At 43.3% G+C, this 121,833-nt stretch overlaps 2 protein-coding genes across 12 annotated transcripts; both read left to right on the plus strand.

Moving 5' to 3' along the window:
* The first annotated feature begins 18,620 nt into the window (after window positions 1-18,620).
* LOC127580748 (mitochondrial glutamate carrier 1-like) lies at window positions 18,621-33,851 on the plus strand. Of its 4 annotated transcripts, none has more exons than XM_052034565.1 (10): window positions 18,621-18,763; window positions 23,624-23,743; window positions 23,971-24,096; window positions 24,565-24,620; window positions 28,774-28,864; window positions 29,728-29,846; window positions 29,942-30,137; window positions 30,756-30,910; window positions 31,537-31,612; window positions 32,387-33,851. In XM_052034565.1, the coding sequence occupies exons 2-10, from the start codon at window positions 23,724-23,726 to the stop codon at window positions 32,538-32,540; spliced, it is 993 nt and encodes a 330-aa protein (XP_051890525.1). In that variant the 5' UTR covers window positions 18,621-18,763; window positions 23,624-23,723; the 3' UTR covers window positions 32,541-33,851. The 4 variants fall into 4 exon arrangements, with proteins under 4 accessions (XP_051890525.1, XP_051890528.1, XP_051890529.1 ...); XM_052034568.1 differs by having other exon boundaries at window positions 29,945-30,137; XM_052034569.1 differs by lacking the exons at window positions 18,621-18,763; window positions 23,624-23,743 and adding an exon at window positions 26,565-26,652 and having other exon boundaries at window positions 24,006-24,096.
* A 14,379-nt stretch (window positions 33,852-48,230) lies between these two features.
* LOC127580783 (serine/threonine-protein kinase 38) lies at window positions 48,231-121,225 on the plus strand. 8 transcript variants are annotated; one of them, XM_052034656.1, is made up of 16 exons: window positions 48,312-48,389; window positions 52,788-52,832; window positions 93,305-93,448; window positions 95,474-95,525; window positions 96,686-96,808; window positions 97,537-97,620; window positions 99,016-99,139; window positions 103,812-103,966; window positions 105,001-105,103; window positions 107,567-107,628; window positions 107,997-108,114; window positions 110,043-110,166; window positions 111,282-111,377; window positions 111,791-111,882; window positions 114,431-114,487; window positions 117,880-121,225. In XM_052034656.1, exons 2-16 carry the CDS (start codon window positions 52,798-52,800, stop codon window positions 118,008-118,010), a joined length of 1,500 nt encoding a protein of 499 aa, XP_051890616.1. In that variant the 5' UTR covers window positions 48,312-48,389; window positions 52,788-52,797; the 3' UTR covers window positions 118,011-121,225. The 8 variants fall into 8 exon arrangements, with proteins under 8 accessions (XP_051890618.1, XP_051890617.1, XP_051890616.1 ...); XM_052034654.1 differs by lacking the exon at window positions 52,788-52,832 and adding an exon at window positions 75,625-75,704 and having other exon boundaries at window positions 48,331-48,389; XM_052034658.1 differs by lacking the exon at window positions 52,788-52,832 and having other exon boundaries at window positions 48,231-48,389.
* The last annotated feature ends 608 nt before the right edge of the window (window positions 121,226-121,833 follow it).

Consider the following 121,833-nt stretch of genomic DNA (forward strand, 5'->3'; position numbering starts at 1 on the left):
GCTGACCTACAGAGCCAGTAACCATGAAGGAAGACACAAGAGACTGCAGATACTGGAATCTGGAGCAATACAAATTGCACTGGAGGAACTCAGTGGGTCAGGCAGCATCTATCGAGGGAGATGGACAGTGGACGTTTCAGGTCAAGAAGGGCAATATATGGGATGGTATGTGACTTGGAGAACTCGATATTATTGCCATGCACGAGATAACAATTGAGGATTTGAGAGACGTAGTCAAAGGAGGCCTGGTCAGTTGCTGCAGTGTCTCATTGGTGATGGAGAAAATAGTTAAGGTGGTGAATTTGTGGGGGCAAATCAAGTTGGTTGCTTTGACCTGAATGATAGTGAGTGTTGATGGAACTGCACTCATCCAGGCAACTGGAGAATTCAATTAGATTCATGAATCGCTCTTATAACTGGTGGTGGAATGCTTCTTGAAGTACCATTGTCCTTCTCATATTGATGCCTCCATGATAGGGTTGGGTAGGGAATTCCAAGAATTTGACCAGCAACAATGAATTTTAAAAAATTAAAATTTTATTTACAGCATGGTAACAGGCCCTTCCGGCCCAACAAGTCCGCGCCGCCCATTTTAAACCCAAATTAACCTACCTGTATGTCTTTTTGCAATATGGGAGGAAACTGGAGCACCCGGAGGAAACCCACGCAGACATGGGAGAACATACAAACTCCTCACAGACAGCGATGGGAATCCAACCCCGTTCGCTGGTGCTGTAATAGTGTCGCGCTAACCGCTACGCTACCGTGCCATTCCCATGAATTCACAAGAGAATATAACCAAGTCAGTATGGTTAGCGATATGGACAAAACCTAATGGTGGTAATGTCCAAATGTCTTTTAAACATTGTAATTGACCATGCTTCTACCACTTCCTCTGGCAGCTCGTTCCATATATCCCCCACCTTCTGTGTGAAGAACTTGCCCCTCAGGTCGCTAATTTTTGATTCCCCTACCTTGGGAAAAAGACTGTGTCAATCCACCTTATCTATGTCCCTCATGATTTTATAAACCTCTATAAGGTCACCCCTCAACCTCCTTCACTCCAAGGAAGACAGTCCCAGCCTGTCCAGTCTCTCCTCATGACTCAAGCCTCCAGTCCTGGCAACATCCTCGTGAACCTTCTCTGCACCCTCTCTGGCTTAATCAAGTCCTTCCTATAGTATGATGACCAGAACTGCACACAGTATTCCAGGTGTGGTCTCACCAACATCCTACACAGCTATAACATGACATCCCAACTCTTGTATCCGTACCCTGTCTGATGAAGGTAAGCATGTCATACACCTTCTTCGCCACTTAGACTACCTGTGTCACCACTTTCAGGGAAACTTTCAGGGTACTTGTACCCTTAGGTTTCTCTGTTCTACAACACTTCCCAGGATCCTTGCATTTACCATGTAGGTCCTGCCCTGGTTTAATTTGCAATATACATCGCTATGCACTTGTCTAAGTTAAATTCCACCTGCCATTCCTTTGCCCACTTTCCCAGATGATCTAATGTCAGCTTCTCTGAGTCCTCTGCAATCCTGCATTCTTTATCATTCTTGAATTCAATCACTACATGGTAAATGATAGCCATTTCTTCAGTTGTCAGGGCTTCTGCTCTCTCAGGTATATATAAAATTTCTCCAGTACTGTTCAAAGAAAAGCAAAAAAGTTCTCCTAGCAACTACAGACTAGAAAGTGAAGTTATAGTGGGGCTCTGCAAATAAGGAGTTAACCAAAAGTATTTGTAGGCAGGTCAGTGAGCTCTTGGCGTTGGTGCATACTGGAGCCATTTGAACTGCTGCAGGCATTTTTAAGGAATAAATAAAAAAACACTGAAGACCCAATTCAACACTAAATCACTCAAGTAAGACAAAAAATCTATTGGATTCTTCACTGTCCTAAGACAAAGTACCAGGTTTTCATTACTGTAAAATGTATATGAACTACAATTTAGAAGTATTTTTAATTGGTCCAAATGGAAAACATCACCTTAAATTGCCCCTTGGGGGGAGCTCCAGTAATATAATAGAATAACATGTGGTCAAAATAACACTGAACTCTGCTATATTTTAAATAAAATTAAATTGGGATATCTTGCTTGTTGCTTCTGAAGGCCTTGAGCATGCTGCTTACTCCAGGACCATCTAACAATGAAAAGACAGTGTAAGTATGGCCAGGCGACCAGAACATTTCTCACCATGGTCCCATGAATCCTGAACCTCTTGTTGGTAGTTTTGGGCAGACCCAGCTGCAATCTTCCAATTCACCTATTCAATGGCCAAGAACACGTTATGAATTTGAGTAGTATAAAGCATTGATTATAAAGCAGTACATTGAAAATTGAGAACTTTGATCATTAGATCTGACCTAAGAAGCTCCCTAGGAAAAATGTCCAACTGCAGCGTGTGTGATTAGACCTGTTCTATGTGTTACTGAACCGCAGAACAGTTCCAGTGACCAGTGTATCTGCTGTATTAGTTGGCATCGGCTTGGAGCTGACACAGAGCTTCAGTAAAGCCTCTAGTCTATGAAAGGAAAATTTTGAAAAGTTTAAACAGCCAACATCCTGTGGTTGATTGCTGCCCAGAACTCTTGCTGAAAAATGTCATTGCATGTTAAATGAAAATATAAATAAGGTGCTGATGCTTCAAGTGGAGAACATCAGCTTCACATATCCTTATGCAGTGGTGAGCTTTAAGTGGGAAATGAGGTATATATCAGCTCCTACTACCACGGTGATAGTGACACATCTCTTTAGGAAGAACAGCCTAGACATGGGTATGTGGCTGGATCTCTGGCTGCAGAAGTTAGTAGGCTCTGTCACTAGTTTAAGTCATTAGATGCATTGCATCTCAAACAGCTGGAGGAAGGAGAGTGACCACCAGTAAACACTTAAGGAATAGTTTCTCCAAGCTGCAGTCCTTCTAACTCTCATTCTTTGAGCTCCTTTGGCAAATCATCCTTGCCTTCTTGCCTGCTCATTATCTCCCTGTGCTAGAGACCCAGAGGACCAGTACTCAGGCACCTGCTTAGCAGAATAAAAGAGGCAACTCATCGAGCCAAGAGTCGGTCACAACTTGTACCTTAAGCTTCACTTGAAGTTCATTCAGCCCCAGCTAAGTCTGCACTAAACCTTCGTTATCAATTAGCCCCTTAAATAGCACAGGTGCAGGAATGTATTTTCTGTTAGAACTTGCTTTCCTGGTCATGGTCCCACTAAGTACTAATTACATTTCTGTGACTCAGTTTCCCAGACAGCTGACAACTGGGTGTGGCAGTAGAACTGACAATAATCTACATACTCCATGTGTGGACATGTTAAGTAACAGAAAGTTGCTGATTAAAGTTCCTGTTATGTGCCTTAATTATTATTAATTCACAATCTTGTGAACAATTTTGCATTACAAATCTATCAAAAACATGCACTATTCAAATTTATTTCATGAGCACATCTAATCTTCAAATATATGGTTTGGTGCACAAATTAACATGTTCCAGACATTAGAGCTTCTACCCAAAAAGGTGCCGTAAAGATGACAGTCCCAAATAATTTCAATAGGAAATCCAAAAGAAGCTTCTTTGCCAAAGATTGGTAGGAATGTGGCATTTGGTACCATGAGAAGTAGTTAAGGAAAATAGAATAGTGCAATTAAAGGGGAAAGGGTGAAAGAATAGAACGTAATGCTGTTAGGGTTCATTGAGGAGAGATGGGAGAAAGTTCAAGTAGTGTGTTAACATTAATGTAGGCTTTATAATTCCAAGTAATATATTCTAACTACATTCTACTATAGGGGATAAACTGTGTGTTGTTATTGAAGATCATTCGATTCTCCCACTTGTGACCCTTTGTTTTTGGACCTTCAACCTTTAGGATTTCACAAATACTCGATAATATGTACAGAAGCTCCAAGAAAACTGTATTAAAGTTTCAGAAAATAAAGCAAGTTGTGCATACAAAATTGGTAGTTGTCCAAAGTGTAAAATCATCACAGTTAACAGAGGCAACTCCCCCAGTATCAAGACTTAAATAAGCAGAAACAATGAGGTGAAATTTCCCACAGGAACTGTAAATGAAGCTGATGGGTCCTGTGTTGAGCAGATAGCTTGGTAGGATGGAAGTGGTGATTGTAACTATGGTTATTTAGAAACCAGAGCCAGCTGCTTTTTGTAATATGAGCAGTTTCAGATCCTGGTTGCATGCAAATGGAGATATGGAAAATCTGGCCAGAGCGGACAGATGGGAAATGCAGGGGGGGGGGATCTTAAGGGGGGGAAAGTACAACAAAAAATGAATTCAGTTTTATACATACACACATATATATTTAGCTGATCAAAAGACTTTCAGGAAGCATTTTAGTTTCGTGTTCTGTACGGCAAATAGATATAAAAGATGTTCAAAGTGCCGAATATCAGAAGTATAAACTTGGACAATTAACGCTGCTGCTATTCTACAACATCTAACCCTATCAAGAATACTGAATAATCCACTAAAATCTCAACCAGACCTGTAGAGCTGGAATCAAATACTGAATGTAATTTGAAAATAGTTTAAATAAACTGCCTAGATCACATCACCAGAAGTTCCTAAATGATTACAATTATAGTTTGATATAATTGAGGGGGGATCGCATTGAAACCTGCCAGATACTGAAAGGCCTGGACAGGGTGGAAGTGAGAGGATGATTCCATTAGTAGGAGAATAGAGTCGAGGATCTGAGGGCACAGCCTTAGAATAAAGGGATGTCCCTTTAAAACTGAGATGAAGAAGAATTTCTTCAACCAGAAGGTGGTGAATCTGTGGAATTTGTTGCCACAAAGGGCTGTGGAGGCCAAGTCAATGGATGTATTTAAGGCGGAGATTGATAGGTTCTTGATTGGGAAGGGGGTTAAGGGTTATGGGGAGAAGGTGGGACAATGGGGTTGAAAAAGACGGCCATGATTGAATGGCAGAGCAGACTCGATGGGCTGAATGGCCTAGTTCTATTCCTATATTTTATGGTCTTATGGTTTTATAGTATAATCTGAAAAGTGAGAATTAAATCAGAGTACAGACTTCCACTCACATGGTTACAGAAGGGATTCTGAGTGAGAACCATCTCCATAGAATAGTGAACTAATATTGCAATAGTGTCTCCTTCAGATGGAAAAAAAATTCTGATGGGATTATGGAATCACTTTGGGAAGGAGTCAATGTCATAGAATCAGAGAGCACTGAAACAGGCTCTTTGACTCTCCTTGATCAAAGAAAAAGTTGTTCCTTAAGGCATATTCTTGGGAGTTTTATCACCAATATCTGAGTAAAAGGGAATTAGAGTAATGGTATATTTAACAGCAGAGCACTTGATTGATGAGTTGGTTCCAGAGTGCTGCATTGCTGTCTTGTGGAAATCAGGCCTCTACTTGTCACACATTTCAACCGGTTCTATCATTAGTCTGTTGGAGCACCACAGCACACAGAGAGCCCATTCATACATAGACAAAGCATAATCACATTGTGAGACAGATTATATACGAAGCTAAGTAGCTGACCTTTTTACACTAAACTCTGTGCCAGTATGTATATAGTCCAGTAAGATTCAATATTCCTCCCTAGTCTGTTATGAGCTGGCTAATCTCAGTCAGGGAAACCATTAGGCAGTTAGGAGCCTGTCCAAATGTAGCCAATTACATTGTTGATGTTGCAAAAACCATAGAGATTATGTACAGACTTGTTTGGTTTGCCTTTGATCCCCATCCAAAATTATTTATGTTAGTTTTGCCAACTAAAGGACATATGACCAAAGGCTTCTGTGTGATCCCTTGTTCTGTGAATATCCAGGAGTGGAAAACTAATGTCCATGTTCACACCTTTGCCTATTGCCCTGTACTGTGGAAGTTTTGTATCACACTGAATGAGATATCCAGATCATGTTTATTCATAGTGTAAAATTATAAGTGGGTATTGAACAGTCCCCTAGTACAATAAAATGGACTCTTGACCTCACAATCTACCTCGTTATGGCCTTGCACCTTATTGTCTGCCTGCACTGCACTTTCTCTGTAACACTTTATTCTGTATTCTGTTATTGTTTTCCCTTGTACTACTTCAATGCACTGTTGTAATGAAACAATCTGTATGGATAGCATGCAAAACTAAGTTTTTCACTGTACCTCAGTACATGTGACAATAATAAACCAATTTACCAATTTGGTGGGTACATCATGGAACTCCAGCAGAAAGGCGACTGCTTAGAATGACATGTTCACCACACTACAGAGAAGGCTATTCTGGTATTGATATTAGTATTGGTTTATTATTGTCACTTGTACTGAGGTACAGTGAAAAACTTGTCTTGCATACTGTTCGTACAGGTCAATTCATTACCCAGTGCATTGAGATAGTACAGGGTTAAAAACAATAACAAGATACAGAGTAAAGCGTCACAGCTACAGGGAAGTGCATTGCAGGTAGACAATAAGGTGCAAGCTCAATGCCAGCTCCCCGCAGAGCAATCCTCCACTCTGTATGAATAGCCATGTGAGATTATTTCCCTCAAGTGCCTTTCTAATTTCCTCCTGAAATCATGGACCATTTCTACTTCCTCCACCTCCACAGGCAGCAAATTCCAGGTCATTACCACTCCTTGCTTCCTTATATCATGCTATATCTTTTGCCTAAAACCTTACATCCTCTGGAAATCATCAGCAACTGTGAACAATTTTTCTTTTTGTCTACCTTACCTAACCTGTCATTACCTTGTATATCCCTGTCAATATTCTCCTCAAACTTCTTTGCTCCAAGGAGAACAGTTCCATACATCACGGAAACAGGCCCTTTGGCCCAATTGGTCCATGCTGATCAAGATGCCCACCTAAGCTAGTCCCATTTGCCCACGTTTGGCCCATGTCCTTCTAAGACTTTCCTATCCATGTGCCTGTCCAACTGTCTTTTAAAAGTTGTTATTGTGCCTGCCTCAACCACTTCCTCTGGCAGCTCGTTCCATATATGTACGACCTCAACTTCTCTCTCTTAACCTTGTAGCTCAGTTCCCTTATTGCTGGAACTACTCTGGTTAATCTTCTCTTCATCTTCCCAATGATCTTCATATCCTTTCTAAAGTGTGATAACCAATACTGGATGCATTACTTTAGATGATATATACAGGAGTCCCTCGGTCCCTCTGTTCCTGCAGCTCTACAGAACTATGGTGTTTTCTATGATACGTGCCCCATCTCTTTTGCCAAATACATCATCCCACAGTTCTCTATATTAAATTCCACCTGCCACTTGTCTGTCCTATTGCAGTCTACTAGTATTATCCTCACTGCTTGCCATCCCTCCAAATTTGTTAGCAAATTTGAAATCTTACTCTATTTTCTAATATCGACATCAAACAGTAGTCTGAGTACTGATCCTTAAGGAACACCATTCTCGATAATCCTCCAGTCTGAAAAATATTCACTTACCTCATGTCATTACTTTCTGTCCTTAAGCCATCTTATCCAAACTGATACCAGCCCTATATTCCATGGACATCAATTTTGTTAACCAGTCTTTTATGTAATATTTTGATGCGTGCTTTAAGTTCCATAAACACAACATCCACTGCATTTCCTTCGTCAACTTTCTTCATTATTTCGCCAAAAAATTAAATCAAGTTGGTCAAAGGAGACCTACTTTTACAAATCCATGCCGGCTTTCCTTAAATAGCTCAGACTTCACCAAATGGCTGTAACTTTTCACCCAGTTATTTTTTCTGGAACCTTACCATCACTGATTTGTATTGACTGGTCTGTAGTTACTAGGAATGTCCTTATTACCCTTTATTGCACAATGGTGTCACATTTGTCATTTTCCAATCCTCTTGAACCACCCCACTGTATCTAGGGAAAACTAGAAGATTATGACTAGTCCTTCCATTATCCCAACCCACTACTTCCCTTAGCAATCTGGAATGCAAGCAATCCAGACCAGACAACTTATCCACCATAAGAATAACCAGCTATTTCACTGCATCCTTTCTGTTACTTTCACTACCTCTGCCATCTCCACTTCTATTGATATTTTAATCAATGTCCTCTTCCTTAGTAAACAACAATACAAATACTAAGCACCTGGTCCCCCACCAAACTTCAGTCATGAAAATCAAAAAAAAAATCTGCAGATGCTGGGAATCTGAAATAAAAACAGAAAATGTTGCAAACACTCAGAAGGTCGGGCAGCATCTGTGGAAAGAGAAACAGAGTTAACATTTCAGTTTGGAGATCTCGTCATCAGAGCTAGGAAAGAGAGATTAAAGGGAATTGTAAGGAAGGTGGCAGAGAGATAGAAAGGACAAGGAGAACATCTGTGAGAGGGTGGTCACATTGTTGGTTAAACATCTGTGTTGCGACTTATTGGAACAGAATGGCTTGAGACCTGGATTAGTTCTGGAGCACAAGTCTTCAATATTACAGCTAGGATTTCATTTGATTCGAAAGCCTTTGCCATTTAATTGTCCACAACCATTTATGGTGGGATATGGCAGGAATCCTGCCCTTTGAATGTTTAGCTCTATCTAATGCATGTATATTTACAATGCATATCCTTTGTTGCAGCTTCATTGTGTTGCCAGCTCAGTTTTAGATGCATCTGATGCTACTGATGCTATCCTGGCATGCCCTTTTGTATTAAAAAAAACTGAAAATGCTGGAAATACTCCTCAGGTTAGGCAGCAGCTGTGGATAGAGAAGCAGAATTGTTTCCATCCTTTCTCTGCTACTTAAAACACACTTGTCTTCTCACTTTTCCTGGTTCTGAAGCAAGGTCATTGATGTGGAATATTAACTATTTGTTACCATACCTGCTGAGTGTGTCCAACATTTTCAGTTTTAAATTTCAAATTTCCAATATCTGTCGGGTTTTTTTTGAGCTTTTAGTTGTCCTATTACATTTGATAATGAAACTGAATTGGTCCTCTGGCTTGATGTGGAGAGAGAGAGAGACAGAGAGAGAGATATTCCAAACCATGAGGTTACAGAGATTTTGTTCAATTTCAGTTCTGTTGCTGCTAATGTACCTCAGTGCCTTGTGGTTTCCAGTGCTATTCCCAAACCTATTCTGTTTAGCATTATGGTAGTGACACACAATGCCACAGTGTCCCAGTGTGAATACGCTCATTCTCATTGACAAATGCATCTGAAAATGGGAAGTTGGCGAAGTTGAAGTTGAGAAGATTAATCTAGATTGTGAAAATCAAAAAAAAACCTGCTAGAAATCTAAAATTAAAAAAATCAAAATTCTGAAAATGCTCAGCAGGTTTGGCTACATCTGTGGGAAGAGAGACAATGTTCTAGGTGAAAGGCACTTCATCAGAACTCAGATTGTTGCTTTTTTCACAATCGGTTGTGGCCTTGATGTAGAAGCCACATCCTTCAGTCCTCAGTCTACTTAGTCAGTGGTGACAGACATTGAAGACCACATGGAGAATACATTCTGTATGTTAGCTGTCCTCAGTGCATCTTCCAAGTGACATTCAACATGGTGGAGTACTGATTCATGAGCTGAGGGAGGATGGTTGATATTAATTAGAAGGAGCTTTGCTTGACCTTCTTTCATCTGATGCCAAGAGACTTCAGGAGTCCTTGTGCCAACATGAGGACTCCCACATTCATTTCTCCCCAACAATACACAACTGTTTTGCCACTTTAAGGACGTTGATTGGTCTGTGGGATTGTTTGCCTAATTTAGATATTTGCGAGGAATGATTTGAGTGCCTGTGCCATTTCTAAATCTGGTGCCCTTGTCAGTGAATAACCTTACACAATTGTACTTGCAGCCTCATATTTTTCAGTCAACATCCCACACCCCTCCAATATGATCCCTGGGTGCCCAAATGACTGGTTCCAGACTCCATGAAGTTTTATGGCTTCAGGTCATATATGATGAAGGAAACTTTGTGCTGATTGCCACCTAATATCCTCACCCAGCTGTTGCATTCGTCTGCATTGCTAATCCAGACTTCAGGGCTGGGAGAGCCATTGAACATGCAGTTCCTAATGTTTTATAGCGTAATGTGATCTTAATCAGTGTGTGGAAACAGTATCCTTATCAAAGGGCATTCTAGATATATTTACCACCATTTGAACACTAGCTTCTCCTTTATTAAGGGGAAGAGAAAAGTGTGAGTAGATGTGTTAATAATTATTGAAGTTCCATCATGTTGTCTTGGTTTTCATTGACCTTAAAACATTTAACTATATGATTCAAGTTACAATGATGAGTGCCATTGTACAAATAATTATTTCCACTTCTCGTGAGGTTGCACACTCACTACATTGGCAACCATCATTTCATCTTTGACTCTTGAGCATTTGAACAAAAGAATTTTAATTCACATATAACACAAATCAATATGAAATGTATTGAAGTGATATCAATTGCTATTACTTTATCTAGAGAATACCTTGGTTCTTGCCTTCCAGTTTAGCTTTATAGGTCACTGCTATGCCTTCCCTCACCTCCTCTATTTCTGTCTTGTTTTAGTGGTTAGTCAGAGAGTAGGGATGGTCTACTGGTCCAAGTCATTGTAGGTAAAAATTTAAAAAAAACTGCAAATGCTAAAAATCTAAATCAAGACACTCAGCAGGTCAGGCTGAAACTGTGGGAAGAGAAACAGGGTTAACTTTTCAGGTCAAAGACCCTTCATTAGAACTGAAATGGAGACTAAAGAAGCTTGTAAAGCCACAGGGACGATGGGGAGGGGGATGTCTCTGATAGGGTAAGATCGGGATGACCACAGGGATAAACTGTAAACAAGGTTATCTGGTAAATAAGTGAATGGGAGCAGTTGGAGAATGGGAACCTAGACAAAAGAACATAGACTAAAGAGTATGGGAGTTGCAAAATGCAGAACTGGAGGACAAGACCAGCAGCTCAGGCTGGGCATGTCTCCATTCCTAGAGAGAGAAAAAACGAAGGTCAAAAAAAAGGAAAAAAACAAGCTGAGCTAATATATGGATGACTGATACGGACCAAGAAATCAAGTTACCTTAGGTTGTAGAATTCAATATTGAGTCTAGAGGGCCACGATGTGCCCAGAGAGAAGATGAGATGCTATTCCTCAAGCTTGCATTGGGCCTGGCTGTGTCAGCGCAGGAGGTCACATATCAAGAGGTCAGAGTGGAAGTGGGATGAGGAATTACAGTGGCAGGCAACGAGAAACTCAGGGTCACCCCTGAGGACTGAACGCATGTGTCCTGCAAAGCAATAATTAATCTGTGTTTGGTTTCTCAAATGAAGAAGCAACCAGTTCCTTGTAACTTTGGGCTGAATGGCAAAGAAAAGGCTATTTTGCTTAAGTGCACCAATGTCGTAGTTACCTTTCTTGATCTTTGTGTGTGTGCCTGTCTGCCCTCCTCTTAGTGTGAATGCATGTGTGTGAACATCAAAAGGATCTGGGTGATGCATCTGAAGACAGCTAAAGTGAGGTGCAGATCAAAGCATTAGAGCTCTCACTTTGATATTTCTTTTCAGGTCGAGGTACTTCCTGTGACATTGCTCTATATTCCGCAGTGTCTGCTCCTGCAGGAAGCTCAGCAGCATTATCTAGCTATGTTGCCCTTGAAGGAGCACCTCCCTCCTAGACCTCATCTCTCTGACCAGGATCTCTAAGATGCGGCACAGTGGGATGGGGGGGGGGGGGGGGGGGTGGGGGGTGGTGGTCGCTGCTGCTGCACCTCTTCATCGACCTGTGTAGGGTCTGCATGTTCCTCTGGGTGTTCCAGTTTCCTCCCACATCCCAAACGTGTGCTGATTGGTAGGTTAATTGGCGATTGCAAATTGTCAATGGTGTAAGGGATTGGCAGGGGAATTGAGGGAAGTTGATGAGCATGTCAGAGACAATAGGTTCCAGGGAAGTGATAAGTGATGATAATAGTTCCTTAGCCCAGGGCAAAGGAACTGCTGGGCTTGCTCTGGGAGCCTGAATAGACTGCCTGGGCTGAATGGCTCCCTTCTATGTTATGAGAAAACATGAGAATGTCCCAATTTGAAAATTTGGGGTTTTGGGATTGGTGGAGGGGGCACATAATTTCTTCTCTCCTGCCCCTCTCTCATCAGTTGCAACGGTGATAGCAATTGACGCAGCAATGCGGTTTCACGGAGAGTGTCCTTTTACGGGCTGGAGCACGAGAGGAAATGAACAATGATCTCATTCAAACGTACAAAATTCTAATGCGCTTGACAAGGCAGATGCAGGGATCCTGTTTGCCACGGCAGGTGTTTTAGAATTAGAGGTCACAGTCTCAGAATAAGGGGTCAGCCATTCAGGACTAAGATGAGAAAAAACTGATTCACCCAAAGAATAGTGAAGTTTTAGGATTCTTCACCCAAGAGAACTGAAGAGGGCCAGTCACCAGATATGTTAAAGACAGAAATGTGGGAGGGGGTGGTCAATAGATTTTTGGATATTAAGGGAATCAAGGGATATGTGGCTAATACAGGAAAATGGTGCTGAGGTAAAAAATCAACCATAATCTTACTGGATGGAGGAGCAGGCATTGGGGGGCAAATAACCTACTCCTGTTTCAATTTCTTATGTTCTAATTAACTGAATTTAAATTCTCCGGCTGTTGTGGTAGAATTGAAATTCATGCCTCTGGATCATTAATCCTGGCCTCTGAGTTACTCATCCAGTAACATCTGGTGAGATCCCAGGTATTGATATTGCTGCTGTATGCCTTAATAAAAAGGAGTTGAACAAAGGAGATGAAGGGAGAGCATATTTGAATTAAAAAAATGATTGGCTTACACTTATATAGGACTTTTCATAGCATCCCAAAGTGCTTTAGTGCTAATGAAACATTTTCGAAATGTAATTACTAATGGAATGTGGAGGTCAGTTTGTCCATAGCAGACTTCCACTGTGTGAAAATGATTGGATAATTTGTTCTTAATGGTGTTGATTGATTAATAGATATAGAACATAGAACAGTATAGCACAGTACAGGCCCTTCGGCGCACAGTGTTGTGCCAACCTATATAAACCTATTCAATGGTCAATCTAACCTTTCCCTCCTACACAGCCCATAACCCTCCATTCTTCTTACATCCATGTGCCTATCTAAGAGTCTTCTAAATGTCCCTATTGTTTCAGCCTCTACCGCCAACCCCGGCAGTGCGTTCCAGGGACCCACCATTCTCTGTCTGAAAACCTACATCTGACATCTCCCCCTAAACTTTCCTCCTTTGACGTTAAACTGATATCCCCTGGTATTGGCCATTGATGCCCTGGGGAAAAGGTGCTGGCTGTCTATTCTACCTATGCCCCTCATAAACTTATACACCTCTATCAAGTCACCTCTCATCCTGCGCCGCTCCAAAGAGAAAAGCCCTAGCTCGCTCGACCTTTCCTCATAAGACATGTTCTCTAATCCAGGCAGCATCCTGGTAAATCTCCTCTGCACCCTCTCAAAGCATCCACATCATTCCTATAATGAGGTGACCAGAACTGAACACAATACTCCAAGTGTGGACTAACCAGAGTTTTATAGAGCCCCACATTACCTCACAGCTCTTGAACTCAATCCCCCACCTAATGAAGGCCAGCACACCATATGCCTTCTTAACCACCCTATCAACTTGCACGGCAACTTTGAGGGATCTATGGACTTGGACCCCAAGTTCCTCCACACTGCTAAGAATCATGCCATTAACCTCGTACTCCGCCTTCAAGTTCGATCTTCCAAAATGTACACTTCACACTTGTCCAGAATGAACTCCATCTGCCACTTCTCTGCCCAACTCTGTATCCTGTCTATATCCTGTTGTAACCTATGACAACCATCTACACTATCCACAACACCTCCAACCTTTGTGTCATCTTACCAACCCATCCCTCCACTTCCTCATCCAAATCATTTATAAAAATCACAAACAGCAGAGGTCCAGAACAGATCCCTGCGGAACACCGCTAGTCACCAATCTCCAGGCAGAATACTCGCTATCTACTACCATCCTCTGCCTTCTGTGGGCAAGCCAATTCCGAATCCACACAGCCAAGATGAGCCTACCATGGGGAACCTTGTCAAACGCTTTACTGAAGTCCATATACAGCACAACCACTGCTCTACTTTCATCAATTTGTTTTGTCACCTCTTTGAAAAACTCAGTTAGGCTCATGAGGCATGACCTGCCCCTCACAAATCAATGCTATCCCAAATAAGACTACGCTTCTCCAAATGCTCATAAATTCTGTTGCTAAGAATCCTCTCCAATATTTTGCCTACCACTAATGTAAGGCTCACTGGCCTATAATTCTCAGGATTATCCCTATTACCTTTCTTGAACAAGGGAACAACATTTGCCATCCTCTGATCCTCTGGTACCACTACTGTGGCCAGGGAGGATGCAAATATCATCGTTAACGCCCCAGCAATCTCTTCCCTCAATTCCTGTAGTAACCTGGGATATATCCTGTCCAGGACTTATCTATCCTAATGTTTTTCAGAAGCTCCAACACTACCTCTTTTTTAACCTCAACAAGCTCCATCAGCCTGTTCTACACTGACCTCACATTCGTCAAAGTCTCTCTAGTGAATAGTGAAGCAAAATATTCATTAAGGACTCCCTCACCTCCAGGCACGTTTCCCCCTTTATCCTTGAACGGTCCTACCCTCACACTAGTCATCCTCATGGTCTTCACGTACATGTAGAATGCCTCGGGGTTTTCCTTAATCCTACTCGCCAAGGCCTTCTCATGTCCCCCTCTAGCTATCCTAAGTCCCTTCTTAAGTTCCTTCCTGGCTACCTTATAATTCTCAAGAGCCCTGCCTGATCTTTGCTTCCTAAATCTAAAGTATGCTTCCTTCTTCCTCTTGACTAAATGTTTCACCTCTCTTGTCAACCAGGATTCCTTTACCCTGCCATCCTCTTCCTGTCTCAGTGGGACAAACCTATCCAGAACCCCATGCATGTGGGCATGACACAGGAGAAAACTGTCATGCTCTTCCTGGGACCTATGTGGTCCCTGCTAACATGTTATAGTGTGGGATCACTGAAATGAGGTGTGCCTGGATTGAAACAGGATTCTGGACAGTGATGACTGGGTCAAATAGTTAAAAAGTTGTAGGTTTTTGGGTTGGGTTGGGTTCAAACTGGTTGCAGTTGGATGCCATTATATTTTCATACCAAAGTAGATCTCTAGTGCAGTTGGGTTTTCCACAATATTTTATTTTGGCTATTAATTAGTGTGAATCATCTTTCTTACATGTATACATTGCTTAAGCCATTCATACTCAAGACACTCTTAAGCAAGTTTGGAAACTGAATGCATGACCTCACCCCGAGTTTTATTGCATCAATCCCAATTACAATAAAAAGAGGAGCAAGCAATCTGATTTGTCAATTCTGTCACCACTCCTTTCTGGGGAAAATTTAGATCACATATTCTTAATTCACAGTAAGAAATATAATACATTAACAAAGGCGTGTTTGTTGCATTGTGATTGGTTTAAGCAATATATGTTTGTAAGAAGCATGATTCAGAGCAGCTAAGCCAGTCATTTGACACAGAACATCTGACCTCTGCATGCATACCATCATGCAGTCTTTAAGAAAATGAATAATAGGGTCATGAAGTGCAGAAAGATTTGAAGATCATCTGATTCGTACTTGTATGATTATAGTGTTTGCTACTATTCACATATACTGTTTAACTGCAGACAAGCAGACGCCCAAGTGTTATTATTCATTTTCCTTAATTGCTAGTGTGAGAGTAGTTCAGGCATTTTAATGAAGTATTTTAACATGTTCTGACAGGCACAAGGATAGATGAAATCTGGATGATAATCTTTACAGTGAGCTCCTTAAGGAATGAGTGATTTACTCCACCACATCACCACCCAAAGGGCAGCAAGGATAGAAAGCATCCCCTGCTGCATTAAGGTGATAAATAATAAGGAATAAAAACAGGAATTGCGCTGTAAGTTTTTTTATGTGGCTATAAAGCTGGAGGCACAAGATGTTAAAGAATGTTAGCTTCTGCATGAACTCAAAATGAACTCAAAGCCCCACACTTAGACAAACCTCAACTGCTGCTGGTTCAATTCAATTGATTTGATCTTGTCAAAACTCGCTGGTTTTCTAGTGCATGGAGATTTCCATGACTGAATGTTGCAGACCAGCACATTCAAAAATCCAGAACTACATGTTGCAGAACACACCAAAGCCTGGTACAGCCACCCCAAAGGCTGTGGGGAAAGGCCACAGTCTGAGGTCCCCTGCCAGTGCACACCAAGGAATTGCACCTGTGTAAAAACTACTCAGACACTACTCATAGAATATGTAAATGAAAAGTAGATAGCATGCTGATTTAATGTAAACTTGTAAGCAAATGGAGTGTCTTACACTGTAAATGACAATCTATTTATCTACCATGCTCCATATTTGCAAATGCTATGCATAAAGTACAGCACAGAAACAGGCCCTTTCAGCCCACTTTGTCCATGCTGACTGTGACGCCTTTCTACCCTAACCCCGTTTGCCCACATTGTATCCCTCCATGCCTTTCCTATGTACCTGTCCAAATACTTTTAAACATTAATTGTATCTGCCGCCACCTCTTCTGACATCTTCTTAAGGATATTCATCACCCTCTATGTGGAAAAACTTACCCCTCAGATCTCCTTTAAATTTCTCCCCATTCACTTTAGCTCTGTGTCCTCTAGTTCTAGACTCTCATGTTGGGGAAAAAGATTCTGACTCATGTATCCTATCTATACCCTTAAAATTTTATAAACCTCTATAAGGTCACCCCTCAACCTCCTATGTTCCAGTGAGAATAAACCCAGCCTATCCAATCTCTCCATGTAACTACAGCCCTCCATTCCAGGCAACATCCTGGCGAGTCTTTTCTGCACGCTCTCTCTGTTGCTACCACATCCTTTCTGTAGTGTGGTGACCAGAACCGCACTGTAGAAGTAATAAATTCAGGTCTTATGGTACAATTCCGGCCGCTGTCTGTGAGGAGTTTGTACATTCTCCCAGTGTCTGCGTGGGTTTCCTCCGGGTGCTCCGGTTTCCTCCCACATTCCAAAGACATACAAGTTAGGAAGTTGTGGGCATGCTATGTTGGCGCCGGAAGCGTGGCAACACTTGTGGACTGCCCACAGAACACTCTACACAAAAGATACATTTCACTGTGTGTTTTGACTAATAAAGATATCTTATCTTATCAATGGTCTTTGATAAGACACCAGCAACAGAGTGAACCTTCTTCATTGACAAAAGAGATTCTGCAGATGCTGGAATCTGGAGTTTTCCCTCCATAGATGCTGCCTAACCTGCTGAGTTCCTCCAGCACTTTGTGTGTGTTGAACCTTCTTCGCCTTTCTGTACACATTGATCAAGCCACTTCCCTTCCTCAGCAAGTGCTGTCAGTGGCATTCCCTCAAAAGCAAAAGCATCAGCCCCACCGTTAGCCATGCTCAGTCTTGACCAGAAAACCAGTTGTGTGTGAAGGTAGCTCACAAAAGGCAGGCAGATGTTGTCTCATGTTTGCTAATTGCCACGTATAGATGTGGCCTCCCCTACATTGGTGAGACCAAACGCAGACTAGGTGACCACTTCGCAGAACACCTGTGCTCTGTCCATAACCACGGTCTGCATCTCTCCATTGCCAGTCACTTCAACTCCGCCTCCCACACTATCACTGATATGTCAGTCCCCGGCCTCCTCCACCGCCAGGAGAATTCCAAGCGCAAACTGGAGGAACAGCACCTCATTTTCCATCTTGGAACCCTGCAGCCTAACGGCATGAACATTAAATTCTCCCGCTTTAAGTAACCCCCCCCCCCAACCATGCTTCTTCTTCCCTTTCCTGGCCTCTTTTTTTCTACCCCTTTTTCCCTATCACTCCTTACCTTTGACCCATTCCCCAGTGGGTCTGCTCTCCCCTCCTCCCCCGCACCTGCCCATCACCACCTCTTACCCGCATCTACCCACCACCACCCTCAGCCCACCCCGCCTCCCCTCTGTTGTCCACCTATCACTGCTCTGCTTTTCCCTCCTATATACTGGGCTTCCCCTTTTCCCATCTTCAATCCTGAGGAAGGGTCCCGACCCGAAGCTTTGACCGCCTGCTTTTCTCCACGGATGCTGCCTGTCCTGCTGAGCTCCTCCAGCGTCGTCGTGCTTTTCATCTAGATTTTTTTTTATACTTGGCTTCTCTTTTCACTGAGTTTTTAAAAAGCTAAACCTTAACCCGGATTACTCATTCTTCTTTTAAACACTTCAGTGTACACCCTGGGGTTCACACTCCAAATAATTTTAAAAATTGCGCGTTTGACAGAAACGCCAGGTTTTCGCGCCGACCCGGCCGGTAACCGCAGCCCCCAGGACCGTTAGCTGCGCGCGCACCCCACCGGCCTCAAACCCTTTGATTACGTGTCGGTCGTGCAGACCAACTGAAACGTGATTGGCTCTCGTAGCAGGTGATTTGTGATTAGCTAACGGTCGGAGGTAATTTGAATTACGCACAGACGTCAATCACTGGATGTCAACCAATAGATGAGCAATGACTCCCACGTCCTTTGAGGGGATTGGCCAACCCGTGTCGCAGGGCTCCGCCTTCCGTTTAGTGATTGTGAGGCGAGCGAGCTGCGATTTCTTTCGACGAGTGGAGCCGCCAACGCACGGACAGTTTTGTTGCTGTGTAGAGCCACACGCCACAGCCAGTGACCAGTCACCGAGATCACAGTAGTAACCGAGCCCATCACCGTGAGCGGAATCAGGGCGGTGAGTAACCGTGGCAGGGCAACGCGGTTTTTGGGCGGCGTGAGGCCGGCCGCTCAGGGGCCCGGCTTCGCGCTCTTTTGGGGGCCGAGCAACTGCCGGAAACCACGGCTCGTCGTGAGGCGAGGGCAGATTTACAGCTCGGATCCTCGGCAATTCCTTCCTTTGCCAAAGAGTCATTGAACTCAGTCACCCTGCGCTAAGTCTGGATACCAGAGACCCTTTGGCGTGTGGCCATTCGCTGCTAAGTTCCACCATCCTTTTAAGGTGGTTTTACGACTCCCTTTATTAAAGTTACTATCGACTCTGGCATCACTATCCCTTCGAGCAATATGTTCCAGACCCAGGGGTGGGTGGGGTGGGGGCGTGGGTCAAATTTCAGACGGTAATTCTGCGGGAAAAAAAGCTCAACGTGGCACAAGTCTGTCTCAACTCTGCGTCTTAATGAATCTTGTATCCTAAAACTTCATGTGACCGAATTATAGAATCTTTCGTGTTTACTCAACTACGATAGTGAGACTATTCATTTGTGAATGAGTAATCGTAAACAATGGAGAAGTTTAAATGCAGCTGATTGCATCCAACTGACAGTTGCATTAAATCGGCAATTCAATTTGTTGTTTAACTGGGAATTTTAAATTGTGTGGTGGGCGGGGTGTACCCTCGATTAAGCACTCCCTTGGGCAAGAATATCGAATGCTGTGCATGATCTAAACCCAGAAACTGAAGTTTGCAGTGTTAACGAAGAGGGGGTTCGTTTCGAACTTGAGCTTTCAATTACAGGCAGCAGGTTAGAAACCAACATCTACAATTATGGCGCATCAAGTGTGCACGATTAAAATAAAGAAAAATGCTGGAAACTCTGACAGATGGAAATCCTGTCGGAGAGCAGAACTTCAGGTTACTTCGGATTGATTTTCACGTTTGTGCACGATTAAATGCTGGTCTTTACCAATGATATTCTCAATTTAATATTTAAAAGGAAAATAGTGGCCTTGAATTAGTCCTGTGTGTCTCTCAGCCATTCTTTCCCTTTGTTAGTTTTCTCCCTTTAGCACTTGTTATTGAGCACTTGCCTGGGTGTTGTCCTTGGTTCCTTGTTGCAGTGGTTATAGTTGCTATAGGAATCAAAACGGATCCTGCCTGCACATAATCGACTTCTGTCAGGGCTGTGGGATTCTACACTGGAGTGAAACTATTGTCTGACCACTCTGAGCAACATCTGCTGAAGTCATTTGTAGTGGCCCTGATTTGGATGCAATCAGTTAATCTGATGCAGTCTAAGAAATAATGATGCTGGAATCCTCATTGTGTAGGAAGGACTCAGCTTTGAGGATCTATTAAGAGTCGTTCCATTAAGGAGTCTCATTACAAACAAGCATCTTTTAAGGGATAAGCCATTCATTGGAAAGGTAACCCCCCCTCCATGGCTTTGATGTAAATGCAAGAGAATTGAATGGTTTTCTTGCAATTTTGTTACATTCCAGCATTTTTGTATAAATGAGTTCTTAGTCAAAAATTTTAATTTTTATACCCAAACTTTATTATCATTCCGGCAGTGAGAACTTTTGTATTGAAGATGGTAACCCCTTAAATATTGCCAAAGATGCTGATACAATTATAATGGAAAGAAAATCTGGCATGTAATTTTCTTTTTATGACCTCAATGACTCAAAGATCTCCACAAGCTTTGAAATGTTATCCAAAATATCTTTCTATGATACAGGTAATGTTGTAGGCTGGAAATGTCATCCACAAGCAGTACGTGGTAATGATCAAATCAATTTTAATGATGTTAGTTCAGGCATAAGTACTGTACTGGGCCTTGTGGATAAATCAGTCTGCTTTGGAATGATGCCATGGGTTATTGAGAGAATAGATGAGAGTTCTTCAACATTTCACCCAGAAGGTAGTTTCCCAAGTATGAGCAGGAGGATTGGTCTGGATTTTATTTTTGTGCTCAGATCTCTGGAAGAGGACATGAACTTGCAGCCACCTTACTAGGGTAGGAGTTCTGCTCTGCTGATGGGTAAGCCATGCATGATACTGGACAGTTAACCAGACAGGTCAGGATACTATTTCTAACCTAATGGCTTTGGTTTTGTGGTATGCAGATATTTGATGCCAGCTGCCTTGAGTCACATTTCGATGTAATGACAGCATGTTGAATAATTACAGATCTTGCAAGCATGAAGTTCTTTTTACCATGATGCTATGTGAATTGTATGTCATGGTAATTCTACACTCTACAAATCTGACTAGATTTTTTTCTGAAATTTTAGTTTTTATCCATTGTATTGTCACTATTTATTAGCAGTTTACAATACAATTACTATGTTAATATTTTCAAATCGTTGTTTGGATCTAAAGTTTAAAAGGTTTGCATTGGTTTCATTCCTAACCTGGGATGGCAGTTGTCTGAAGTGTTTGGGGACTCAAATGGAAAAGGTGCGATGGATAATGCTGTTGGATATAAGACTGAATGCTTCACTGTGAAATATCATCAAGCCACATCAGATAGCAATGAAAATTGTTGACCTTTACATTGAGTTAATCTGTTGCTGAGGTGAGAAATGTGTGTCTAGTTTTTGTTGAGTGAACTGGTGCCAAGTTAAATTGTAAGCTATACAAGTATGGGTTAGTTGAATTCTGTGATTAGTTTGCATTTGGTTCTCATCAGTCCCACTCTTTCTGAAAGAGTGGCATTAAGGCCTTGATAAAGTTTTCAAAAATGTGTTGCTAATTCTCTGGGGGGGAAAAATGCAATTTTGTTAGCTGAGCTGAAATTTCTGAAACCTCATGGCTTTAAGTATGTCATGAAAATATCAGTGTAGCTTTAAAAAGGCCTAGATTTCTCTTCCTGCAGAGTGAGATTGCTTTGCCATTATACTGATGAGGAATTAACTCTAATTTGTGTGTATTATAAATTTGCTGCTTAAACAGTTGGTCTGAAAAAATTGCGGAGTAATTTTGAGGAGTACAAATGTTATCTAACTTAAACATCTGTGAAGCACTGAAGTAAATTACATGTGGCTTGTGAACAATCTGGCAATCAAGAATTATTGGAGAGGAATCCTATAGTGCCATACACATCTGATTCTTCTGCTAGGAGTGGAATTGAAAAGTGCTTTGAACCTAGTTCTTGGCTTGCATCCTTTATAGCAGATTACAAATTCATACTAAGAATGTGTCAGAGTCGCATGATCTGGAATTACAGGTCACGTTACAAAGTGCCTTAAGTGCAACTTAATAGCTTGCTGAATTTTGGTTCCAAGGGGCTCAATCTTATTTTTTCCCCCAACTCTCAATGTCTTGTCATTTTGAGTGACTTACTTAATTTCATAGAATATCATAAATTTTCTGATTCTGTGAGAATATTTGTTTTCTGCTTTGACACAGAACAGAAAAATACAGCACAGGAACAGGCCCTTCAGCCCACCATGTCTATGATGACCATGATACCACAAAACTAATCCCATCTGCTTTCACATAATCTGTATCCCTCTATTCCCTGCTTGTTCATTATCACAAGCTTTGCATACCTTGTCACTTCCATAGATTAGTCCCTCTTTTGCAACTTTAAAATAGTACCATTTGAACGTGCCTCTGCTCATTCTTCTACTATAGTTCTCTCAAAGGTGATCACCTTTTCAAAATAGTAAAGCAGAATAAATAAGTGGAGCAGATTTGGTGGTTAAAGTTGTTGGGGTGGGAACAGAGACTTGCATTTCCTGGTTGGGGTTCTGTTGTAATATGTGGGAAAGTGTTATGACATCATGGATTGTGGGTATATCTGTATATATGCAGTGTCCATGTTTGTGTCCTGTGTCTCTTCTTGAACACATCTAATTAAGTGGCCTGATTGGAAGGAAGTTAGTTATTTTAATGAAAAATAACCGATCTTGATTGGTCAAGAGTGAAATTTTGACTGCAGGTAAATGACAAAGTTGCAATTATGAGTTTGTCTGAAGGAATAAATGAAACCCTTTCAGACCCTAGCCTAGTCCATGATGACTGTGCTATGAATTCTGCAGCCTTCTGTGGTAAAGTCATTTATATACGAATCCAACCCATGCTCCCTGTATCTGGGAGCTGTCCATTGCCACTACAGATATCAGGTTCCATTACCTTCAACTGTTGACCTGGAACTTTGCAAGGCAAGTTGGGCCAGCTGCCAATATAGGCATCCATCAGTGAGGGAACTGTGCGACAGATGCTGTCCCACCCAGTTGGAATGACTGGTTAATCTTCGGATGCTTCATGTCTGCTTTGAATTTTGTCAGCCCATTCACTCCACTATCATGTACTGGGTAGGTTTGAGTCTGTAGGGAGTAAGGTTGTGTTTTGATGTCCATTTGTTTCCAGCCCTTTAATCCCCACAAGATCCTTGTTCAGATTTGATGTCTAGAATTTCTGTATTTGTTTGAGCTGAGTATTATGCTAGCTACTCAATCTGGGGAATACATTGGTTCACCAGATCATTAGTTTCTAGAAATGAAGTTTGTTTTGTATTCTACAAGCTCTTTTGCAATTCCATTGGTAGCTCAGCATTGGTAATAAACTCCTGATTAGCATTGCATATTTCAAATTTAAGTCTTGTTTTTTGGTTAGTTAAGTGCTACAATTGGTTAAGATATGGTATTGATTTCTCTTTTAATCAAGATGTTCTGTTCAATAATGCTATCTTGTAGAAAACAAGGTAGATGTAGAATTAGTCAGAATTCTGATGTAAAATGTCAGAATTGGCTGTTCTTGTAGTGGGACTGCTACTTTGAAGAATTGTAGTTTTTGAATGGCTAGGTCTACTTGTGGGTTTTTTCATAGCTGTTAAAGTAAATTAATAAGACTTAATTTGTTCTGCAGAGTTCAGGCAGTAATTCCCAGTGACTCTTCAGCTGTGTCGTGTGGACTTCTACAAACATCTGGTTTCTGCACACTTTGGGGGGAAAAAATATCATTTAATATGTCTAACAACCAAGTCAGGTAGGAAATTTGCTGTTTTTCATGTTAACTGTGTAAACCTTTACCTACTGGTGTCCTGGTGGCTAAAATTTGCCTGGGAATGGTTCTGCCAATACAGGCAGCTGGTTCTTTTATCATTCCACATGATTTCCTGCTTTAATGATCCTGTTAAGGGTTTAGCATTTAAAGATTTGTATTATAAAAATATTGCATGGCTTGCAACTAACTGTTTTTTGTTCATTTCTCAGTCTCCCTGCTAAGCTCATCAATGGTGGAGTTGCTGGATTGATTGGAGTTACATGTGTATTTCCGATTGACCTGGCCAAAACTAGGCTGCAGAACCAAAGGAATGGGCAGCGAACCTATACCAGCATGTGAGTTGCACCAATACTAAATGGTATCTTGAAGCAATTGCACCTTGCTTTCATTATATAAACACTTGGCATTTAAGATCTTTGAACACTTTGAATCCTTCAAATGTCCTTGCTTGCATTACTCCCTACAGTGAGCTCATGGAAGGCAAAAATACTGATCTTGTTCTAAATGGGCCTTCTCAATCGAGATTATTTTGTTTCTATTGGCACAGAGCAACTCTTGCCATTCATTGTTATGACTACTCCAAAGCACTTAATCTGTACATTGTACAGCTTTTTCCCCTAAAGGAAAGAGACAACTAAGCTCAATAGCTACTTAAGCCTTAGTACATTTTGCAAGTGTCAGTCAGGAGAGTGGTTACTAATTATATTGGTTTGAAATAATGTGGTTCATCTTTAATTTCTTTATCAGATGTGCAGATGGAACACTTCTGTGCCTTTCTTAATTTACTTTCTTTGTTTGTTTAGGATGGACTGTCTAATTAAGACCGTGCGATCTGAAGGATATTTTGGAATGTATAGAGGTAGGGATTTGTTTTCCATGCAAATATTCAGAAGTGTGCAGAACTGAACTTGCAGTAAAGACTGCATCTCACTGGTGATGCCCTGTGTTTTTTGAATTTACTGTTGAACATAATGTTTATAACAAGCACTGAAGTTGAATGTCTTTTTTAGTCTCGTAACATTAGGCACTTTAGTAGATTTGTAGGCTTAATACCTTTTAATTCAGAATGACTAAAGGCCTTTAAGTTCTTGCCTGTTGATGGCTTGACTTGTATTGGGGGTTCAGGATCATGGGTATTGGTACATTTTCAGTCGTCATTCTTCATGGATAAGTAGTATAGAAGTCACAGCTGAGGCCATTCCTTGTCTCCTCACCTGCACATCCAGCAGGCATCATGGAGTGACATCTGGTGCAGTTTTTTTTTACAATTTAGACTGGGGTAGAGTACTATTGCCTAGATTCATTAACATATTAAGGCCTTGTAATATTTCATATTGATGTTATTCATGTAGTATTTGGAAGGAAATCTAAATGAAATGCATTGTGATAATTTGTTGAAAATCCTGAACGTTTTAAGACCAGCTATACTGATCTGGTCTTGTGCTCTTGAGCAACTAAGTACAATACAGTTTGTGAAGCCAAACACAATGTGCTAACTTAAGAGTTTGAGAGATGTGCAGTAATTGGGCATGTTTCCAGGAGTCTGTTCCTGTTGGAGGTTGAATTTATCCCATTTATCATATTCCCACCAAATGACTAAATTGATTTTCTTTTTTGGTAAATAAAATGAGGGCTGCACAGCTGGTGGAGTCACTTCCTCAGTGGTAGCACCCCAAGTTCATTCCTGACCTTCGGTGCTGTCTATGTGGAGTTGGCACATCTTCCCTGTGACCACTTGAGTTTACCCCAGGTGCTCTGGTTTCCTCCCACATCCAAAGATGAGGGGGTTGGTAAGTTAATTGGCCATTGTAAATTGTCTCTAGTATGTAGGCAAATAGTAGAATCTGGGGGGAGTTGATGTGATTAATCTAGGGTTATATAAATAGATTGATTGTTAGTGTGGACTCAATGGGCTGAAGGGCCTGTTTCCATGCTGTATCTATCTGACTGATTTATGCTGGGCTGAAGTACTACAAGTTTGAGAATCTGTAACATAGAATACCTTATGAGAAACTTGGAAGGGCCAGAGAGCTATTAATATAGACATTCCTAAGTTTTAATAGGATGAGTTGATAGTCACAAAGTGTCACCCCACCCCAAACCCATAAAACCAGACTTAATGGTGTTCGCTTTCATCATGTAAACCTAAAACTTACTGACAGCTAATATCCTGAATTAATTGATTTATCACTGGCCAAATAAATAACACACTTGCAGTCTAACTCTGAAGTGACCAAAAGCAGATTATCTTTAAATTACAATTGGCTGAAAAAGCAGCTTTGGAGCAGGGGATGAACTGAATCTCTCCCAGGTTGCTGTCCAGTGAACCATGGTAGAAATGTTTGGTTGGGAATGTTGGAGTTAATTTTTGTTAACATCATGCTGGCATTTGCTGTCATAATTTATTCATGAATCTGTCATTTAAGTTCAGTGCCAGAGGGAGCTTGGACATGATTGAAGCCTACCCTTTGTGGAAGCCTGTACCAGTAAAGAAAATATGTAATCCAAAGAATTAGACTGGCCTACTTTCTACATTGCTTAAATGCAGACTCATCAAAGCTTTCCTATAGGCCTCCTGTTTAGTTTGCACTAAATTTTAATAGTACATCAGACTGGAAATGTGACTTCTGAAAACATGCTCATTGGTTGAGGTATTTTAAATTTAGTAGCTCAGGAAAGTGGTGTCCTTCAGATATTAAAATATCATCAAAGGGAAATGTTAATGCCTAGTGTCCGCTACTACATATATATTAAAATCTTGTAGGAAATGGTCTTGTTTGCATCTGTGTTTTTCATGTTACAGACGGTCGCCATGGATATTGAGGCCTAGCCGATCTGGCGAAGCCACGATGGATCAAACCATTAAATGGTTTACAGTACCACTTGCTCTTGTAACTAGGATATATTTCTTTCAATTTTCAATGTTATTTGTATATTTTTTAAAAATCAGCAAATTCCATTGCTAATTCCTGAGAATTTTCTCATCTTTCCTATCTCCTCCCATTTTTCATTAGTACTTAGTACTCTAAACTGTCTAACATTTCAGCTTTCTGTCGTTTTTCAGTTTGTAAAGAAACTGGAATCTTGCCCAATTAACTTCTTTAGTTTTGTTTTCTTTTGTGTTGTATTATGGGAGCTTTAAGTTTCATCTGTCTTCAAAAGAGCAGTATTTGCTCCACAAACAGTACACTTGGAGAGGAATTTGACTTGGGTTGTTTTAGTGGCCCTTCCATATTCCAGGTTAACACTAACATTGTGTAATATATTGACCTATGGGTATTAACCAGTTTAGTTAGAAACCAGAGCTATTTGCACAATTAATTAAATGAGTTAGAAGTGTCAGTTGAGGTAATGGTGAAAAATTAATGAGGTGTTGACAGTTTTGTTTTAGCTGTAGCTGACATTGCAGCTGAGTGATTTCCTTGTCCAGACATTATGTAGCAGATTTGCTCCTCCCCTCTTTCACCACCCCCTCCTTCCCACCCCCCCCCCCCCCCCCCCAAACTGACTCCCATCCACCCCACCTCAGTCCATTGTTGAAGTTAGTTTGTTAGTTGTGTCCACACAGTCAAAGTTGAGTTCAACTAGCTTGGTAAACCCATGTTTTTACTTCAGAGCATAATGGCCTGTTCTTAAATAAGGTCATAAATCTAATTTACTTGGAATAACATGGCATGTATCTTTTCATTGGAAAAGTTTGCAGATTGTTTGAACTGAAGGTAGCTGTCGTGTGGGCTGTGCTGAGTTTCAGATGGTAGACAACTTCTTCATTGTAGACAACTGTTCTAACAATAAGCACTTGAATACCAAAGTTGTAGATCATTTCAGTTGTGATGTTTAATTGAGAAATTAGCTTTTAATTGTGATCTTTGCTGTAGGCAAAAGAGAAGTTTTGATTTCATGGATTCTTTGTGTTCTTCATTTTCTGGTTCCTTGTATCCTTCCTGTTAGTGCTGTCACTCGCTTATTACAACTTCATGAGAACTTTATCTGCATGCAGTGCTGTAATGTGCAAAGTAATTGCATCAATTCTCATACTTTTTCTATCCTTCCTCTAGAACTTTGCATATGTGTAATTAGAATAATACAGAAATTGTCCTATCTCTTAATCCTGGGTTAGCCAGAATTAGTTTTTTTGCAGTGATTAGTCCTTGATTTTAAAGGAAGTATTTAATATAAACTGTTAAACACATGCATGCCTCTTTTATTAATATTTGCAAATGAGACATTGGCAAATTGGGCTACAGTTCAAGTATTTGATTTTATATCTCCCAACTGGTCAGATTTCTCATGTATTGATTGGTTGAAATTCTATCTATTGGACACTGGCTCCTAGGGTAAGTTCACCATTCTTTGAACTTGGATGGTATTGATCAGCTGGGAACATCTTGAGACTGATCCTCGCTGTGCCTGATACATGTTCATTGAATTGTGATCAGAAGCCCAAGATTAAGTATGCATGCCATTGTGTCAAGGCCATCTGTATCCTATGGTAGTCTTGAGCTGTGATCAACCGTCAATATGAAATGCAAACTTCCTAGTTCCCATTTCTTTAGTACTCTGGGCAACTGGATAACCCTTGATGTACTTGCAGCTTCCACCCCAGAATATGTTTTCAAGAAAGCAATTTTGTGATTAAAACAGCTTTTCTGATGTCTGGAGCATGTCCACATAGTCAAAGGTGAAATTAATTGTTCCCCATCTAACTGTTAATTACATTCTTCCAGTCAGAAACTGAGACTACACATTGAATGTGGCAAATGCCACTTCCTCTTTCCCAGCCTCCCCTATTAACATGAGCTATCTGACTGCTTGGAAGACATAAATTCCTTTGAGCTGTCAGTCAAAATTTTAATTTAAATGCTGCATAAAACTCAGTTATGTGTTAAGGAAGGGAAAACAGGACTACTTGATGTATAATACAGAATCTATATATCTATCAAAGTTGAATATGAATGGCAGCTACATAAACTTCACTAAGTTTCTTTTGTATTTTATTTTTTATCCAATAGGTGCGGCTGTGAACCTTACATTGGTAACACCTGAGAAGGCTATTAAACTCGCTGCAAATGACTTGTTTCGTACCTATCTGTCAAAAAATAGGTATGTCTTGTAAAATACTCTTCTGTCATTGTGAGCAAATTTAGGAGTTGCTGAGTTCACCAAGAAATTTCATTCAATGCTACCATCACTGCTTTTAAATGTTGTAGAAATGGTTCTTGCTGGCCAGGTTCTCTTTACCCAGAATCGCCACTCACTGTTGTCTGTCAGCCCATACTTAGCTGATCTGGATGTAATGGGTCTATCTTGCTGGCCTAAATCAACCTGATCTGGATGGTGGCAGAGCCTCCTGTGATACACTAAGCAATGCCTTGAAAGCTGGCTGTAAAAACTAAGTTTTTAAATGGTAGATGTTTGAGCTATTAATGTTTAAGTAAATTTTACAAAATTTTAAAAACTTGATTAGTAAATGTTCCTTAAACTGTAAAGCAAAATATCTTGAAAAGGACTTGTCTTCCCTTCTGCCTCCTAGTCCAAAACCCTGATGTCACCATTAAAAATGGGGGAGTAGGAACTGGGAGGCTAGTGGCAGATCATATGGACTGATTTGGCATTCTAAACTTGACAGCCCAAGTGTGGATGTCCTGAACTTACTGCCATTTAAACAGCAGAACAGGACCAACAATATCGGCCAATAAGAGCCCTGTTCACTCAAACTATATATAGTTAGCTTTCTGGCATAGTTCATTTTGGCATGATGAGTAGATCATTCACTTTATTCTTGCCAGCTTATTGTGTTTTAGGTATTTTATGTGTAGTATAGTTTAATTTTGATATTCTTAATCTGAGATATTAATGTCTTAGAACTTCTGTTTCAGTATTACTGTGCAGTGTTCTGCCTACAAATTCAGTTTTATTTTGAATCGAATTAATATATTGGTTGGTGTACTTTTTACATTTTTCAGTAAGGGCTTAAATATATCTGGAGAGATGCTGGCTGGCTGTGGAGCAGGGCTCTGTCAGGTTGTTATCACTACTCCTATGGAGATGCTGAAAATCCAACTTCAAGATGCTGGCAGATTAGGTAACTATCCAATTTACCCATTTTTGTATAAATTAATACTTGAAATATCCATATTAAATTAACAAGAATGCTAAAATTGTTTTTATTTGATCCAGCAGCTCAGCAGAGATTGATACTGCCTTCCAGTTCAGCCACTAAAGTTGTAGCCACTAATCCAGTTTTGAGTCGGGCTTACAATGTTAGCCTTGCTGCTGCTACTAGACCGATGTCTGCAACCCAGATTGCCAAGGATTTATTTTACTCCCAAGGGTTCAGAGGACTGTACAAAGGACTAGGAGCCACTATACTGAGGTACAAAAGCCTTGTGTGTAGGGTAACCAATAGGCTAAATACACCAATGCAAGTGTGGTATAATAAGAAATACTATGATTTAATGCTGTGCCACAAAATGTATGTCTATTTTTTGTTCGCCTAGCAATACTCTAATATTGTGCAAATGCTCTTGGTAGAAGTACCCAAGTTTGGGTGGGTGGAAGGAATGTAATTAAATGCCATTTTCTATCTTTAAGAAATAGACATTGCTAGAAATTGTGTGTAGATTATGGCTTCATTCTTTTTGGTGTGGTCACTTGGGTGTTTGAGGCCATGTTTGCAGCTACAACCCTTGGGAAGATGGTTGCCTGCTCATTGGGGTTTGTGCAGTGTCCTTTATTCAACTAAAGATGACTAATGTGCTATAGAGTCATAGATTTGTACAGCATAGAAACAGACCGTTTGGCCCACCACATCTATGCTGACCAAGCTTATCTATACTAATCCCACTTGCATTAATTCCATATCCCCCTCTCCCTTAAATGTTACTTTTCTGGTCTCCTTTACCACCTCTGCTATGTAAGTGCAATCATAATAAATAGACAATATGGTATACTTTCACAAAGTTTGCTTACACAATTGTTTTATTTTGAACAGGGACGTTCCATTTTCTATCATCTATTTTCCATTGTTTGCCAATCTGAACAAACTTGGGCAGAATTCAGTGGATGGGAAAGCTTCTTTTGTCCATTCATTTTTATCTGGGTGCATTGCTGGTTCTGTTGCAGCTGTGGCTGTCAATCCATGTGATGGTAAGAATTGTACAATGACTTGAGATATTTCTACCACAAATTTTGTTTATACATAGGGATAGTCACTTATTAGCATAGTGGCTAGAGTAAACAGTCTGGACAGGTTTATTTTAGGGGTTGCTGAATAGCAAAAATTCTGTTGCCTTCACTTTGACTGAGCTGGTTGAAATCTCAGCTGTTACAACTATGGCTGTAAAAGAACACTTTGGTAGACTGAGTTTGCAAAAATACTAGACAAGATGAATACTAGTAATGAACTGATTTGGACTTGGAGATTTATAACTAATTTCTCCAATGGCCTCGTTTTGAATAAAGTTAGATTTGATTAAACTGCTGTAAAATTAGAGATAATCGATAACATGTTGCTTAAATAGTTGCAGTTGCACTTCACTTGAGCAGGTTGACTTGTTCCCTATTATATTGGGATTTTCCAAGCTTGTAAGTAAGCTGTAAGCTTTGCAGCTGGCATTTGGCCAGTTAAAGCAGGGTTGCATTTGAGAATAACAGAACTATTCTTCTGGTACACTGGATGTAGTTTGCTTCAATTAGTGTAAAATGTAAGTTCCTTTTGGGTGTTGCTTGTAAAAGTGAACAGTCCATTACTTCAATTTGTTTTTGTATTTCAGTGATCAAAACACGATTCCAGTCACTACATAGAGGAGCAAATGAAGAAACATACAGTGGAATTGTGGACTGTGCTAGGTGAGTGCTGGTGAACAAAGTCAGTAAGTTTAAATTTGCACTGCCTGGGTAATGTATACATATGTAATTGGTTTGCAAGATTGATTTGGTTTGTTTAACCACTTGTGACTGACATGTTTTGCATGTCCTGAGTTGAAAACATTAGTTTATTCCCTGTTTAAATTTGGGATTTACTCATGTCCTTCTATAATCTCTCAGTATTACAGGGACACTTCTGTTAATGGACTGCAATATTAAAGGCTAAAACAATATTACAGACTTCAGAAAGGGGAATTTGCTTTTGTGGGAGTTTTACCTGGTTGGAATGGGCACTGTTTCAAACACCTCCCCCCTCTGCCTCCCCCCCCCCCCCCCACCCCAAAAAAGCTGAGCTGCAGTCATCGGGCTAGGTCAAGCCAAACAGAGCTAGTTAAGCAGGCTCGCTGGCTCACTCAAGTCTCACTGGCAGCCTTTTCCTGTGCCTGCTCACCCTCCTGTCACAACTGTTTCTGTGATCTTCTCCCACTGTTTTTGTTCACTTCTGACTTGTGGACTGTTGTCAGGAATAGAATCCTGTCGTGACCTGGGGACTTCCTGTACTATAGATGGCACTTGATGGTCGGCAAGGATGTTGTGGGCCAAAGGGCCTGTTTCCTTTCTATGTGACCTTGATTGTTATTGAACCCAAATGCTCTAATTGTTTCATGGCTATTTCAAATTATGGTTGTTGCAATGGAGAGAATTTTATATTAATTTCTCAGGTTTTTTAAGTGGTCAATTACTTTATCTCTGCAGGAAAATCTGGAAAAACGAGGGTCCTTCTTCATTCCTGAAGGGATCGGGCTGCCGGGCATTAGTCATTGCACCACTTTTCGGCATTGCCCAAGTGATTTACTTCGTGGGAGTTGGAGAATTTGTCTTGGGTTTTTCACATTTTGAAGTCTATTGATCTGTTGGCATCCATTCCTGAAGGACTACATTGTACAATGAAAAACACCAAGCATGGAACCAAGACACTACTGCAGTTATTGGAGGGTTCACTCATGTTACCATTATTCAGATTTATAAAGTGGTTGTGTATGTGTTGAGAGGAAGAGGAATATTGCTCATCCACCTTGAGCTACTGCAGGATGGTTGGTGTGGAAAGAATGTCTTGGTGTTATGAAAGTGGTTAAACTAAAGGGGCCAAACTTTGTTCCCTCTATAGCTCCATATTCACTTTGCTACTTGTGGAAAAATTGGAACTAATCTATGTACAGTTAACAATATTTAACACTTTTTATACATTTATATATTGGTCACACATTCTAAGCCCTTGTATTGAGATTTGAGCTCTTAAAAGTAAGCCCTTTTTTAAAGATGGTTGTGGTATTAAACTAAGTACTCCAAATAAGCACCCAAGTATAAGAAAAATAACAACTGTATTTGAAAGGTATTGTGGGGAAACAGCCCAAGTTATGACTTTGGCCACCCTAGTGAGATCATCACCCATATTGTGCCCTGAGAGCCATTACTGTTGGCTTCACAACAATTCACACTTCCTCACCTGAGGCTGTTGAATGGATTGCTGCCCTCTACATCGCACTGATTACTTCCCCACCCACACATGTGGAGCTGGGGGAGACATTCAATAAGCACTTCTTGCATTGACTGTAGGAATGACCACTTAGAGAAAATAATCAATTGTATGTTTTCCCCCCAAGTGCTTTTGCAAGCTGCCATTGTTCTAGATCCATGTTGATCATGAGCCATGTTTCCTGTAATTGGTTCAATTAAGATTTACCACTTTTAATGTGTTAACATACTGCAGTGGCACATTAAAATAGGTCAATCAAGGCTAAGATCCACTTCATGTAGAACACTTCTCATTGGCACTACAGTAGCAAAAGTGCTTATGTGGTTATACAACATTAAATAACTAGTCTGTGTTCAAGATCATTCTCAACTTGTTTAAGAAACAGTTTGAAACTGTCAGGTGACTTGCATTCTTCCACTGAGGAAAGGACAGTGTCAATCTTTGACAACTTAGTTTGTAACTGATCCTTTACCTTAATGTTTTTACTGTGATATTTAAATGTCATGAAACAAATAAGCCTCTAATTTTTAATATAATGGTGCCTTTTATGCCATTTGAGCTGGTTACAACAAATTAATAATACTGGGTCAGAGCACCATTCTCAAATTTTAATTTGTACATGGAAGTAAGACTGTTTACAAACATTTTAAATTTAACTGTAACAATAAACCCAGAATTTTGTAATCTTGGTTGGTCCTGTGTTTGACTTCTGACCTATCTCTGTTCTGCTGGTAATAATGAGGTGTCAATGTTTTGATTTTCTTTCCCCCTTGACTTAAATGTACCTCAACATTATGTTGGTGTCGGTAAGCACCCATGACTGATCATCCTTTCATTTGCTTTATCCTTACAGAATGGATTCATCTATTGAAGGAAAAATTCTTACTGACTTTCAGGGCCCTGCACTTCATGCAAATAGGTTATTTATTTTCTGGCTAGGAATCACAGGACTAGCAACACAAATTAAATTTGCAGTCTTCCCTCTACTTGCAATGTAACCCTCAGTCAAATGGCAGCAGTGCTACAATCTTGCTAACAAGCAACATCTTTATCTTTTTTGAAAATCTTTGTTTTTGAACTCCTACTTTTGGTAAACTGGTGACAATGGTTCATCCTCCTGAAGTCTAATAGTAAATTCTTGATTCAGAATGATAACATTGGGCCATAAATTGCATAATTGAGCCATGATCATATTAAATGGTGGGGCAGGTTTGAAGGGCCTGGTGGTCTACTCCTGCTACTGGTTTCTTTTGAGACTTGAGCCTGCTGTGACACTTAACATGGCTGATCTGACTGCAACCTTGACTGTGTTTTCCATTTACCCACAGAACCTTTTACCACTTGCTTATCAAGAATCCATTTCTGCTTTAAAAAAAATACTCAGACTGCTTCCACCATTTCTTGAAGTTTTTAAAAATCCATCACCTGCTGAGAAGAGAAAAATGATTACCTACTCTCTCAAATGGATAATGCCTTATTCTGAAAGTCTTAGACTAGATAGAAGACCCAGCTCTTTTTATTAGCAATCAAACTTTTTTCTTTACAGGTTTGTCTTGTTCTGGATATTAGAAGACATTTTTATAATCATCTGCTTTCTCAAATGTTAATTATTGACCTTTTCAAATGTACCTTCAAGATGTGCATCATTAAATTGCTTAGATTAGGCAACTAACCTTTCAAGCAGTCCACATCAGTAGTAGACAGAGAGGTGGCAGGAGCGGTCTTGTGTGCTAACATAAAAGCCTAACAGGAGATGGCTATGGTTGTCTCTTACAGTTGTGAGAATCCCCATGGATTAAGCAAAGCATAAACAAATTTTGTGTTCTCAAAAAGTGTCAGTGCAATGCAAGCCACTGAGCAGTCTCGCAGGAATTTGCTTATTGGAGTCTTTGTGTGGGTGGACTTGCAAAGCATCATGTGAGGGATTATTAAATGTATTCTGACTTATCTGATTATTGATCTGTGTTGTTGGCAACCATCAAAGTGTGGAGACGATCTCTGGGGACAATGATTTCACAGCCTCATGAACACTGTCTCTTTGTTGGGGAACCCCTGAATCCATTTGGAAAATGCTTGCTGCCTCTGCTCAGCTAAGAGATGAAAATGTAAATGCTGAGCAGGGACATCCTGCTGATTGTTGCTGACTTCCTCCGCTCCAAACTGTCTCATGGCCCTCGGGCTCTGAATCACCCCACTTGTCTTCCTCTAGACTGGCTGCAGTCTTCTGTTTGCAAATAGCATAATTCTGGTACTCTTGAAACTTGTCTGCACTCTGTTCCTGTGGTTGGAAAGTGCACTGGTGTGTGGAGCTATGGACGTGGAGGGTAACCCTCATCCACCATGATCCATTTGTCAGGACTACCTCTGCCACGGGAGTGCAGACTTCTGAAACGGGTTACTAACTTTCCAATTGCTTAGAGACCTGAGACTGCAGATATTGGAATCTGGAGCCAAAAGCAAACTGCTGAAGGATCTCAGCGGCTCAAGCAGTATCTGTGGGAGCAAAGGAATGGTTGACGTTTTGGGTTGAGACCCTGAGAGGGGAGAGTTTTGAAACAAAGGCTAGTGGGTGATAGGTGAAAACAGAAAAGGAAACACAAAATTGGGCAGATAGAGCTGGTGGATGGGGGGGGGGGGGGGAGGGGGATGGTAGGGAGAGATTGGTAGCCTCTGTCTCAAAATTCCTCCCCCAGCCTGGGTCCATCTGCTCATTGTCCCCCACCTCACCTGATTCCACCTGTCACCTACCAGCCCCTGTCTCACTCCTCCCTCTCACCTCTTTATCATAGCTATCTTCCCTCTACCCTCTCAGTCCTGATTGCAGGGTCTCGACCTGAAACATGGACAAATCCCTTTGTCTGCACAGATGCTGCCTGACCCACTGAGTTCCTCTAGCAGATTTTTTTTTGGCTTCCCATTTCTCAATTTCTTTGTACCGGCAAACTTTGAAATGTTATCCCCAGCCCAAATTGAGGTAACTAACATTAAAAAGAACCATTGTCCTGAGGCTAATCCCTGGGGATGGCATTGTACGTTGTATTCCTGTTTGAAAGATGTTCACCATTGTTCCCAACAATTAGTCCTTTAGCCAGTTTTGTATCCACAGTGCACTTTTAATTCCATGACAGTTTCAAGTTTCCCTGAGTTTGTCATATAATACTTTAACAACCCCTTTCTAAAAGTCCATATACACCACATCATCCTATCCTCACCCACCATCTCCGTAACTTTACAAATAAACTCAATGCACTCATTCCTGTGTACTTTTCCAGTGAACGATTCAATGTAACTGAAGACTCGCTGGGAATTAACCTAAATGTGGTTCAGGGAACATTTGTACCAGATTCAGTTTCACTTTGAAACAGCTGTTCCAATACGTGAGCACCATGATCCACTGAGACATCCTAAAATTAAACCTGATGGGGTGGCCTGTGAAAGAATTTCACACCACACTACCATATCTCAGTTACAGCAAGGAGGGACGTGATTCTGAATTAAAGTTATGATGAGAAATTACAACTAATTAAAACTTTGTTTTAGAGTCCTGAATTTCCTGTTATTAATTTCTGGTTTCATTATCACAAGATAGAAGAAGCTACTTCAACTAATTTTATTCATTTATCCAGGAAGACATATAAAGCCCACCAAGTGTAAACACTGACAGATTTTTTTTGTCCCATTTGCAAATACTTAGAAATGCATAGGAGTCAAGCAGCAAAGAATATTTAGTTTACTTAATACATTCTAAGTAGTCTCTTGATCTCAAATCCTGTCAGACTGTGGCTTAGGCAATACACAGTAAAAAAAATTTTTAGAAGAACAAACTGGAAAAAAAAGCAAGTCTATGCCAGCTCCCACAGCAATCTCATCATTTCAATTATTTCCCTGTAATCTATTCTCTCTCACATTTCCATTAGTACCTCCCTGATCCTCCCACCAGCAACCTTCACTGGGAATAGTTTACAGCAGCCGATTAATTTACCAGCCAGCATATCTTTAGGGTCTGCACACTCCACACAGACATAAGCAGAGGTCGGGGTTAAACCCAGGTCAGTGGAGCTACACAACCTGCAAAGCTACTGCGCCACCCCTAGGACTTCTAAAGTAGTTTTACTAGGTGTCCTCTCCATGGAATTGATTGTGGCACCTAATGATCTCCAGACAAAGATTTGCAACTTTCAACTGTATATCAATTCGATATAATAATTAACTCTGATTGCATACCATTCTCTGTATAAAGGTTGTGACATCCTCCAACATCTATATGAAAATGTATAGTTCCCTTTGAATATATATTTATCAACATAATACATCAAAAATTCCTCTTTGTACTTATTAATGTAGAGTAAATAAATTGATTATTCTTATTTCTCACCTTTTTGGATACTGCCAAATGCCTTAACACAGTACCAATAGAATGAACAGTTGCGTGGTAGACACAGCTGTCATTTTCAGTTAACAGAAAAGTGAGTGAATTTCCTTTCTGGGATTGGATGAGTTCCCTGTCTGAGATTGGTTTAGTTTCCTGCCTGGGAGTGGGTGATGCTCCTGGTCGGGGGTCACTACCTACCTGGGAGTGGGTGAGGTTCCTGGTTGGGGGTCGGTACCTGCCTGGGAGTGGGTGAAGTTCCTGGTCAGGGGTCACTACCTACCTGGGAGTGGGTGAGGTTCCTGGTTGGGGGTCACTACCTACCTGGGAGTGGGTGAGGCTCCTGACCGGGGGTCAGTACCTGCCTGGGAGTGGGTGAGGTTCCTGGTTGGGGGTCACTACTTACCTGGGAGTAGGTGAGTTTCCTGGTTGGGGGTCACTACCTGCCTGGGAGTGGGTGAGGCTCCTGACCGGGGGTCAGTACCTGCCTGGGAGTGGGTGAGGTTCCTGGTTGGGGGTCACTACCTGCCTGGGAGTGGGTGAGGTTCCTGGTTGGGGGTCACTACCTACCTGGGAGTAGGTGAGGTTCCTGGTTGGGGGTCACTACCTGCCTGGGAGTGGGTGAGGCTCCTGACCGGGGGTCAGTACCTGCCTGGGAGTGGGTGAGGTTCCTGGTTGGGGGTCACTACTTACCTGGGAGTAGGTGAGGTTCCTGGTTGGGGGTCACTACCTGCCTGGGAGTGGGTGAGGCTCCTGACCGGGGGTCAGTACCTGCCTGGAAGTGGGTGAGGTTCCTGGTTGGGGGTCACTACCTGCCTGGGAGTAGGTGAGGTTCCTGGTTGGGGGTCACTACCTGCCTGGGAGTGGGTGAGGCTCCTGATTGGGGGTCAGTACCTGCCTGGGAGTGGGTGAGGCTCCTGATTGGGGGGTCAGTACCTGCCTGGGAGTGGGTGAGCCTTGTGAGTAAAAATAACAAGATTTCTGATGTGAGTGAATGAGTATCCTGGTGAAAGTAGCTGAGGAACAGGGGAAATTCCTGGCTGGGAGTTGGTAAGATATCTGGCTGGGTTTGGTTGAGCTTCTTGAGTGGAAGCGGAAGAGGTTCATGGTTGAGAGTGAGATGCGATTCCATTGAGGAATGAAAGAGTGGCTTGGGTTTCCAACTGGGAATGGGTAACCTTCCTGGTTGGGATGTGTGAGGTTCTGGTTTTGAAGTTGTGATGGTGTTAATTAGAAATGAGTGAGATTTCTGACTGGGAAAGCAAGAGGTTCCTAACTGTAATCAGTGAATTTTCTGCTTGAGAGTGAATGAGGAGAATTCAAATTTAATTCATAGAACAAGACCATTCAGATAATTTTGCTCAAAGAAGGGCCATTTAGTTCAATTCCACCACAGCTCCTGGTACATGGTCTTTATAAATCCCCATCCCCATTTGAAACCCTTCCCTGAATGTCCCTGGGAAATGATGGTTGTCCGTGTGGTAAAGGTGCACCTGTAGTGTTGTTGATTATGAACTTTTGAGTTTTAGGCCCGATAACAGTGAAGGAAAAGAGAAATGCATTTGATATGGTAGCATGTGATTTATTGAAGAACTTGTAGGAGTCTGTATTCCCAGGAACTTGCTTTCCTTGTCCTTACAGGTGACAGATGTTGTGTATACAGGAGATTCCGTGAGGGAAGCCTTGGCAAATTTCAGGAGAGCGTTTTACAAATGGTGCATCCAATGGCCCAAGTACATCACTCTCCAGGGCTGTGGATGTTAAGGTGGTGGATGGAGGACCATCAAATGGACAACTCGGTCCCAAATGAAATTGAGTTTCTTGAGTGTTGAAATTGTATTCATCCGGCGAAGAGTATTCCACTGGATTGTAGGAATGACACATGAAAGTACTTTTAAACTATGATAATGGTTTTTACATCTATCTCCAGTTCAAGCCAGTTTCAGAAACACCAAGCTCTTTACTTATTTTCATTCTGATCTTATTACCAATCATTTTATGATCATTGTGCATTGATATTTTGTCTGAGGGAAATAGTTTCATTCTTTCACTCTGCCTTGGCTCCTCATAATGTTATAAATGTTAAATTTCCATCTCAGCCTCCCTTATCCCAAAGGAAACCATCCATCTCTGCAATTATTCCTCATAGTGAGAGTTCTTCATTTCTTGTAACAGTTCTTAAAATCTCTGTTTTACCATCTCCAGAGCTATAACGCAGTGACCAGAACTGCATGCACCTCTCTAGCTGGTGTTTTTTTTCGCTTTTCTTGCATTAATCTCCCTGCTGGAGCTGGCTAACAAACCCGAGTCAAATGAAACCCAACCATAGGGTTTGAGTCACATCCGATGTATGTTCTGCTGAAACATTTGGGGTTGGTTTCAGGTCAGGTCAGCACTTTATCCAGGTCAGCTTGGTGACTATGTCAGACACCAGCCAGGCAGTATTTATGTATAGTTATATATACCAACCAGTTCTGTCCCACTGAGCTAGTACCTCCTCTGTTCCCAGCTTCCCACTGAGCCAGTAACCCTGTTCCCAGTGTCCCACTGAGCCAATAACCCTGTTCTGAGTGTCCCACTGTCAGTATCTCCTCTATTCCCAGTATCCCACTGAGTCAGTATCCCCTATTCCTAGTGTTCCACTGAGTCATTATCTCCTCTGATGCCAGTGTCCCATGGATCCAGAACCCCCTGCATTCCTGGGGTCCCATGAGGCAGGGAGCTTCCACTGTTCTAGCAATATGGTGCACCTATTCCTGTCAGCAGTGTTTTGATCGTCAGTTGCAGGCGCTGTCCACGAATTCAAGGGCCAGGAGGTTCCACTTGGAAGCTGAACACAATGGAAAGCTCAACACTGCAGCCAATGTCTTACTGGAACAACCCGAGGCTGACAGGAAGACAGGCGAAGAGGCACCTAAGCCCATTTGCCTCTTAGAACATAGCAGCAGAAAATGGTGGAAACACTCAGCAGGTCAGGCAGCATCTGTTGAAAGAGTAACGGAGTTAACATTTCTCTTTCCACAGATTAAACATTAACTGTTTCTGTATCCATACTTCATTACAACACAGAGGAAGGCCATTTGGGCCCACTGAGTCGATACCAATTCACAGGACAACTCCATTCCCCTACTTCTCCCTGTAATCTATTTTCTCCCCATTCCCATTAACTCACCTACTCAGAAGGGTCAGTTTACAGTGGCCCATTAACCTACCAGCTCGTATTTGGGATGAGGGAGGAAACCACAGAGAAATTGGGGGAAAATCTTCTCATCATATATCAATGATTTGAATAAGAATGTACAGGGCATGGTTAGTAAGTTTGCAGATGACACTAAATAGGTGGTATAGTGGACAACGAAGGTGGTTATCAAAAATTACAGGGGGATCTTGATCAGCTGGGTAAGTGGGCCAAGGAATGGCAAATTGAGTTTAATTCGGATAAGGGTCAGGTGTTGCATTTTGGAAAGTCAAATCCAGGTGGGACCTAGTTAAAAAAGAACTTTTAAAATCTTTATTTACAGCACGGTAACAGGCCCTTCCGGCCCAATGAGTCCGCGCCACCCATTTAAACCCATGTTAACCTACCCGTACATCTTTGGAATGTGGGAGGAAACCAGAGTACCCGGAGGAAACCCACACAGACACGGGGAGAACATACTTTGGAATGTGGGAGGAAACCAGAGTACCCGGAGGAAACCCACACAGACATGGGGAGAACATACAAACTCCTTACAGATAGCGGCGGGAATTGAACCCCAATCACTGGAGCCGTAATAGCGTCACGCTAACTGCTACGCTACCGTGCTGCCGTTTCACAGTGAACGGCAGGGCCCCGGGGAGTGTTGCAGAACAGAGGGACCTTGGAGTACAAGTAGGTTCACTGAAAGTGGAGTCACAGGTAGACAGGGTGGTGAAGAAGGCTTTTGGCACACTGACCTTGGTAAGTCAGGGCACTGAATATAAAAGTTGGGAGGTTATGGTGTGGTTGTACAGGACGCTGGTGAGGCTGCACTTGGAGTATTGTGTTCAGTTTTGGTCGCCCTGCTATAGGAAAGGTGTCATTAAACTGGAAAGAGTGCAGAAAAGATTTACAAGGATGCTGCCAGGACTTGAGGGACTGAGTTATAGGGAGAGGTTGGACAGGCTGGGACTTTATTCCTTAGAACATAGGAGACAAAGGTGATCTTATAGAGGTGTATAAAATCATGAGGGGCATAGATAGGGTGAATGCACTCGGTCTTTTTCCCTGGGTTGGAGAATCCAGAACTAGAGCGCATAAAGTGAGAGGGGAAAGATTTAATAGGAACTTGAGAGACAACTTTTTTCACACAAAGGGTGGTATGTATGTGGAATGAGCTGCCAGAAGAAGTGGTTGAGACAGTTGGGCAGGTACACTGATTGGAAAGGTTTAGAAGGTTATAGGCCAAACACTGGCAAATAGAATCATAGAGCAATACAGCACGGATACAGGCCCTTCAGCCCAACAAGTCCACGCCGACCACATTGTCCACCCAGCTCGTCCCAGTTTCCTACGTTCGGCCCATATCCTTCTAAGTCCTGCCCTTCCATGTACCTCTCCAAGTGCTCCTTAATTGATACCATTGTACCTGCCTCAACCACTTCTTCTGGCAGCTCCTTCCATGTACTCACCACCTTCTGCGTGAAAAAGTTGCCCCTCAGGTCCCTTTTAAATCTTTCCCTCACCTTAAATCTATGCCCCTAATTCTGGACTCACCTACCCTGGGAAAAAGACTGTTACCATCCACCTTATCTATACCTTTCTATAAGGTCGACCCTCATTCTCCTACGCTCCAAGGAATAAAGACCCAGCCTGGCCAACACCTCCTTATAACTCAAGCCCTCCAATCCTGGCAACACCCTTGATAAATCTTTGCTGCACTCTCTCCAGTTTAACCATGTCTTTCCTATAACAGGGTGACGAAAACTGTACACGGTATTCCAAGTGCGGCCTCACTAATGACTTATACAACTGCAGCATAATGTCCCAGCTCCTATACTCAGTGCCCTGACTGATGAAGGCCAGCGTACTAAATGCCTTTTTCGCTACCCTGTCTACCTGTGATGCTGCTTGGATGGGACTAGCCTGGATGGGGCATCTTGATCAGCGTGGACCAGTTGGGCCCAAGGGCTGACTTCCATGCTGTATAACTCAATATGGTTCAAGTTCCACATACACATCCTGAGAGGTGAGGATTGAACCAAAGTTACCAGAGCTCTGTGGCAGTAGCTCTGCTGGCTCTGCTACTGTGCTACCCCATCTTTCTATAGATGCTGCCTGACCTTCTGAGTGTTTCCAGCACACGTTGTCTTTATTTATGATTTCCAACATCTGCTATTACTTGATTCCCAATGCGAGCAGACCATTAAGATATCTTTATTAGTCACATGTACATCGAAACACACAGTGAAATACATTTTTGCGTACCATTCTGGGGGCAGCCCGCAACTGTCGCCACGCTTCCGCCGCCAACATAGCATGCCCACAACTTCCTAACCCGTACGTCTTTGGAATGTGGGAGGAAACCAGAGCACCCGGAGGAAACCCACGCAGACACGGGGAGAACGTACAAACTCTTTACAGACAGTGGCTGGAATTGAACCCGGGTCGCTGGCGCTGTAATAGAGTTACTCTAACTGCTACACTAACTGACGGTGGGTGGGTCATCAGAAGAAACATACCTCTGGAAGTAACAAGGGTTTCTGCTTTTAACACCGTTCCAGACAGCGAGTTCCAGTTGAAAATCAGAAAACCTGCAGATGCCAGGAAACTAAAATAAAACCAGAAAATGCAGGAAATACTCAGCAGGTCAGACTGCATCTGTGGTACAAGGAGCAGAGTTAACTTTTTCAGGTCAAAGACCCTTCATCAGAACAGGAAAGGAGACAAAAGAAGCTTGCAAAGCTGCAGGGAGGGTGGGGAGAGGGGGATGTCTCTGATGGGGTAAAACAGGGGTGACCATGCCGATAAGCTGTAAACACGGTTATCCGGTCAGTGAGTGAATGGTGGACTGAAGTGCGCACTTCTGTACTGTAGAACTCCACGACAACCGTTATTTCCACGGCTAACTCTCTTAGTACTCTAGGATGCAGGGAATTTATTGGTTTTCAGTGCTATTAATATCCCCAGAACTTCTTTTTAAACAAATACTAATTTCCTTTAATTCCTCCTTTTCATTGTCTTCTCGGTTCCCTAGCATTTCTGGGAAGTTGGTTTTGTACCTGCTTCCGTGAAGAAGGAACCAAAATATTTGTTTGATTGCTCTGGCCATTTATTTGTTCTCAACTATAAATGTTCCCACCTTTTGCCAGTAAGGGACTTACATTTTTCCTTCACTAATGTTTTTCCTTTTACATTCCTGTTGACGATGCTTGGGCGTATGCACTTTCAGAGACTTTAAATCATTGCTGATTCTTTCGCTATAACATTGGAGAAAACAGACTGGCACTAAGTATTCAGAAGGCAGAGATCCCTTGCCAACCGACCTTGCCTCATAACACCACACCCTCACACTTATGATCCATGGAAAGGAAATGCTCTGAAGAGGTTTGCCACCATCCAGGACAAATTAGCCCACATTATCCATCACCCTACATATTCACGTCCACTACCAATGACACACAGTGGCCGTACTGTGCATCAGGTACAAAATACACTGCAATTACTTAAATAGGCTACTCTGACAGCACCTCTCAAACGTGTGACCCCTACTGCCAAGAAGGTCAATGGCAGCACCCCGAACTGCAGATTCCCTTCCAAGCTGCACAGCATCCTGACTTGGAAAAATATTATTGTTCTTTCATTGTTGTCGGGTCTAAATCCTGTAACTTTCCTCACCAACAACATCGTAGAAGTACCTTAGCCAGAAATACTGCAATGGTTCAAGAAGCAACGACCTTCCAAGGCAATTAGTGATGAGCAATAAATGTGGCCTTGCTCAGATCCCAAAAAAATGTTCGAAAAGAAAACCCACTGGAAAGCATGGATCACTTACCATAGCTCAGGAGTCTCCCTTCAGCAAAGGCAGACATTGATGATGGTGTTTACCACCACCTCCTGTGCATTAGCCCAGGCTTTGGCTGACTGGGGAAGAGAGTGCTGGAAGACCAAGACATCAGAACTGGCAGCAGTGATCCTCGTCCTCCTGCACGCTTCAGTCGGTATGACAAAGCACCACCAATGGAAGACAAAGGTCATCTACCAGCCTGCCCCGTCACATAACACTGCTCCAGGAGGATCAAGATCGACAACACAGGATCCACAAAATCCATTGGCAGGATAGGTGGACAAACGTCAGCATCCTCTCCCTGGCCAGCATCCCCACCATCGAGGTTCGGACCACACTCAACCAGCTCTAGTGAGTGGGCCACATTGTCCACATGCTTGACCCCAGACTCCTAAAACAAGCACTCTACTCTGAGCTCTGGTGTGGCAAGTGATAATTGGTAATTATTATTGTCACATGTACCGAGGTACAGTGAAAAACTTTGTTTTGCATGCCATCCATACAGATCATTTCATCACATCAGTACATCGAGATAGTACAAGGGAAAAGCAATAACAGAATGCAGAATAAAGTGTTACAGTTACAAAGAAGGTGAGGTGCAAGCAGACAATAAGGTGCAAGGGCCACAATGAGGTAGATTGTGAGGTCAAGGGTCCATCTTGTTGTACAAGAGGTCTGTTTTACAGAGAAAACACCTAAAGGGAATTGCTAAATCTCCTTGAAAAAAAATATATTCAGGCAGTCCCCAGATTATGACAGAGTTCTGTTCCTGAGAACTGTTTGTGAGTCGGAAACGAACAACAGCGTGTGAGAGAGGATCACATAAACAGCGGTGACGGGAGAGCGTGCAGGCGTGGGGAAGAGCGGCCGCCAGCCGGCCTCTCTGACTCGGTGAGTGAGTGAGTCTGCTCAGCGCCCCCAACTCTGCTCGGCTCGGGGACGGCGGGTTGGGGTGGGGAGAGAAGGCATGTGGAAATGCCCTGTTCCCACCCAGCAGAAAATGCCTTCGGCCCCAAGCAGCTCGCCAATCCATCCCGCCGGTCTCCCAGTCACTTGATCTTAGGATGTCCGTAAATTGGGCATTCATAATTGGGGGAGGACTTACAATGTGCCCACTGACTCCTGGGAATTCCTGGTCCCTGACTGATTAAAATGCAGAAGGAGTATCTTGGAAAGCACTGAGCGCCTTAAATCGTATAATATTAAATTATATTTTATACCCACATAATATACAAGACATACCATTAACTTCTTTCACTGTACCAAGCAGTTCAATACTTTTACTTATAAAGGATCATTGGCACTAATGTTTCACAGGGCCCAGCCTCTCAGTGCCCAGTGGCAGCAGGACCCTAGACTGCAGTCCTTCCCCAAAGACCCTTTGCGGTGGCTGCACCGAGCTTCAGTGCATCCCCTCAGTCGGCATCATTGGCTTGTTGGCATGTCCTTGCTGTTGAAGGCCCACAAGCATCGAGCAGACCAAAGCATATCATCTACTCAGTCAAAGATCTTCCAGTAGCAATCAGCTTGTTTCAGTGCGTCCCTGGGAACAGCCTGCAGAACCTGTACTTACACAGCTGGTTGGGATGAACCTCAACTGCTGTAGACTTACCCAGACCTTCTGGGCAAACATACAGTCCACAAGGAGGTGGATGACTATGTCATCCTCACTGCACCCACCCTGAGGACTGTGGGCAGTGGGATTCCAACACAGGGAAAGCATGAGGGATCTGATGGGAGGGCCCAACTCACCAATAACTACTTGACCACCTTGAGTCTTCATGGCAAGAGCAAAGGGAGGAAATCTTCAGGAGCTTTGTTCTTCCGAACAGCCCCTCCCTTTAATAGAGTCATAGTCATAGGGCACAGAAACAGGCCCTTCAGCCCACCACATCCATGCCAACCATCACGTAGCCTTTTATACCAATCCCACTTACTAGCACTGAGTCTGCAGCCTCCAATACTTTGGTGATTCAAGTGCTCATCTAAATAAATACTTTTTTAAGTGTTGTGAGAATCTCTGCCTCCTCCACCCCCTCAGGCAGTGTGTTCCAGATTTCAATTGCCCTCTGGGTTAAAGAGAATTCCTTCTCAAATCCCCTCTAAGTCTTGTTCCCTTTACCCTAACCACCTTTGCTATGGGGAAAAGTTTCCTAATATCTGCCCTACCTATGTTCTTCATAATCTTGCATACCTCTACCAGGCTCCCTCTCAACCTTCACTGCTCCAAGGAAAACAAATGCTCCGTCCCAGGCAACATGCTGGTGAATCACCTCTGCACCCTCTCCAGTGCAGTCATGTCCTTCTGATAGTTTGGCGACCAGAATCGCACACAGTACCCCAGCTGTGGCCGAACTGATGTTTTATAAAGTTATACCCGATGAAGGGTTTCGACCCGAAACATCGACTGTTTACTTCCCTCCACATATGCTGCCTGACCTGCTGAGTTCCTCCTGCACTTTCTGTGTGTTGCTTCATCTGCAGGATCCCTTGTGTCACAGCACACCAGCTGTAGCCAAACCAATGTTATACTCTATAACTTTGTAATATGCAAGTGCAGAGTATAAATGTTACACTCTGTATAATGTTACACTCTGTGCCCCAGCTAATGAAGGCAAGTAGCCCTAATGGTATCGTGACCACCTTTATCTACTTGTGCAGCCACCCTCAAGAATTTTTGGACCTGCCCACTGAGGTCCCTCAGTACTCCTTGGGGCAATGGGGAGTTCCCTCCGGGACCAGGGGCAATGGGGTCGAGTCCCCCTGGGACCAGGGGCAATAGACTCGAGTCCCCCCGGGACCAGGGGCAATGGGGAGACCCCCCAGGACCAGGGCAATGGGGAGACCCCCGGACAAAGGGCAATGGGCTCGAGTCCCCCTGGGACCAGGGGCAATAGGGAGACCCCCCGGGACCAGGGGCAACGGGGAGACCCCCAGACCAGGGGCAATGGGGAAGACTCCCCGGGACCAGGGACAGCGGGGAGACTCCCAGACCAGGGGCAATGGGGAGAACACCCCAGGACCAGGGGCAATGGGGTCGAGACCCCCAGGACCAGGGACAACGGGGAGACCCCCCTGGACCAGGGGCAATGGACTCGAGTCCCCCGGACCAGGGGCAATGGGGAGACACCCTCAGGACCAGGGGCAATGGGGAGACCCCCCAGGACCAGAGGCAATGGGGAGACCCCCCAGGACCAGGGACAATGGACTTGACTCCCCCGGACCAGGGGCAATGGGGAAGACTCCCCGGGACCAGGGACAACGGGGAGACCCCCAGACCAGGGGCAATGGGGTCGAGACCCCCAGGACCAGGGACAACGGGGAGACCCCCCAGGACCAGGGGCAATGGACTCGAGTCCCCAGGACCAGAGGCAATGGGGAGACCCCCAGACCAGGGGCAATGGGGAAGACTCCCCGGGACCAGGGACAACGGGGAGACCCCCAGACCAGGGGCAATGGACTCGAGTACCCCGGACTAGGGGCAATGGGGAGAACCCCCAGGACCAGGGGCAATGGGGAGAACCCCAGACCAGAGGCAGGTCACCGTGGACCCCTGAGGTGCTGCCTCAGAAGCACATGAAGGTTTCTGCAGCTGAACGATTCCTGTTATTATGGGCTGGGTGGTTGCCACGGGCTGCCTGGTTGCCCGGGCCGGTGGATATTATGGGCTGTCGGGTCGGGGCCGGCCGCCGGGGGGAGCAGTGAGCCGGCTCGGCGGCTGGCGGAAGCGGGTTGGAGCGGCAGGGAGCCCGGGGGGAGAGCGCGGCTCCGGGTCCGGGGAGGAGGGCAGACGGTGCCGAGCACAGGGCCGCGCCTCATCGCTGCCAGGTGAGGGGTGACAGCGGCCGGGCGGGCACGGTTAGTCCCGGGCCGGGCCGGGCCGGGTCGGGCCGTAGGCCCCGACGTTCAGAGAGGTCGAGGAGTGGAAGCGGCCCGCGGCCAAGTCGGAGCAACCCGGTGGCGGGGGGTAGGGGGAGAGGCCCCGGCGTGGACGGGGTGAGAGTCCGGGACGGGACACGGTGGAGGGAGGGAAGGCCCCGGGGGGAGGTCGGGGGAGGGCACGGTGGGGTGACTGAGGGCCCGGGGTGGGAGGAGAGGCCTGGGCCGGGTGGAGATGGTAGGGTGGAGGGTGTAGGGTCGGGGTGAGGGCCCGGGGACGGCGGAGGCATTGGGAGGAGAGGCGGAGGCCGGGTGGAGAGGGAGGGAGGAAGGAGGAGGAGGGGGCCTGAGGCCGAGCGGTGGGCCGGTGCCAGGCGCCGATAACCAGCAGAGCTGCAGCAGGCTGAAGTGCGCGGAGCTGCGGGTAAGGCGGCGGTGGGGGGGGGGTGGGTGTGGGGGGGGGGGGGGGGGGGGGGGGCCGTTTCTGGAAGGGCACTGTCCCTTTAAGGCCACGTCCAGTTGCTGTGATGGGCACATCCTGAGGTCAGTTGTGTGTATTGGAGGGGAAGGTGAGGAGGAGGGAGATACATCTGTGGGGTGGGGTGGGGTGGGGGGGAGATACACCTGTGGGGTGGGGATACACGTGGATGGTGGGGTGTGGGTGTGGGGGGGGGGGAGATACACTCCTGGATGGTGGGGTGGGGGTGGCTCAAGGTTTCCAGTGTGCTGTTGAATGCCTGATATTACATCCCAGGCGACCACTGCACTCAGAGGCAAGATAATTAGCAGAAGTATTGATCGCAATCGTTGACTGAGAACGCTGGCTGTTTCTTTTGTGATTCATCTGCTCCTATAAGATGGCCTTGTTATCATTGGGGTCCCATGTACTATATGTTTTTGTTTGATCATTAGTGTTCCATTGGGATTCTAAACCCTGAAATTAAGCTGTGAATGTGAGTTGTCTTGTATATGTTGCGCTGCTAAATCAGCTCTGCTGTAATATTTGAATGCTGGATTTAGCAGAAAACTGGTGGTGAAGGTCACAAATCTAACCTCCAGAGCAGCTTCATAGTTTGATAACTGATTGCCTGATGTCCCAGACAGACTGCTTTGTTCTCTAGTTCCCATTCTTCAGAATAGGCCTTCGATCATTTAATTCCCCAGACTATGGAAGGAAATTGTCAGGTTCCTTTTCCTAATGACTGCAGAAGCTTGGGACACAGTCAGAATCTTAATTGACCATAATGCCCTTCAAGTTGAATTGTCTTGGGTTTGTTCTCTAGGTTTTCAAATGAAGAACTGAAAGATGAGGTAGTGAGGACTGCTTTCATCAACAGTAATTTACCCACTAGAAACTGTGGCTTTCAAGAAAGGTGGAGAGGAAAAGAATTCATTGTGGCACCCAGTTTATGAGATTATTACTTTCCAAGCTTGGGGAGAACATTAATCTCAGCAGGCCAGGCAGCATCTGTGGAAAGAGAAACATTTAACATTTCAGCTTTCAGTTCTGGGATATCAGTGGTCTTGTGAAGGGTCCTCGATCTGAAATGTTAACTGCTTCTCCTTCCACAGATCTGCTGAGTGTGTCCAGCATTTTTGGTCTTATTTCAGATTTCCAGCATTTGCACTTTTTTGACTTTTGAGTAAATGAATCTGTTGGGGGGAGGTAGGGGGTAGTCATGTGGTAAGTTTGGGATTTGTTGCTCACCCCTGTTTGCCGCTATATGGTAGTGGGACTTTTTCCTAAACTACTGTGAGAGCACTTTGCAAAGCATAAGCTCAATTGGGCCTTACTCTGGAGTTGGCTGCTCTATACCTTTTCAAACAAAACAGGTACCCAAAGTGGCAGTTGCCTACAGAATATCATTAAGTGATGCTACTGCATGCTCTCCTGTTTTGTTCAGCAACCCCCTGTCCTCAGTAACTATTAACAGGTGCTAATTCATGCTAGGACATGAGTAGCGTTGCAGGTGTAGAGTAATGAGAGAATCAGGTGTGTATTTGAGCTCAGCAAAACTTGAACACATGGAATGTCTTGGAATCTGTTTTATTTTTCAAGAATTGTCTGTGGTGGATGTGGGTTCATGTTCTGTGGCTGTCCCTTTTTGAGTGCTGTACTGATAAGAGGCTGTAACTTCCAGGGCAAAGTGCTGATGACAGTGAATAAGGTAGTGTTGATGGGCTCCTCCCTCACCACCATCCAGGACCCTTAACAGCTCTTCCAAGTGAGGCAGTCTTCCACATGTGAATCCTGGGGTGATATTTACTGCGTCTGATGCACCTGTTGCAGCCTCCTCTACATCGGTGAGACCGGACGCAGATTGGGTGACTGCTTTGCTGAGCACCTTTGCTCCATCTGCTGTGCCAGCTGGGATCTCCCAGTGGCCAGCCATTTTAATTCCATTTCCCATTCCCAAATGTCTGTCCACACTTCCTCTACTGCCAGATCGAGCAAAGGCAAATTAGAGAACAGCACCTCATATTCTGCCTGGGCAGTCTCCAACCTGGTGGCATGAAGAGTCAATTCTCAAACTTCTGGTAATATCTGCTCCTCTGTCCCTTTTCCCCCTTTATTTCTTTTCTCTGTCCTCCTGATCCACCTGCCCCGATCACCCTCTCTGTCCCCTCCCTTGCGCTCTCTGTCTGCCCATCATCCACACACTCCTAGCAGTTCCCCTCCTCACCTCCCAACCTTTATTTCACGCTTGACCTTCCCCTCCTATCAGATTCCATCTTCTTCAGCCCTTTGTCACTTCCACCTATCACTCCCAGTTTCTGACGTCATTCGCTGTACATGATGTCTCTTTATTACATCGTTTGTATAGCACCCCTTTGGTTACATACACCAGTATATTTCCATACCTTCGGTGTTGGTATATGCCAAGAGAAATCATACCTTGCTATCACATTTTATTCCTGTCCTGTCTTCCCTCCCTCATCTGCCTATCACCCCCATTACCTGGATCCAGCTATCACCTGCTGGCTATTGCTCCATCCCTTTCCCTCCCCCCATCTTCTTATACTGGCCATCTCCCCTCTCGTTCAGTCCAGATGAAGGGTCTCGACCTGAAACGTGGACTGTCCATTTCCCTCCAGGGATGCTGCCCGACCCGCTGAGTTCCTCCAGCACTCTGTGTGTTGCTCCAGACTTTAAATAATTAACGAGATTTTTTCACATTATGCATCGTTGTTGCAAATAGATGAGGAAATCCAAGAGGTAAGTTGTTAAAGGAGGTGAGGTATTACAGTTCCGGAATTTCAGCTAGATCCTGTAATAGAAGGAAGCAGTGTGTAGAGGTTAGTGGATGAGAAGGGGGACTGGAGGGAAAGAACTTTTGTTACACACATGCTCGTAAGAATTCCCTGGTGTCTGTGGGAGTATTAGTGCAGGCAGAAATAAAACAAAGAATTATCAAGTGCTTGTATCCTGGGACAAATCCAGGTGTCTTGCCTGAGGCTTCAGCTGGTGTTTGATTTCTTGCCAGGTTGCATATATTCTTGCTCTGCTCCGGGACTGTTGTTCTTTAAGTAGGTGTGTTCCCAGCCAACTCCTATAGCAGAGCAGAGAGCTGATATATTTGTGGTGGCAACAAGCTGTGAGATGATTCTGACTTTGCAACTGTTTTGAATGTAGAATAAAGGATCCTACACATTAGCTACACAATATGCCACTGTACATGATGTCTCTTTATTACATTGGTTGTATAGCACCCCTTTGGTTACTATACAATACATTTCCATACCCTTGGTACCAGTGTATGTCAAGAGAAATCATACCTTGCTATCACATTTTATTCCTGTACATATTGTACTCTTGTGGTCACTTTATATACCAGCATGAACACTGTCTCTTGTACGTACTTCTATAGTTGGATAGCATTTTGGCTTGTAAGGCACCTCTGGTCATATACTATGTCAGCATATGCTTCCCTAGTCAGTATATAAGGAACCTCTGTTAACTTTATCTAGTGGTACATATTATACATAATCTCATTATATTCCAGTTCATGTGTTGGTATGTATGATATCTCTGTGATCACTTGTGCTGATAGATACAATTCCACTGTTTGGCTTCAGGATGTGAAAAATGATTTCATCAGCTTAAATAAGGTTTTCTTTTTATTAGTTTCTCAACAATATCAATTGCTTGTCATACAAAGCTTCGGTAATTTGCTTGAGAAAAGTGCATTGTTACTGATCCCAGCAGACGAGTGTCAAAGCATTACCCTGGGGGTTGGTGGAAATTAAAACCCTATTGTCGCGACAAAGCATTGAGCTAAGGCCGGGCTTTCTCCAGCTCCTGTGCTACTGGTGATTGTAAGTGGCATGGCTGTCTTTCTTCCTCAGGTGGAGTGTGATGCAAGACTCTATATGGGAGTGGGAGCTTGACAGGTACAGTAGAGAAATTACTTGCTTTCACAACCACAGGACATCCAAGGTTTTATAGCCAGTGATGGAATTGGTGTCATGGGAACTTTCCAGGATAAGTCACTGAGGAAGCCATAGCCATAAAAAAGCCGTTAATGATATCTGGGAAAGTGCAGAAACTAGCTTATTTCAGTGACTGAAGAAAAATGTACTTACTGATCAAATCATTGCACGGGCAACAATTGACAGTTACTCCTGTTTGGATTGGTCCCACCAGCCATGTGAGATTTGGGGACAGTTGAAAGGATTGATGGTCTTGTATGGATGTTGGAACAGCTTGAAAACCTGTACACAGCGAGCTGCATGATTAAAACCTGCCAGCTTGCACTCATTCACATTGAGGCTGTGTGAGGCAGCAGCCAGGGTTGCAGGAAATCCCAAGAGAATACAACCTCTCTCACGCTTGGCATTAGTAGGAGCCCCTCCTCTGAGATGTGTTAACCGTTTCAAGGATTTCTGAGTAAAATTGTGCTAAATCAGTGAGTTGCTCTCTCAACATTAAACATCAGAAGACTGAGGTTCAGGTCCTAATCCAGAAAAGTACTGGAGGTCGTCTTTCAGATGAGATATTAAACCAAAACCGTGGATGGACATAAATCCTGCTGAATCATTTCAGACTAGACAGGAATGTCCTCCTCGGTGGTCTGACTTTAGTCAATTTCACTAAAAACTTATTGTTGTCATTATCCCAATGCTAACTGTGGAACTGTGTTGTACATGCATTGGCTACTGCATTTCCTGTATTATAGCACTGTGAAAGGCTAGTTTGGCTGTAAAGCAACAAGAATCTTGAGATTGTGAAAAGCATATTGTATGTGTAACTTGCTACTGTTCTGTTAGTTGTCTGGAGCTCAATGCTAGTGCGGCATCTGAAGCTGGCCCTAGTGTAACTTCTCATGTTCTTTGGAGCAGGGACTGAACCGAGCTCACAGGCAGTGCATCTTTTGTAAGTACTGCACAGAAGCAGCAAGTTGCACAGCTCTCGTATCTGCAAGACAGCTGTCTGTACTAAGCCTGTACTGTGTTTTGTGGATACCTAGACGCAGCAGGTGCACAATGTACTGGACCTCGTCTCAACCCATTAATAATTTACCTGGGAACCGGTGCTGCCCCTTTAGTCATCTTGGCTACTGTGCTTGTACCATGGGTTATTAAATGGCTTCTATTCATAATAATGGTAAATAATTTTTTTTTACCAAACCTGTAACTGTTTCATCCAGTAAGAACCACCATACCTGCTTAGGTTAAGAGTTCAAGCCAGATGTTCACAGTACTAAGAGAGTGCTCTGGTATCAGAGGCACTATCTTTTCACTGAAGATTTTACTGCACTTCTGCAGAAGAGCAGGAGACTTCTTTCCTGTGCCCTAGTGCTGGTCAACCATCATTACTAGGGAATAAATTATCTGGTCATTACTTAATTGATATTTGTGGGAGCTTGTGCTGCGGACACAGCTCAGCACATCACTGAAACCAGCCTCCCCTTCATGGACTCTTGTCTGCTCTTCTCCCTGCCTCGGTAAAGCAGCCAGCATAATCAAAGACCCCACCCACCCCAGACGTTCTCTCTTCTCCCCCCTCCCAGAAGATACAAAAGCCTGAAAGCACGTACCACCAGGCTCAAGAACAGCTTCTATCCTGCTATTCTAAGACTATTGAACGGTCCCCTAGTATGATAAGATGGACTCTTGACCTCACAATCTACCTTATGGCCTTGCACCTTATTGTCTGCCAGTACTGCACTTTCCCTGTAACTGTAACACTTTACTCTGCATTCTGTTATTGTTTTACCTTGTACTACCTCAATACATTATTGTAATGAAATGATCTCTATGGACAGTATGCAAGACGTGTTTTTCACTGTACTTCGGTACATGTGACAATAATAAACCAATTTACATTTTAATAGTGTTTATACTTCAAAAGTCAGAGCTGTACATCAGTGCTTGCAGCCTCCTTTGGTTGCAATTGAAGTAAGATGTTTCTTTTTAACTGAAATCAACTGATTTTACAATGAATCTGAAATTCCATATCAACAAAAAGCTAAAATGGTTTAGTGGCCGCTCCATGATGTTTAACTGTAGGAAAGCCAACAGGTCTTCAGTTATAATGTGGTAAATTTCAGATTCTTCTCCAGAATCTGAAGTGTGAAAGTTGATATCAGGACCTTGCATGAAAGGAATATTCATAGTTATCAATGCACTTGCATAGCATTGACTGGTGACAATAGTCTTGTGATGTTTGCAGATGTTATAAATAGTGTTTTATATTTGCTTTTTCTTTTTGCTGGGTGATCTATAAATCTAGGTTCCTCTTCTGAAGGGCATGCTTGACTGCAGGATTGCATTCTGGTAGCTTGTTAAGAGGCTCAGTGTTCACAATCTGGGTAGGGTTGTCTCGACGGGCTCTTTTGACTGCTGAGTGCTTGACAGAGGGGTCAAAGGGAGAGGATACATGCTTTTTTTTATTCCCCCTTTGTTTTCATTTAAACAAAAACTGGTCTCGTCTTTGATTGGGCTGTGTGAGCAATCTGCCTGGCTGGTTCATGTAAAGTTATCAGTAGTTGTAACTGCCCCACTATTGTACTGAGTGACAGTTGTACTCTCCACTTCATATGGACACCAGTCTCCATAAGGCCATGGTAAAGATTCTCATCTTTGAGCTCAGCATCAGAGACACCTTCTGGTGTATGTGAGGTGGCCTTAAATGGTAAATTCACTCAGCGATTGTCGCAGTCTGCTCTTGTAAGTCCAAAAGCTGTCAAAGAATCAAGAACAGTAGAGCAGAGGAGAAAGCCATTCTGTGCCTGCTTCTGGTTCTCACTAGTCTTTGGTCATTTTCCTGCATCTTTTCCTTGCCTTTTACCCAATTGTTTGATGCCTCTTATTGCACATCTCTATTGCTATATCAGGAGAGTATTTTAAATCTTAAGGATTGTCACAAAAATGTTTTTTGTGGTGTCACTTCTGATCCTTTTGCTAATCTGTGACGTTTTATAATTGGCCTTTCAGGCAGTGGTAAGTAAAGAAAACTAATCTTGAACCTTACATGATTTTGGTTTGTCCAATCTGTCCTTGTATCCCCTATCCCCAGAACATTCAATTAAGTGCCTTTGGTACCCAGTCCAAAGCCCTTGCACCCTTCTGAAAGTGCGATGCCCTTAATTGGGCACAGTACTCTTATTGGAAACAAATTAATGCTTTGTGTTTGGCATATCCACCTGTTGTTTGTACTCTATGCGGCTGTTTAGAAAATCCCAAATCCCATGTGATTTATTAAATGCTTTTAGTCTGTCCTGCCATCTTCAGAAATGTATGCCTAAACACCTCCAGTTCTCCCATTCCTTGGATTCCTATTTAAATTCTGCCACTGAATATGTATCATCTTTTCTAGTTCTTCCTCAAAAATGATAATTTAGACTTGTACATGTTGAATTTCACCTGCCAAGTACATACCTATTTTATTAACCTCATTTTTGTCGTCTTGCTGTTTATTGTTCTTCCACAGTGTCTGCTATAACTACACATTTTGTGTGATCTATTTTTATATATATGTGAGAGAGATAGATATCTCTAACCACTCCTTACCCCATCCTTAATGCTACTGATGCATTACGTAATGCAATAAAAAGCAAAGACCCAGGTCCAATGTGAAGTTTAAAAGTAAACATTATCCCTCCAGTGCACCCACTTCAGACCCAAACATTTAACTTTGATATTTCCCTACAACCCCAGACCCAATTAAAACATCTGAATGTTTTCTCCAGTTAGACCCTTTTCTCCAGTTAGACCCAATGTAAAACAATGAACGTTATGATCACCTATTCCAATGTAAAACAGCTAAACAATGAACACCATTTTATAGTGGAAATGTAAAGCAATAAATGTTATTTTGCATTGAGTATAAAACTGAGAGAATTTTATCCACCTTGTTCCCAAATCAATCCCAATATAAACACCTGCCAATTGCATCCACACTGATAATCTCAGGATTCCAATCCTATTGATTCCTGGAACCAGCAAAAATGTATTTTTATCTCTTTTCTAGTTCTGCAGAATGGTCTCCAACTTGTATCATTAATTCTGTTTTTCTTGTCATTGATGCTGTCTGACCTGCTGAGTGTTTCCAGCATTGTTTTTCTTTTGACTGGTGACTAGGACATCCTCTTCATTATTTCCACCAGATGCTTGTGAGGAATTCCAGCAGTGAGATGCAGGAGTTCTGCAAAGGGAGTCCTGTGAACACTGATGGCCCAGAAAGAGGCCATTCAGCTGGCTTTTGCTGGCTTCTTGTAGCCACTCCCATCTCCCCTGTTCTTTTTCCCCTCATCCCAGCTTGTTATTTTTTTCAAGTGCCTATCTGATTCTCTTTCGAGTTGGACTGTTTCGACCAACTCAATTGCTAGTGGGTTCCAGATCATAACAATTATTTTAAAAGTTGCCTAACCAGTGTTTCATAACCTTCCTGCTGTTGTACTTTCACTCTATTTATGAAGCCCTGGATTGCACATCTTCTACTAACTGCTCTCTCGGCATGCCCATATTCTTTTAAAAGTTTATATGCATATATAGCCAAGTCCTGTTCTAAATCTCTCTCCTTCCCTAAAATGCTCCTTAGAGTTTACATTTGCAAAACCTTTTCGTCACTGTTCAAATGTTTCCTTTGTTTCTGAGTACATGTCTGATATGGTGATACCTATGTACCATACCATGTACAATGTCCTTGAGCCATTTTACTATATCAAAGATGTCTGTATAAATGAAAGTTATTTGTTAAAATTGATTTTAAGCATGGGGGTCTTTCGGGGTTAACATTTGGGCTGCAATAGTTGGCCTTGATTTTATTTTAAATGTGTGACAACTGCTTGTAGCTTACTGACATTTTTTAAGGGTTGATGGAGGGGGTGCCCAGTGATTGCATCCAAACTGTGATCCTGCCAAACTCTGCAACTTCATGGCTGAGACTCCAGGTAAAATCTAGGTGTGAGTTAAATACTGGCAGTACTTAAATACCGGCATTTTGAATAAGTACATTTTTGTAAGCTGGCTTTGCAGATCTTTAGTAAAAGTAATTGGAAATTCTAAAATTAAAACGAAAGAAGCTGGAAGTGCTCAACAGATCAGGCGGTATCTGTGGAGGGAGAAACAATGTTATTAACATCTATGTTATTGAAACTGATGAATGGATTATTGATCAGAAATGTTGGGCTTAAACATCCAACTCATCATTTGCTATTACTAGACTCAGTCCCGTAGAAAATATTGTGCATTGTATCTGATAGAACAGTAACTTTGAATCACTCCCTATTCTGAGTAAACTGAATTTCCTCTGAGAGTAAAGTTGATGATGAGCACCATTCACTTCCCCTTGGGGATCCTGCCAAACCCAACAGAGTTCAGTAGCCCCTCGCATTGGTGAGTCCTGCGCAGTGCTGGTCTCTTTAGTATGCATGATAAGCCACATGATCAGTCCTTGTGTGCTGATAACACCAGCCTTAAAGATACCCCCATCCTAATTCTCTTATTTCAACTTTATTGATGAGCTTTTTTATGCATGAAACTAATATTTTGTGCATTTTCACTCCAAACATGATTCAGGTGCAAGTTGAAAGGGATGTAAGAGAAGGGACATTTTACTGTGCAGTATTTACGTTCAGGAATTGGAACTAAATTGCATTTTCTCGTGCCTAAAAGCCTTTGTGATGACAAAACGCAGTGAATGTGTTGAGATCTGCTCCCAATGTTACCTAGAATCTTTGGTGCGTACTCTACTTGTTGCATGTTCTGTACCTTAGTTCTTTCAAAGTTGAGTTTATCCATGGTAGGCGGTGATATACAATACATCATCTGGGTTGTGATTAATTAATTAATTAATTCTAACTGTCGTTAGAATGCTCAAGGGTTTGCATATGGTTGGTAACAAAGGAAAATATGAACAACTATTGATAGTTAACTGGTCCTGGCGAAGAAAATAAATGTGTTTAGGGTCTGGTTACTCCTATGCCTATCCTACTTTGTGTTCTATGTATTAGATATTCGTAAATGATATGACAGCATTTTAGGAAGAGCTATGACTTGTAAGCAAAGCTTTGTAAGTGACCTGTTTATTTTGTTCCTGAAGGGCTGCTGGTCATCTTTGGGACTGATTTGTTTCTGAGCTCCAATCTATAACAACTGCAACTTGCTTTGCTGCTCAGATGGCTAAAGGAGCACCGTTCCAGATCCCAACCCCCATCCCCACTGACTTGCATTGCCCTGATTTGGAATCTCCCTATAAAGGCCTCACTGCACCCAGTACCTTGTACTCTCCCTAGTTTAGCACGATTGTCCACTGGCTGTTGTTCCAGGTGGCTGACGTTGCCCGCAGGAGTTGTCGTCAATATGAAAGTCATCAAGAAATCAAATGGGAAATTCAGACGCAATCTCTTTACCCAGAAAGTCAGGACAGTGTGAAACTTGCTATCTGGTGTTTAAAGGGAAACTAAATAAGTGTGAGGATGGAAAGGTAGGGGGTGATGCTGATGGCTGCATCTTGCAGAATAGAAGCATAAACACTGATGTGGGTAATTTGGACTAAGTGCCCTACTTCTGTATATTACATATAATCTGTCTCCACAGCTGTCCTGTTTAGGGTCTAGCCAGCATCAGGCTTTGTACAGGGCAGAACAAAACCTCTGTACCTTGCGATAATGATGTCTCTGTATTTTTCAGCTTTACCAGTGCACAGAGGGTGTGGGAAGAAAGCTTTGGATTTGGGGTGTAGATGACTCACTTGCTGTTATCTGTAGGATCCTGGATAAAACTATGCCATGTATACTTGTGAAATCTGTTTTAGGATTCATCATATTCTTGTAATACAAGAATAATGGGCTTGAAGTACAACACTCCAATACTTCTCATTCACATGCATTGACATTTCTTACAATATATGAAGCTATATTTTCTGTTGAAACCTTCATTTGAGTCTTTGTTACCTCCATTTCAATGCTTTTCTGGCCGCATTCCCCATGTTCTATCCTCTTTGAACTCGAACTTATTCAAAATATTACTCTCTAAACTTGCAGCAAATTTAATTCACTCAGTCCCACACTGGCTGCACGTCTGAATTGTTCCATTTTAATATACTTGGTCATCTTTCCTTGGTATTCTTCCATGGCCTCTGTCCTCTGCAAACCCTGCAAATGTCCACAAATCTGTGATCCCTGCACCCTTTTAATTTTGGCCTCTTGAACATCCCTGACTTCCATCGTCCTACCATTGACAAGTCGTGTCTCCAGTGCCTAAACTTCCCTTTATAAATCTATTTGCTGTCCTTTTAGACACTTAAAACTTGTTGATCAACAGCTGACTTGTGTTTGTGTACCATAACCACAGAAAATTTATGACTCAGGAAGAGGCCCCTTGTGTATGTGTGGGTCAGAGAAACAGTGAACCAACCTAATCTCACCTTTCAGATATGAATCTTTCTGATTACTTTAAGTATGTGTCCTTTGGTTTTTTAATCCCCTTCTGTTAAGGAAATGGATCCTTTCTATTTTTCTGGACCCTCATAACTTTATATATCTCAATTAAATCTCCTCTCAACCTTTTCTGATCTAAAGAAAATTAACCCAGTTGATCTAGTCTTGTAGCTAAAATTTCAGAGCAGTGGCAACCTCCTTTTAAGTTTCCTCTGCATTTTCTTCAACTTGATTACATCTTTCCTGTAATGTGATGACCAGAACTGTGCTCGGGCTGTGGCCTAACTGATGTCGTGTATGGTTCTACCATACCCTCCCTGCTCTTAAATTCTATACCTTTTCATAACAAAGAAAACGTGTGTTTTTTAAACTCTTTGTTGACTTGTACACGAGGCAGCCGTTCAGTCTGTTTCTGTGCTGGCTGTTTGAGCTATCAAATTTGCTGCCTACCCCTCCTCTTTCCCTATAGTCCTCCAATTTTTTTCATTTTGTGTTTTTATTATATTCCATTTTCCATTATTCTTTCAAGTGTGTGGTGAATTCAAGCTGTATGTAATATAAGTATTCCAGACACCTGAAATGAGAATAGAAAATGTGATGCATTGAGACAGCAGTTACTTTTGGGGTACAGGTGCTGTGAAGGATCGTACACCACAATATTGATTGTTTTTCATAGATGTTGCCTTTGATAGTACTGTGTAATCTATCTGCTTGCATTCCTCTATACATTAAGCTTTCCCCAGTCTGGAGAAGGGGTGAATCAGTCCCTTAATGCTGCTCCTGCATTAGCCACTTGAAAGGGCACTTTACCTTGTTTTAAGTTGAACACTGCTGTCATTTAAGGCGTTACAATTGTGTACTTGTCAGACTGAGAATGTGATGACCTTGAGGTGCTCAGTCCCCCACCTTATTGTCTCTCCGTCATTTGTTTTCTCCATGTTTGTGAATGTTTATTAGTAAGTTTTTACTTGCTGAGCCCACAGTGCACAGGATTAAACTTGTTCACTGCTAGCTGGTTCAGCAACTTCATGGAGATGGTCAGTTTCCCTCTAGGGCGTATTCGTCCCAGTAAGTGTGCTGCTGTTGCACTTGGATGGTGTTTGTTCAGATATTTGGCAAAGAACAAGTAAAACTTTCAGTTGATTTAGATGTTCCATGTATTGATAATCTGCTGATGGCTTACTTTTTAACTATGGTTACAAATGATGGTTTTTTTAAAACCCTTTCTATTATGTCATCTCACTTTGAAGGTTGATCTTATTTCTGAAGATATTCTCTATGCTTAAGCCAATACGGTAGAGTAACAGTATTTTAAAAGACTGTGTGAAGGGCTAATGCATCAAAGCAAACATTTTGATGAAAACCTCAATGATACTGGAGGAACTCAGCAGGCCAGGCAGCATCCGTGGAGAAAAGCAGGCGGTCAACGTTTTGGGTCAGGACCCTTCTTCGGGACTGAAGATAAGAAAAGGGGAAGCTGAATATATAGGAAGGAAAAGCAGAGCAGTGATAGGTGGACAAAAGTGGGGAGGTGGGGTGGTGATAGGTAGAAAACATTTTGATGTTTTTAACTTCTGTAAATTACACTTTAAGCTGAATGCTGATCATTTACGTTGAGTAAAGAAGATTTAAGGGGTGATCTAGTTGAGGTGCTTAAGATGATTTAAAGATTTTAAAATTTTACTTTTTGGAAAAAAGTTTTATTTATACAGCACGGTAACGGGCCCTTTCAGTCCAACAAGTCCGCGCCACCCAATTACACCCATGTTAACCTAACCCGTACGTCTTTGGAATGTGGGAGGAAACTGGAGCACCTGGAGGAAACCCACGCAGTCACGGGGAGAACGTACAAACTCCTTACAGACAGCGGCCGGAATTGAACCCTGATTGCTGGCGCTGTAATAGTGTCATGTTAACCGCTACGCTACCGTGCCATGCGATAGGGGAGGTAAAATGAAATTATTTCCTCTGGTGGGGGAAATCCCCAACAAAGGAATAAACCTTGGAATTGCATCATGGCTGCTTGGGATGCTGTCAGAAACATTGGAACACTCTTCCCCAAAACGGTCAACTGAAAACTTTGCTTGGGGTGGGCAAATGGATACCTGCCAAGATTCATTGATTGGTACAGCAGGCTTGAAGAGCTGTACAGGTAACTCTCATTTTGTTGGTTTAGAACCTTGATAAGTGGTTTAATGGATTGGTTTGTGTGACCTGCTTACAAGAGTGACCATGCCTCTGAATCCATGTATCACTCTCCCAAGCTCTTAACCCTTCTTTCTCCATGTCATTGTTGCTCCCATGGTTAAACCTATACTACATTTTAATTCTGTAAGGGAGTTAGATAGCATGTTAAAGGCCCTGGGTGCCAGTGTGGGAGCATGTGGGGAGAGACTCAAAAGCTGGGCTTGTTCCCCTCGCAGCAGGAATGATGAGGGGGAAATTTTAAATTGTGAGCAGTTTTTGGATAAATAGGAGTTGTTTTCAGTGGTGGGGGAGGGGTGGGATTTCAGTCAGAGGACAATTTTAAAATTAAGTGAGGCAAACAAGTTTTAAAACAGTGAGTTGTCATAGAATGCACTGCATGAACGATGGTAGGAACAGATTCAAATGTCCCTTAGAAAAGGGAATTGATGTTGTATTCAGGGCTATATGGAGAGGGTATTAGTTGAATAACTATTTCACAGAATAAGCACTTGCAAATTGGAACCTCTTCCTGTGCTGTACGTTTGCCTGAGGTGGAGAGGATGAAAGCCCAGGGAAGGAAAGCTGTAATGTCGTCACACCTGTAACTCCAAGCTGCTGAGAGAGAGTCCCGCTGCCCACTCTTTGGCACTGGGGATAAAGTGGGTTGTGGCACCGGGCCCATTTGCATTCACGTTATTGGCCAATGGGGCCATCCAAAACTAAATTTGGCAGGTGTTATCTCAGGGGACATTGTCGCTTAACTGAATGATGCCATAGGGACAGCTTTGTGGTAACCGCATGTGTAGGTGGGGCTGAGAGCTTGATTGTTCTATTAAATTAATTACGTGTTTTAAGTGTGTGGTCATGAACTGCAGTTAGTTTGTGCTGACTCTCTTGCATGGTGTTGTAAAGGGTCTTTTATTTATATAAACAACTGTGTGGGTGCAGTTCATTTCTATTTGAAGAGGGGAGGGAAAACTTGATCATATACTCTGGTTTGAGGTATTTTGGATGAGATCTTTTTGCATCCATTTTGATGGGCATCTAGTCCTTAGTTCGTTACCTCACCTGAAAGTCTACCACAGCACTCTCAGTACTATGTTAGAGTGTTCCTTGACTTAACCCATAAACCTCTGACTCAGTTGCAGTAACTTTGAGTCATGGCCCATAGTGGCAAACTTGCTGTCGCACTTGGAAAGTTACCCAGTTTATCAACGTTAGCAGGAGGGGAAAGAAAATGAAGTTATTCTGGAAAGATTCATAATCATCTGTACAGGGTGGAGTTAAGTTAAAATTTGGGAAGGGACAGAGGCGGCAACTCGGGAGTTGGCGGTCTTATTGTATAATCGCAACGTGATCTGTTTCCACTGGCCAAATGAGGCATTTGGCTCCCATTTGTATAATTAACATGATCTGAGCATGAGGTTTTGAGTTGAGGTGGGCTCAACGAGACACTTAATGGTGGGACTGTATGCAGCTCATTGAAATTTCAAGTGCATACAGTGTGCTAAAAATAAAGCATGCATTCACTGACCAGTGTGTTAAACAAGGTACATAAGAATGTGGGTGTGACTCCGATTAAGTTCTGAAAGGCTGCTGCATGTATGGCAATGATTGCCAAAGCAAACAGACTGGAAAGGAATATCAACACTGCATAGTCTATGCTCTAAAGCATTTCCAGAGCACAAATTGAGTTATATTTCCTGTGACTAAACCATGTAGGGATGTAAAAAGAAACAGTCTATGCAAAGAATCCAGACAAGGGTGAATGATTTGAATAGAAGAATCTGTTCTCTTTTCCCCCTGTTAGAGTTGATTGATATTGTGGGGTGGTTTTTTGCACTTCTTGACTCCAGGTCTACTTGTGTGTAAGCCTGGATAATGTTACCTGGTTACCGTTGGGGAGACTCTGTGTTTCAGTGTCGCTTGCCGTACACTTCTGAAAGGAGTTGCTGGATCGTGATGGAGCAGAATCCTGGCAAGTTTTCAATGTTCTCTTTGCCTTCCCCACCACCCTTCTTACTCGTTCCTCTTTAGCCTCAGGGCACCAGCGTCGGTTGCATCATCTTGCTAGTGAAATGTGTGAACTAGATGTGAACCAGGAAACAAATTGGGAATGACCTTGGTCAGCATGGCTATTTGGAGGGGGAAAAAGTAGATTATATTTACAATAAGAACAGAAAATGCTGGAAATACTTAGCTAATCGGGCAACATCTATGGAAAGATGAAGGGCCTTCATGTTGATGAAAGGTTTTAACCTAAACATTAATTGTTTCTTGTTTCACAGATACTGCCTGACCCACTGAGTGTTTCCTTTTATATCAGATTTCCAGCATCTGCAGTTTTTTTCATTTTTGATTGTATTTGCAATTTCTGGTTGTATGTGGGATGGATTTAGGAAGAGATGGGGGTTAGATCTGGTTGTTAATATTTAATTGGACGTGAAGTTTTTGATTGGGGGGGGATAGAAGGTAGTAGATATCATCTTAACAGTTCGAAGAGGTGGGGATGTGATTTGGAGCATGGAAGGCTTTGTCACTTCTCTGCTACGAAAGCTGTAGGTTCATATCCTACACCAGAGACGTGAGTACAAAATCAAGTATGTTTTGTGGCGTATTTTGGATAAAACATTAAACTCAGGCCATGTTTGTCACCTCATAAGGGAGCCTCAAAAGTTGGTCAAAGTGGCCAGCTTTAAAAGTATTACTAAAGAAATGGGGTGGGCGGGGTGGGGGGAATGGGGCTGTTTAGTGGTGAAACTGCAGAAATGGGGACTGGACAGATGAAAGCATGACCAGCTATAGTGGGACAAAGGAAGCTGCAGAATTTACAGCTTGTAACTGGAGTGATCTGAGTTGTTGGACTGGAAGGTCAGCAGTGGAATGCTGAAATCTTAATTGCTGGTTCTTGCCATCTTCAAGAGAAGCAGGGGAATTCCTCCAGCCTGGCCAGTAATTGTTCCTCAATGTCACGTGAAGGTTATCAGGTTATCAACATTTTGCTAATTTAAGACTGCATGCTGTGTGCAAATTGGTTACTTCATTTTCTGCATTAGTGACAGTACTTCAAAAAGAAATCATTCATCAATGTCTGTAGAGTGTTTTTGGTTGCCTTGAGACTGTGAAAGACTCTCTATGTAACAAAATAGGAGCAAGTTGGTCATGTGGTCCTTTGAGATTGCTCCACCATTTAGTAAGGTATATTTGGGCTTGACTCCATTTTTACGCCTAATCTTTATTCCCATTTAGCCCAAAATGTATCCTTTGTGGCCTTGAACATACTGGGCATCCACAGCTTCTTGTGGTACAGTATTCCAAGGATTCACAACCCTTTTTGAGGGAATAAATTCCTCTTCATCTCCACCTTAAATGGGAATACTAAGAGTGTTAAGTTTGTTCGCCAGAGGATACATTATCACAAAATCTGCCCTGTTAAATTCTCTTTGAATTCAATATATTTTGATCATCCGATTCTTAACTCCAGAGAGTTTAGGCTTCAGCTACAGGCCATTCCCAGGTAATGAATGGATTTTGTTTTTGCAGATGTCCTTAAGTCGAATTTGTCCATAAGTTAGAAAGTACACAAAAATCACTCAATTATGGTAACCATACCTCCACAGTACTGGAATGAATGGCATCAAAAGCATACAAGACTGATGATCAAGAACAATTACTTGTGGAGGGAGAAAGGAAGGAACGTACATGTGTCCATCAGACTTTAGAATTTAATAACGTTATGGGATTGTGTTATGGCCTCATTCATATGTAGAGGTGTCCATAAGTCAGATGTTTGTAATCTTGGGACAGCCTGTATGTGAAAGCAAAATACTGCAGATGATTTAAATCTGAAATAAATTAGTGCTGGAAAAAGTTCAGCAGGTCAGGCAGCATCTGTAGAGAGTGTGACTTTTCATCAGATGCAAGATGTGGCGAAAGGTCATAGACTCTGTTTCTCTCTCCCTCTGGGTGCAGCCTAATCCTCTCAACTTTCCATTTAAAGATAATCACTTCCTCCTGAGCGATCTAAAAAATCTTCCCTGCACTGCCTCTGTAAATAAGAAGACCAAAACTGTACATGATACTGTAGGTATAATGTCACCAGAATCCTGTACACTTACAGCAAGATATCCACGTTGCGCTCCATCCCTACTGCAATAATGGCCAACATTTCACTTGCCTTCCCAGTTGCCTGCTGGACCTACTGCTAACATTGCTTCTTGTATAAGGGCACCCAAATTTCTCTGAGCAAGTGTCTCTCACAAATTTAAAAAAAGAATACTGCTTTTTTAAAGTTCCTGCCCAAGTGAATAACATCACATTTGCCCAAATTATACTCCATTTGCCATCTTTTTTTGTTCACACTTAACCTGTTAATATTACTTACGGTTACTTTTCCACCTAGCTTGGAATTTGGAGCACTTGATTCTTTCATCTAATTCCTTAACACAAATAGCCGACGAACCGTCACTGTTCCTGATGGCACCCTCTTAGTTACTGCTTGTAGGTCTGAAAATGACCCATTTATTCATTTATACTTTGTCAGTTAACCTTCCCAATTAATTGCCAGCTGGATGCTAAAGGTTGGAGCTTTGCAAAATTTAGTTAAGCAACAATGTAGATCGGTCAAGCTTCGCTTGGCTGGAAGGCTTTCCATGTAAGTTGGCATGTTAATTTCAACATTGTAAACTAACTTCTAATCCACTCTAAAGGACAAATCAAGTCGGCAGTGGATAAGTTCTAAAGCGAATTACTGAGGTGCAGCCACTCCTAGGTAGGGAAGGCCTGGACTTGACAGGGTCCATCATAAGTTCAGGATGAGACGGGATACAGGTGCTCGAGCGTCTGTCATTCTGCTCTGTCACTAGCCTCCAAGTGGAATTAAGTGGGAGTGCCTGATCCTCCCGGTTTTCCCTACAGTCATGCTGAGAAATCTGGTTAACTCATCCTACATCAGTCAGACATGACGTGGAAGCCAATTCCCTTGAATTGCGATTCCTGTCCCTAAAGGTTAAATAGGTAAAGATAAATTCAGTTTTTATTTTTATCTTGCTTTGAAACACTAATATCAGTTACTTAATGTGCTTTTTTAAGAAGTTTTATTCTTTTAATTATTGAAAGCAATCTTAGTTTAAGTGCCATTGAATTAAAAAATTTTTTAAAGAGATTTAAAAAAAATTGCTGCAAAGCTTTAACGACTTTGAAGGTGAAGCTTTGCACCCAGCCTTGTCTCTAGTCAAAGGATGATGGGCTTTCCAAGGCAAGACTTCAGCAATGTGCCCCTGAGACTAGCTCACTGCTGAGACCTTGAATGGCTGGGGAATGTCAGTTGTAGACCCTCTGAATCCGATGTAGGTAAGTGCAAGTGGTTGGGGACTGTGGAGACGGAGTCCAAGTGGTGAGCTGAATCCTGTTCAATTTGGCCTAAGATATTACCCTTCATACTATGAACCCTCTTGTGGAATAATCTTTTATGTGACAACATATTGAATGTTGTTTGGATATTCCAGTGCCCTTCTGTCTACCCCACCATGTTAGTTACATCCTCAAAGAACTCTAATAAATTGGTCAAACATTTTTCTTTCTTAATACAATTAAACATAGTTATTATTTTACGATAATAGATGTTATATTTGTCTTCAGATTCTTCCTTAATTTCCCTCTTTATTTCTTGAATAGCAGCGTGGCGTTTTTGTAATCTACTAGAACCTATTAAAATGCCAGTGAATTTTGAAAGGTTACCACCAATGCATTCACTACCTCTGCACCCCTTTTAGAACTCTACAATACAGACCATCAGATCTAGATGATTTGTCAGCCTTTAGTCTTTTTCTCCAATGATATTTGCTTCAGGTTCATCCCTCCCTTCTGCCCTCTTATTTACAATTGTCTTTGGCACATTTTCACTGTCTTTATAGAGTTATAAAGTGGTTGTCTAATATCTCTACCATTTTCTTATTTCTCAGTATTTCCCTCAGTTTTTAACGGATCAATGTTTACTCTCTTTTTCTTGTACATTTAAGATCTTATGATGTTCATTCCTTACTGATTTACTCTCAAATTCTTTTTTCTCCTTGTCAACTTTTTAGACTTCCTTTGGTTTCTAAAATGTTCCCAGTTCTCAGCCCTACCACTGTTCTTCACAATATTTTAAGCCTTTTCTTCCAATCTAACACCATCCATCATTTCTTTAGTTGGTCATTAATGAATCTTTTTTCCTGTAGAGTTTTTATTTTTCAATATGTCTGTTTGATAATTGTAAAATATTTAAAAAAATATCTATCATTTTCTTATTTGTCATCATGCCATACTATTTACTTTTCTAGTCTCCTTCCACCACCTCTTCCTTTGTAATGCAATTGCCTTTATTTAAGTTTAAGATCTTAATTTCAGATGGAAGTTTGCCACACTCAGTTATGATCAGTCTTTCCCCAAAGGATCATTTATTTTGAGATCGCTAATTAATACTGCCTCATTGCACACACTCAGATCTAAACCTGTTCTTCGGTTGAGTCCACAATATATGGATCAAGGAGACATAAACTTGAGGAGAAGTTCATGGGATAGAAGTTCAATGTTTGCCGATTTGATTTATGGATTAATATGCATACAGGTTAAAGCTGTCCATGACTATTGTGTCACTTTTGTTATTTTCTGTCTTTGTTCCTTGACTGATTAGTCTATAGGCCCCCTAAAGGTGGCCATACTCATTCCGATGATATAGCCACTATTAGAGGGCCTATAGACCACTCCCACTAATGCATTTTCTTTCTTAATTCTTTTCTCCCCCAGATTGATTCTACTCATTTTCTGGACAATAGATTTTTCTCACTACTATCTTAATATTTATTTTTGGAGCTAGCTTGCCTTCTTTTCCATCCTGCCTGTCCTCCTGAATGAAACATCAGGTGCCCTGGAATATTCAGTTTCCAGCTTTGATCATCTTGCCAAACAAGTATCTCTGTAATGGCTGTGGATCATACCCTTTTCTCTCTATTTTGCAGCATCTACCATGTTGCAAATGCTTCTGGCATTCAGACAAAACTTTTAATCTTTTACCATTTTGACCTTTTGCCCTTTACGCTCTTCTCTGTAGCACTCATTTTGACCGTCATCACTATACTGTATTATCATCTCGTCCTTTCGGTTCAACTTCTTAAATTTTCCTTTTCACAAAGACTTCAACCTGCCATCTCCTTACAATTGTTGTTTCAAGATCTTTTCGTTGCGTGATCCAGTGTCTGTTCTGGGATGATGAGTCTGTGGTTCCTTATCTGAAAAAGCACTTCCCTACTCCTCTTGAAATGCTGCTATGTACTCTTTTGCATCTGTTTGCATGGATAAAGAAGGCCTCATTTTAACTACTTGTGCAAAAGATAATACATTAGACAATGTTGTGCTCTTTCAGTAGTGAAAGCACCACCGTGGACCTTGTTCTTGAGTCTTTGCGGAGATCTTGTTTTATGCGTAAGTTGGGTATGATGGATCCAGTGATGGTTGGGAGTTGGGTTTAGCATTGCTGTAGCAGTTTTGGCCTGGAGGTGAGAGCTAAACTAAGAGTGCAAAACCCTCATTGTCCATGGCAGCCAAAACATTTCTCCTGCTTTCCCATCTCACTATTGCTACCTTCTGGATTGGAAATGAAAATATGTGCCTGACACCAATTTTGGTGAAAGCAGCAGACTCTACCTGGGATAGTATTGTGCAGCACCTATGATCAAGAAGCTACTAGCATCCAACCATGAAATAACAGCAGATGAAAGGTGCTCCAGTGTCTTTGGGTCCCAGAGGAGGAGAGTGCTGCTCACACAACATTCCTGTCCTGTGATGCTTGGCTTTTGCTCAAATGTCATTATAAAACTAGGCAGGAAATTGAGTTTGCAAGTGTGAATTATCTATTGCAACAGGCATGAAGTACTTCTCCAAATTGAGGCTGTTTGTTCAGATTGGTTGCGGGCTGCTGTAATCTCAATTCAGTTCTCATAACTGTCAAATTTTAGTAACTTCCTGTTTTGCAACATTTAGGAAATGAACTTGCATTTAAATAGCACCTGAATCGTTAAAATGTGGTTTCAGAGTAGACGAGCTCAACAGTCATAACATGGTACCACAGACATTGGTGATGAACCAGATAATGTTTTGGCATTAGTTAAGAGTGAATTATTGCTAACGTCCTGGGAGAGTTTTTCTTGAAAGTGAAGTGGGATCTTTTACAGCTATCTGCACCTGCAAATATTATATTTTGCTAAAAAGCAGAATGGACATGGTTGTGCATTCGGTGAATTAAGAACTTGGCACTGAATTTGTATTTTCCATGGAATATAAAATATTGCAAGGTACTCCACAGAGACATGATGGAAGCTGACAGAAATGGTGATACTTAATGAATGGATTTGTTGAACATGGTGGTGAGGTATCAGAAGGTTTGGGCATTACCAGTGGAACAAAGGAATTGGCAGATGCACAAGAAGCAATAAAGATCTCAAGGGATGTATGACTGAGGAGGTAACCATGAAGCAAGGTTGTTGGTAAGATTTGAAAATGAGGATTTTAAATTTGAAGGGCATCTGGACTGGGATCCAAAGTGGATTATGGAAGAAAGCTTTGTCTTGTATAGCTTGGATACAGGATTTGTATTATAAAATAAAGGATGGAATTTGGAATAGTTGGTTAATTTGGCTCAGTTGGGATCATTCTATGCCAGGGTGAATTCAAGCCATGTTATGGACTTCTGCAATGTAGACTGACAACCTTTGAAGTATTACTGCATTGTCAGAAGTGTCATTTGTTGATAGAAGTGGTAAATGATGCCAAATTTTGTGCAATGTCTTGGGCACCCCTTTGGTAGTACACCTAGTCAAGACTAAAATGGTCAGTCTTGGATAAGGATAAAAGGATAATCTTGCTTTTATGTCTCAAATGCTCATAGGCATGACACTACAGGATTTGACTATTTTCTTTTCTGACTGTTGCCTCTATCTGGCAGCCTGCCACAGGAGAACCAAAGGCTAGCAGGAGGAGGTTTGGACACTGAGCATGAAACTGACCCCAGAAAACATCAAGGAACTTTTAAGGGACTGGTGTGACATATAATAGAGACTAATTGCAGGAGTGGTCATTGATATTCTTAATAGTTCAATAAGTATAAGTTCATTTCTCTTCAGTTTCAACTTGTGTTGTCTTTTTCCTTGCAATTAGTTATTCTAGCTTTGTTTCTGGAATCATAATCTACACATTCCCCTTTGGAACCATGTTACTTCACGGGACCCAGAACAGATTTCTTAGAAAAGTACTTTGTGGCACTGATGATTAGATCGGTGTTCATTTTGCTGTAAACGTTGTTGGAGCAGAATCCGTGGTGGGTTTGTGTCGGGCAGGGGCAGTGTTTTGATACTGGCAAATGGGAAGGGGAGGTTGTTGTCTTCCTGCACTATTTGTGACCTGTTGTATTTGAAGTGATGGAAGTAGGGTTCAGTCAGGTTGCACTTCCCTGACGTGAGTCTCTCCCTACTTTGACGTGATTGCTGCTTGCAGTCAGTGTAGGAGATTTTAACATGGGCACTTGGTCTTGTCACTATTTCAAGAATTAGTCTGCTGATGTCCATTCATAACTTGCTCATGAATACCTGCTTATTTTTAATAATTGCTTCTTGGTCTAAGAAGAGAGAGGCCCTTTGTATCTACAGGCCATATAGTGGGTTGCCTGTGCCTGCTGGTTGATTCATTCCCTCAGTAAATTTTTGAAAACTTAGTTTGAATACTTGGACTGATGTAGTGGACCTCCCATGGGGAACTGACTGTACTACTGTTTGGTTATTCTGGCTCTGCATTTGCCCCACTGAAGTGGTTATTTATTCGAGTGTGTTTCATTTAGGTTATTTGACCAAGAAGGCAACACAACAGTTGTCTGATTGTGTCATCAGCCACGATTGAGCCTAGTTTCTTCCTGATCTATTGGAGGAACTCCTTGGGGGAAATCTGGAACAAAACCAGAAAATGCTGGAAAAACTTGGCGTGTCGGGCAGCAGCTGTGGAATGAGAAGCAGTCAATGTTTTGGGTTTGTGACCCTTGTTCTGATGAAAGGTTACAGACTTGAAACGTTGGCAGTTTACCTTTCCACAGACGTGCCTGACTTGCTGAGTTTTCCAGCATTTTGTTTTTGTTTCAGGTTTCCAACATCTGAATGTTTTTTTTCTTGATTCTTTCTTCTTTTAAAATCTGATTTGTACTCTTCATGTTTCTCTTCAACCTGTGGAGAGATGCAGGGAAGGAGGTTGGATTCTGTACCACCATCAAAAATCTGATCCTTGGCCTGAAAAGACCAGTTTGCATGTACAAAGTACCGAGGATGACCCACCAAGTATTTGCCTTCTGTCAGCAGTTTGGAAGAGGACTGGTGGCAACATGCTCCTTGCAGCTCAGCAGGTTCCATACTTCTGCATCTTCACCTTGCTCCAAGTTTGGGGCAGTTCTGATTGACTCGAGCTGATAATCTTTGTAATTGGCCCCTTGGCTTTACCACCCTATCGATGTGAATGGGGTCGCTGACCAACATGAAACAGGTATGTTTTTTTTCTTGCCCAAAGTTGCCACAGGAGCTAATCTTCAGAACTAATGGGAAGTTATTCAATGGGTGACGAGTACATTCCAGAACCAAGGTTACACAAACCTTGGTTATTGAGCTGCAATGTGGAGGTGACACTTGTGTTTGCACACACTCAAACGCAGAGGTCCAAGCCATTGCCAGCACCTTCACTGAAGCATACAAGAGGTCTTGCACTCAACATCTGCAAGACAAGAGGTTCTCTGCCACACCACACTGCCATCACGCAGTAAAGGTTCACAGAAAGACCCTGGAAAACATAGACCATTTCCCACATCTCAAAAGCGGACATTGATGATGAAATTCACCTCTGCCTTTGCACAGCCTCAGTCTTTGGTCAGTTGATGAAAAGGATATTTGAAGGTCAAGATCTTGGACATGGTACAAAATTCATGGTCTACCAGGCAACAGTGATCTCTGTGCTTGTATGTTTTTGAGACCCAGGCTGCCTACAGTCAGCATCACAAATGAATGCAAAAAATTACCATCAATGCTGTCTCTGCAAAATCCTCCAAGTTCACTGGAAGGACAACAACCCAATGTCAACATCTTCTCCCAGGACATCATGCCCACTGTTGAGTTCCTAGGTGCACTCAGTTGGTCACATTAGGCAAGCCACATTGTTCACATGCCCATACACCAGACTCCCGAAACAGAGAATCCATTCTGAGCTGTCATAGGAAGAAATTACCAGGTAGACAGAAGAGAAGATTGAAGGATGTGCTTAAAACCTCCTTGAAGAAATGAAACGTCGTCATGGACTTCTGAGGATCTCTGGCCCATAATTACTCAATGTGGAGGTGGCGCATTCGGGTTGGTACTGGGAACCTGTGTAAGCTGCAGAAGTAATGCATCATCCGCTGCCCGCACTGTCAGCCACCACCTGTGCCCTTCTGCACGAGAGTCTGTGGTTCCATATTGGCTTCATTAGCCACCACTGAAATGACAAAACCAGAGTGGAAGTAATTCATCCTCAATCCCGAGGGACTACGTAAGGAGTAGTTGTTAATATTAATGTATTTGTTTTACACCAGACAACTAGAAAATTTAATTTGGAAACATCTTTAAATGTTTAAATTTTTTAACTTTTTAAATGTATCTGATTATAGACATTTAGAAATGGTTTGAAAAGGTTTTGCCTGAACTGCCAAAAGACTAGGGCAGGGTATCGATATCTGTCACAAGGTCTGGTTGCAGCTTGCACACTGCTTCTCTTCATGGGATGGCTGCAAAAGGTAATCGCAGGTGTCGGAATAGCATGGAGATGTCCTCCAGGTGCGGGCTGGATCAAACACTGTCTGGCCCAATGTTGTCAGCCTCTGTTTATTATAGATTGGAAACAAGTATCATGATATGGATGTTCCAAATATCCACATTTGTAATGCAGAAATCGGCTCCATAAACACGTGCTTGCTTCCCGAGAGTTGAAATGTGGTTAATTTCAAATGACAGATTAATCCGTGAAGCTTTTTTTACTGTTCAGTAAGTAGGAGGTATCATCGATGCAAGTTGGCTTTTTTCAGCTGCCAGTCAAATAAGTAAACTATATCAGGCTGTAATTCATCAGGCAGTACAATTAACCAAAGCCAAAATACAAAGCAGGTTTCAGGAGTTAACAAAAGATTTTTGCAGTGTCTGCTTTAACTAAAAAAGGCCCTGAAGCCATTGAAGTTCTTGTTAAATGGATCCCATCTTTAAGAAGAACTTGTTAAACCTGAACTTGTGCGTCCAACTAGCACTCTGCCCCAAACCAATTTGTGACAAAGGAAGCTCAGTGTCCTCTCCATTTTGACCTGTCATCTTCACTTCATTTGGAAGCAGTCATATGATATTTTTGGTGGTGCTCCAATGCTATAGGCTGCTATTTTTACTTGCATGGCATCCTGTTAACAACGAATCAGTAATCAAGGAAGTAAACACAAACAATGGTCATAAACTTGCTGGCTTCAATTCTTGCCTAATCATTTCACTAACAAAAGGTACTGAAAGGCAGACGTTCATGGAGATGTACTGTGAATATTGAGATCCTGTTCCCAACAGTGATGCCTGTGACCAATTATTTATTTACTAGTCAGAAATAGCTGTATCTGGATTCCCAATTAGTTGCGTTGTGAGTGGCAAATGTTTGGGACATTCATGCAATGTGGATGTCTGTTTTACCAGTTCAATGTGTTGGAATTTGTCTTCCTCTTTTCAAAGAACTGCCCCAGAATTTAGCTTGATTATCATTGATGTCAATTAGTTTTTCCCTCTGTCCTTCATGTGTTTCCATTTTTTAAACAAATTCAGAAGGGAATCTTGTGAACCCCACAGTAGTTTTGTTATCCATGCATGCCTCCTGTAGACTTCCTACTGAGAGTGCCCAATTCCAAGGCGTGAAGGACAAGTACCTCTTCCTCACCGACTCTCTCCTTGTCAAAGTGCCTTTCATTCCCAGGTTCTCTGACCTTGTTGAAAAGCATTGCAGTAAGCATGCAGAAAATTATTGGGAATACTTTGTTTTTATTTCAGATTTCCAGCATCTGCAGCCTTTTGCTTTTCAGCTTGGGATAGATGTCTCAATCTCACTGTAACAGCTGCACTTCCTCAATGTAAGTTGCTCCATCTGGAAGTAACTGTTGTACTGCACTGTCGGAGGTGGTGTCTTATGGAGATGTTTAACCATTAATCTCTTGGGTGTATGTAAAAGATCGTGCAAAATTACTTTGAATAAGAAGTGTATTCTTCCTGGTTGCCTGGCCAATATTTAAACTGAATCAATATCACTAAAATAATTACTGTGTGGGATTTTGCTTCGTGTATGTAAATTGGCTGCTGTTTCCTGCTCTATAAGAGGGAACACATTTTCATAAGTATCTTTGCAATTGCAACATGATTTTGGACATTCTGAGATGGTGAAAGACACTATAGAAATATGAATTCATTCTTTCTCGCAGTGTTGTGATACTCCACAGGGGATGTGTTGCATGTTTAAAATAAGAGGGAGCTGATCCCTAGATACTCTCGGGTGTCCACATCACAGTGAGGCTTGGTAACCAATTGTTGGCTACCCTTTCAAAGTGTGCAGGGAAGAGTGGTAGTCTCAGCAGTGCGTGTAGCTGTGCTGATCTGAAGTTAAAGATTCTACTTCTAGTTATATTTCTGCAGGGGATGTAGGCATCAGGTCTTCTTGTGAGGCTCAAGTAATTTGGAGCTTTGAACATGTGGTTTTTGATGTTCTATGCTCTCCGGATTGCTGACTCATTGATCACCTGATGACCCCTGTGCAGATTGTATATTGCCATTGTTTGATTGTTGGCCGTATCCACCAGGGCTGGCAGGCATCTCATCTCGGGTTACATTGTTTTAACAATGCCTTTCAGAAGCCGCCTGATAGCAGATAGTTACAACCCTATCTGCTGGTGAGTGTGAACAAACTGACCAAGTGATCCTGTGGGATCTGCTGTTGCTCAGTGCTGTGAATCAGGGACACAGGGGCAGAGAAATCAGAACTACAAGCTAGGGTAGGCCATTCAACCCTCTTGTGCCTGCTCCACCATGACAGATCTTTTACCTCAGCACTGCTTTTCTGCACTAACCTTGTTTCCCTTAATATATATGCAGATCTATTGATCTCTGTCTTAAATATGCTCTGTAGCAGAGTCTCCACAGCCCCCCTGGACGGTGAATTCCAAAGATTCGCCACTTTGGGTGAAGAATTTTTTTTATCTTGGTCCTGAATGGCTTAGGCCTTTTCTTGAGTCTGTGACCACTGGTTCTAAACACTCCAGCCAGGGAGACATCATCTCTACCTCTATCCTGTCAAGTCCCTTAAGAACTTTGTATGTTTGAATGCAATCACCTCTCATTCTTCTAAACTTGAGAATCTGTCATCCCTGGGATCACTGCATTTGTTGTATTATAAGTATGTCCTTATGTATGTAGGGAGACCAGAACTGAACAAAATATTCCAATATTTTTCTCACCAGGTTCTATTGGAGCAAGATATCCCTACCATTTTACTCAAATCATCTTGCAATCACTGACGTATTGTTTTCTTTCCTGATTACTTGCTGAACCACAATTTCAGTGATTTCTATACAAGGAATCCCAGGTCCCTGCGAACCAGCTCCTTTCACCTACCATTTAAAAATACTCTGCCTTCCTAATTTTTCTACCCAGCTGATGACCTTCCCCTTTTCCATCTGCTCTTTCTGAGCCATTCACGTACCCTGTTTATTTCCCCCTGAAGCCTTCCATGTTTAACTGAATCTTTTTCTGACTTCTTTGTGACTTCTTTGTAACTTCTTCCTAGTCAAAATGCCCTGAAATGTTATCGTTCAGGCCTCTAGTCTTGTGATGTGACCTGAAACACCTGATTGGGCATCTTGCAGTTTCCACCTTTTTGTAGTCCCTTGTTCTGCCTCTTGCAACACCTTTCTGCATTTTCAGTTCTCTCTCATTTTTGTGAAAGAAAGTTAATATTGAAGTATTCCTATAAATCCTAGAGTTTTAAAAATACAGTATCCTGTTGGCCAATCTCCGAGCTATTTTTAATGCATTTTTTTGTACTTAATTTTGCTCTTTTTGTTGAAGCCACCAATTCTGTGAAAGAATTTTGCATTTGCAGTACCTCGTCTTCCATGAGCCTCAACAGCTACCCTGTTTAACAGGGCCCAGCCCTATCCCTATATTTGCATTCTCTTTCAGGAGTCATTGCCAGGAGCCAGAAACCTAATTTTCTCTTAATGCAAAAACAATAATTTGTATTTATAAGGCAATGTTTAGTGTGCTAAATTGCCCCAGGCCTTTTACAGGAGTATTATCAAACAAAAACCTCAGAACCACAGGAAACAATAGAGCAGGTGATCGAAAGATTGGTTTGTAGGCAAACGAGGATGAGAACTTTATTACCTGTTTCCAGTTTAGAAGCCAGCACTTGTTAGGCTGACTGGCATGTATTGCCTTTGGATTTTAATGAGGCATAAAATCTCTTGGGCAGTCTGTTGGGGTCGAGGATGATTTGCTTTCCCTGTGGGTTATGAGGTGGATGTTGAAGCCAAACTCTTGTTGCAGATGGGGCTGAAGGTGCTTGACAGGCATGCTAGATGGGTTGTTTGGGAGGTGATGTACTCCTTTTTCCATTTACATTGCTCTCAATGAAGGCATTTGAGGTTCACAGAAGGCTTTCTCCATTTTGTGTGGTCTGGGGTCGTGAGGTTCCCATGAGTCAATATAAATGTTACCATTTTTCAAAGAGGCTTTCAAAACATTCTTGAACCATTTCCTCTGTCCAACCAGCAGTCTTTTGCTGTGTTGGAGCTCTGAGTAGAGTGCATGTTTTAGGAAGCTGTTGTGAGCATGTGAACGATGTAGCCTACCCATTGGAGCTGACTCAGTGTGATTTAGAGCCTCTATGCTGGGGATGTTGGCCTGGCAGAGAATGCTGACATTGGTCCACTAACCTGCTAGAGGATGTGGCAGGTTTTGGGGAGACGTGTTCGTGGTACCTCCCCAGTGCTTTGACATGCCTTTCATAATTAGTCCATGTATGAATCATACAGGAAGGTGTGGGTCACTGCTGCCTGGTGGACCATGAGCTTTGTGCTGGCTTTGACCCTCAAGCATTCCTCCTCAGATGACCAAAGGAAGTGCTGGCGCAGTGGAGAATTTCTTCATTGGTGTCAGTGGGCAGCACTCTTATCCATAATTGTAAAGTTCTGTTTTCAAGTCCACCTTCAGAGAACTAAACACAAAAATTGGAATTGACACTCCAGTGCAGTAGCTAAGAAAATATTGTACTGTCAGAGGTGCCATCTTTTAAATGAGATGCAGAAGAAGGTATGGTACTATTTTTGAGGAGGAGCAGAGATTTTTTTCCCCCCCTGTTTTCCTTCAATCAACACACTGGGAAAAACAATTTTTAGGTTAGTGTTACATTCATTGTTTGTGGAGCCTAGTTGTGGATAAATTGGCTGCAGTGCAACTTTGTAAAATGACTTGAGAAATTCATAATTTAGCTTCAAAAGATTAGAAGCTGTGAAAGGCATGAAAGAAACTGGTTATTTTTTTGTAAAATCTGGGTGCTCAGTCCTAAAAGGAAATATTAAGTTGAGTGACTAAAAGTGTTGCTTTTAGCGAATGAAAGGGAACTGGAGAAGCGGAGGGAGAAATCCTAGAGAATAGGCCCCAAGTGGCTGGAAGCACGTCTACTAGCGCTGCTACAATAGGAGGGGTTTTGTACCAGAGGCCAACATCGGATCAATGGGGTGCTGGGCTTGTTGAGATGGAGGAGGCTGCAGAGATGGGGAAAGTTAAGATGGTGAATGAGTTATGGGCAGTGTAGGTTTGGATGAGCCGAAGTCTGGGTGTAGGCTGGAAATACAAGACTGTACAATCTCTGAACTGGTCAGTTTTCCATTCTCCTATGAACTCAAATTTTTGCAGGCAGTCTCGCATATAGAACCTTGTCAAGTGCCTTTTGGAAGACCATATAATTGACATCCATAGATAGTCCTCTTCCACAACTCAATTACTCAATTCAATTGGTTTCATTTGACATGTCCCTACCCTTTACAAATGCATGACATTGTGCTGTCATCCCCTCACATTTCTCTACGTGCTCAGATAAAGTCCTTGGTTATAGTTTCCAATAATTTCCCCACGGCAAATGTTCAATTGGTTTATAAACTCCCGGTTTCTCGGTTTCATAACTAACACAGTCATTTCATCAGACTTGAGTGTATTGTGGTTGATGGTGCATATCTTTGATTGACGCACATACCTTACGAGGGATGCAGTTGCTGTGATTCTGCATTACATGATGTGGAAGCAGCAGGGAGGATGGTAATATCAACCCATTCATTCGCAGGGAAAGTTAATTCCCTAACTACAGCAGATCTGAATTCAGAACTTCCTTTTTCTCCCAAGGTGGGGCTACCAAAGCCACTTATTACATCAGTAGCGGTCAACTAATTCAACATTGACCCCGACTTTAAGCTGGCACTTTCCCACCCCAGTATGTCTCAGTTCCTAATCATTTGAATGATGAGGGAAGTTACAGAACAGAGCTGTCATGTAGTAACTTTCCCACCTCGAGTTAGCTTCCCCTTCCAGCATATTGTTGCAATGTCTCTTTTTTTTCCCTTGGGTAGTTATCTTGCATATTTCCAGTGCAGACAATTATTTTTGGTTTGGGATTACATGCAAGAGGAACAGGCAGAAATTTATCATGGTTTCAGCAGGTTGAAAGTTTGTGGAATCCTTGTGTAAAAGTCCGACCTCCAGAGTAAGAGGTCACATAATTGGACAATGTGGGATCAGTTATATTTAGCCACGATCCAATTACGTGATAGAGCACATTTGAATGGCTGAGTCTATTTTTGTCACTGTTCGCATTACCACACTTGACCCAGTGCACTTGATCTCTCCTTTGCGGACACTGCACACCCAGTGTATTTGAGCCTATTTTGTGTGGGAGTCCTAAGGCAGCTTTCCACAGTTAAAACCAGCCATGGTCATTAAACCTTTAGGTGTTGGGGGGGTTCTCCATAAATAGTGACACTACTTGGGAATTGTGGAAACGGTGAAATGTGGTTCCTGGCCCATCAATACAGTCCCAGAGACCACAGCACCCTGTCAGTTTCAGTGCACTGTGAGATCCCTACTCCTCCTGGCACACTGCAGAATCTTTACACTTCCATTACCAAGGCTAATAAAATGCTAGTGAAGTACAGAAATTTGATCATACATGGATGATTCCAGGATCAGCCTTAAAATGCATGATTGGTAGTCTGTGGAATTGAGATCTGTTTTTTTTTAATTGCAATTTTTCTAGCCATGTGAATGGTGGATTCAAAGTAGTTCTGGAGATGGGGGAGTCAAGCCATTCTCTGCTTGCTTGCTACAAAGGGTGAGCTTGAAGTCCCAGAAATGTGAGTCATTGTAGATCTGCTCTTTGAAGTAACTCTAGTTGCATTTTAATTCCCATAGCTTGGAAGAGAGTGAAGGAGCCTGGTGACTTAACTGCTGGCCTTTTGGCCTTCATAAACCAGGGTATTGAGTACAGGAGTTGGGATGTTTTGTTGAAGTTGTACAAGGCGTTGGTGAGGTGGAATTTGGAGTGTTGTGTGCAGTTGTAGTCACCTACCTACAGGAAAGATATCAATAAACTTGAAAGAGTGCAGAGAAATTGTACACGGATGTTGCTGGGACTTGAGTTATAGGGAAAGGTTGAATAGGTTAGGACTTTTTTCCCTGGAGTGCAGGAGAATGAGAGGAGATCTTAGAGGTATACGAAATTATGAAGGGTATAGATGGGGGAAAAAGCCTGAATGCATTCACCCGAAAGATGGGTGAGACTAGAACTAGAGGACATAAGTTTAGGGTGAAAGGTGAAATATTTAAAGGGAATCTGAGGGGAAACTTCACTTAGAGGGTGGTGCGAGTATGGAACGGGCTGCCAGTGGAAGTGGTAGATGCATGTTTGTTGGGGGTTTGGAGGGATATGGTCTGGGTGCAGGTAGATGGGACTAGGTAGAAGATCAGGTTGGCATGGACTAGATGGGCTGAAGGATCTGTTTCTTTGCTGTAGTACTCTGACTATATGGCAGCAACAGCTTTCAGTGTACGTACCTTTCCCAACTCTGGAAAGAATTGCTAACCCTCCTGGGTCCTTTTGGTTATTGCTTTGGAGAAAAAAAATCACTTGGTGCAGTAAAAATTCTACAATTTTTCTCCCCATTCGCTATAACATTTTTGTTTTATTAGATACAAGGAGAAGTGGGTAGGGAAATGAAAGCTGGATGACACAAGTATTTATGGATGTTTTAATGTTCACTGCTGGTGCACTCCGGCTGTTGTGTGCCATCTATAGAATGGATAGCAGCAACTTGCCAGGGTTTCTACGCTAACGTCCCTCGAGTACACAACCTGAAAAACGAGGGCAGCAAGTTTATGGCAACACTGTACACCTTGAACACCTTCAAGTTCCCCCTCTAAGTCGACATTGGCTGCACAGTGGCACAGCTGGTAGTGCTGCTGCCTGACAGTTGCAGTGACACAGGTTTGATCCTGACCTCCAGTGCTCTCTGTGTGGAGTTTGCATGTTTTCCTGTCACCAAGTGAGTTTCCTCCGGGGGCTCCCATTTCCTCCCACATCCCAAAGGTGAGCTGGTTAGTAGATTAATTGGCCACTGTAAATCACCCCTAGTGGTAGAATCTAGTGGGGGAGTTGATGGGAATATTGGGTTAGGGTAGGATTAGTGTAAAAATGGGTACCTAATGGTTGGCATGGACTTGCTGGACCAAAGGACCTGTTTACATGCAGTACTGACTCTGACATTAAAGAATTGTTCAGCTTCTGTAACGAGTGGTCTGCTCTGAGTGATGCATCTCCTGACTCCAAAACTTTATGATAAAATACTGAAATATTCTCGAGTTGTCTGAGTACAGCAGAAAATGCACTGAAGAATCTTCCTTGACAATATAGCCTGCTTGATTGGTATCCCATCTGCTACGTTAAGTATTCACTCCCTCCACCACCACATTGAAATATTTACCATATTTCAAACCTTACAGCAATCTGCCTATAAGATAGCAGATACATACAATCGATCATCTGTAAATCTGTTCCAAGTTGTGTACCGTCCAACTTGAAAATGTATTGCTGTTCCTTCTTCAGATGTTTCAAAAGGGATAAGGAGGGAGGTAAGAGGTGAAGGAATGGCATTGCTAATCAGGGATAGTGTTACAGCTGCAGAAAGGTGTCATAGAGGGATTGTCTACTGAGTCAGTGTGGGTGGAAGTCAGAAAGAGGAAGGGAGCGATCACTCTATTGGGAGTATTCTATGGGCCCCCCAATAGCCACCAGGACACAAAGGAGCAGATTTTTGGAAAGGTGCAAAAATAACAGTGTTGTCGTCATGGGAGACTTCAGCTTCCCTAATATTGATTGGCTCCTCAGTGCAAAAGGTTTAGATGGGGCAGAATTTGTTAGGTGTGTCCAGGAAGGATTCCTGATGCAGTATGTGGACTGGCTGATTAGAGGAGAGGCCATACTGGATCTTGTACTAGGCAACGAACCTGGTCAGGTGAGAGACTTCTCAGTGGGTAAGCATTTCGGAGGTGGTGACCACAACTCTCTGACCTTGGGTATAGCCATGGACAGGGATAGGAGCAGACGATATGGGAAAATTTTTAATTGGAGGAGGGCCAATTATGACAGTATTAGGCAGTAACTTGGAAGCATAAATCGGGAACAGATGTTCTCAGGAAAATGCACAGAAGAAATGTGGAGGCTGTTTAGGAAACACTTGCATGGGGTTCTGGATAGCTTTGTCCCACTGAGACAGGGAAGGGATGATAGGGTAAAGGAACCATGGTTGACAAGAGGCAAAACATTTAGTCAAGAGGAAGAAGGAAGCATACTTAAGCTCTCGGAAGCAAAAATCAGGCAGAGTTCTTCAGAATTATAAGGTAGCCAGGAAGGAGCTTAAGAAGGGACTTGGGATAGCTGGAAGGGGGATATGACAAGGCCTTGACGAGTAGAATTAAGGAAAACCCCAAGATGTTCTACACATACGTAAAGAATGGGGATGACGAGTGAGGGTAGGACCACTTGGGGATAAAGGGGGAAATGTGCCCAGAGGTGGAGGAGGTTTGCTTCAGTGTTCAATAGGGAGAGGGACTTTGACGAATGTGAGGTCAGCATAGATCGGACTAATGTTGAGGTTAGGAAAGAGGTAGTGTTGGAGCTTCTGAAAAGCATTAGGATAAATAACTCCCCGGGTCTGGATGGGATGTACCCCAGATTACTACAGGAAGCGAGGGAAGAGATTGCTGGGGCATTGACAATGATATTTGCATCCTCCCTGGCCACAGGAGTGATACCAGAGGATTGGAGGATGGCGAATGTTGCTCCCTTGTTCAAGAAAGGTAACAGGGATAATCCTGGGAATTATAGACCAGTGAGTCTTAAGTCAGCAAGCTATTGGAGAGGATTCTTAAGGATAGGATTTATGACCATTTGGAGAAGCATAGTCTTATTAGCGATAGCATGGCTTTGTGAGTGGCAGGTCATGCCTCATGAGCCTAATTGAGTTGTTCGAGGAGGTGACAAAACAAATTGATGAAGGTAGAGCAGTGGATGTGCTGTATATGGACTTCAGTAAAGCGTTTTAAAGGTTCCCCATGGTAGGCTCATCCATGGAGACTTCGCTGCGTGGATTCAGAATTAGCTTGCCCACAGAAGGCAGAGGGTGGTTGTAGAAGGGGAATATTCTGCCTGGAGATTGGTGACCAGTGGTATTCTGCAGGGATCTGTTCTGGGACCCATGCTTTTAGTGATTTTTTTATAAATGACTTGGATGAAGAAGTGGAGGGGTAGGTTAGTAAGTTTGCAGATGACATGAGGGTTGGAGGTGTTGTGGATAGTGCAGAAGGTTGTCATAGGTTACAAAGGGATGTAGACAGGATGTAGAGTTGGGCAGAGAAGTGGCAGACGGAGTTCATTCTGGAAAAGTGTGAAGTGATGCACTTTGGAAGAATGAACTTGAAGGCAGAGTACGAGGTTAACGGCAGGATTCTTAGCAGTGTGGAGGAACAGAGGGATCTTGGGGTCCAAGTCCATAGAACCCTCAAGTTGCCGCGCAAGTTGATCGGGCAGTTAAGAAGGCGTATGGTGTGTTGGCCTTTGTTAGTCAGGGGATTGAGCTCAACAACCGCGAGGTAATGTTGCAGCTCTATAAGACTCTGGTTTGACCACAGTTGGAGTATTGTGTTCAATTCTGGTCACCTCATTATAGGAAGAATGTGGAAGCTTTAGGGTGCAGGGGAGATTTACCAGGATACTGCCTGGATTAGAGAACATGTCCTTTGAGGAAAGGTTAAGTGAGCTAGGGCTTTTCTCTTTGGAGCGATGCAGGACAAGGGGAAACTTGATAGAGGTGTATAAAATTATGAGGGGCATAGATAAAGTGGACAGCCAGCACCTTTTCCCCAGGGCAGCAATGGCCAATGATAGAGGACATCAGTTTAAGGTGAGAGGAGGAAAGTTTAGGGGAGATGTCAGAGGTAGGTTTGTCACACACAGAGTGGTGGGTGCCTGGAACGCACTGCCAGGGGTGGTGGTGATGCAATAGGAATATTTAAAAGACTTAGAGAGGCACATGGAAGAAAGAAAAATGGAAGGTTATGGGCTGTTTGAAGGGAAGGATTAAATTGATCAGGGACCAGGTGTTTATATAGGTCGGCACAACATCATGGGCTGAAGGGCCATACTGTGCTGTACTGTTCTATGTTCTATCTCCCTACCTAACGGCAGCTCGCATGAGTCCTCTACACAGAAACCACAATGCTTTGTAAAACAAAAAGGCAGCCTGCTGTCATGATCTCAGGTAGGAACAATCAACATATGCTGTCCTTGCTGGCAAGTGACTTGAATGTACTTTTTAAAAAAAATATAGTGAGAGCTCTGCAGTTATGGTTCAGTTACAGCTGTCAGCATGATGTCACCATATATATCAGAACCATTCGATAAAAATAACACAGTCACTATCCCACAGGGAGAAAGAAATGACTTCCTAATTGTGTCACTCTAATTGAAATACACATGGTGAATAAATATGTCAATTGTACATCCAGGCAAAGCACTGGAAAGTGTGGAGTGAAGTTTTGATTTCATTGGTTGTAAAAAGCCTTCAGGGTTTACTCATACTTTGTTCCTTAGCTAAGATCCCTGGTAGAAAAAGGACTTGCATTTAAATAGCACCTTTCACAGCCATAGGATAAAGACCAAAGTAGTATTTTTAAAGTGTAGTCACTGTTATAATGTAGGGAGCACAGGCCAATTTTCACACTGCAAGCTCTCCCAAATGACTGGGTAATCAGTCTAAATGACATTGTTTGAGGATAATTACTGGCCAAGATACTCCTAGCTCTCCCGCTCTCAAAATGGGAACTTTAACATCCACCAGAGAGGGCAGACAGGCCATGATCTAACGATGATGTCACCTTCTCCATTGCGACATTCCCTCATTACTGCACTAGAATGTCAGTCTAGATATTGGTGCTCAAACCTCCAAAATGTGACTTGTCCCCACGCATTGACATACAGGTGAGAGTACAACCATCTGAGCCATGGCTGATGTAAATTAGATCTCTTTCTGAGCTTGATCCTTGAAGGATGAGTTCCCAGATATGTTCAAGAAGGCCAGGAGACTGAGTGACTTGTGCTATTGGCTGTGAACGAAGAGCCGTCCAGTGCCTTTCACAACCTCAAAGTCACGGCAATTTTAAAGCAGATTCTGCTTTATAATTGAAGGATTGCCAAGGCATAGGGCCAACTTGCCGGCTTTTCAGTTGGTGTTGTGGGATCTTTTGTTTGACATCTCTCTGGCAATTTGGTGTTCCCTCTACTCTGCTGAAGTGTCGATCAAATGATGGATTCATGTCACTGGAGTGGGATTTCATCCTGTGATCTCTGGGTTTATGGTTTAGTGGTACAACAGCAACGGCTACAATTACAAAAGAATTTGAAGTTGTGGAACTTGTTCTTGGTAAAGCCTGGGTGAGGCATGCTCATTTTGATCTGGGCTTGCTCCTGATCATTGAACGTGATAACTCCATGAGGCCCAGTTAAACAACATGGATGCCACCATCGCTGTTGGGGGCTGATGGAACAGCTTATGCCAGAGGACCCAAATTCGGAGAAAAGCAAATTTATTGGGGCAGTGTTGGAACTTGTCACATCTAACTTTTACTGCAGTGAGCATTCTCTCTGAGACTGATGCAAAATGACTCAGTCTAGTCTGAGCCCAGCTCTGATCCTGTACAAGATATATTTTTTCAGCTGACGGTTCATGCTGTCCGGGTTCTGGAGGTATCTAAAACTACTTTTCGCCAGTTGAACACTGATATTTTAATTTCCTGTGGTGATTTGTTCTGTCAATTTGCTCTTGCTGGAAACTAGAGAGTGTTTGAAGTAAGCTTGCATAATTTTTTATGCCATTATTATGGCAGTGACTCTTGTCATTTTGGCAGTCTCAATCCAGATTGGCCATTGGTAGACCAGGGCCCAAAACCACAATCTGTCCTGGTTTTAGCCAGAATAGGGAGGGGGAACAGAGACTCTGAAACTGATTTTATTGGTGCAATCAGATAAAGACAGAGGCAATGTAACAATAAATTGTCTCAGCCTCAGGAATACAGGGCATTCATCTTTAAGTCACTCTGTGTGGTATTACTGGACACAAATTGGTGGCATTATAATATATATTGAAGTGTAAATTCTTTCTCTTTCATTAAATCTATTAAATGATCATTTCCCCATTGTTAAATAATTATCAGGAGTCCCTGCACATAAGAAAGCAGGGACAAAGGTTTTTTTTACTGTCACTTTTTTTTAGCTGCTGATGAATCGGAGAACCACAGAATGTAGAAGTCAAAGCCTGGTGCACTGGAATGCTTCCCTTCTGCTTTCTGATTGATTTGGGATCAGTTTTGCATTAATAAATTCAAAGCTCACAGGAGCACTCCTGATTCAACTTCTTGCTTTCCTGGATTTTGTTATCCCACGTTCCTCTTTATAAATAGCTGGCTGTTGGTTCTGTCATGGCATGCCAGGAAAGTAATGTTACTGTGTTGCCTGCCTCCTGCTTTTTTGGTAACCTCTCCAATCCCACACATTTCCCTGGTGTTTTCTCTCAAACTTAAGCATAAATGGTTTTAATTAAAGCTTGGCTGCCGTGCACAATAGTAGTTCATTTTTTTTCACCAAAGCTGAAGAAATGGAGTGAGCTGTCTGACCAGAGTGATAGTCTGTGGCATGGTGCCTTCTAATGTCGGTATGTGCAGTGCTGTTTACTGTGTGACTACTGATGTCGTGCATTACAACAATTTATATTTATATAAAGAAAGATGGTGATTTTCAGGATGCCCCAAATGCCAGGAAAGTACTTTTTAAGTATATTAGAACTGCTTCACTGTCCTAATGTAGGAATTGCAGCAGCCACTTCGTGTACAAGAAGGTCCCAGTGAAGTAATGACCAAATAATTGGTTGAGAGTTGGTGACTGGATGTTGGTTGAGAGTCAATACTGGCTGCAAGGAGAACTCCCTACTTGATTTCTATACGGTCCCAAGGGATCTTTTTTTTTTCTCCAGCTGAGGGGGAAGACTGGGCTTCCATTAAAACTCCTCATCTTGAAGGTTGCACCTTTTTAATAGTGCTGTGCTTCATCACTATCAGGCTACGTGTTTGAATAACTGGAATGGCATTTTGTGTCCAACTTTCTGATGAGAATTTTCTCTAATTGGTGGTGTAATTCCTGGGATTCTCTTCCCCAGAAAGCAGTGAATTCTTTGTCCTTAAGAATGTTAAAAGCTGAGTTTGATGGATCCTTAGGCAATAAGAGAATCTAACAACAGGGTGATAAGACAGGAAAGTGGACAAGGTACTGGATCAGCCATGGTCATAACGTTGTGGCAGATTCTAATGACTATAAGGCCTTTGTCTGTTTCTTACATAATGTACTGGTGTTCCAGGTACTAGCTTTGTCTTTGTATGGAAACACATTTGTACAGATCTAAAATCAGTAATATCTACACTTTCTCATGTCCAAATTGTGTAAGATACAGTAATCCACTATCCAGCTATTCAGACATCCTGATAATTTGGCATCTGGCTCATGAAGTAATGTTTCCCACCCTCCGTCTACCACACTGGGGTCTTGGTTCACGTCCTCTGTCTCAACTTTTCTGATTCAGTGGAGCATTTATTATCATACTGTGTAACATCTTTCACAAAAAAAACTAAGAGTGGAGACACAAGAGATTCTGCAGACTCTGCACTCTAAAGGAGTATTGAGGGATTAACAAATAACATCCAATAGTATGAAAAATGTGACAATACGGTACTGCCAAAATCCTGAGTGTGCCATATTATCGGAGATTTACTGTATTTGGGATGGACTCGAGATCTAAATCATCAGACTCAAAAATGCATGTCTCTTTGAAGAGGGCTTGAAGTATACCAATCCCTTTAAAGGGAAGTTTGAAGTATATCTACAGTTGGCTTATTCTCAGTCTTGCAAGTATGTCTGCAAGTGTTATGGAACAATACTTTTCTCAAAATTGGGTAGCTCAGGCTGGAAGCAGCAGCACTGAGAGAACAGTGGAAGAACTGGTTAGTACTCCCTACATTGTTTATCTTTAATAGCCACTTACGAAGGTTTACATTAAGTCCTTCTCTTATAATAACCATTATTTATTTCTATTCCAAGGGTTAGTGAGAAAAGTACAATCTGGCACTTTCAGAAGAGGTTGGTATACCGTCACCTAGTCTCCTGTTCTTGCAAACCAGTTCATTTCTCATTGTCAATGCCCTAAGGTCACTATCTCTAAGTGCTATGTAGATGTTTCTTTGACTAGGCTTTTGATCACTTTCTCTGTGTTCTAGTAAAACAACTTGGGACACTTTGGTAAATGCAAGTGGTTGCTTATTCCCCTGGTAGATTCTGAGTAGGAAGAACATTATGGTTAATCATACGATTTCCTGCCCGTACAGTGGTTTCATTGGTGTGAGTGTAGGGCAAAAAGGTGATAACCTCGTTGAGATGGGTTGTAGTACAGAAATGGGGTTATGAAGGATGGTTACACGACCATTACAAACGAGTCTCATCTCTGCTTTCTTTTTGCATACTCTTCCCTTTTGTGCTTTGTTTTTTTGGCTTGTGACCCAGATGGTTACACAGTTGTCAAGGATGTTAATCTCAAGTTGAAGCAGTGGCTTCCTGGTTCTGTTAATGATTGTTCATGGTTATGGCAAGGTTCACTTGAACAAAACTGGGAATGAAAGGAGAAGGTAATGCAAAATGGTTCAAAATCAGGACGGCTGGAGCAGAAAAGGTCATGGAAGGAGTCAAAATCTTCAAAGCTGAGAGACTTTGAGGCGTAAATACTGAAAGATTATTTCCTTCTGGGTAGCAGACCATTAAACTAAGCCCACTGAATGTAGCAGTACAAGGATCTGGTGGTTAAGGATACACATGGGATTCTTGCTTTTCAAGGCTGAGAATAAAAGAATAGGCATTCTGTGTCTGTCTACTGTGTTCTCTGTCTACAATAGGCCTTCATATTTAATGGCATTACCACTGCCAAGCTCCCCACCATTAACATCCTGGGGGTCGCCATTGACCACAAACACAACTGGTCCAGCCACATAAATACAGTGACTACAAGAGCAGGTCAGAGACTGGGTATCCTGCAGTGAGTGGCTCACCACCTGACACCCCAAGGCCTTTCCACTGTCTACAAGACAAGTCAGGAGCATGATGGAATACTCTCCACTTAAGTGAATGCAGCTCCAACAACTCTCAAAGCTCGGGACCATCCAGGGCACAGCAGGCTCCCTGACTGACACCCTACCAACCTTCCTTAACATCAGTTCCCTCCACCACCAATGCACAGTGGCTGTGTGTATACCATTTACAAAATGCACTGCAGTTACTTGTCCCGAGCACCTCCAGCTCTTGAACTGGGGCAGTGGGCATACAGGAACACCATCACCTTCAGATTCCCCTCCAAAATGTACGCTGTCCTGACGTGGAAATATTTTGTTGGTCCTTTGTCGCTGGATCAAAAGCCTTGAACTTGTTATCCAACAGCACTGTAGGATCACCTTCACCAGATGGACTGCAGCAGTTCAAGAAGGTGGCTCATTACCACTGCTACAAGGGCAATTAAGGATGGACAAATAAATTCTGGCCTTGCTAGCAATGCCCTGAGCCTAACCAAAAGGAGAAAACAAGGGATTTAAAGAAAAACACAAAGAACAGTGCTTTAACTTAGGTGCTGGACATCTGAAATAAAAGAGAATGTTGGAAATACTCAGCAGACCAGGTAAGATCTGTGGAAAGGGAAACTTCAGGTCAGAATGGATGTGGATGGAGAATTAAATTGACAGGTCATCGACCTAAAACGTTGACTCTGCTTCTGTCTCCACAGACGCTCCCTGAGCTGATGAGTATCTCCAGCATTTCCTCTTTTCACTTCAGATTCACACGCATGCTGCCAGGTCTGGAGTCGAGACTAAGATTGTTTTCCTTGGCAGAGAACGCCAAGGGGACATTTAATTTGAGAGCATGAAATGAGAGGTCTGATAAGCATGAACAAGAAGGACTTATTTCCCATAGTGTTTTATTTTAAGCCTTTCTATTCAGTTCATTGTTAGAAGGGTAAGAGGAAACCCAAAGAGTAGCTGTGTTCTAAACTGCCTACCTAAGGGAAAAGGATAGTGGGGATGCAAACCCTCCATTTATTTTAGTAGCTGTAACCTCTAAGGCTGCGGACTGACAGCTGGCTGGTGGGTAAAACTTGTGCTTTTGGCTGGTGTAGATGTCGTGGGCTGAATGCTAGACTCCTGTGTTGCAAATTGCCATAATTCTGTGAGGGAATGGAAAGTCTGAAAGGATAAAAAATGGAAATAGGAGAATGGAATGCTTTACATCTAGATGTCCAGAACAATCCAGCCTGATCCATTCCTAGCTCTTTCTCCAATCTATCTATCCTATTGGCTTTTGAAAGTGACACTTGAATCTGCTTCCATCATGCTTTCAAGCAGTGAGTTCTAGATCATGTACCCTCATTGGATGAACAAAGTGGTTCCAAATTCCACCCCTTTCCTTCACCAGTCATCTTTAACTAATTTCCTTTTGTTTCTTGACCCTTCCGTCACTGGAAGTAGTTTCCCTTTACTCACTTTAAATCCTTCGTGAATCTGAATGCTGCCATTTAGTCTCCTCACATCTATCTCTGCTCAACAATCCTCCCAGCTTGTTCATGAACAGAATTGAAGACCCTTATTTACAGGAGCATTCTACTGAATCTTCAGCCATTGCATTTCTTTGCAGTGCCCAGAATCCGATGCACTTTCAGTGATTTTAAAAACATATTATTAATGTGACCTGCCATCTTTATAGATTTGCGTACATAGATATCCCTGTCTTTCTTTCTTTGTCATCTTTTGAATTGTGCCCTTTGCATTGAATGGTTTTTCCTACTTCCTCCTACCAAAGTGCATCACCTCACACTTCCCTATATTAAATTTCATCTGCCACCTGTGAGCCTGCCTGTGTCTCTGAGCTTACCCACTGCACTTCTCACTGTGTACAGTACATTCCTGTGTTATGGAGGGATTGCATTCCCAGCAAACTGTCCGAATTGCAATTTTTCTGTAATGAAAACCCTTGACAAAAATTGACAAAATTTGTTGTTTCTTTCACATTTTGTGTTTGAGGTTTTTTTTCCTCGCATAAATTCCCTAATAGTGAATTTTATTCTGTATCTCAATTTTTTTTTGGTAGTGATTTGTGAATTTCCATTCCCCAGACTGCCCAAACCACACTTGCAAGTTTTGTGTCAGAGTCGAGTTTATTGTCATGTGCATCTGTGAATTTTGAAATGTTGCTCTGGATATCCAAGTCATTAATAAATAGCCAGGGGGGTCCTAATACCGACCTGTGAGGATCACAGCTGAATGCATTCCTCCAGCCTGAGAACGATTGTTTACTGCACTGACTCTTGTCCTTGAACCAATTCAATATCTGGCCTGTCAGTGTGTCATTTATTCTGTGGAATTGTAAACTTACTATATGACACTTTATCATATGCCCCAAATCTGTGTATTCAACAGCAACTGTATTGCCCTCGTCCACACCTTTTATTTTACGTGATCTAAAAAGGAGCTATGACTTTTAACTTGTTTTTGTCCAGTTGACTTCTTTTCATCCAAAACACCATTGATAAATTCTTCTGTAATTATTGCACTTAACATCTTACTCAGGAAAAAGGATGCAAAATAAGTATGAAGCTTGCGTGTACTGAATGTATTAAATTTTCATTGCTTATTAATGAAGGGCAATTCAGCTTTTGCTGATGGTCACTGGGTTAAGCTGATGCACTCAGGTCTTGCACTTTCTGCACCATTTTGTGTGCTGGTAACCTTGTCTTCTAAAAATAAAACATCTCTCTGTGCAGATTGTGTGTTCAAAAATTTCCTGACACAGTGTTAGGAAAAAGTTGGAGACAAGGAAATTGGCAGTTGTGTCAATTGAATTGCAGCTTTACTGGTGACTCAGTGAAAAAACATACTGCAACAGCTGTGTGAAAATCAAATATTATAAACTCCTCCATTCACATCTGTTTATTTTTGCTAGGCAGGTAACCATGGCGATGACTGGGCAGACGACCTCCTACCCCACCATGAGCAACCATACAAAGGAGCGGGTCACGATTACAAAAGTTACCCTTGAAAACTTCTACAGTAACCTGATCGCACAGCATGAAGAAAGAGAAATGAGGTAAGTGGGCAGGATGTTTGTGTGCTTACTAATGTCTGTCTGCAAACTGAGCACGTTCATCTCGTTCACCACGCACCAGAAGTCTATGTGAATTTTCTCCTCCCACTCTTGATTTCATCTCGTTCTAGTATCAAACGCCGAATCACAAACTGACAAGTTGCCCTGACTAATTCTCCTGCTTTCAGCCACTGATTTGTGCTTTAATATTTGGAGCATCGCACCTTATGGATCAAATCTCCAACCTGCCCTCCCTGTGCCAGATTGGATGTGCACCTTTACCACATTGTGTATGATGATTCCACCCCGTCCCCACCCCCCCCCCCCCCCTTCCTATTTGTGCGTGTGTATCCTTTGCCCAGCCCCTTCCATGTCACTTTCCTTGGTCTCGCACCCTCGTTTTTCCCCCCTTGATCCACCCACCTCCCCACTTCTGCTTTCCTTGTGCTCTGTGTTCTGTGCCAGTACTACCTTCTGTGTCTCTCTCTCCAGCATCTGTCCCTCCATGTCCCTTTGTGTCTCTCTGTTCTGGATTATCAAGTCAGTCTGTTCCATGTCCTCTTTCACATGCTGATCATTGTCTTTCACTCCTTCCTGTTGATCCCTCCCTTCCATCTCCACGTTGTTTACCACCCTCCTACTTGTGTCTGTCCTTTCTCCCATTGTGTGCTGCTCTCCATCTACCCTCGTTGTGTGCCCTTCCATGCCTCCACTTCTGCACCCCCGTCCGTCTACACCCTCTGCCCACCACCTCTCCTCTGAGCTGGCCCCCTGCCCTCACAAAGACCCTGTTGTATTTAATCAGCTTCTGAGGCAGCAGAGGAGGATGTTACCCTAAGCTGACGCTTATTCAAAGTACATTTTATCCACATTTTTCATCCAGACCCACAGCAGAGAGTCAATTCCCACCTGTAATTTGTAGCCAGAGTCTCTGGAGGACTCCCAGTCACCATGTATTTCTAACATTATGTGTTTCTAACATTACCACATTCTAACACTGGCCATTCCTTTTAAAGTAGCTGTAGTTGGCTGGGATTCTGGGACCAATCCCACAAGCCTCCATTGGTTGTACAGGAAAACTGATGTCCTGGACCATGATGCCTATTCACCATCCTGGCCCTATGTGTAAAGCTCCAGCACACTGGTTCCTTGGGCTGCTCATGATTGGCAGGGCCCATGAGCCTGTGTTAGACTACCTTCATCTCATTCGCATGCTCCACACTGGTGCGTTGTCACTGCAGTCTGTTACTTACAGAAGGCTCTGCAGTAGTGTGATTGGCTACAATTTCCAAATGAGTGATGAGGGCACCAGGCAGGTGGCAACTCCTACTGCTTGCAATTTCTCTACCAATCTGCGTGTTAACTTGGCTTATTAACCTATTGCAGTCCCTTCATGGGTTCTGGGTCTAAATTCTGAAACTGTCTAATGGTACTGTGGAAGGACCTTAACCTTATGATTCAAGACTGAAACCACCAGCCACGTTTCAAGACCTAGGGATTGGCAATAGATCCCTTCCATTCTGATGGATCTATTTTAACTCCACGCAGTATCCAAAATTATTGGTAGTAGTTAGAGGAATACTTAAGACGATAGGTGAGCTTCCAATTATATGGACTTCTTTATTCCGATTGATGTTGTGCTCAAGTTTTGTAGCTGGCACTTACAAAAAGAGTGGAATCGAGCAGAATCTCTTGTCTGGCTATTGATGCATTTGCGATAAAACAGCATCCCAAATGAGGAAATGGAAAGATTCTATGTCGAGCTTGCATGCCAAGTCTTGTGACCAGGCACTAATGTGATCTGCTTTACCTGGAATTAGCATAGATTAATGATGATTAGATATAACCACTCTCAGAATAATTCTCTCTTTCCCTATAACCCTGACCTGAAGCTCTGAGAAGAAGATTCCCTCTGTAATCTTAGTTGGCTACCTTCTTAATGCTGACTTGGCCACATGTTTAAACTGGATATTTTGCCCAAAGCACTCACAATCTTCATATATCCTGCCAACTTTGTTTCTCCTCTAGGCAAAGAAAATTGGAAAAGGTAATGGAAGAAGAAGGCCTAGGAGATGATGAGGTAATTGAGGTTGTTCTTTTGTCTTGGCCTGGCCATGATCATCTTATAACAACTTGTATTTGTGTAATGGTTCTAATGTAATAAAATAAGCAAATAGGGAGTTCAAAGTTACTCATCCCTTATACTGGGTCATTGGGATCTGGAGCGGGTATGTAAGTTGAAATCTGCATGATGGGAAATCCATGCAAAGAGCCAGATTTGACCATTTTACAAGGCCATCTCCTCCCTTCATTTCACTGGAGGAAAGGGACCAGGGAAGGAATTTGTGTTTTTTGTTTTTTTTTATTTGAACATTTAAATGTTTTTCAATTAAATTAATGATTTTTATTTTCAAGGAAGTTTTTAATAGATTTTGAATGTTTTGGAAAGTCAGACATAATCACTGTTTCTGACAGCTTAGATAGCCAACTAAGCCAAGAATGGTGGTTTGGCAAGGTTAATCTTTTCAGCAGTTTTATGGGGCAAGGCTGTTTCTGGTTCTTCACATTTGTGTGTTGACGGCCCAGGCGTTGCCATTGAGGATTGGGCTGGTTTCATTCGGGAAGTTAACTTTCCAGCAGACTGCACCAGATAGGTTGGACCATTTACTCTGAGATGGCAGATATAAAGTAGGTGAAAAAGGCATGCCACTGACCGTGAATTCTGAGTCATTGAGATTGGATGAACACCTAAAGTTCAGTGCAGATAGTGAGCCCATTCAGCCCATCTACCTCTGGTTTCCAAACTATTTAAATTACTAGCCACCTGAAATGTGCTCTCGCTGGAGAACAACTTGAAAGGTTTAGCTTGGCCTTTTACTAATTTTTTCCTTGGGATGTGAACGTCACTGGTCAGGTCAGTAATGGCTGCTCGTCCATTGTTGTCCTCGAGTAGATGGTGTTGAGCTGTCCACTGGAACAGCTGCAGTCCATGTAATGAAGGTATCCCATTGGACTATTGGCTGGAGTTCTAGGGAGTTGTGACAGTGCAGAAGCAATGAAACTTGCAGCAAAACCAGACGATACTGGTGTTTCCATACATTTGTTGCCCTTGTCCCAGATGATGGATGTTGTGGGTTTGAGAGTGTGTCCTATCCCACATTCTGTAAATTAGTATAGGAGTGGGTTGTATAGAATACTTGGGCTTTGGTTTTGACTGTATGTTTCTCGTTAATTGTATAGAAGCGGATGAGAAGGTCCCAACACGCCAGAAAGGAGACAGAATTCTTGCGGCTCAAGAGGACCAGACTAGGGTTGGATGATTTTGAATCCTTAAAGGTTATAGGTCGAGGCGCCTTTGGTGAGGTAAGTCTGACCTGTTCCAATACGTGTAATTAACTTAACCCCTGAAGGGCAGCAAGTCCCTCCACAAGCTTTCCTTATGGATTTTTTTAGGCAGCAGGTGAGGGATTGTCTTAGCAAACCTCAACTTGTACCATGATTAGGATCCATTTGGCATAGCTTTGAACAATCTTCTGTTCTGTGGTGAGGCAATATTACTTTGCCGGTTGACGTTTAACACTTGCTGAAGTTTAATTTCTGTTTATTAAAGGGGGGGAACAATTCTTAATATTTTGGGCCTTTTGCAAGCTTTGGATATCCAAAGCGTTTTGCAGTCATGTACTTAAATAATGCAGTTGCCATTGCAATGTAGGATACATGCAGACAGTATGTACCTAACAAACTCCTACAAACGCTAATAACCCGTTTTAGTTGTCTTGTTTGAGGCATAATAGTGGCTGAAACAGTAGGAAGAGTCCTCTGCAATTTTCCCAAAATAGTGTGACCTTTGGTAATAACTAAAGTGGGCAGATTTGATTAACATCTCTTCTGAAATGCAGTGTCCTCTCAGTCATTTATTGGCTAGTCAGCCTTGATTTTTGCATTTGAGTCTCTAGAGTAAGCTTCAAACCAATACCTTCTGATTCAGAGATGAGAATGCTACCAAATTAACTCATGCTGATGAGGTAAATAGGCTGCGGTTTAAAAATTAAAATGAGACCTAACTGGTGAGTGCATGCTGCCATTTGCAGGTGCGTCTTGTACAGAAGAAAGATACGGGTCACATCTACGCCATGAAGATCCTGCGCAAGTCAGACATGCTGGAAAAGGAGCAGGTAGGTGGTTTCATTACTTTCAGAACCTGATTGGCCCCCTTATAGGTGTTACTTCCCAAATCCAGAGGAGCTCATGAAGAGTTCTTCATACCATGTCTCCACTAGCCCACTCCCTGAGGCAGAGCTGGTGTTGGATCTGATATTTAAAAAAAAAATTGCTCTGTTATGCTTCTGGGGCTAACGTCATACTCTTGGAGTGACTAGGTCTCTGAATAATGCACAGGGGCTTCTTTACATTGTCCTGCTGGTGTGTAACGTGTTCCCAAAATAGTCTCATAATACCACTGCTGACTCATACTTGCGACTAGCCATTGATGTTTTCCCACTGTAGTCTCAAGAACATTAAAAGAGGTGAAAATGAACTAAAGTCAGCAGCTGTGGGTAAAGAAGGGGTGAAATTCTCGTTCACCCTTTGACAAGCAACTGGCAAAATGATCCAGTGATTCCTAACAGTGTCTGGAGCATTTGGCTGGATGAGTGGTGGGGCTGGGCAAGTGTGGCTAGCAATGATAGCAAGGCAAGGTTGGTGGGTTGAGTGTGAGGTTATGGGAAAGATGCCCAGTTTTGTGTGGGTTCTGAGAGTGGTCTGCCAGTGTAACTCTGACAGTGAGGCAGTTGTGCTTATCCACATCATATGAGTTTGTGGTTTTATCAGTAAGGCAGCTCTTGGTGTAAATGGTGAAAATTTGAATGTCTCCATCCCGGTTTCCTTCCTTGTTATCTAGAACCACTGTCTCTTCACCCTTTGCCTCAGTGGCCTACTGTTCAGCAGATGAACATGTTAGGCTCCTTTGAGACTGCAGAACCTCTCTTGCTAGCTTTCTACTAGTGTTACAGGGTAAGGCCATTCCTGCAGGAGCAGGTTTTCATCTCGTAGGTTATTATTATCGCATCCCCCGCCCCCACAATCTCTAACTCTATCCACAAGTAACGTTATTGGTGCATAAAAGGGGAAATTGTAGCATCCACTGGCTCCAGTGCTGGCTCAGTTGGTAACTAGACTGGCTGGTGAGGGTACTGGGCTGTATCAGTTTTGATCTCTCTTTGTTGACTAAATTAGCTGGGTTGATAGAACAGATGGAACATTTGGTCTCGACAGCTTGGAATAAGGAAAACACAAGAATTCAGCTCTGAATCTAACCAGTTAATGTGTTGGATAGAGTTGGTGCTTCGGCTGTTGCCATTCTGTTCAGTGGAAACTTGGGGCTATTGAACTTCTGCACTAAGCTACTAAGCAGGATCTGTTTTGCTGAGTGCTTGTGGAATTGTGCCCATGTGTCCAAGAGTAGCATGGAGAAAATTAGGGTAAGATGTGTCTACCAGTGTAATCTATGTAACACTATTAGTGAGATCACTAGCATCATTGGGTTTTTTTGATTTGCCTTCCTGCCTTAGGTTGGACATATCCGTGCAGAACGGGACATCTTGGTGGAAGCTGATAGTCAGTGGGTGGTGAAAATGTTCTACAGCTTTCAAGACAAACTCAATCTCTACCTAATCATGGAGTTCCTTCCTGGAGGTAAGTGCTCCATTCTCCCCCTGTTCCTATTTTGAAGCTCCTATCACATATGGAGAAGAACAACAGCCCCTCTGACACAGCTTGCTTTTCTGCTCCTGGGGATGTGAGCTGGCCATTGAGCCCCTCAAGTCTCTCCAACCTTGGACTGGGGCTAATCTGCATTTCAACTCCATTTACCCAGCTTGGTTCTCTAACACTTTGTACCATTGCGTCTATTATTGTTTTGAAAGTTTCAATTAATGCTAGATTCTACAGCTCTTTGGGACGGTGGAGGTTAGTGCGTGAGTTTTTCCACGTTTTCATTGTCCCTTGAGTCAGGAAGTACTTCGTGAATGATTCAGTTCTAATTTTAAGATGGTTCTTCTCAAGTCCCCACCTCTATCCTGTCAATAAGTTTAAAATCTCTACAAAAACTTAGAGCTGAACCTGCCCTAAAAACTTGTAACTCCAGTATCTTGAGAATGTTTGTTGGAGATTCAGGCAGACCTAGAGGATAATAATGCTCTTGGGAACATTGTATTCTGATTGAAATTCTCTGTCGTTTACTCCTCAGCCTCTATTGCTTAACTTGTCATGCAGCAAGCTGGCTGACTGTGAAGGAACTGACTGTCATACTTTGCCTCTGGCAGGTAACAAGAAGATCAGTGAGAGGGGAAAATTACCTCACCTTGAACTCAAACAGTTCATCTGTCATTAGATGGGCAGAATTGGCCACCGTGTGGTCTTCATGAAGATTTAGTTCTGTCTCCCCACTGAGTACACCCACCATTGTACTCTGTGAGACTATCGTTTTCCTCAATGTGCACAATAAATTCAGAACATTTTCTGGCAGCTCAGACTGGGCTTCCATGAGGGAATGTGGGTCATCAGCAGAATTATATTCCAACATAGTTTTGCATCCTCGCGGTCCACAATACTGTACATTCCACCATTCTCCTCTGTGTGAGTCCCTCAAGATAGAGGAAGATTTGCTTTCCACTGCAGCTTGTACAATCATTCAAAATCTTCAATGCAGAAGGTGACTGTTTGGTGGATTGTGTCTGTGCCATTTGAAAGAACTACCAGCCTAATTCCAGTTCTAGCACTAAGACTTTAGCCCTAGTCACAGCTCTGATGTAACGTCCAGGTGCTGTTTCAATGTGCTGAAGTTTTCTGCCTCTACCTCCCTTTCAGGCAGAGCCTTCCAGACCCCAACCTTCATGAGAATATTTTCCTTTCTGCTAATTCTTCACCTAATTACTTGAAATTTAGGTCACCTTGTTTTTGACCCCTTTGCTAAGGGAAATGTGTCCTCTCCATTTACTCCTAGGCTCATTATTTTCTACACCTCATTTAAGTCTCCTCTCAGACATCTCATTTCCAAGCCTATCTGCTCTTTCCTCATAGCTAAAATATTTCAGTCCCAATCAACAGCCTCATAATTTTCCTCTGCACTCCATTGCAGTCACTTCCTTCCTATAATAGTGACCAGAACCGTATACAATACACAAACTGTGGCCCAAATAGTGCTACATATTCTCGAGTTCAATGCCTTAGCTAATAAAGAAAAGCATCTTGTGCTTTTATTTTCTTAACCACCATATTGACACGTCCTGCTGCATCACAGTAGCGTAGCGGTTAGCGCGACGCTATTACAGCGCCAGCAATCGGGGTTCGATTCCCGTCGCTGTCTGTAAGGAGTTTGTACGTTCTCTCGTGTCTGCGTGGGTTTCCTCCGGGTACTCCGGTTTCCTCCCACATTGCAAAGACGTAGGTTAATTTGGGTTTAAAATGGGCGGTGCGGACTCGTTGGGCCGGAAGGGCCTGTTACCCACGCTGGAAATAAAAAAATTTTTTAAAAAAAAATTTAAGGATGTGGATGCACACCCCAAGGTCCCTCCACATCTTGCCATTATTAGATGCTTCCTCGCCTTATTGCACCTCCCAAATACATTACCCCGCACATCTCTGGATGAAGTTCCACGTGACAACTTTTTTGCCCTATTGACCTGACCATTGTATCTTCCTGCAGTCCTCTGCTTTACCCCTCGCTGTCATTCGCTTGGCCAATTTTTTTGTCATCTGCATTGTGTCATGTGCCTCTTGATGGACAGAATCCACACCACGATTTGGGGAGCAACTCCTTGGTCACCGAGAGGAATCAGTTGAGGAAGATGCTAGGGGTGGCTCTTTCTGAGATGGACAGACAGGGAGATCTCTCTGTAATCACTGCATATGGATCTGTCTTCATTAAAAATGATCAAGGTTATGGCCTCTTTTGAGATCCTCTGACATGTCCTCCTCCTCTTGCATGTTGGAGATGAGGCTGTGAATTTGTCCCAAAAGTTCCCCTCTGCCAAGTTTTAGAGCTTTACCAGGGAAATCCTCCTGAGCCCTTGTTTTCCTTCAGTTGATGCGGGCTTTGCAACCTCTTGATGGGGTGAGACTGGACCAAGTTGGAAGTTGTGTGATGAAGACAAGGACGGTCTCAGTTGGTTGCTGGTTCCTATGTTCTTTCCACCTATCATCTATTCTGTAGGTCACGCCTTTACTGAATGGATGCCTGTAGATCTGATTTTTATTTGTCAACCTGGTGAAGATGTATCACGGGATTACCTGCACACTAAGCCACAGAGCAGTATGCTTTGAATGGATCAAAGTTTTGCATCTACTACAATGTATTTATGATATGTGGTGGTCATTTATTGGGAGGAGGAATCTTCATATGCATTCCTACCCTCCATGATAGTGTAGCCATGTAGTGAATATAAAAGAAAAAGCCGAGTGTTTGCAAACTGTGTTCAGTCAGGAGTGCAAGTGGATGGTCCATATTGATCTTCTCCTGTGTTCCCCATCATTCTGGAAGAAAATCTTCTACTGACTCGACTCACTCCAGATGATATCAAGAAGTGCTAAGCACACAGGATACAGCAAAATGGCACGGACCCTGACACCATCCTGGCTGCCTGTGCTAACTGTGCTTTAAGACAAACTTCTCCAATATAACAGTAGAACTGACAAATGGAAAATTTACCAGTTCCACCCTGGCTATAGAAAGCAGGAAAATTCCCATCTCGCCAATTACTACCCCATCAGCCTACTCTCAATCATCAAGAAAGAAATGGCACACACAGTATATCAACAGTACAACCAAACATCACTGATACTGATTCTCGGTTTGTTACAGCTTTGATCTACATTTTGACCAAAGAGCTAAATTTCATTGAGGTGTGAATGACTCTCCTTGATACCAAGGGCTTCTGGAGTAGGTCCCAAGTCTTGAGTACCTTCAGTAGTTTCATCACTACCTTCCCTTCACTGAAAGGTTGTTAGTGGTGATGCTCACTGATGGTGGTAGTTCCACTTAGACCTCCTCAGCCACAGGCCATAAGACCTGGTCAAGATTCAAGCTTCAGCTGGTGTGAGACAAGCAATGACCATTTTCACTAAGGGAATCTTGACATTCAGTAGCAGATTCCCCACTGTATACATCACTTTTGGTCAGAAATTTAACTGAACCAGCCACAAAAATAATATAGTCTTGAGTAGGTCAGAAGCTACACGCTGTGTAAGGAGAAATTTGCCACCAGATTTTCCATAGTCTTTACTCTGTATACAAGGAATCAGAGAAAGAAACAGCATGGAAACAGACCCTTCGGCCCACCTAGTCCATGCCAACCATCAGCCACCCATCTATCCTAACCCTATATTAATCCCATTTTAATTGTCCCCACATTCCCTTTAACTCCTTCCAGATTCTACCACTCACTGACACAATAGGGCCAATTAACCTACCAATTGGCACGTCTTTAGGTTGTGGGAGGAAACCCACACAGTCACTGAGAGCGTGCAAACTCCACACACATAACACCCGAGGTCAGGATTGAACCTGGGTCTCTGGCACCATGAGGCAGTAGCTCATCCTTGTATGGACGTGGACTCAAAACCTGACACTGTCCAAGGCAAAGCAGCCTGCTTGCTTGTCCTTCCTCTGTCCGCCACCACCCTTTCCATGCCATTAGATGCAGAGTTAACGTCTGCAAGATTCACTGCAGCAGCTAGTCGAAGTTTGTTTGACACCACCTCCAAAACTGTGAACTTCTATTGCTTAAGAGAAAGGGTGGCCAGCAAAGAAGAACCTTGCCACCTTGAAGTTCTTCTCTAAGTTGCATTAGTTCTCAGTTGGATATCTATCACCGTTTCTTCATCATTAATAGATTAAAATCCATGATCCCACTAACGTTGGTGTGGGAGTACTGCCACCATAAAAACTGCAGTGGTTCAAGGTAGCTTATCATGTTCCCAAAGGCAATTTGAGAAATAAAGGATAGCCTTATCTGCAACATCCACATCTTGTCAATGAATTAAAAAAAAAAGTAGATACCTTGTTTTGTAGAGGTGTTGCCTGTTAACTCTGATACCAGGATTGCTCAGAATTGCACTCAGTAAAGACTCTTGATAGCATAATGATGCCCTGTCCTGGAGTAAGAGAGTCCTGTTGTTGTGTCCTGGTACTCCCCACACTTGCAGATGCTGGGGTGCCATAGCCCTTGCTCTAGGATGTGCCTCTCTTTTTATTTTGATCTTCACTCTGGAATTTCTGCGTTTCTGGCTGATGGGATGCATGGACTATTCTGTGGCCCCAGGAGAATGTTGGATAAACTGAACAAATGTTAATTGCCACTCTCCGTAGGGGATATGATGACCCTGCTAATGAAGAAGGACACACTGAGTGAAGAGGAAACGCAGTTCTACATAGCCGAGACTGTGCTGGCCATTGATTCCATTCACCAGATGGGTTTCATCCACAGGGATATCAAGCCAGACAATCTGCTCCTAGATAGCAAGGTACGTGCCCGGGTAACACAAGTGCTGTAAAATACACTCAGTGTAACACACACCTCAACTGTGGCATGCTTATGTACTCCTCCTGTCCCACCCAACCTACCATGATATGTTTTTCCATGCCTTATAAGCACCTCTCCCTGCCAATCAGAAAAACAAAGGACTGCAGATGCTGGAATATCTAGATGAAAAACGCTATGACGCTGGACTCCTGGCAGTGGAGGAGGCCGAGGACTGATATATCTGTGATGGAGGGGGATTTGAAGTGACTGGCAACCGGGAGATGCAGATCGCGGTTACAGGTGTTCTGCAAAATGGTCACCTAGTCTGCATTTGGTCTCGCCGATGTGGAGTCCACACTTGGAGCACCGAATGCAGTAGATGATATTACGGGAGGTGCGGGTGAATCTCTGTCTCACCTGAAGGAACTGTTTGGGTCCCTTGACGGATGTGGTGTAGGGGCAGGTGTTGCTTCTGTCTCACCTGAAAATCACTGCTTTGCTTTTCCCTCCTATATATTGGGCTTCCCCTTTTCCCATCTTCAGTCCTGAGGAAGCGTCCCGACCTGAAATGTTGACCGCCTGCTTTTCTCCACGGATGCTGCCCGGTCTGCTGTGTCCCTCCAGCGTCGTCGTGCTTTTCCTGTCACCTGCCAATCACCTGCAGCTCTGCTGTAAGCAGTTACCCAGGCAACGTTCCATAAATGCCTGGGTTTTTGCAAAAAACCTTTGGGAACTATAATTCAATCTAATTTGAAGTCAGTCATCCAAACTAAAGATCAAAAAGGTGATTATTTAAAAAAGATGAATATTTAAAAAAATAAAATGTTGCCAAGAATGCAATAAAGCAGGCTTAAAACACCCCTTGTGCACTGCAGCATTAAAACCTTTGGAAGCTCCCATCTTCTAGCTGACATCCTGGAAGCCAGTGCCTCTGTCTGTGGCTGCAGAGGGCCTGTGAACAAGGACTGTTGTACATCAGTGTTGCTGTACATTACGATAGCGTAATTGCTTCTTGCTGTGTGGTTTTTCCCCCAGGGACACGTTAAGCTGTCTGACTTCGGCTTGTGCACGGGACTGAAGAAAGCTCATAGGACGGAATTCTACCGCAACCTCAGTCACAGTTTGCCGAGTGACTTCAGTGAGTAGATCGTGGGTTTTGGCAGATTATTGCACGGAATCAACATCTTGTGTTTCTAAAATTTTCCCAGTTGCAGGATGGTTTTCTGTGGCTGCCTGTCATTTTGTGATCTCTGCATATTAAAGTGAATGCTTGACAAGGCAGTGCCTGGCCAAGATAATAGAGAACTTGAAAAATCAAAATAAAACCGGCAGATGGTGGAAGTCTGAAATAAAAACAGTAAATGCTGGAAAAATTCAGCAGGTCAGGCAGCATCTGTGGAAATGATGGGGGGCCTAGTATAACCCTACATATGTCCTCAACAATGGATTGTGTATACAGGTGAAAGATAGACACACTGACTTGCATCATTGGAGTCAGTACTGGACTCTCATTAGCTCGACCCACCTTCTGATTTCCCCTTGGTGAAATCCATTGGTTGGCCCTTCCCACTCTACTGTGGTCCACTTGGCTGAACCTTCCTCCTACCCCTCTCTAGGGTTTGGTTGGCTGTGTCATCTTCTCTCTTTCTAGAGTTTGATTGCTTCGTTGTTCTGCCTGTGTTTGGTTGGCTGGGCCCTTTCTCTCTCGGGTTTGATTGGCTGCACCTTCCCTGTTCTACTTTGCCTGCGTCTCGTTTGGCCCCATCTATACCCTTTCGATGGTGTCCAGATAGCTTGCTGTCCTCATCAGGGTCCAGTTGTCTGGGCATACTTATGGGCCAGGTTTCTATAGGAATCTGTGCATTTGGTATTTGACTTAACCACACTACCTGTTTTAATTCCTGCACCAATATATAAAGATATTGGAGAGACTGGAACTGTCTGTTGTACAATTAAGAAGGATTTATCCTTTTAGTAGTGGGTATCTGTTTTGTGTGTGTTTTGTTTTGTACTAAGTGGAGATGTTGATTGGGAGAAATTTCTTTGCACGTAGTGTTGTGGAACCCGAGTTGTTTTGCCTCAGAGAATGTTTCCCTAATAATACATTGGACAGAATTGGATAGCCATTTGAAGCAGAACAAGGTAGAAGGATGTTAGGAGAATCTGTGAAGAAATGGGCCAACTCGGTAGGTCGATTGGTTTTTCACAGTGTTAGTCTGGGAAGAGCTGAGACATTCCATCTTGCTGTTACTAGATCCACAGTGTGGAGGAGATGTGTTGGGAGAAGGACATTTCTTGCCTTTTCTGGAGGTAGGGAGTAATATAAAACACAGAATATTAAGTAACTTTCTTCCTCTGGTTTTCCATGACCTTGGATTTTGTGAGGCACGGTTTAGAGGAAGATTGCCCAAGGAGCCATTGAAGGTACTGATGAACTGATACTGTTTTTTAAATCCAGTTCTACCAGCTTTTCAGGCAGGGCATTAACAATTGATTTTTAAAATAAAAGGATTTTTCTTGTCAACTTTGGCTCTTTTGCCAATTATAACAGATCCCTGTACCCTGAGTATTGATCCTTCAGCACCGGGAACAGTTTCTCGTACTTTATTTCATAAACCCTTTTGACTTTGAGCACCAATCAAAGTGCAGCACACTCTTGTGTGTTGTAAAGAATGGCTCCAGCATCTCTCATCTCTCCACATTATCACAAGATCACAAGATAAGGGAGCAGAAGCAGGCCATCCGGCCCATCGAGTCTGCTCCAAAATCCCGGTGTGTCCTTGTAAATCTCTGCATCCTTTCTGATGCCTTTACATCCATCCTAAATATTGAGAGAATTAAACACATTATTCCTGCAAAGCAGTGTTTTATTGAAGTTTAACATAGCTTTGTACTCGGTGCCTCTGTTTAGAACTAATGTCCTGGAAGCCTTTTTTCAAAAAAAAATCAAAAAGCAAAAAGCTGCAGATGCTGGAAATCTGAAATAAAAACAAAATACGGGAAGCACTCAATGGGTCAGGCAGCATCTGTGGAGAGAGAAACAAAGTTAATGTTCCTGGTTGATCAGTGACTTTTCCTCAGCTGAAAGGATGGGATGATTGACCTGAAATGTTAACTTTGTTCCTCACTCCACAGGTGCTGCCTGGCCTCAGTATTTCCAGCGTCTTCTGTTTTTTTTTATGCCTTCTATTTTTGATTTTCTCCAGCACCTCCAAAGATCACATTGTGCCATCAATTAATTTTGGCTGCCCTCCTCCTCTTCCTCCCTGACCAAAACAAGGGAGGTTGGTCCTTTGTCCTTGGCTAGAGCGTGCAAGTAGAGTAGTGGGAAGGAGAAGAACCAGGTCCTACCTTATCCTAGAGGTAAAGGCAAATACTGCCCAGATGGTAAGGATGCGGAACACCTACACTACGTAACTGCCGCTCTAGCTGGGAAAGTTTAACTAGGGTCAGGTGGGGACCAGATCCTTCTGTCCAGCAGTTGGCTTTGCTACCAGTGCCCGGTGTTCACTGAGACTGCTTAGTGAGCTATTGCAGGGCTGGATACCGACCTTGCCGCCCTTGTAGCTTGTGAAGTGTACTGAACCCTGTGCCCCTTCAGCTTTTCAGAACATGAATTCCAAGCGGAAAGCAGAGACATGGAAGAGGAACCGGCGGCAGTTGGTGAGTGCGGGCTGTGGTTGTGGGGGGGTCGGGCTGGCAGGAAGTGGTGAGATGTCAGCACTGACTGGCCTCTGGAGTCACATCATTCGTGTCGGAGTGACTGGCTGAGGCCAGCGACTCTGTACAGGGGTCAGGGGAATGATCTCGAGAGGCTGTGTTCCATCCTCAGTTGAGGGGCATACACCAAGGAAGGTGAGGTAACGTGTTCACAGCACCTGACTGCACCGTGACACGTGCCCTCAGGACTGGTGACATTCGTCTGTGTTTATGGCATGTGGCCAATCCAGATCAGTTTGAAGGGAAGGACGTTTACGGTGCAGAGACATAATTTCCTAACTGTTCTACCCTTTCCTTCACCTTATCCTCAGGCCTTCTCCACTGTGGGCACCCCGGATTACATTGCACCCGAAGTATTCATGCAGACCGGCTACAACAAACTCTGTGACTGGTGGTCACTTGGGGTCATCATGTACGAGATGCTGATTGGTAAGGTGCTGACTGCTCCCATCTGTAGCACAGGACGAGGCAGTATGGGTCAGGAGGATGGTTCAGTTCCTTCAGATGGTTGCCTGGGCCAACTACAACTAGTTGTAGATGTGCTGACCTGCATGTGCACTGGGGTGGGGGGGTGCTGTTGGTAGTGGTATCACCACCCCTCACCCCCACTGTGGTTGCATCAGGATCGTGTAGGTGCACTTACCGGTGTAGGCACAAGAAACTGCAGATACTGGAAATCTGGAGCAACACATAAAATCTCAGCAGGTCAGGCAGCATCTATAGAGGGAAATGGACAGTCAATGTTTCGGGGTAAGACCCTTCATCTGGACTGAAAGAAAGAAGGGAGAAAGCCAGTATAACAGGGTGGAGGGGAGGGTGGAGCAAGAGGTGGCTCCAGGTGAGTTGGGGGGTGGGTGGGAAGTGGTGATGGGTAGATGCCCATCACCCCCACACTCCCACTGATTTCCCCTCCCCACCTCCCTCCCTTTATTCCACGCTCCACCATCCTATCAGATTCCATCGTCTTCAGCCTTTTATCACTTCTACATCACCTCCGAGCTTCTGATGCTATTTCAACTCTCCCCTCCCTCATCTGCCTATCACTCGCCCCCACCCCTCACCTGGATCCACCTAGCACCTGCTAGCTCTTACTCTGCCCCCTTCCCCTCTGCCCTGTTATACTGCCTATCTCCCCTCTCTGCCCAGGTGAAGGGTCTCGACCCAATACGCCGACTGGCCATTTCCCTCCGTAGATGCTGCCTGACCCACTGGGTTCCTCCAGCATTTTGTTTGTTGCACTGACTAGTGTGCTTGTATTGTAGGCGCACTGTACAGATGATGGGTATTTTATAATGTGTGCGCCACGTGATGGTGGTACTTTGTGACGGAGCAACGTGTGCACATCCCAAGCACATTCTGTCTTACAGTTGATGTTTGAGCAAAGTTGACGAGTTGAATTGGGTATTTTATAATCAGTCAATGACGTTGAGGTGTGTGTGTGTGTGTGTGTGTTGTACACCTGACTGGAGTGCTGTTGGTGTTGTACTGAGTCTTTGACTATCTACAGTGGGCACCTGGAAGCATTGGAGAGATGTTGCCAATGCCATCTCTGCAAAATCCCACAGATCGACTAGCAGGGTAGGTGAGCCAACGCCAGTGTCCTCTCCCAAGGCAACATCCCCAGCACTGACACCCTAATTACCCTTGGTTGCTCTGATGGGAAGGCCATGTTGCTGGCATACCTGAATCCGGACTCTGAAACAGACACTCCGTGCTGTGCCATGACAAGAGATCGCTGGGTAGATAGTAGAACTCTTTGAAAATCTCCTCCATAAAGTATAACATCCTCACTGCCTCCTGGGAATCCCTGACCCATGACCACTTGAAATGGAGAATGAGCCAGTGAGGTGGCCTTGAGAACTTTGAGTCTCTTCATCAGCAGCATGCAGAAGCCCCATGCAAGTGGTGCAAAGGACTTGCCACCTTCCAATGTACCCATCTACCTGCCCCATCCAGTCCCACCTGTGGGAGAGTTTGCAGGTTTAACACTGGCCTCCTCGGAAACTGAAGCAAGTGTTCCTCAGTCCCAAGTGACTAACTAAAATGACGACGACCAGTTGAGAGGGACTGGAAGGGCAGTGCACTTAAGTGTGTGGTGTACAAGTGCACTGTGGCTATGATGGAGATGTGCATGCTCTATAACTAGCTTCATATGGAAAAGAGCCCTAAGCTGTTGAACCATTTTCTGTACACAGCACTGCCTGTTGCCTTTAGGAAGATGGTGAAGAGTGAGTGCATCTCTGGTGAAGGTGATTGTGCCCTTTGTGTGCATAGTACAAACTGTACACAGTCTGCCAATGTGTCCCATCCTGAGCACCAGGTCCTGACTTAAATTTCTGTGTTTTGCTTCCTTTCAGGCTACCCACCCTTCTGCTCAGAAACCCCCCAGGAAACGTACAAGAAAGTGATGAATTGGAGAGAGACCCTCACATTCCCACCAGAGGTCCCCATTTCAGAGAAAGCCAAGGACTTAATTCTAAGGTAAAGATTAGAAAAAAAGAATATCAGGGTATCAACTGTATCCTTTTCTGTCCAGCCCCTTCGCACACACCCCAACCCTGCGTTGAAGCTGCATTGCATCTGCTCTAGGAGTCTTTGGGTAAGGAGGGCTTTTACTCTGTGTACCCTATATACGTGGTGGATGTACTTCGCTGAAGTAGCTGCACAGTGGCCATTAATATCCTTGTGCATATCCAGTGTAACTGTGGTGACCATCTTGTGGCCAGTAATCCCCTGTGACCTTATTTTCCAATCATCCATCTTTTGTTCTGTGGTCAAGCATGTGGTTCCACTGTTGTGACCACTGGTGTCGGCCTCAACTTCCAGCAGTCCTGGATGCCTAAAATAAAATGTGGGAATTGGAGGTGATAACACATGGTGAGGAACCAGAAAGGATGCTTGTAGTCCAAAGATTAAATTACACAAATTAGAGCAGTATTCTCTGGAAGACAGAAGATTACAGAGTGATTTAATTGAAGCCTTCAGAATATAATAGGGTAAATGCTGTGAAACTGTGATTGCTGGGCGGGGAATTTGGTCAGTGGGGACATCTTCAGTTAGAGCCAACTCTTTCAGGAGCAAAGACGAGGAATACTTCCAGCCGTAGAGATTAGTGGAAGTGTGGAACACCATTCCGCCTATCCCAGTTGGCATAACATCGAGCGTTGATTCTTTTTTTAACCTTGGGTTGATAGCAATCGTTTAGCCAGGAATATTAACGAATGTGAAGGAAAGACGGGTGAGCACGTGGAGTTGGGACACAGATCCGCCAGTGATGGTGGAGCTGGCCCAAGGGACCAAAGGAAGTCTTATTCCTGTATTTATAGGTAATGAATTGTCAGCAGGAATTTCAAAAGAAAAGGTCTTGCTTCACCAACTTTATTGAATCCTTAGAAGAAGGAGCAGAGATTAGACAAGGATAGTACAGTTGATGTAATTTATCAAGAGACATAGTGAGGTATAAAAAGGCTGCTGTTGCCTGTGTACCTGGACCTCAGGCAGAGAAGGCAGTGTTCAGCAGGAGCCACTGAAATCCTGCTTGATGTACCTGTGTCCCTGCTGCCTGCTTTAATCTGCTATGACCTGTGACCCTCCAGGTTCTGCTGTGAGTCAGAAATGCGAATTGGAGCCAATGGAGTGGAAGATGTGAAGAGCAACCCGTTCTTTGAGTGTGTGGACTGGGAGCACATCAGGTGAGTGTGGGAGCCCAGATCTGGAGCTACACTGTGTGCTCACCTTCGTTTAGTCCTCCGGTTTGCAGATTTGCCCACAGCTTTCCTCCCTCTGTCTATCTTCACTCCCTAGGATGCATTTGGCTTCCTTCTTGTACATTAGCCCACCCTACACTTCCCTCATCACTCGCGGCTGCTGGTGTGCGCCCTGTAAACAGTTCCCTGTAAGCTGCTGGTGTGCATCAGATACCCTGAGTCTACAGTGTGCTGGGGTTTACTGTAGGACTACTGTGCCCTGTGTGAAGCTGGTGTATACCCATTGAAGACTTCAACCTTCTTGCTCTCTCTCTCTAAATCGTGCAGTATTCAATCCCCATTCATTTGACTAGTCTCTCCAGCAATTAATCTGTTTCTAATCGAACCTCTTTCAACAGGGAAAGACCAGCAGCTATATCGATTGAAATAAAGAGCATCGATGATACATCTAATTTTGATGAATTTCCCGATTCGGACATCTTGCAGCCTGGTAAGGATTTCAAGGAGGGAAGGATTAGTCTGTCAGTGGTTCTACACAGGTCCTCCAGGGGTATAGGGCCCTATCTTATCAAAATATTAAATTAGAGCTGTTTGTTATAGGTGAGCTTAAGTAAGAGATAGGATATAGAGCCCAGATCTGTCAGTGAGAATCTTTTACTGGGTAATGTGTTAGTTGCACAGCTCGGGTCCATCGACGAGAATCTCTCTGAAGACCTGTTGACGTTCAATTAAGCTTGATACCCAGCCACCTTGAGATCAGAGATATAAAGTGGAAAATGGTGGCTAAAGGGAATGTAGGTCACTTGGGAAGATGAGAAGGACGAATTAATGTTGGATAATGTGGAAATGGCTGAGGCCTTGAATGACTATTTTGTGTTGGTCTTCATGGTGGAGGACACGTCTAACATGTCAAAGAGAAATGTTGTGGATGCGATGGGAGGTGAGGACCTCAATACAGTCGCTGTCACTAAAGAGGTAGTGATGAGCAAACTAGTGGGCTTAAAAGTAGACAAGTCCCCTGGTCCTAATGGGATGCATCCCAGGGAACTGAAAGAAATGGTGAAAGCTATAGTAGAGGCAGGTCCTGGCAGATTGGAAGACAGCGAATGTCACACTGCTGTTTAAAAAAAGGATATAGGCAAAAGCCAGGTAACTGTAGGCCAGTTAGCTTAACATCTGTAGTTGGGAAAATGCTTGAAGCTATCCTAAAGGAAGAAATAGCAAGACATCTAGATAGAAGCGATTTCATCAGGCAGACACAGCATGGATTCAAGAAGGGCAGGTCCTGTTTGACAAACTTACCGGAGTTCTTTGAGGATATAATGAGTGCAGTGGATAGTGGGGTACAGGTGTATACTTGGATTTCCAGAAGGTGTTTGATAAGGTGCCGCATAAAAGACTTACCCCCAATTCCATGCATCCTTATCTTATGGATAAGGTATTAGCACGGATAGAGGACTGGTTAACCAATAGAAGGCAGAGAGTTGGGATAAATGGGTGTTTCTCTGGTTGGCAATCAGTGGCGAGTGGGGTGCTGCAGGGGTCTGTGCTGGGCCCGTAACTGTTCATGATGTACATTAACAATTTGGAAGAGGGACCGACTGTAGTGTATCTAAGTTTGCTGATGACACTAAATTAAGTGGAAAAACAAATTATGTAGAGGATGCGGAGAGTCTGTAGAGAGATATAGACAGGTTAAGTGAATGGGCAAGGGTCTGGCAGATGGAGTACAGTGGTGGTAAATGCGAGGTCATCCACTTTGGAAGGAAAAACAGAAGATCAGATTATTTTAAATGGTGAAAGATTGCAGCAAGCTGTTGTGCAGAGGGACTTGGCAGTGCCTGTGCATGAATCACAAAAGGTTAGTTTGCAGGTGCAACAGGTCATCAAGAAGGCAAATGGAACGTTGGCCTTCATTGCTGGAGGGATTGAAGTTAAGAGCAGGGAGGTTATGCTGCAACCGTACAGGGTACTGGTGAGGCCGCACCTGGAGTACTGCGTGCAGTTCTGGTCTCCTTACTGAGGTGGGATATACTGGCTTTGGAGGTGGTGCAGAGGAGGTTGACCAGGTTGATTCTGGAGATGAGGGGGTTAGCCTATGAGGACAGATTGAATTGCCTGGGACTATACTCGCTGGAATTCAGGAAAATGAGAGGGGATATTACATAAACATATAAAATTATGAAAGGGATAGATAAGGGGCAGGAAGGTTGTTTCCACTGGTAGGTGAGACTGGAACTAGGGGACATAGAATCAAGATTCGGGAGAATAGATTTAGGGCAAAGATGAGAGAGTGCTTTTCCCAGAGAGTAGTGAATCTGTGGAATTCTCTGCCCAGGGAAGCAGTAGAGGTCACCTCATCAAATATATTTAAGAGGAGAAATTTTTGCATAGTAGGAGAACTAAGGGTTATGGGGAAAAGGCAGGTAGGTAGAGCTGAGTCCAAGGCCAGGTTAGCCATAATCTTATTAAATGGCAGAGCAGGCTCGACGGGCCAGATGCCCACCTCCTGCTCTTATATCTTTATGTTCTCACTGCCAGTTCCCAGAATCCTGATTAATGTCCAGTACAGGCAGTAGCCTGCCTATACTAAGCAGGGGTAAAGTGGTTGTCCATTCTCACCACCGCTAAAGTCAACTTCACATGCCCCATTTCGAATGCTTCGCTCTAATTTTTTATTTGAGGTTTGTGGCTGTTCAGCCCATCGTACATTTCCCAGCTCTCAAAGTGAGTACTTAAAGCCATTAAAGCCACTACTTACTCTTTCTCTAAAGCCTCGGATTTTGCTCCCACTTTTTCCAGTTTATTTAATTCCCTTTTGAATCTGCTTCCAGCCTTTCAGGCTGTATGCTACAGATCATTAATTAAAAGAACTCCCTATTTCCTTTTCAAGTGGGGTCGATGATGGGTTGTAACCCAACATTCCATGCTCCTGTACATAGTGTTGCATTTGCTGTGCTCTCCTGTTGTCCCTGGTATGTTTACATGAAGCTGATGTGTTTGAATATGATGCAATGTTTTCTGATGTTCTTCCCCAGGAGTATCACAGGCAGGGCTAGAAAGTAGTGGTAAGAAGTGCCTGTCCTCTAAGACAGGTAACAAGCATTTTATTCCCCTCAACCCTTACTAAAATATTCTGGTCCCTTACTACACCACTGGTTTAATATTCGGGGCAATCATTTTCTAACCTCCTTTGTTTCTCTGATCTCTGGGGTATGGGAGGGATTTGTGATCCATGAATCTTCCCAGGGCCAGTGTTAGTGAGGCAGAGGAACGTAGAAAATAGTAGGCCATTTGGCCCTTTGCACCTGTTCCGTCACTCGATGTGATCACCCACTTCGTCTTCCTGTTCCTGCCTCCTCATCTCCTTTCTTTTACATTAAGAAACATTTCTATCACCTTGAATATATATTTAGTGACTTCTGTGCTGTAGGAGAGAATTTCACAGGTTCACCACCCTTTGGCTGAAGAAATTTCTCCTGATCTCAGTTCTAAATAATATGCCCTGTATCCAGATGCTGTGATCCCTGGTTCTGGACTCTCTAACTATTGGGAATGTCCTCCTTGTATCTAATCTGTTAGCATTTTCTAGGTTTCTATGAGATCTCCTTTCATTCCTGGACATAATATAGACCTAACCAACCCAATCTGCCCGTGCATCAGTTCTGTCATCCTAGGAATCAGCCTGGTGAACTTCCACTGCACTGCCTCCATGGGACATCAACAGCAATAAGCAAGTTTCTGATCTGTGCAGCACCCCACTTTTCACTGGTTGTCACCTGGAAAGAAACCTGTTTATTCCTGTTGTCTGTTTCCTAGCTGACAATGCACTCTCAGTCCATGCCAGTGTGTCACCTCCAATCCCATGTGCTTAATTTTGAACACAACCTCTGACGTGGGACTTCATCAAAAAGCCTTCTCGAAGTCCAAATCCTCCACATCCACTGGTTGTCCCCGATCTATACTAGTTACGTCCTCAAAAGAAAACATACTGGGCTTAAGCACAATTTTCCTCAAAAAAAACAATACTGGGTTTAAGCACCATTTCCCTTTCACAAACCCATTCTGGCTTTGCCCAGTCCTGCTAATGCTGTCCAAGTGTTCTATTATTACATCTCTTATGGGTTCCCCATTAGTGACATTGGGCTTACTGGTCTGTATTTTCCTGTTTTACGCCTTCAAGTAGTCTTGCAAAACTTTATTTCCACCCTCTCTCAAGTCGAGGTCTGTTTCCCACACACCACCACCCACTGATTCAATTAAGTGAGTGTCTGGCTGGGTTGGCTGATTGGTGCCGTTGATAAACTGCACCATCCACGTAGCTCTGCACCAAGTAGAGCCCCAGAGAAGGAGCGAGGGAGATGGTGGGCAGGAGGAATTCCCCCTCGAGGATCCAGAGACTGGGGAGGAGTAGGGATTAGTGAGCCCAGCCCACAGCAGTGCCAGTGCATCAGCGGGGTGTCCATGCTAGAGGGTAGCTTTGCACTCTGCTAGTCCCCAGAAACTGTGCTGCAAGGAAGCATCAGTCAGGGCACAGTGTTGGGCAGCCTCTCCCCACAGGAGCCACAAGCCAGTGCTCTGACCAGGCCCTGAGGCTAGGAAACCCTATGCCCATTGAAAGAGAAACAAAGTAGTAATTAAATGGCTGGCTTCTCGTCATCTACATGGGGTCAGTGAGTGTGTGACTGGACTGATGACTGCCATCTGATGCCAATGTCTGTCCTTCTAACTGGGGCACCAACTTCTGATGCTGGCTGCTGCCAACTGCTTCTAACCTGTCTGTGTGTAAGTAACAGTAAGTCACGGGGGTGGGTAATGTACTCAAACTGAACTAACCTTGTGAGCAACTGGTCCAGCAACTCCCAGCTTGGTTACTTGTTTAGTCACTGTTCTCACTGGGATTCCAGGAGGCTGCAGCCCTGGGTTCAGCCACGGGTCGAGCGCCTGGTAGAAGTCTGTTGGGAAATTTGAAGCTGCTTGAACATCCCATCCTGGCACAGGCTTGAAGCGGGGTAAAATCAAGGTCGAATTTATTGCCATCTGCGCAAGTACATGTATGCACAGGTGCAATGAAAAACTTACTTGCAGCAGCATCACAGGCACATAGCATCAGAGAAGCAGCACTCACAAGAAAAACACAAATTAAACACAATATTTACAAGAAAGAACACAATTAGAGCAAAAAACAACAGTTCATTTTATTGCAAAGTGGTCATAGTGTTCCTATACTGGGGGAGTGATTAGGGTTGTGCCCGTTGGTTCAAGAACTGAATGGTTGAAGGGAAGTAGCTGTTCCTGAACCTGGTGGTGTGGGACTTCAGGCTTCTGTACCTCCTGCCCGATGGTAGCTGCGAGAAGATGGCATGGCCCGGATGGTGGGGGGGATCATTGATGATAGATGTTTCCTCCTTGAGGCAGTGCCTCAGATACTGGCAATGATGGGGAGGGATGTCCCCAGTGATGTATTGGCCTGAGTCCACTGCTCTCTGCTGCTTTGAATTGCCGCATCAGACCATGATGCAACCAGTCAGGATATTTTCATCAATAAGGAAGTGGAAGTTTGTTGGTGTTTGGTGACGTGCCGGTGGCATGGGCTTTGCCACAGGGCTGTTCAGGCATCACTCGGCACAAACCTGTCACTGGCAGGCACGGGTTTTTCGGGGATTATTCCAGGGGTCTTGCACAGATAAACTTCAGTCAGAAATCAAAACTGCTGGTGATCTGAAATTAAAACATAAAATGCTGGAAGCACTCAGCAGGTCAGGCAGCACCTGTGAGAAGAGAAACATTTCATGTTTCAGGTCAAAGACCCTTTGTCAGACCTGAAATGTTAACTGTTTCTCTTTCCACAGATCCCACTTGATCCGAGTGCTTCCTGTTTTTATTACGGATCTCTGGTTGCTTGGATCAGGTCTGAACTGGTGTGTGGAGGCACAAGAGGCTGGAGTCGGGGTCCTGATACAGGGTCTCAACCTGAGACATGGGCAATCTCTTACCCTTCTCACAGATGCTGCTCGACCTGCCGATGGTTTGTTGCCTTTGAACTGGTGTGCAGTGGGTAAACTGGCCCCTTGATTGTACTGGGAGACTTGAAAAACCCTAAATTTAAGCACGTGTAAAAGATTGCCAGCATCTGATTAACACTACCCTGGCGGTTTAGGGAGGGGGAAGTGAATCTTTTAGTGAACGATTGTCGAATATTAAATCACTTAAACCCAGTGCACCACTGTGCAGACAGTAACCAGGCTGAGTCCAATTAACACGGGTTCTGTTCTATTGATGGGGGAGGGTGGGGAAGCTGTTACTGGAACTCCCTCCGCTGCTGGACCAAGCCACAGATGGCAGTGCAGTTACACAAGGGGAGCACAGTTGTATGGGCTTGTGGACTGTTAGTGGAGCTTGCTTATTGCTGCTCTTGTATAACTTGACGTTTTTCTAAGCTCTGCCTTGTGTTGAGGCATCGCCCTCACGCATCTCCTCCCTTCAGTTGCAGTGAGCAACCATTCGGAGTCAGATTACAAGAACAAGGACTGGGTCTTCATCAACTACACGTACAAACGATTCGAGGGACTCACAGCCCGAGGAGCCATCCCGTCTTACATGAAGTCCGGCAAATGATAAACTTTGATCCCAGGGGCTGGCGTCACTGCTTTAGTGCCTGTCTTTTCTTAGCAACTCGATTCGTCCTTTGGTGGAGCCTTACTGCCGTGGACAGTGACAGTTGTGAAGGACTGAAGATTTTATTCCTAATATCCAGATCTCCTTTATAATCTCTCTTCCCGTGCGGCAGGGGCCGGTAATTTGATGGGAAGCAGCCCTGGAGTTCGGGCAGCGCCTGTCTGAATCAGCGGCAGTGGAAGGGTGAGTGGTGTTCCTGGGACAGAGACCTGGGGTCCAAGCCTCTGCCTTTCAGCTGCACTGCCGGTAGGTGTCTCTGCATCCCCTGCCTGACTCTGCCCTGTCCACATGGGTTTATTGAGCACACCGGTGTGGCTAATACATAGTGTCCCCTTCATTGATTGGTGGGTGTGACAAGGGTACCTCATTCCCCTCCTCCCATTTCCCCTCCCATATCCCCCCCCCCCCCCCACCTTAAAGGGCCAGTGTAGGAAGCAATTCTGGTTTTGTTAGTATTGTGCAGATTCCCCAGTTCTTGCCCACGGTGAGAGAGATGCACAGTATTGGGCAGAGCGCAGTGTAATGAGGTTCCCAGTGTACAAGATGGGTAGAAAGCCCAGTGATTGGCGAGGCAGCCAGCCTGTACGTAGCTGGTCAGCTCACATGTGGCCCATGCATATCTGGATATGTATAAGGTTGCTGGTGCACAGCTGGCTGGTGCACACCTGCCAAGCATGCAGCTGCCACACAGCTGTTCATTTGCTTCGTGCTGATGCTGGGCAGTGCCAGCTCCCACCATTTCTGTTAACGACTCTGCGAACACCAAGGTACTATTCTCATCATGTGTTTTTATCTATCTCCGTGCATTTAATTAGATGGGGTTCGTGAAGAACTCTGTGGTGATTTCTCCTTCCTTTCTAACTATATGCAGTTTTTATTATTTTATAAGGGGAACGTTTATGGTGGTTCTCGTTTGTAAATACCGGTTGTGTGTTTGTACCTGTATAGAAAATGTTTTCCTGATTGGCCTTCCTGTCGGGAGAGGCAGGCGATGGAGTCTGGATCTCTGCAGGCTTGGCTGGGAGTCTCCTTCCACAGCTAAGGTCTGAGTTACAGTAATACCTCGCATTACAACGAGGATCTGTTCCTGGAAACCATTATGTGAAACTTCATTATAGCATTTTATAACGTACATAAAAGAAGTTATGTAGCCAAAAAAAAGGGAAAGGGAAGTCCAGCATGAACTCTGGAGGCCCAGGAACGGACTTTGCTGCAATGACCTTTTTCTGTTACATGGGCCTTTGGAATCTGAGGTATTACTGTATTTGTAGTTTGTGCACCAGTTCCAGTTGGACAGTCTGGTGGTCGAAAGTATGGTCTCTGCCCCATTTAATCCTTCACAGTTAATTGGAAATCCCTCCTCATTTTTCTCCTGATGTATTTTATCTCTCCATTTCCCCCAACCCCCAATCTTGACTCGGATTGAACTCAGATTCCAGGTCTAGTATTACTTTATAACTCAGTATATCGCTTGCTTGTAGAAGACTCACATGTTTTTTGGTGCCACTTCACCTATTAGAGGGCAAGATAAAAATCCATGATGCTGCTACTTGTGGACCAGATATTTTGGTAATTGCTGGCCAGTGACATAATGAGAGTGCTCACACTGTTGAGCAGCGAGTGTTGTTTGGTCCTGCTCAGTTCTCCTGCTGGCTGTGTCCTTGTGCTGATCCCCACCGAGTGGCAGTGGGAACCACTGGGCTTGCTGCTTCCTTTGGCTTTCGGAAGGATTTCAACCGAACCAGAATCCAGGATGTGGCTGTTGGTGGGATTTGGGATTTGTTGTACTTTTTTATTCTGAGAAAGTTTGTTGAATGTGTTATGACAGAGCCTTAACTGAGAGCAAGCAATGGAAGAAAAGATCCTCTCCCTCCCCTGCCCCCACTCCCCCCCCCCCCCCCCCCAATCTGTTCTCCTCTTCCTCCAACACTCCCAATGCCCAGTTCCACTCTTTCCCCATTGATTGGTCCCACTCCTTTCCCCTTTTCTCTGGGATGATCTGGAGTTGGTTTGTCCCATTGGTCAGTCACTCTGGCAGGAGGGTATTAGTTCTAGTGTAGGTGGGATTGGATGTCACCCTCTCTCCTGAGAGTGGACAGTGAATCCAAAGCCCAAGGGCGGAGCTTGCAACTAAGTGGCTGATGTTCAAGTTGAAGGGCGTTTCTGTAGGGGACCCTCATCCCAGCATAGTAAGGGGTGTTCAATTCAGTTCTTGTGATGCTAGCACAAGCTGTTTATCCCCCAAAGTGCACCCACCTCTAACCCCAATAGTAATAGGCCCATGGGATGTGGTTGTAGATGTAGCTCAAGTTAATATGACTGGGTGTAGATATTTTCTGGTGATTCTTTGGGCTCTGTGGGACAACAAAATTAACAGTAAATTTAAAACCTCAATGCATTTCACTGATGGGGGCTGCTGCTTCTCCATTATAGTGGACGAGTGCATTCTGCCATTTTCTGCTCAGCACCCTTCAGACTGACTCTTCTTGTGCCATGTTCCTCACCTTGAGAGTGAACAAATCCTTCTGCTGGAAGCCACAGGCACGGGGAAGATGACCTTTTCCTTTGAGAGTTGGACCAAGCAACTGGTCTGAGCTGCTCAATCCCAGTGGAACTTGTGGATGGTTGTTTCATTGATTGAAAATAATCACCAAACCCAAGTCACAGCAGAAGGGTCTTGCTGTTGATCTCACTATTAAAATTCCCAACCCTAATCCATCAGGAGCTGTGAGTTACCCCACCCATTAAAACTATGTGGATGTTGATCTAGAACCGTATCTCTGCAATGGTCAGTTGGGTGAGGTGCTCTATAAAGCTTAGCAACGTCGGCACCTTCTCCTGAAGGGAAGACAGAGGAGAAAAGCCAGCTACACCCCACCCCAGTCCAGACCTGTCTGCTTATCTGGGCTTCCATGTCTAAGGGAGAGAATGACCACAGTTCGTCCTTCAGTACCTGCAGGGGTGGCTTTGATAGCTCTCTGAAGCAAGCCAGTGGATGGAGTCTAGTTGGAGGAAGGGATGTGTCCGTGACCAGTGTTGCTGGGCCTGGGAGTGATTTGCGATCTGGTGTAAGTATTGTATAAGTTGGAGAATTGCTTTTTATGAATGGCCACCTACTTTCTTTAAACCTGTATTATAAAAGACCTTTTACATAACATTGTCTTCTTGAAAGTTTATGCTGTGTGTTCATTTTATTTGAAATGTTTTTGTTGATGATTTCTATGCTTTATTCTGGACAGCCTTTATTCTCCACACAGCCTGAGGGAGGCCATGTAACCGAACCAGCAGGGTGGTTCTCTGGGGATGCGGGCAGTGTTTTAGCTGTGATGTCCCCCATTGTCCAAAGTGCCTGTTTAGGTGAACTGTCCATTCCACTCAGCCTCTGCACAGGATGGTGAAGCCTTAATCATTGTTTTGGATCCTATCTGGATATCAAATCACTCTTAATTGACTAAAAAAAGATGGGCGAGGCAGGGCAGCATGTTATCCATAAACCCTTTGTCATTTACCACGTGTGTTTTAGACAAAGGATCAAAGGGAATGCAAACATCAGGTGCCCGTGTACATCCTTGCCCCCTCTGGTGGTGGTCCTGAAATGTGACACGTGAACTTTTCTCCTCAACTCCATGGGGTCCCTGAGTGTCTGTCTTGGGGGTGCCCTGTACATCCAAACAAGTATTTGGGAGACCGGCAGGATTTCTGACTGCTGCAGGGTTGTAGGCGCCTTCTGTCGGGTGGGAATGGGGCATTTTCTCATGCCTTT

The sequence above is a fragment of the Pristis pectinata genome, chromosome 20 (genome assembly GCF_009764475.1).
Source record: "Pristis pectinata isolate sPriPec2 chromosome 20, sPriPec2.1.pri, whole genome shotgun sequence".
Lineage (NCBI taxonomy): Eukaryota > Metazoa > Chordata > Chondrichthyes > Rhinopristiformes > Pristidae > Pristis > Pristis pectinata.

What these genes read in the sequence shown, in the direction of transcription:
- LOC127580748 (XM_052034565.1), top strand. Translation starts at nt 23,724, where the DNA reads ATGTCTAACAACCAAGTCAG. An exon ending in GGCTGTCAATCCATGTGATG is followed by an intron (nt 30,911 to 31,536) that starts GTAAGAATTGTA and finishes TTTGTATTTCAG; the next exon opens with TGATCAAAACACGATTCCAG. An exon ending in GGAATTGTGGACTGTGCTAG is followed by an intron (nt 31,613 to 32,386) that starts GTGAGTGCTGGT and finishes TTATCTCTGCAG; the next exon opens with GAAAATCTGGAAAAACGAGG.
- LOC127580783 (XM_052034654.1), top strand. Translation starts at nt 75,667, where the DNA reads ATGTCTCAATCTCACTGTAACAGCTGCACTTCCTCAAT. An exon ending in AAGGCCTAGGAGATGATGAG is followed by an intron (nt 95,526 to 96,685) that starts GTAATTGAGGTT and finishes TTAATTGTATAG; the next exon opens with AAGCGGATGAGAAGGTCCCA. An exon ending in AGAGGAACCGGCGGCAGTTG is followed by an intron (nt 107,629 to 107,996) that starts GTGAGTGCGGGC and finishes CCTTATCCTCAG; the next exon opens with GCCTTCTCCACTGTGGGCAC.